This window comes from Neofelis nebulosa, chromosome 8 (assembly GCF_028018385.1).
Source record: "Neofelis nebulosa isolate mNeoNeb1 chromosome 8, mNeoNeb1.pri, whole genome shotgun sequence".
Taxonomy (NCBI): domain Eukaryota; kingdom Metazoa; phylum Chordata; class Mammalia; order Carnivora; family Felidae; genus Neofelis; species Neofelis nebulosa.
The window spans coordinates 98,159,078-98,303,256 of NC_080789.1; the positions used below are offsets into that span (position 1 = coordinate 98,159,078).

The 144,179-nt window shown below is 37.1% G+C and overlaps 5 protein-coding genes across 5 annotated transcripts; all 5 read left to right on the forward strand.

Annotated features, from left to right (window-relative positions):
• Positions 1 to 14,788: 14,788 nt before the first annotated feature.
• Positions 14,789 to 44,002, forward strand: LOC131520003 (NKG2-A/NKG2-B type II integral membrane protein-like). The gene is made up of 8 exons (XM_058743684.1): positions 14,789 to 14,906; positions 23,831 to 23,919; positions 25,326 to 26,106; positions 26,428 to 26,505; positions 26,960 to 27,013; positions 27,538 to 27,689; positions 43,119 to 43,222; positions 43,458 to 44,002. Exons 3-8 carry the CDS (start codon positions 25,920 to 25,922, stop codon positions 43,576 to 43,578), a joined length of 696 nt encoding a protein of 231 aa, XP_058599667.1. The 5' UTR covers positions 14,789 to 14,906; positions 23,831 to 23,919; positions 25,326 to 25,919; the 3' UTR covers positions 43,579 to 44,002.
• Positions 44,003 to 55,085: 11,083 nt separating this feature from the next.
• LOC131520004 (NKG2-A/NKG2-B type II integral membrane protein-like) lies at positions 55,086 to 75,525 on the forward strand. Its single transcript, XM_058743685.1, has 6 exons — positions 55,086 to 55,379; positions 55,706 to 55,783; positions 56,238 to 56,291; positions 56,766 to 56,917; positions 72,106 to 72,209; positions 72,466 to 75,525. The coding sequence occupies exons 1-6, from the start codon at positions 55,193 to 55,195 to the stop codon at positions 72,584 to 72,586; spliced, it is 696 nt and encodes a 231-aa protein (XP_058599668.1). The 5' UTR covers positions 55,086 to 55,192; the 3' UTR covers positions 72,587 to 75,525.
• Positions 75,526 to 83,604: 8,079 nt separating this feature from the next.
• LOC131484053 (NKG2-A/NKG2-B type II integral membrane protein-like) lies at positions 83,605 to 93,838 on the forward strand. Its single transcript, XM_058682328.1, has 6 exons — positions 83,605 to 83,807; positions 84,121 to 84,216; positions 84,670 to 84,723; positions 85,202 to 85,353; positions 93,297 to 93,400; positions 93,656 to 93,838. The coding sequence occupies exons 1-6, from the start codon at positions 83,621 to 83,623 to the stop codon at positions 93,774 to 93,776; spliced, it is 714 nt and encodes a 237-aa protein (XP_058538311.1). The 5' UTR covers positions 83,605 to 83,620; the 3' UTR covers positions 93,777 to 93,838.
• An 8,773-nt stretch (positions 93,839 to 102,611) lies between these two features.
• LOC131484054 (NKG2-A/NKG2-B type II integral membrane protein-like) lies at positions 102,612 to 103,963 on the forward strand. Its single transcript, XM_058682329.1, has 3 exons — positions 102,612 to 102,815; positions 103,142 to 103,219; positions 103,673 to 103,963. The coding sequence occupies exons 1-3, from the start codon at positions 102,629 to 102,631 to the stop codon at positions 103,756 to 103,758; spliced, it is 351 nt and encodes a 116-aa protein (XP_058538312.1). The 5' UTR covers positions 102,612 to 102,628; the 3' UTR covers positions 103,759 to 103,963.
• A 17,212-nt stretch (positions 103,964 to 121,175) lies between these two features.
• On the forward strand, positions 121,176 to 141,133 carry LOC131483885 (NKG2-A/NKG2-B type II integral membrane protein-like). Its single transcript, XM_058682251.1, has 7 exons — positions 121,176 to 121,434; positions 123,235 to 123,429; positions 123,819 to 123,896; positions 124,386 to 124,439; positions 124,961 to 125,112; positions 140,354 to 140,457; positions 140,714 to 141,133. Exons 1-7 carry the CDS (start codon positions 121,176 to 121,178, stop codon positions 140,832 to 140,834), a joined length of 963 nt encoding a protein of 320 aa, XP_058538234.1. The 3' UTR covers positions 140,835 to 141,133.
• The last annotated feature ends 3,046 nt before the right edge of the window (positions 141,134 to 144,179 follow it).

The following is a 144,179-nucleotide window of genomic DNA, read 5'->3' on the forward strand; positions in this document are numbered from 1 at the left end:
CCCATTCTCTCTTGTCTTAATCGTGGGAAGAAGGTCTTGCTGAGAGGATCCTTTTTGGTGTCTGATGTGACACGCTGACCTCAGAGGCCTCAAAGCAGTGTTGGAGCTGTCGTCCAAGATTAGGCACCGATGGACCTACCATTGTGCCTGGGTCATGGCGCACAAGTTCATTTGCTGTGGCTGGGACACTGGGGTCTAGGATAGAGACATGGGCAGATACTCTATGCAAACTGAACCAGGGTCTCAGGGGCACACAACTGTGGCTCTGGTTGGTGAAGGGAATATAACAGAGACACAGACCCTAGAATTACAACGACAACTTTCAGCAGGGGCTTAGGCAGGAGAAGCAGAGTATAGAAGTGACATATGCTGGGGAGGGTGAGGCAAAGTTTCAACTCTGTCCCAAGCAGCAGTCACAAGATAGCAGCACCGTGATCCAGTGGTAGTTTCTTAAAACCACATCTCATGACCCAGGGACCTGGGCGCGGAGCTTTAGCAGCCCAGCCCCCAGTGACAGTTCAGGCTGGGACCTGGGAGCTGAAAGTGTGTCTTGAGATGGAGCAGTACAGCACCAGCAATGAGGTTTCAGAACCCTGATATGGGACCTAAGCGATGGGGCTGTAGGCAGTGGTAGGTTGGCCATAGAGATGATGAGCCTTGAGCTGCCATAGATGGAATGAAGGGTCCAGGCAGCAGCAACCTGGTGCGAGCCATGGCAGTTCAGAGTCTAGGCTTCAAGTAGGGGTGGGGTTCAGAGCAGCAGCAGGAGCGCCCTTTACAACGAAGACCCAGCGTCATGACATGGAACCCAGTGGGTGGGGCTTACGGAAGTAGCTGCTGGTACCCATACTGGGAGCCAAAGCATTCTTGGAACCTGGGGACGGGGCTCAAGACAGCACAAGCTTTCCCACTAATGTTGAGACGGAGCCCCAACCTGGGACCGGGAGTGGAAGAACTCAGACGCAGCTCTAGTCTTCTATCTGGCGAGGTGCTATGGCACCCAGTCCCCAAATGCCTCAACTGGCGCCCCTGAAGGCAAGTCTCACCAGGGCAACAGCTCCAGCCTCTGGGAGTAGCTGCAGAGGGGGCTCTCTGGGCTGCTCCATCAAGTGGGATCAGTATTAGTGGGGGACCTCTGTTGCAAAAACTGCACATGGCCACAAAGCTAAACCTTGCTGGGTTCTCTTGCCCCCCTAATCTCCATGAGGTGACTTCCCCTGAGGGGATTCCTCCTGGTGCCAAGCGGCTCCCAACTAGCTGGCTGGGTGGTGTGGGCAAAATGCTTCCTTAAGTTCCGAGGAGCCACCCTGAATTTTCGAGTTCTGCCCAGTTTTTGCTGCTCTTTGTTGTGCAGAGCTTTCCCTGAACCTTCTGAAGTGGTTTCGTTACTGTTCTTACTGTTTTCTGTAGGGCAGATGAGCGTTGGTACCTCCTAGCCTTTCGTCTTGTGGATGGGACTCTTTACTCATATATCATGAAGTGGTTGCCATCTACTTCAAATTAATTCGGACAAAGTACATTAAATGAGGGGTACCTGGGCAGTTCAGTCGGTTAAACGTCTGCCTTGGGCTCAGGTCATGATCTCACAGTTTGTGAATTGGAGCCCGGCATCTGGGTCTCTGCTGTCACCACAGAGCCTGCTTCAGATCCTTTGTCCCCATCTCTCTCTGCCCCCTCCCCCACTCACACTTGCTCTCTAAATAAATAAATAAATAACACATAAAAATACATTAAGCACAAACATTGCAATTTGTCCTCCCCCTGTTACAGCTATGCCTCAGCTTTCCAACCGTTTGCATTATGTCACTTTGCTTTTATGAAAGACCTGGATTAGTACCATTTTTTTTTTTTTTTGTGAACAACAGAAATGGGAAGGGGGGTTTTGCTTTTCTGAAAAAAGAGATGAAAAGTGAAAAATGTGTTCAGTGCTGGTTTTGCTGTTATAGAGGCAGCTCACACCCCAAGCAGTGAGTCTGGTCCTGTCAGACCAGCTACTCGGCATCTCACTGTCAAGTGTAGCTTTAAACTGTGGTTTTCAGCGTCTGTACTTCATCTCAATTTATTTTGTGCATCCATTAGCAAGATATTTCTTAAGGTACCCAAAAAAAAAAAAAAACATGAGAGGTTGTTTTTTGGGTCAGGGAATGCTCAACAACTCTTCCATAGAAGTTAATGGTAATTGTTTCTTTAATTTACATCATTTCAGCTTAGGAAAGATTTCATAGAAACACTCAGAGCAGGAAACCTGTCCTTCTAACAATGTTGTACTGAACCCTGGTTTCTGAACACCAATTATGCATATCTTTATGTTCTCTACATTCACGATTTCACATTGGAGACTTGAAATGAGCCATTCGTGATGATTTTGCACCACAAAAATTGACAAATACAAAAAAAAGAGTTTTCTTTTCCCTCCTGTGTGCCCCTATACTAGCATAAGATTGTATAGTATAATCCAACCATACGGTGTTATAATGATGATTTTAAATAACATCATTTCATAGATCACTTACAAGAGGAAAATACACTGATTTAAAATTTTTTTTTAATGTTTATTTATTTTTGAGACAGAGAGAGACAAAGCATGAATGGAGGAGGGTCAGAGGGAGGGAGACACAGAATCCGAAACAGGCTCCAGGCTCTGAGCTGTCAGCACAGAGCCCGATGCCGGGCTCAAACCCACAGACCGCGAGATCATGACCTGAGCTGAAGTCGGCTGCTTAACCGACTGAGCCACCCAGGCGCCCCAATACACAGATTTTAAAATTTACTGACATATTTATCATTCTGGCGATCGTTATTACTTCTTGTGGAAATGAGTTAACTCTAGCATCGTTTACTTTTAGATTGAAGAACATTTTTGGATGGTGGGTCTACTAAGAAGAAATTCTGTTAGGTGTTGTGTTTGATGTGGGGTCTTTATGCACCTTCTTGTTTGAAAGACTGTTTTGCTGAATTTATAATTCTGGTTTGGCATGTCTTTTTTGGTTTTTTTGTTTGTTTGTTTTGTTCTGGGTTTTGTGTGTTTGTTTGGGGGAGCTGATTTGTTTGTTTTTGTTTTTGTTTTTACAGTACTTTCAGCTCTGTGGCTAAATACTTTTTTCTTTCTTTCTTTTTTGCTTGTTTCAAGTTTTTGTTTAAAATAACTTATGGTGTGATACTGGTTTCAGGAATAGAATTCAGTGATTCATCACTTAACATACAACACCCAGTGCTCATCACAAGTGCAGTACTTTCAGCTCTGATTTTGACCTTCACTGTCCTTTATTCTTCATTGTGTCTGGTGAAAACTCATCTGTTAATCATATTATTATTTTTCTAAGCGTAATGAGTAGTTTTCTCTTGCTTTTGTCAAGATCGCCTCTTTTTGTTTGTCTTTTATTTTATTTTTTAAGTTGTGGCAAAAACAAAACCCACACAACATAAAATTTACCACATTACCCATGTGAAAAAAAATAGACTACTTTCTTAGAGCAGTTTTAGGTTCACAGCAGAACTCAGACAAAGCACAGAGATTTCCTGTGTTCCCCTACTGTCTAAGTGTCTATGCACGAGTCGTGGATGGAGTCTCTCACTGTCATTATCTCTCAGTGTAGTGATTCATTTGCTACAATTGATAACCGTATGTTGACAAATCTCTATCATCCAAAGACCATAGTTTACATTAAGGTTTACTATTAATATTGTGAATTTGATGAGTTTGCAGAAATATGTAAAGACATGTATTAACCATTATGGAGTTATATAGCATAGTTTCGCTGTCTTGAAAATCCTCTGTGCTCCATCTAGCCATCCTTCCTTCTCCCTAAACCTTGTCAACCACTGATCCTATTTCCTGTCTCCATAGTTGTGTTTTTTCCAGACTGTTGTAGTGGGAATCATAAACTATCTCACATCGTACAGAACACTTACTATATCATGTGTCTCAACTGACTTTCAGCGCACAGTTTAGAGAGCTAACTATATTCAGTCGTTGCCTAACAGATCTCTAGAACTTTTTCACCTTATAAAATTAGAAATACATACTCACTGAACAATTATTACCCTTCGCCACTTTCCCCTCAGCCCTGAGCGATCACCTTTCTACTTTCTGTATCTGTAAGTTTGGCTACTTTCAATAGTGGAATCATACACTTCTATTTTATTGATTGATTGATTGATTGATTGATTGCATGTGTGTGCCTGCCTTATTTCACTTAGAACAATGCCCTGGCATTTCATACACGTTGTAGCAGGTGATAGGATCTCCTTCCTTTTTAAGCCTGAATAATATGTTGTTATGTGTGTACTATGCTTTCTTTCTCCATCCATCCATTAGCAGGCAGTAAGCTGCTTCTATCACTTGGCTCTTGTGAATAATGCTTCCTTGAGCATGGGTGTGCAGATATCTCTTTAAAATCTTGCTTTTAATGTTTTTTATATATTTTCCTATAGGTGGAACTAGTGATTCACATGGTAATTCAATTTTTAATTTTTTGAAGAAGGTTCATACAGTTTTTCATATGGCTGATCAATTTACATTCCCAACGACAGCGTGCAAGGATCTTCTATTTCCACCTCCTCACCGACACTTTCTTTTTTTTTTTTTTTTAGTAGTATCCATCCTCATGAGTATGAAGTAATATCGCCTTGTGGTTTTGCTTTGTGTTTCTCTGGTAGTTAGTGATGTTGAGTATGTTTTCATATGGTTTAGCGCCATTTATATATTTTCTTTGGAAAAAGTATTCTATACTTTTGCCCATTTTTCCATTGGGTTATTTGGTTTTTGTTGTTGTTACTGGCTTATAGGATTCCTTATATATTTTGGATACTGTATATATGTATGTTTGTATGTATGTTTGTATTTATTTCCAGTTAATTAACATACAGTATAATATTAGTTTCAGTAGAAGAATTTTGTGATTCATCACTTACATACAACATCCAGTGGTCATCACAAGTGCCCTTCTTAATACCCATCACCCATTTAACCCATCCCCCTGCCCACCACCCCTCCAGCAATCCTTAGTCTGTTCTCTAAAGTTAAGAGTCTGTTTGATGGTCTTCTCCCCCCACCCCCGCAATGTTCATCTGTTTTGTTACTTAAATTCCACATATGAATGAAATCATGTGGTATTTATATTTCCAATTGACATATTTTGCTTAGCATAGTACACTCTAGTTCCATCCATGTCATTGTAAATGGCAAGATTTCATTCATGTTGGTTGTTGAGTAATATTCCATTTTATATACATACCACATCTTCTTTGCCTATTTGTCAGTTGATGGATATTTGAACTCTTTCCCTAATTAGGCCATTGTTGATAGTGCCGCTATAAACATTGAAGTGCACGTACCCCTTCAAATCAGTATTTTTTTAATTATTTGGATAAATACCTACTAGTGTAATTGCTGGGTTGTAAGGTAGTTCTATTTTTAACTTTCTGCTGTTTTCCAGAGTGGATGCACCAGTTTGCATTCCCACCAACAGTTTAAGACGGCTCCCCTTTCTCTGCATCCTCGCCAACATCTACTGATTTCTGTATTGTTAATTTTAGCCATTCTGACAGATGTGAGATCATATCTCATTGGAATTTTGATTTGTATTTTCCTAATTATAAGTTCCATTGTGCACCTTTTAATACGTCTGTTAGTCATTTGTGTGTCTCCTTTGGAAAAATGTCTATTCATGTCTTCTGCTTGTTTCTTCACTAGATTATTTGTTTTTCGGGTGTTGAGTTTGATGAGTTCTTTATAGATTTTGAATACTAACCCTTTATCAGAGTTGTCATTTTCAACTATCTCTCCCATTCCAAAGGCTGCCTATTAATTTTGTTGGTTACTCCCTTCACTGTACAGAAGAAGCCTTTATCTTGATGAAGTCTCAGTAATTCATTTTTGCTTTTGTTTCCCTTGCCTGCAGAGATGTGTCTAGCAAGAATTTGTTGTGGCCTTAGTCAACAAGGTTGCTGCCTGTGTTCTTCTATAGAATTTTTATGGTTTTCTGTCTCACACTTAGGACACGAATCCATTTTGAATTTTTGTTTATGGTGTAAGAAAGTGGTCCAGTTTCATTCTTCTGCATGTTGCTGTCCAGTTTTCCCAATACCACTGGTGGAAAAGGTTGTCTTTTTTTCATTGGGTAGTCTTCCCTGCTTTGAAGAAGTTGATCATATAGTGATGGGTCGATTTCTGGGTTTTCTGTTCTGTTCCATTGATTTATGTGCCTGTTTTTATGCCAGTCCATACTGTCTTGATCACTACAGCTTTATAATATAACTTCAAGTCCAAAATTGTTATGTCTCTAGCTTTGCTTTGCTTTTTCAAGATTGTTTTTATGATTAGAGGTCTTTGTGGTCCCCCACAAATTTTAGGGTTGTTTGTCCTATTTCTGTGAAAAATTCTGATGGTATTTTCATAGGAATTACATTAAATCTGTAGATTACTTTGGTTTGGGTACTATAGAGATTTTAATATTTCTTTTTCCGATTCATAAGCATGGAATGTTTATCCATTTTTTGGGGGGTGTCATCTTCAATTTCTTTCATATGTATTCTATAGTTTTCAGAGTAGAGACCTTTTACCTTTTTGGTTAGGTTTATTCCTAGTTATTTTATTGTTTTGGGTGCAATTGTAAATGGGATCTATTTCTTCAGTTTTCTTTCTGCTGCTTCATTACTAGTGTATAAAAATGCAGCAGATTTCTGTAGGGTGATTTTGTCTCCTGCTACTTTGCTGAATACATGTATCAGTTCTAGCAGTTTTTTGGTGCAGTCCTTCTGAGTTTCTACCTACAGTGTCATGATGTCGGCCAATAGTGAACGTTTGACTTTTTCCTTGCTGACTTGGATGTCTTCTATTTCTTTTTGTTGTCCGAATTCTGAGTTAGGACTTTTCAGTACTATGTTAAACGACAATCGTGAGAGTGCACCCGGCCACAGAGTAAAAGCTGTCAGTTTTTCCCACTGAGGGTGATATTAGTTATGGTTCTTTCATACAGAGCCTTAATGATGTTGAGGTATGCTCCCTCTACAGCTATTTGTGAGGTCTTTTATTGAGAATGGCTAGTATACTTTGTCGAATGCTTTTTCTGCATCTATTGAGAGAATCCTAAGGTTCTCATCCTTACTTTTATTAACGTGGTGTATCACGTGATGGATTTGAAACCACCCTTACAGCCCAGGAATAAATGTTGATTGTGGTGAGTGACTCTTTTAATGTACTGTTGGATTCAATTTTCCAGTATTTTGATGAGAATTTTTTGCATTCATGTTCGTCAGGGATATTGACCTGTAATTTGCTTTTTTAGCGCAGTCGTTGTCGGGTTTTGGAATCATGGTAATCTTGGCCTTGTAGAATGACTTTGGAAGCTCTCCTTCCGTGTATATTCTTTGGAACAGCTTGAGAAGAATAAGTAGGTATTAACTCTTCTTTAAATGTTTGGCAGAATTTCCTTGGGAAGCCATCTGTCCCTGAGATTTTGTTTATTGTGACATTTTTTTAATACTAATTTAATATCTTTGCTGGTTATGGATGTGTTCAAATTTTCTATTTCTTTCTGTTTCAGTTTTGGTAGTTTATATTTCTAGGAATGTATCCATTTCTTTAAGATTGCCCAATTTGTTGGCATATAGCTTTTCATAATATTCTTTTATAATTATTTGTATTTCTGTGGTGATGGTTGCTGCTGGAAGCCGAGCTATCCCAACCTGAGTGGCAGGGCCCTGGCTGTGGACAGATTGGTGACTGCAGGGCGGGCCACTGACAGTGAAGCTTCTTGTACTCCCGTTTTTAGGTAATTTGGCCTTAAGTACTTGGGGTATTGTCTGTTGGGGAATTGCCCTCGACAGGCCCCCTGGGAAAAGAACCATTAAGGAAGAAAATAAGGTTCCGCAAGAAATTGTGCAGCCTTACGTTTAGCCCTTGCCATCCCCTATGGAGACTCCTCTACTTACAGGAAGGATAGCTTCATACCTTGGCCAGCAAAGATGGCCTGTAAAGGAGACACATATGGATTTGAAAGCCTCACTCCGGCAACTAAGGAGTGTATCTCTGGACACAGGTGACTTCAACCCCTAGGCCCACCTGGCCCCCCAGAGGCATTCCAGATGATGACTGAACCTAGTCGGTTAAGGTACAGAATGGTTCATTGGTTCCTAGGTGCATTGTCCCTCTGAGAACGTGTGAGGCATGGGTTTCTAAGGCTTTTTCCGCCCCTTCCTGGCACCTCGGACCGAGGCAAACACATTGTTCTTTTGGCCTCATGTGGTTAGGAGGTCATGTCCCTGTAACTGTTCCACTTGAGGTGTTGAGACATGGAGGGCCTTTCACAAGAACAGCAAAGCAAATGCTTTGTAGATTATAGATATACGCAGATGCATCATGGGATAATGTAAGAAATTAATCAATAATCCAAAGGTATGAGGGAACATTAGAGGAAAATCGCCATGTTATTTCTTGAAGGTTGTTTACACATAGGAACATTTTCAAAATTAGGTAATGTTAGAAAAACATTGATGACATATGTTACAAGGAAATCACTAGCATATGTAATGACACGTTTGCTGCAATAAATTGGCCAGTTCAACACTCTGCTGTTGTCTGTGTCCATTTTTATTTTAGTTTTAGTTTTTTATTTTCTAGTTTTTTATTTTAGTTTTGTTTTCTTTTCACCGACGCCGTTCTTCTTTCCGGAACCCCTGGTTGCTGGAACTGGCCTCCGGCAGGTTGCAATCTTTCCTCTCTCATTTATGATTTTGTTTACTTTGTCCCTTTCTCTTTTCTTTTTAATAAGTCTGGTTAGGGGCTTATCCATTTTATTAATCCTTTCTTATAACGAGCTCCTGGTTTCATTGGTCTGTTCTACAGTTTGTTTGTTTGTTTGTTTGCTTGCTTGCTTGTTTTTTTCTATATCCTGTTTCTGTTCTAATCTTTATTATTTCCCTTCTCCTGCTGGCTTTAGGCTTCATTTCTCGTTCTTTTTCTAGCTCATTTAGATTAAGGTTAGGTTATTTGAGATTTTTCTTGCCCTGATGTTTCTTGCCCCTGAAGTAGACTTGTATTGCTCTATACTTCCCTATTATGCCTGTTTTTGTTGCGTCTCAAAGGCTTTTGGACTGCCATGTTTTCATTGTCATTCGTTTCCGTGTATATTTTTATTTATCCTTTAATATCTGGGTTGACCCATTCATTCTTTGGTAGGATATTCTTTCACCTCCATCTATTTGTGATCTTTCTAAATTTTTCTTGTGATTAGCTTCAAGTGTCATAGGGTGGTGGTCTGAAAATATGCATGGTGTGGTCTTAATCTTTCTGTAGTGGTTGAGTCAGTACTCATATTACAATACAACCATACTGTAATCCAGTATGTGACCTCTTCTAGAGAATGTTCCATGTGCATTTGAATAGGATGCATATTCTGTTACTTTAGGATAAAATGTTCAGAATATATCCGTGAAGTTAATCTGGTCCAGTGTGTCATCAAAGCCGTTGTTTCCTTGTTGATTTACTGCTTAGATCTGTCCATTGTTGTATGAGGTGTTAAAGTCCCCTGCTATTTTTGTATCATTAGCAATGAGTTCCTTCATGTTTGTTACTAGTTATTTTATATATTTGAGTGCTTCCATGTTTATGTGGGGCATCAATATTTACAATTGTTAGATCTTCTTTTTGGATAGACCTGTTTATTATGATATGGTGCTCTTCTCTCTTGTCTTTGGTTTAAAATCTAATATGTCTGGTACAAGTATGGCTACTTTAGCTGTCTTTTGACATCCATTGGTATGGTAATTGGTTCTCCATCCCTGCACTTTTCATCTACAGATGTCTTTAGCTCTAAAATGAGTCTCTTGGAGGCTCCAAGGTGGCTCAGTCAGTTGAACATCCAATTCTTGGTTTTAGCTCAGGTCACCATCTCACAGTTCATGAGATTGAGCCTCACATCCAGCTCTGCACCGACAGCATGAAGCCTTCTTGGGATTCCCTCTCTCTCTCTGCCATTTCTCTCTCTCTCTTGCTCTCCTTCTCTTTCTTTCTCAAAATAAATAAACATAAAATAAAATAAAATAAAATAAAATAAAATAAAATAAAATAACTAAAGTAAAATTCTCTTGTAGGCAGCATGGAGATGGGTCTTGGTTTTTGTATCCATTCTTCTACCCTGTGTCTTGTGATTGGAGAATTTAGTCCATTTACATTCAGAGTGATTATTGATAGATATGAATTTAATGCCATTTTATTACCTGCTAAGTCATTGTGTCTGGAAATTTTTTCTGTTCCTTTCTAGTTTTGTCACTCTTGGTCTTTCTCTCCCACTCAAAGAGTCCCTTTTAATATTTCTTGGTGGGCTGATTTAGTGGTCACAAAATCCTTTAGTTTTTGTTTATCTGGGGAACTCTTCATTTCTTCTTCTTTTTTGAATTTTAGTTTTTAAAATGTACATCCGAATTAGTTAGCATATAGTGCAACAATGATTTTAAGAGTAGATTCCTTAATGCCCCTTACCCATTTAGCCCATCCCGCCTCCCACAACCCCTCCAGTAACCCTGTTTGTTCTCCACATTTAAGAGTCTCTTATGTTTTGTCCCCCTCTCTGTTTTTACATTATTTTTGTTTCCCTTCCCTTATGTTCATCTGTTTTGTCTCTTAAAGTCCTCACATGAGGGAAGTCATATATTTGTCGTTCTCTGACTAATTTCGCTTAGCATAATACCCTCCATGGAACCGATTTCTGTGCTTTGATTTCATATCCTGCAACTTTGCTGAATTCATGAATCAGTTATACAAATTTTTTGGTGGAATATTTTGGGTTTTCCATATATAGTATCATGTCATCTGCGAAGAGTGAAAGTTTGACCTCCTCCTGACTGATTTGGATGCCTTTTATTTCTTTGTTTCTTTGTGTTGCCTGATTGCAGAGGCTAAGACTTCCAATACTGTGGTGAATAACAGTGGTGAGAGTGGACATCCCTGTCTTGTTCCTGACCTTAGGGGGAATGCTCTCAGTTTTTCCCCATTGAGGATATTAGCGTTGGGTCGTTCATATATAGCTTTTATGATCTCGAGGTATGATCCTTCTACCCCTACTTTCTTGAGGGTTTTGATCAGGAAAGGATGCTGTATTTTGTCAAATGCTTTCTCTGCATCTATTGAGAGGATCATGTTGTTCTTGTCTTTTTTTTTTATTGATGTGATGAATCACATTAAGTGTTTTGCAGATATTAAACCAACCCTACATCCCCAGGTATAAATCCCACTTGGTCATGGTGAATAATTTTTTTAATGTATTGTTGGATCCAGTTGGCTAATATCTTGTGGAGGTTTTTTGCATCCATGTTCATCAGGGAAATTGGTGTATAGTTCTCCTTTTTAGTGGGGTCTCTGTCTGGTTTTGGAATCAATATAATTCTGGATTCATAGAAAGAGTTTGGAAATTTTCCTCCCATTTCTATTTATTAGGAACAGCTTCAAAAGAATAGGTGTTAACTCTTCCTTAAATGTTTGGTAGAACTCCCCTGGAAAGCCATCTGGCCCTGGACTCTTGTTTTTTGGGAGATTTTTGATTACTAATTAAATTTCTTTATTGGTTATAGGTCTGTTCAAATTTTCTATTTCTTCCTGTTTCAGTTTTGGGAGTGTATATGTTTCTAGGAATTTGTCCATTTCTTCCAGATTGCCCATTTTATTGGCATATAATTGCTCACAATATTCTCTTATTATTGTTTTTATTTCTGCTGTGTTGGTTGTGACCTCTCCTCTTTCATTCTTGATTTTACTTATTTGGGTCCTTTCCTTTATCTTTTTTTTTAAACTTTTTTTAGCAAAGGAAACAATCAGCAAAACTATAAGGGAACTGATGGAATGGGAGAAGATATTTGCAAACGACATATCAGATAAAGGGTTAGTATCCAAAATCTATAGAGAACTTATCAAACTCAACAACCAAAAAAACAAATAATCCAGTGAAGAAATGGGCAAAAGACATGAATAGACACTTCTCCAAAGAAGACATCCAGATGGCCAACCGACACATGAAACAATGCTCAACATCACTCATCATCAGGAAAATACAGATCAAAACCACAATAAGATATCACCTCACACCTGTCAGAGTGGCTAACATTAACAACTCAGTCAACAACAGATGTTGGCAAGGATGCGGAGAAAGGGGATCTCTTTTGCATTGTTGGTGGGAATGCAAGCTGGTGTAGCCACTCTGAAAAACAGTATGGAGGTTCCTCAAAAATTAAAAATAGGATTACCCTATGACCCAGCAACTGTGTTACTAGGTATTTACCCAAGGCATCCAGGTATGCTGTTTCGAAGGGACACATGCATCCCCATGTTTATAGCAGCACTATCAACAATAGCCAAAGTATGGAAAGAGCTCAAATGTCCATTGATGAATGAATGGATAAAGAAGATGAGGTATATATATATATATATATATATACACACGCACACACAATGGAGTATTACTCGGCAATCAAAAGGAATGAAATCTTGTCATTTGCAACTATGTGGATGGAACTGGAGGGTATTATGCTAAGCGAAATTAGTCAGAGAAAGACAAGTATCATATGACTTCACTCTTGTGAAGACTTTAGGAGACAAAACAGATGAACATAAGGGAAGGGAAAAATAATATAAAAACATAGAGAGGGACAAAATACAAGAGACTTTTAAATATGGAGAACAAACAGAGGGTTACTGGAGGGGGTGTGGGAGGGGAGACAGGCTAAATGGGTAAGGCGCATTAAGGAATCTACTCTTGAAATCATTGTTGCACTATATGCTAACTAATTTGGATGTAAATTAAAAAAAATAATGGGGAAAAAAAGCAATTTTGGAACAAACTAAGTTATTTCAGTATATTCATCTAAATAATTTATTTAAAATTTGACAACTAGCAATAGTAAACTCCTTCAGATATGAGACCATGGGATTCAGAATTATATTGCTGTTATAAATACATAGGAAACCTTCAGGTAAATCAATTATTCAAACAATTTATTTCAATAAAAACAAAACTATAAATGTTTGTAGCTTTAGAAAAAGTGTCTTCCAGCATTTACAATGGGTTGGGGAGGTGAGATATCTATTTATATATATTTAAATCTTTCCATTATATAAAATAATAATGCAGGTCTGCTAGTAAGAAGTGAATTCAGGACAGAGTCACGGAGAAGTCAGGGATATAAAGATCCAAATGACAGTTTTCTCTGCCTAACCTTCTGAGAATATACATTAGGTTATGAACACAGTGAGCTTGTTTTCTGGATCCCAGAGTTAAACAGTACCCATTTCAGTACTAAATTCAGAGGAAGATGGCACCCTTTTAAAATTTACTGAGCAGGGGGCGCCTGGGTGGCTCAGTCAGTTGAGCATCCAACTTCAGCTCAGGTCACGATCTCACGGTCCGTGAGTTCAAGCCCCGCATTGGGCTCTGGGCTGACGGTTCGGAGCCCGGAGCTGGCTTCCGATTCTGTGTCTCCCTCTCTCTCTGCCCCTCCCCCGTTCATGCTCTGTCTCTGTCTGTCTCAAAAATAAATCAACGTTAAAAACATTTAAAATTTACTGAGCAGAAAATGTTTTCGTTGCAGGCACTCGGTTCCAAGGCGAAGGCAGGAAGGACTGAGTTGTGTTTGCCAAATCTCATGTAACAAATTTAGTAATGAAAATTTCGTCTTCTAGTAAATAAAGAATGTAAAGTTGGAGATAACAGACATTAGCTCTAAAAACTGTTGCTCTGCCCTCCATTTCATGATGGTCTTCCCATAATTACAAGCACTGGTTTTTTTTTGTTTTTGTTTTTGTTTTTGTTTGTTTTTTGTGCCTCTTACTAATGAAACGTTTAAAACTTTAACTTGTGGAGGCACCTGGGAGGCTCAGTCGGCTAAGCGACTGACTTCGGCTCAGGTCATGATCTCATGGTTGGTGAGTTCGAGCCCGGTGTTGGGCTCTGTGCTGACAGCTCAGAGCCTGGAGCCTGCTTCGGATTCTGTGTCTCCCCCTCTCTCTGTTCCTCCTCTGTTCACGCCGTGTCTCTGTCTCTCAAAAATAAGCAACATTGAAGAAAAATGTTTAAAAAATTAGCTTGTGCTCCCCCAAGTGCTCTGGTTGGATAAGAACAATAATCTGATCTGACAGGGGAACTAAAGTAATTTTTAAAAGAGATGAATGTGATAATATCAAAAGTTATGACCCAGCCTACTAGGATCTTACAAGGGGAGGGAAACATTTGGCAGACAAATATGTGAAGAAATAATGGCTGAAACGATTTCAAATTTGTTGAAAAAACACCAAGTTAAATTCAGGAAGCCCAACAAAATCGAAATAAGGTAAACAAAAATGAAATCACAAGTGAGTACATTGTAGTCACATTTCTGAAAGAGATAAGAAGAAAATCTTGAGAGGAATGAGGTAATAACAGCACTTTGTATGACAAAAGAAATAATGACATTTATAAGATAAGAGAATATTCATCTTCAGAAGAAAACCTGCTGACCCAGAACTCGATATCATTAATCATCTTCCAGAATGAAAATGGATTAAGACATTCTTAAAAAGCAACTCGGGGGGCGCCTGGGTGGCGCAGTCGGTTAAGCGTCCGACTTCAGCCAGGTCACGATCTCGCGGTCCGTGAGTTCGAGCCCCGCGTCAGGCTCTGGGCTGATGGCTCGGAGCCTGGAGCCTGTTTCCGATTCTGTGTCTCCCTCTCTCTCTGCCCCTCCCCCGTTCATGCTCTGTCTCTCTCTGTCCCAAAAATAAATATAAAACGTTGAAAAAAAAAAAAAAAAAAAAAAAAAAAAAAAGCAACTCGGAACATCCACCACCAGCAGGCCTGCATTGCAAGAAGTGATAAAGGAGGGAAATTCTTCAGGCTTAAAGATTATAGTACCAGATGGAACTCTGGGTATTTGGAAAGGTAAGAAAGGCATGAAAAGTTGTAAATATCTAAGTAAATATGAAAGACAATCTTCTGTTAATTTCTCTGCAGCTTGCCTATTCAAAGCAAAGTTTGCAACAGTGTCTCCCAGTGTTTACAATGGGTCGGGGAGGTGATCAATATTTTTTTAAGTGGGTATCTGAGCTTCTGAGTATAATTTTTCTATATGAAGCTTCATATAATGAACTCAATTTCTTTAATATCTGGTGGGTTTGCCCTGGTTTCTTTATTTGTATTTCAGTTTGCCAGTTTGCCTTTTCTAGGAATTTTCTATTTCACATAAATGATAAAATCTACCAGTAAAAACAATAATGTATTCCCAAGGTTAATCAAGATATAAATATTTGATCTTTATTTTTTCTTTGATGGTCTTATCTGTTTTATCTTTTCATGAGTATATCTTTTTCTGATGCTCACTACTGCAGTTTTGTTCTTTTTCATAATTTTCTACTCTTTATTGTTTTCCTTCATCTATTTCATTTGGATTTAATTTCACCTAATTTTTGCTTTCATGGATTTAGTTTCTTATGATATATGCTCAGATTTCTGCTCTGTCTCTTTTTGTAATATACATACTAGAGATAATATTTCACAAGACAAAATTTTGCTGTTATATTTCTCTTGTAATTCATATAAAAAGTTTAAACATTTATTGCTCATATGTTAATTAGAAATATATTAATGAGTTAAACCACACAAGGATTTTCAAATTGTTTGGGGCACCTGGGTGGCTCAGTTGGTTGGGCATCTGACCTCGGCTCAGGTCATGATCACATGGTTTGTGAGTTTGAGCTTTTCATCAGGCTCTGTGCTGACAGCTCGGAACCTGGAGCCTGCTTCGGATTCTGGGTCTCCCTCTCTCTCTCTGCCCCTTCCCTGCTCACGCTCTGTCTCTCTGCCTCTCAAAAATAATAAATAGACATTAAAAAAATTAAACAAATCAACAAACAAGCAAAAAGCAAATTGTTGGTTATTGACTTCTATTTTAGGTGAACCATAGCTAGAGAATTTTCTATGAAACTGGAAATGGTCTATATTTGTGTCAGACATGGCTAGTGTGACTGTGGAACCAATATTAAAGTTTTATTTATTTCTAATTATTAAAAACTAAATGTAAATATTCAGGCACACGTGCCTAGTTGCCAAGATTGTCTAGTGTCGAATGCGGTAACATCACAAGTTAATATATGAATATATTCTACATTAATATACTTGGAAATGTGAGTTTATTTTGTATTTTGGAAAATTTTTGGAAAGGTTCCATGTGATTTTAAAAATACGAGTATTCTATACTACTAAATAGCGTTTCTGTATGTGTGCACATAAGTATTACTTGTCTAGTTTATGTCTTGCAATAGCCTTACTGATATATCTGTTTGTTTGATAAGCAGGGAGATAGAGTTGTCTAAATCTCTATTTATGATTGTTTATCTTCCCTCTTTTCAAATCTATCTTGAACTTGTATTTTTTTTAAGTTTATTTATTCATTTTGAAAGCCCAAATCAGGGAGGGGCAGAGAGCCAGGGGGTAGAGAGAATTCCAAGCAGGCTCCGCATTGTCAGAGCACAGCCCTATAAGGGGCTCAGCTTCACGAACCATGATATGATAACCTGAGCCAAAATCAAGAATCCACTACTGAACCAACTGAATCATCCAGGTGTCCCAAACTTGTATCATTAAGTATATACAGGTTTTATGAAACATTGCTAATGCTTTGCATACTCGATCTATCCTTATGAAATACGCCCAGTATTTGTTTTGTTTTTTTTTTTTTGTGATGCTCTAAATGTCATAATTTATTTTTTTTCTTTTTATTTATTTATTTATTTATTTATTTATTTTTTAATATATGAAATTTACTGTCAAATTGGTTTCCATACAACACCCAGTGCTCATCCCAAAAGGTGCCCTCCTCAATACCCGTCACCCAGAGACTGTTGGAAACTGAGAACAGTATTTGTAACAGTGGTTCTTGTCTTGTATTGTGACAGTACATTAGCGAGAGTAGTTTTATGCTGTCTTCTGTGGCATGATTTTTTTACATGTTTATATTTTCATGGTTCTGTTTACTTCTGTTGAGGAAGAATTCATTAAAACAACAGTTATTTAAATACAAACACTCTTGGAATTGAAGTTAAAATTACTCTATTTTTATTAACATTGCAATTACATAAGTTTTACTTACATATTTCATCTCGTGTAAGTTGTATCGACATAAGTAATTGTTAAGTATTAGATGATTATCATTTAATTTGAGATAAACACTACCGCTGCTTTGAACTCTACTTTTTCTTTGTTTTCTTATCTTTCACAATAAATAACTTATTTTAACTTTCTTCTGTAAGAACTTGGTAATTTAATATGCTTTTAAAATATCCTTTTACATTGCCCTACACTTTACAGCATCCATTTTTTTATTCAGTAGAGTCTAAGAAATTAGTACCTTTACCCATTCTCAAACAGTGAAAAAACCTATATACCCTCACTTGTATTTACTTGAAATGCTGTATTTGCTCAATGAATACTAATATGGATATATATTTATAATTACAAACATTATCATCTTTATTTTATTCACGCAAGAACCATTTAGATATATCCACATAACTTATTTTCTTCAACTCGTCTTTCCTTTTGGTGTATGCAAGTTTCACTTAGAATAGATGTTTTATCATTAGAATATCCCTAAATATTTTCTTTAGTTAGAGTGAGTTAGCAATTAAATATTTCCTTTTGAAAACAATCTTTGAAATGAATTCACTTTGCTATGGTATAATAAAGATACTTTCACATTTTATTGATTTCCATTTATCCATTCCTTTTAGGTCACTAGGTAATTTCCATTATTAGAAATCATAGGTTAAATATTTATATACATTTATGTGATAAAAAGTAAATTTTCATTACCTTTATTATTTGAAGTAATGTTTACCTGGCATAGATTTTATTAAAGTTACATGCCAAAAATGTGAGCCCATAGTTTTACATGTAACAAAGGACTTTAGATCTACATAACTACTTAGATAGATAAAATGATTTAATTGAAAACAGCAATGTGTATAACCATAGGAATAATAAATATAAGTAACTCAAATTTTAAGTGACATTAGTGAATTTTACATTATTTGACATCATTAATTAATCCTTTATTTGTTGTAATCCTATTATGTGGCTAATAGAGAAAAATAGATTGATAGTTTAGTTTATGGAAATATAATAAAATATAATTAATTGAAATGCTCGTATGGTTAGCCAGCTTTAGTAATTGTTATAAAAGTTTCAAATATTTGTTCATATTTCAGTGACATATATACGGTTTTAAATTCCATTTTCTAGATTTTAGAGAACTAGTTTGTCCAAACTCAGTCTCCTAAAGATTATGGTGAAATTGAATATCCTTAGGCAGTATAAATAAACATCTCCCCTTTCCTTGGTACAAGATAAGAACTGATGATATAAATTCTATGGTCTGTACTAAGATGGTGGAGTAGGAGGATTCTGAGCTGACCTCCTTCTATGACACACAGCAGATCTGCAACTACATTTGGAGAATGACCTAAGAACCAGAAGAACAGCTCCACACAGTTAAGATATGAAGGAAAAGTCACATCAAGAGGGTAGGAAAGGGGGCGCCTGGGTGGCGCAGTCGGTTAAGCGTCCGACTTCAGCCAGGTCACAATCTCGCAGTCTGTGAGTTTGAGCCCCGCATCAGGCTCTGGGCTGATGGCTTGGAGCCTGGAGCCTGTTTCCGATTCTGTGTCTCCCTCTCTCTCTGCCCCTCCCCCGTTCATGCTCTGTCTCTCTCTGTCCCAAATATAAAATTAAAAAAAAAAAAAAAAAGAGGGTAGGAAAGACAACACATGTGGCCTAATCTTGATCCTTACCCCCAGTGTGGTGATCCACAACTTGGAGAGATCTACAGGCACTTTAGGAAACAGAACCTTTAGGAAAGTGAGGGGAGAAAGCTCTGCACTGATCATCCCCCTACCCTGAGGATCTGCAGTGGGATGGTGAGCCCCCATCACATCTGGCTTTGAAATTTAGCTGGGTTTACCCTAAAATATTACAGGAAAGCAAGACTTTGCTCTCAAAGGGTCCATGAAAAATTCACTTGCATTGAGTCCCAGCTCACAGGCAGTAGTTTGAAAACGGCTTGGCACAGGGGTGCCTGGGTGGCTCAGTCAGTTAAGCATCCGACTTCAGCTCAGGTCATGATCTCGCAGTGAGTTCGAATCCCATGTCAGGCTCTGTGCTGACAGCTCAGAACCTGGAACCTGCTCCAGATTCTGTGTCTCCCTCTCTCTCTGCCTCTCCCCTGCTTGTGCTCTCTCTCTCTCTCAAAAGTAAATAAATGTTAAAAAAAAAATTAAAAAAAAAAAAGAAAACTGCTTGGCACATACATGAAGATTTATTGGTGAATTCTACCAAACTTTTATTTTTTATTTTATTTTTTTAATATGAAATTTATTGTCAAATTGGTTTCCATACAACACCCAGTGCTCATCCCAACAGGTGTCCTCCTCAATGCCTATCACCCACCTTCCCTCCCTCCCACCCTCCATCAACCCTCAGTTTATTCTCAGTTTTTCAGAGTCTCTTATGGTTTGGCCCCCTCCCTCTCCAACTTTTTTTTTCCTTCCCCTCCCCCATGGTCTTCTGTTAAGTTTCTCAGGATCCACATAAAAGTGAAAACATATGGTATCTGTCTTTCTCTGTATGACTTATTTCACTTAGCTTAACTTCAGTTCTATCTGCCAAAGGCAAGGGAATTAAAAGCAAAAATGAACTATTGGGACCTCATGAAGATAAAAATCTTCTGCACTGCAAAGGAAACCAACGGAATGTGAAAAAGATATTTGCAAATGACATATCAGATAAAGGGCTAGTATCCAAAATCTATAAAGAACTCGCCAAACTCCACACCCAAAACACAAATAATCCAGTGAAGAAATGGGCAGAAAACATGAATAGACACTTCTCTAAAGAAGACATCCAGATGGCCAACAGGCACATGAAAAGATGCTCAACATCGCTCCTCATCAGGGAAATACAAATCAAAACCACACTCAGATATCACCTCACGCCAGTCAGAGTGGCCAAAATGAACAAATCAGGAGACTATAGATGCTGGAGAGGATGTGGAGAAACAGGAACCCCTTTGTACTGTTGGTGGGAATGCAAACTGGTGTAGCCGCTCTGGAAAACAGTGTGGAGGTTCCTCAAAAAGTTAAAAATAGATCTACCCTATGACCCAGCAATAGCACTGCTAGGAATTTACCCAAGGGATACGGGAGTGCTGATGCATAGGGGCACTTGTACCCAATGTTTATAGCAGCACTGTCAACAATGGCCAATGGAAAGAGCCTAAATGTCCATCAACTGATGAATGGATAAAGCAACTGTGGTTTATATACACAATGGAATACTACTTGGCAATGAGAAAGAATGAAATATGTCCTTTTCTGCCAAACTTTTAAACAAGACTTAAACCACTTGTCAAATTAGTCCCAAAATTTAAGACAAATGAAAAGTTCCAAATTACCTCTGCATGGACAACATTACCTTGATATCTAAACAAAGCAAGGACACAACACACACACACAAAGAATATTTTAGGCCAATATTGCTGATGTGCATTCAAAAATTCTCACTAAAATATTAGCAAACAATTCCACCATACATCATACGGCATGATCAAGTGCGGTTTATTCCATATATGCAAGAATGGTTCAGTATCTGCAAATCAAACAACTTGACACACCATATTAACTGACTGAAAGGTCAAAATCATGTGGTAATCTCAACAGATGCAGAGAAAGCATTCAACTAAATTCAACATTGATTTATGGTAAAAACCCCAACAAAGAGTGTAGAGAGGGACTACACCTCCACAGAATAAAGGCCATATATTACAAGCCCACAACTAACAACATTTTCAATAATGGAAAGCCAAAAGCTTTTCCTGTCAGATCAGGATCAAGACAAGGAAGTCCACTCATATCCCTTTTATTCAACATAGTACTGGAGGTCCTAGGCACAGAAATCTGAAAAGAAAAAGAAATAAAAGACACCCAAATTGATAAGGAAAATGCAAAATAGCCACTATTTGCAAATGACATGATTCTCCAGATAAAAAACTGACAGACTCCACCAAAAAAAAACCTGTTAGAACTAATGAATTAAATCAGATAAGTTGTAGGGTACAAAATTAATATACAGAAATCATTAGATTTCTATGCACTAGTAAAAAAACTGTGAGAAAGAGAAATTAAGGAAACAATTGCATTTATAATTGCATTTATAAGAATACATTATTTAAGAATAAATTTAACCAAGGAGGTAAAGTTCCTATACTCCAAACCCATAGGCCATAGATAGAAGAAATTTGAATTGATACAAATAAATAAATGGGAAATATATACTATGCTTATGGAGTGGAAGATTTAATATTGTGAAAATGTCCATATTATGCAAAATGACCTATAGATTCAATGTAATCCTTTATGAAAACTGTAGCGACTGGCGCGACAAACACCGAGGTCAGGGTCCTGAGGGTAGGGGAATGCAAGAAAAAAAGAGAGAAGAGAAAGTTTGGGAACAGTAGTGTCCCCTGGGCTGATGGCCCAAGTGATGGCTTTATTGTTGCTGTACACAATCTTTTATAATATAAGACTCTTATGGATTAGGTCATTCTAAGAATAAACAGGTTTCACATGATCACTACCAGCCAAAACATTTAGTTCTGTGTACCTTGTGAACTTTCTGAACGGGTCACAAGACCTTGATGATAGATTGCTAGCAAAACACAGTTCCCATGTTTGTTTCTATCTGACTCGGGGTAGAAAAAGGGAGGTAGCATTACTGCCAACACCTGCAGACCACAGGCTTCAGGAATTAACTTTCTCAGCCTTGACAAGGCTTTTGTATGCCCTTGAAAGTGGGGGAATGGGAGGGGGAACCACCGGGTTGGCTAAGTCAACAGGGAACGTTGCTCGACCCGGTCTCAGCCTGGCGCTGGGGCCCGGCCCCCCACAGAAAACACCAATAACATTTTCACAGAACTAGAATAAATTACCTAAAAGTTTGTATAGAACTACAAGAAACTGTGAATATTCAAAACAATCATTAGAAAGACGAACAAAACTGGAAGAGACATGGCCTTACATTTCAAACTATACTACAAAGCTCTAGCAATCAAATCAGTATGGCACAACAATGGACACATAGAACAAAGGAATGGAACAGAAAGCCCAGAAATAAGCCTTTGTCCATATGGTCAATTAATATATGACAAAGAAGGCAAGAAGAGACAAAGGGGGAAAGAGAGTCTTCAGTAAATAGTAATTAAAAAACCCTGGAAAACTATGTGTTAAAGAACAAAACTGGACTGTTTCTTTACAACATACACAAAAATAAATGTAAAATGAATTAAAGACATAGATGTAAGACCTGAAACCATAAAACTCCTAAAGAAAGTGTAGGTAATAAACTGTTGGAGGTAGGGGTCATCTTTATTCTTTTGGGTCTGTCTTCATAGAAATGGCGACAAAATGAAAATAATACATCAAACTACAAAGATTTTGCCCAGCCAAGGAAACTACCTACAAAACAAAAAGGCAGCCTACTGAATGGGAGATGATATTTGCAGATGATATATCTGACAAGAGGTTAAAGTCTAAAATATATGAAGAATTTCTACAGCTCAACACCAAAGGAACCTATACAAGTGATTAAAAATGGACTGAGGACCTGAATAGATATTCTTTGAAAGAAGATAAACAGATAGGCAATAGACACATAAAAAGATGCTTAACATTACTAATGATCTAGAAAATGCAAATCAAAACCACAATGAGAGGAGCGCCTCGGTGATTCACTTGGTTATGCATCCAACTTCAGGTCATGGTCTCCTGGTTGGTGGGTTCAAGCCCTGCGTTGGGTTCTGTGCTGACAGCTCAGAGCCTGGAGCCTGCTTCGGATTCTGTGTCTTCCTCTCTCTCCACCCCTACCCCTGCCTTCTCAAAACTAAACATTAAAAAAATAAAAAAGTACTTTCTCTGTCCTACTCCAATATTTTGAGTTAAGTGAAATTTTTAAACATTTGTTAATTATCCTCTACATAGTTAGACTTAGGCTTTTTTTCATTTCCAACAAATATTCCCATTAAAATGCAGACACCTAGTTATCATTGGAAGAGGAATAAATAAATAAAATGAATAATTATTTAATATTCAAATATCTCATACAGTGCTATTGTTCAATATTGTCTAATATTTTATCTTTCCCACAGGATTTGTTTTTTTTTTAGCAGTAACTTAAACTTGTTTACAAATAATAAAAATAGAATGTAGCTATATTAAAAACTAAGGTAGAAAATTAATAAGATAAATTCAGAAATTGATGTCTTTATGACAGTTACAATAAAATGGAAAATGTAGTCAGTCTTCTCTATTAGTATCAAATATAATTAAATATCTGTCGATAGGATGATGATTTTAGAATATTTTTGGTATAGTGGAAATGACATAATAAGGACAGAAGAAAAAGTACATAGTGTCAAGATGTAGCAAAATTGTCTAAAAGTAAAACTTAAACATCTAAGATATTTTACACAAGGCCTAAATCCTCAGTGTTTGTCATTCAGAGGGAAGCAAGTGAACAGCCTGGGTGGTTAAGTCTCTGACCCCAGTATCTCGTGGAACATAAAATTTGTCAGAGGTATTTGCTGAGGGACAAACTAAATGACACACTGCCAGCTCAAAGCCTCTGCATTCTGGAGGTGTGTGAGGAGATAAAGTGTCTTCAAAATAGCCCAAGGGTAAGAATTTCCTGTTCAAATTTGAAGTGACACATTGATAGGAAATCTACTTTTTCCATTATTGCCTCACTCGGAGCTCTTACAGGGCTGGCAGGCTGTGAAGACCACAGATATTTTTCTGTTTACAAGAGGAGCCTGGTTCCCTCTGGACGATGCGTGACTGGCCAACAGAAGGTATGTGTCACCACTGTCCTGCCTTTCTAGGAGTCACCCCAGTGAGTGGGAGATTATAAATGGTGATGGGATGCACCTGAGGCACAGCTAATATACAATGAAATCACAGAGAACATTGGTATCTGCATTCCAACAATTCAGGGTAACAAACAAGAATGAGCATGAAATATGTTGGAGATCTTACAATATTCAAATTCTTGCCTGTGGAGAAGTCATTAAGAGCATATTCATATGCATAATTGGGTTTGTAAATCAATATAATTTCGGGTGAGATCAAATAAGCATCATGACGAAGGACATTTAATTTGGATTTGTCATCAATTGTCATCAATGATATATTACATATTATTTGATATTTACCCAGCCTTTAAAAATAGATTCTTAAAATGAATCCATTATATCATATAGGTCAAATGTAATTCCTCATACATTTACTTCAATAAACGAAAGCAGTTTGATCTTTTATAAAATGCAAAATGAGGTACCTTCTGTAAAAATGCTAACTTAAACTTAACTATAAACAATCCAAAGACTTTTTATTAAATTGAACAAAACTTGGCCAAGAAAGATACTCAATACTGAAAGACACTCCTGTCTAATGAATTATGTTACATGGTCTAAATGATATGAATCACTAATGATAAACAATTATTGTGTTAAAAATAATTAATATAACTAATATGTTATTGAGATCTTAGAACAGTCAGATTGAGTTTAAGTGCTTTATATGCATCACATTCTACATATTTTAATTCCTATTTTAGATTAGTAAATTAGATAGCTAGACACGAAATAATTAAAATTTTTTTTAGCAATTTTTTATATTTGAGAGACATAGAGCGCGAGTGGGGGAAGAGCAGAGAGAGGGGGAGACACAGAATCTGTGGCAGGCTCCAGGCTCTGAGCTGTCAGCACAGAACCCAGTGCACGGCTCCAACCCATGAACCATTAGATCATGACCTCAGCCGAAGTTGGACACTTAACTGACCAAGCCACCCAGGCACCTCATCATGAAAGGATTTTTAAAGGTGATACTTTGCACTTTGAGAGCCAGGAGTAATTCCAGAGTTCACTGACTGCAGAGCTCATTGACTGAAGTGTGAAATTACATTTACGTGATTTATTAGTATAACTGTACAACTAGAGTCTACCCTCACTGCCTTTGAAATAAGATCTTTCTAGAAGTTTGTAACAATTGTGTTCCTCCATAAATGATCTACCCTTTTATTTATCATAAAGGTTTCATATCTTTGACATTAAATCAGTTGTCACTGTTTGATGTTCATTAAGTCTTCTTTTAAGTTTTTTTTCTGTTTCCACTGTTGTTCCTGCTTTGGATAACTTATTTTGCCATGTAACATTTTGCAACATATGAAATATTTCTTCTAAAATTTAACAATTCTCAGAACTAACCAGATGTTCAAAGTAAAATATCACTTTGATAGTACTGCATTACTTTTTAGAAACACAATTTAAAACCACAAATAAAAGTCATTTGCAACAGGAAATTCCTACATGTGCTAAAAATAATATTCTCCCTTCTTAGAGCACTTAATTTTTAACCAATAATGGCTTAAACATTGTCAAAAAATGGTGCAACACTTTTGTTTCCAATACAGCATTTTAATTTTAACCTGGTTATTCTCATAGTGTTGAAATATGTCTGTGGAAACCGTCCTTACATTCATGAGGACATTATTATTCATGAATTCCTTTCTTCTTCACTAATTTAGTGCTTTACATGTTTTCCAATCAGTATTATTGTGCTATTATTGTAAATAAAAAAAACATTTATTCTATCATGAAACACTTATTTCAAGTTCTGTGGAAGTTAGTACCAGATTTTACATTATTCAACTGCAAATGAGTGGCATCCCTCACCCTGCACCCCACCCGGTGTCACTGTACTAGCAATGTCATCAGCACATGACACACACTCTTGATCAAGACCTTCAGGGCAGTTTCATCCACATTGTACCTGACACTACTCAGCTGCAGACATGGACAACCAAGGCGTGACTTATGCGGAACTCCATCATGCTAAGGGCTCAAAAAGACAGCAAGTGAAACCTAAGGGCATGAAGAGTTCCATTTCAGTAACTGAGGAGGAGATAACCTATGCAGAATTGAATCTTCAAAATGCTTCTCGGGACCTTCAAGGGAATGGCAAGAATTCTCCCTGCAAAGGTAAAACATTTAATACAAGCAGGTATATCTGTTTTAGGATGTGAAAGTAGGGTGCAGGTGTGTGGGGAAAGAGTAGGATTTCACATAGTTTTCATTTGTGAGGACCAGAGCTGGAGGTTGGAATATGGTATTGTAATTGAATGCATTGGTATATTCTGAGAGAAGATTCCAATGATAGTGATGGGTTTGAGGTGCAGGTTATTTTATGTGATTCCCTGTGCATCGTCGGTTCTCTTGCTTGTATATCTCCTAAATGATTGTTTCCAGGCATCCTTTCTCAGTGTTTGCCTTTCTCTTCCTACTACTCACCTTCATGTCCAGAGAAGCTCATTGCTGGTATCTTGGGAATCCTCTGCCTTGTCTTGATGTCCACTGTGGTAACAATAGCTGTTATCCCCTGTAAGTACGTGTTTGAATGACTAAAAGGGAATTTTTCACTTTACTGATCATTAGTTCCTCGACATATTGTGTAACACTTTGAATTTGTTATCTCATTTTAATGCATGTGTGCTCTAAGTGTGGAATGATCATTTAGAGGTTATCTAAAGTAGAAATAAGAGAATAAACACAGGGAGAATTAAACACATATTTGGATTTAATAACTCAAAGGCAAGTCATACAAGAGACTTTTTGGTGAAATATGCATTAATTCTTGAGATTGCTTAAACCAAATATTGTAAGAGATGGTGAGGTTTGGTTCTTTAAGCTTTTGAAGTATTTCCCCCCTCATGTTCATTACTTTATTAAATTTGTCTGGTAAAATAGCACACCCAATTTTAAACTAAGAAACTCAAATTACTATGATTTATTTCATTGAATATTATGTTTTTTGAGAATTGCTTTAATGTTCTAGCTACTGAAGGACCAGAGCAGAACAAAACATCCCTGGAAACAAGGATCCACAAAGGTACAACATCCGTTGCAAAGTTCTGATATTAGTTTCGTGTGTATTTTAACTCTATCTTCAACTAGGCAAAGAGGATAATAGATTCTTTTGGGAAAAGTGAATTAGGAAATCGCCTAATGAACTTTCAGAAATAATGATTATAGGAGAGTATTACTTCTCAGGCAATAACACTAAGAAATACTCATTTAACATTACCGTACCTGTTGTTAACAATTGCCTCACATTCCCTCCTCCTATGACATGATAAAAGATAAATCATTCCATAAAGGTGGTTTTGTTCAGTGACTCTCAGGACATGTAGAAATGGACATTTTTGTGTTTGCTTTATATGGGCACATAAATTAGGGGATGAAAGCCTGACTCTTCTCTGAGTGTGTGTGTGTGTGTGTTTTGCTTTAATTTTACCAGCTTGTGAGGGTCTATGAATATGTTATGTACACATATGTGTATACATGTACAGTATGTAAATTTTCATTTTGTAATATTCAAAGCTCTTTGGATAATATCTCATAATCTCTCTCCAGCGTGTCTCTGTTGTCATTGTCCGAAAGAGTGGGTTACGTATTCCAACAATTGCTATTACATTAGCGCTGAGGGAAAATCATGGAACGAGAGTTTGATGTCTTGTGCTTCTAAGAACTCTAACCTGCTCTACTATGATGATGAAGAGGACGAGGTAAGTTTTCAAGATGTTTCCAGATTCTATTAAAAGCTTGTGAGTTAATATTATGCTTGTAGAGTTCATCCATAGTTACATATGTATTTATAGTTTATTCATTTTAAAGTCTAATATTCCATGGTTTGACTCTATGACACATTATTTATATTTCTATACTTTTAATGTACATTTGATAATTTCTAGGTCTTACTTTTCATAGAAACCCGTGTTTCTAGAAACGCTCTTTTTCCTGAAATAGACTTTACATTTAATTTTACAACACATCAAGGAAACTAGGCATATGATTGTGCACATGATTACAAAATAGTTAGAATCACACAGTTACAAATTACATCATGAGACAGAAGTTTAGAGCCTTTTTCAGGCCTGCCCATTTTCATTTTATGAAATATCTCTGTTTATTTGGAGCATTATATCAATGGAATCATTCAATGTGCATTTTTATGTGTGTCTCCCTTCTCTCCCAGATGCTATCTGTAATGTGTCTATATAAACACATTTGTCTATAGTTTGTGAAATTTCACGCTGTCTTATATGAATATGACATTTTAAAAACCATTCTCAGAAATTTAGTTCCTTTTTAATATGTGGATATTATGAATAAAATTTTATGAAAATCCTTTTCTATGTCTTCCTCAACATATCATAATCATTTATTATATATACCTACAGATATATATAACTACATAACATATATATAACTACATAATATAATATATATAACTATGTAATATAAATGTGGTTTTCATAATAAAATAATGATGTATAAATGTAAAATGATTGTATTTATGTATAATTATACTACACTTCCATGTAAGCATTAGTAGGAAATTGCACAGTCATAGATATGTATATATTTCACTATACTAAATTATCCCTATATTTTTTCTATTTTATTGTGTAAAATACATTGTACCAAATAGGCCTTTGATCCAAAACTCCGCAGTCTCAGAAAAATGAATTAAAAGTTCTGATGGGTAGAAACAGTACCATTTTCCTGGGTTGTAAATCTCAAGGCTATTCTCTTTTGTGAGAATGAGAAGTGTTGGGTTGTGTCTCTTGCCCATTTCTCCAGGACAGTGTCTTCTTTTCACTTCTTAGAAGTCTTTGTCATATTTCAGATATGATCTCTTGTTTGAGCTTTTAAGATGCAAATACCTGTATCTGCATTTTCACTCTCATACTGGAGTCTTTAATGATCAGAATATTTATTTATTTATTTATTTATTTATTTTAAATATAATTTATTGCCAAATTGGCTTACATACAATACCCAATGCTCATCCCAGCAAGTGCCCTCCTCAATGCCCACCACCCATTTTCCTCTATCCCCCACCCCACTATCCACCTTTAGTTTGTTCTCTGTATTTAAGAGTGTCTTGTGGGTTGCCTCCTTCCCTCTCTGTTTGTAACTATTTTTTTCCTCTTCCCTTACACCACAGTCTATTCTTAAGTTTCTCAACCTCCACATATGAGTGAAAACATGATATCTGTCCTTCTCTGACTGAATTATTTCACTCAGCATTGTACCTTAAGCCGTATAGTTTCTTTGGTCAATTTTCTTTTCTTTTCTTTTTCCCCACCTCCTTCTTCATTTTCCTTTCTCTCTCTCTGGAATGAATAGAACTTTAATGTTACCATGGTCCTACTTAGCATTTTGTGTGTTACAATGATTATTACGGACCTATTTGAGGAGTTAGCGAAAGTTCATGAATATAATTTCCTCTATTATATTCCTGCATTTACCTTTTTCTTTATTTACTTATGTTTTAACTTTTAATTATGGTTTATCAACCAAATAGAATTTATTTTTTGTGATGCTATATTTCTGATGCTGAGATAAAAGTGAAGGTTATATTTTTCTACATCATTACCTCTGTGATGGAGCATCATTTATAGCAAAGTAGGTCTTTTCTTCATCAATAATTTTATATACATAAAGTTATATATGTATAAATATTCTCTAATCTCCTTTAGATAAATAATATAGATATTATATATCTTTATATAGAGAAGTATATATTCATAGATCACAGTCTATACAGTCCATCACAACCCACAACAGTTTGAGTAAAATGTAGACATTTACTTGCCTTTATGACCCCTTACCATGTCCCAATTATACTCTAAGTGTTCTATTTCTCCACTTACTTTGAGAATCACATGGAATTTATAATTTTGCTTCAACTGATAATTTTGCTTCAAATATCAAACAATTTCGAAAACACAGGAGGTGAAGGAAAGTCCATTAACCTAGTAAGAATTTTATTCTTAGTTTTCTTCTCTCTTTCTTCCTTATGATTCAAAATGCCTTCTTTTACCATTTATTCCCTTTAGGAGTTCTTTCAGAGTGGGTCTGGTGGTGATACATTTTCTTAGTTTTCCTTTATCAGACAAAGTCTTGATTAGGATGCCTATTGATATTTTTGTGGATAGTCAATGGTTTTTTATTAGAATCACACAGTTAGTGTCTAAAACTTTTCTGTCTTTCTAGCATGCCTTTTATCTGTCATTTTGACCAGAGAGAAAAAATATTTTGTAGACTTGGGTGTGTACCTGTTGGTGTCTGTGGTTTGCTAAGCTCTCTGACACCAGTCTATGTGAGGTAGAGGGATATTCCGGGAAGCTCACCTCCATGTCATTCCTTGGGTCTCCAGGGCTAGGATCTGTCATCTTTCTCGTTATCTTTCTGACTCTATGTTGTCTTATGAATAATACCCAGGGATTGTAGCTGTATTGGTGGGAGGAATAGGGAAAAGTCTATCCAGTCTATCTTTCCAGAACAGAAAGTCTGGTCTGGGGTGGTTTTCATTTGAATGCTCCTAAGACTAATGGTGTTGAGCATCTTTTCCTGTACTCATTGGCCATGTCCACATGGTGTTTGGTGAAGTATCTATAGAAATATTTTGGTAATATTTTTACTTTGTTTCATTGTATTTTGAGAACTCTTTACGTACCCTGGCGGCAAGCCTTTTATTAGATGTATGATTTGTACATGTTTCTTCACAAGTTTATGACTTTCTTTTCTCTTCAAAGAGCAGACATTATCTTGATGAACTAAACTTCATCAAGTTCTTCTTTTATGGATTGTGTTCTTGGTATTTTGTGTAAAATATCTCTGCCCAACTGTAGGTCATGCTCTTTTTATAATACGTCTTGAAAGGTTTTGTTTTTGGGGGGCCTGGGTGGCTCAGTCCGTTAAGCGACTGACTTCAGCTCAGGTCACAATTTCGCGGTCCGTGAGTTCGAGCCCCGTGTCAGGCTCTGGGTTGATGGCTCAGAGCCTGGAGCCTGCTTCCGATTCTGTGTCTCCCTCTCTCTCTGCCCCTCCCCCGTTCATGCTCTGTCTCTCTCTGTCTCAAAAATAAATAAACGTTAAAAAAAATTTTTTTTTTCGAAAGATTTTGTTTTCAATTATGTGTGATCAATTTTGAGCATTTTAAATATGGTATAAAGTATATAATTATTAATAGTATTTAATACTCCATTGTTTCCACAGCCTTTATTGAAAAGACTATACTATTCCAATGAATGTGCATTTTTTGGAAATCTGCATTTTGTATTGTGTGGGTACAAATTTTGCACTTTCTCATGTGTTTAATTAATGTCCTTATGTTTTTTTTTTATATTAGTTTCATAATTTAAATACCTTCCCGGGGGTGACTGGGTGGCTCAGTTATTTGGGCGTCTGACATTGGCTCAGGTCATGATCTCGCTGTTCATGGGTTGGAGCCCCACGTCAGGCTCTGTGCTGACTGTTAGAGCCTGGAGGTTGCATTGGATTCTGTCTCCCTCTCTCTGCTCCTCCCCCACTAACTCTATCTTTCTCTCTCTCTCTCTCTCTCTCTCTCTCTGTCTGTCACACTCACACACAAATAAAGCTTAATTTTTTTTAAAAAAAGACCTTCCTTTTTATTTTAAATGTTTATGTATTTATTTTGAGACAGTGAGAATGCAAATGGGTGGGAGGCGTACGGGCTCAGCACAGAGCCTGCCTTGGGGCTCCATCTCAGGAACAATCCGATCATGACCTAGGCAGCAGCACAACTGACTGATCTACCCAGTTGGCCCCTAAATTGTCCTTTGTTAAACGGTAAGTTTATACAAGTTCATTTTCAGAGTTATCTTATCTATTCAGGATCTTCCTGGATGTTTCCTATTCATTTGTATCTTTCTAAAGTTTTTAAAAAATGTTTACATTTATTTATTTATTTTGTGTGAGAGGGAAGCGGACAGGAGAGGGACAGAGAGAGGGAAAGGAAGAGAGAGAAAATTCCAAGCAGGTTCCCGCTGTCAACACAGAGCCCAATGCAGGGCTGCAACTCACAAATTGAGATCATGACCTGAGCCAAAATCAAGAGTTGGATGCTCAACCAATGGAACCACCCAGGTGCCCCTTTCTAAAGGCTTTTTAAAAATGAGAATAAATATTAGTTTTTTCAGGTGCCTTCTTCATCAGAGGAATCACATTTCAATATATTTGCATTTCTTCATAATATTCTCCTTTGATAGTTTTTATTGTGGTATAATGTACATACAGATGGATCACAGCTGTACATGCCAATAGACGGGCTGAGTTTTCAGTGTGACCATTGCATGGAATGAGAAAATGAATATTACCAGCATTGCAAAATGCCACTAACAAGTTTTTTTCTGCATTTTAAAGACGGTTTATATACATGGAATCATACGGTATGCATATTGTATTTTTGGCATTTTCAGGTGAAGGTAAACTTGTGTGATTCATCCCTATAGCTGCACCAGTTGTAAATTGTCCACATGTCTTTGTTGTTCTGTTGCCGGATTCTACTACAATGTATTCACCGATTCTATTGCTGACGTTCTTGGATATTTGGGTATTGATCCATTTCGGGCTTCTTTGATTTATTCTACTATACATCTTTTACAGTCAGGTTTTAGCTAAACGTATGTGTATCATTTCTTCCTTCTATAACCTTAAGTGGCCCTTCTCTTCTTGCTTCTTGAGAGGGAAGCAACTTAGACCATGCATTTATAATGTTCTTCCTTTGTAGTGTAATTGACGAAGGTCAAAATTGTCTCTACCCGACTTTAGTTTCATCCTAAAAGTTATGATGTATTCTCAGTTTATTATCAACCAGTACAAGGTAATTTCTGTCATCCGGCACAAGATATTTTCAAAGATTTCATCTTTGAAAGGTAAATTTTGGGGCGCCTGGGTGGCTCAGTTGGTTGAGCGTCTGACTTCGGCTCAGGTCACGATCTCACGGTCCGTGGGTCCGTGGGTTCGAGCCCCGCGTCGGGCTCTGGGCTGATGGCCCAGAGCCTGGGGCCTGCTTCCGATTCTGTGTCTCCCTCTCTCTCTGCCCCTCTCCCGTTCATGCTCTGTCTCTCTCTGTCTCAAAAATAAATAAAAAGTTAAAAAAATTTTTTAAAAAAATAAAAAAAAAAAGAAGAAAGGTAAATTTTTCAGAAGTCTATCACTTTCCACGTGTTGGAAATTTCCTGGATTTCTTTCCATTGTTTCTTCTCATTGATTTCTTTGTCTTCAGAGAAAATACTTTGAATATTTCCATCCTCAAAATTTGTGACCCCTATCGATGACCTGGAACTCTTCCTATGTATGTCAGTTACGTCAAGCTAGTTCCTAGTATTTTGACAGTCTTCCTTAGTCTTCCTGATTTTGTGAATAGCTGGTCTTACTTACTGAAGGAAAAGGTTTCAGTCTTCAGCTAAACTCATTGAGTTGTCTATTTATCCTTCTAATTCTGTCATTTCTATTCCATGTGTTTAAGGATTCTGTTGTTAGGTGAATAATGTATGTTTATAATTGTTTTATCTTCCTCATATTGACAGCCTTAACATTTTGAAATGTTTCTTTTAATTTCTACTAATATTTCTTGTTTTAACACTTACTTTGTCATTAGAATATTGGCTTTGTTATTGGCCATTTCTGATTATTCCTTGTAGGGTCTATTTTTTTGGTATCCTTTTATTTTCTCCCAATTTTGCCTTTGAATCTACCATGTGTCCAACAGGGAGCATATAGATGGATGCTTCTCTTTTATTCAGGACACTTTCTATTTTCTAATTGGAATATTTATTGAATTCACATGAATGCAATTACTGGGATAGTTGGATTTAAGTATACCATTCGCTATTTACTCTATATTTATGTCTTGTTTTCTTTTTCCATTTTACCTGATATTGTTTGTATTAAACATATATTAGTGTTCCATTTTAATTCCTCTATTGATGTCTTACCTATATTCTTAAGCTTTTTCCTTAGTAGGAGTGGTAGGTATTACAAATCTTTTGCTTGTTTTTATGGAGATGAAATTGACATCTAACCTTGTATCCATTTAAGGTCTACAATGTGTTCCTTTGATAAGTTTATGTATTGCCATATGACTACTGTGGCCATGTTAGGTAACACCTTTGTCATGTCACATGTTTATCATTCTTTGTGTGTGTTGAGGACAGCTAAGAATTAGTCTCAGCAACTTCAAAGTTTATAAAACAGTAATGTTGTCTGTAATCACTACATTGTATATTAGACCTCCAGCAATTGTTATCTGCTAGTTATAATTTTGTATTCTTTAAGAAATTTTTTTAATGTTTATTTTTTGAGAAAGAGAGACAGACAGACAGACATGAGTGCGTGAGGGTCAGAGAGAGAGACACACACACACAGAATGTGAAGAAAGCTCCAGGGTCTGAGCGGTCAGCACAGAACCCGACATGAGACTCAAACTCAGAAACCGTGAGATCATGACCTGAGCCAAAGTTGGGTGCTTAATTGACTAAGCCACCCAGGAGCCCTGTTAATTTGTATTCTTAAATATCTTCTGAAACTCCCCAACCCACAACTCCTGATAAACTCATTCTACTCTTTGTTTTTACCAGTTCAGTTTTTCAGATTTCATATGTAAGGCAGTACAATATTTGTCTCTCTCTGTCTGAGTTTTGTCACTCAACATAATGCCTTCAAGGCCCTTCCATTTGCCCACAAATGGCAAGATTTTCTTCTGTTACCTGCTTAAATAATATTTCAGTGTTTGTGTGTGTATGTGTGTGTATATGGGTATGTACGTGTATATATATCACACTTTCTTTAATTATATGTCAGTTGGCAGATACTTAGGTTCCTTTCATTTCTCGGCTGTTGGGAATAATGTTGCAATGAGCATGGGTGTGCAGATAGACCTTTGAGGAACTGATCAGTGCCTTTATTTATTTTGAAAAATGTTTAATGTTTATTTATTTTTGAGAGGAGGGAGAGGGTCAGAGAGACAGGGAGACACAGAATCCAAAGCACATTCCAGGCTTGGAGCTTCAGCACAGAGCCCAGTAGGGGACTTGAACCCACAAACAAGATTATGAGCAAAGCCAAAGTTGAACACTCAACCTAAGGAGCCCCCCAGGTGCCCCACTGATCAGTTCCTTTAAATACGTATGTAAAAGTGACATTACTGAAAAACTGCCATACTATTTTCCTTTGTGGCAGCACCAGTTTACATTTCCCCCAAAGGATTTCATTTTCTTCACATCCTCACCACATTAATTCTCTCTTATCTTTTGGAAAGAGCCTCTTACAGGTGTGAGGTGATATGTCATTGTGCTTTCGATTTGTACTACCCTGATCAGTGATTTGGAGCACCTTTCATGTACCTATTGGCCATTTGCATGTCTTCAGAAAAATGTATACTGAGGCCCTTGGCCCATTTTTATATTAGATTTCTTTCTTTGCTTTTATTTCATTGTTTGTGTTCTTTATATACATGTGATATTAGCCCCTTATCTGATATTGGATTCCAGATATTTTCTTCTCTTCTGTCCATGATCTCTCAATTATTTGATTCTTTCCTTTGCTGGGCAGAAGGTCTTTCATTTAAAGCAGTCCTGTTTTTTTTTTATTTTAGTTTTTGTTGCCTGTGATTTTGAGGGCTTATCCCTGAGTTCATTACCTAACCATTACCTAAGTCAAGGATCTTTTCCCTTTTGTCTATCCCAGTGATTTTATATTTTTATATTTTTTATGTGACCAATTTTTGCCTCTTAGTTTCAGCTTAATGAATTCTCTTTAACATTTGCATAGGGCAGGTCTAATTTCTTCTGACACCTGACTTTAACCACCACAGGCTTCATCTTGCTGCTTTCCCCTGACTGCAATATGGGGCAAGTGTCGATACATTGACACACCGCCCTCTAGGATGCTGGGAAAGTCTTTATCTTTTCTTCATTTCTAAATGACAGATTTGCTGAGTAACGTATTCTTGGTTGACTGTTTCTTTCCCTTTGACCACTTTCAAAATGTCATCCCGCTTTCTTCTGTCATTCTATGGGAAGAAGATCTTGTGAGATGTTCCTTTTTGGTGTCTGGCATGGCATGCTGACCTCAGAGCCCTCAAAGCACTTTTGAAGCTGTTGCCCAAGACCAGGCACACATGGAACTACCATAGCAACTGGGTCTTGGTACATAAGTTCACTTGTTGTGGCTGTGGCACTAGGGAGGTGACATGTGTAGATATTCCATGGCAACTATACCTGGGTCTCAGGGGCTCACTGTTGTAACTCTGACTGGCACAGGAATATAGCAGTCACACAGACCCTGGATGACAAGGTACAGTGGTGGCTTGGAGCCAGTGGTCAGCATGTGGTAGCAACATATAGTGGGGAGGGTGAGTCAAAGGTTCAAGTCTGTCCCAAGTGGCAGTCACTAGAGAGCAGCAGAATGATCCATTCGTGGTTTGTTAAAGCCATGTATCAGGACGCAGGGATCTGGACACAGACCTCTAGCCACATGGCCTCGAATGACAGCTTAAGTGGTCATGTGGAAACTGAAAGTGTCTTGGGATGCAGCAGTATAGTAGCAGCAATGAAGCATCAGAGCCCTACAGTGGGACCGAAGAGATGGGGCTCAAGGCAGTGGTGACTTGGCCTACCACTGATGGGTCAGAGCCTTGAGCCATCATAGGCGGAGAAAAGTCTTCGGGTGTTAGCTATGGCAGTTCAGAGTCAAGGCCTGGGAGGTTTTGGGGTTCCAAATAGCAGGAGCATCTTTTACAATGAAGACACAGGGTCATAAAATGGAACATGGTGAGTGGGGCTCAGGGCAGCAACATATGCACCACTAGTTGCAGCTAAGGCACATATTAAGACGTTGGGGTCAGGAAACAGCCCCAGTAGTGTGAGACAAAGCCCCCACTAGGACAGGAGTGGGCAAAAATCAGAGGCAGCTCTAGTCTCCTACAGATGAGGAGCTATGGCAACCAATCCCTAAGAGAAGAGCCCCTCAAGGCAACCCTCACTGTTGCAACAGCTCCAGCCTCTGAGAATAGGTGTAGAGGGGGCACTCTGGGCTGGTGCATGAAGTGGGATCAGCATTGGTGAGGCGCCTCTGCTGCAAAAGCTGAACGCATGCACATAGTTGAAGCTTGCTGGGTTCTCCTGCTCCCCTCTTCTCCATGAGGTGACTTCCCCTGAGGGGATTCCTCCAGGAGCCAAGTGGCTCTCAGCTGGAGGGTTGGGTGAGGCAGGCCAAATGCTTCCTTTACTTTCCACGGGACCATCCTGGATTTTTGATCAGCACCTGATTTTTGTGACTTCTTTGTTGTCTAGAGCTTTCCCTGAGCCGTGTTTAGCTTGAAGTTGTTGGTTTATTGTTCCAATTGATTTTTTGAGCAGATGAGCATTATGGCCTCCTCGGTCTCCTTCTTGCTGATGGCCCTCTTTATACGTGTATCATTAACTGATTGTCATCTACGTCACATAAATCCTGACTAATTTCCAATAAAATATATATATATATATTTTTTTTTTAATTTTTTTTTTCAACGTTTTTTTATTTATTTTTGGGACAGAGAGAGACAGAGCATGAACGGGGGAGGGGCAGAGAGAGAGGGAGACACAGAATCGGAAACAGGCTCCAGGCTCCGAGCCATCGGCCCAGAGCCGGACGCGGGGCTCGAACTCACGGGCCGCGAGATCGTGACCTGGCTGAAGTCGGACGCTTAACCGACTGCGCCACCCAGGCGCCCCTCCAATAAAATATATTAAATTAGCACTAACATAGCTCCGTTCCCACCACGTGTTACGGGTATGCTTCAACTTTCCAGAAAGTTTCATGACTTCACTTTGCTTTTGTGAAAGAACTACATTAGTACCAGTTTTTGCTGAAGAGGAGAAATCTGAAGGGGACTTTTGTTTTTAGGAGAAAAGGTGAAAAGTGGAAATTGTGCTCAGTACTGGTTTTACTCTTAGTGTCAGCTCACACCCCAAGCAGCAAGATTCGTCCTGTCAAGTTCATTTCTCAGAAACTATATACTCTGGATATCAGTATCAAGCAGAAGTTTGAACTGTATTTTTGAGTGTCTGTGCTTCATCTCTATTTTGTGCATCCACTCACAAGGTGTGTTTTGAGGTGTCAGAAAAGCCTAAGGAGGGTATCTTTTGTGATTTGGGTTTTTGGACGCTGGTTATTTTTTGCATCAGGGAAAGCTCAACAATCTTCCCATGTGAATTAACGATACTTGCTTTTTCAATTTATACCACCTGGGCTTAGGAAAGGTTTCATAAGGAACAATCTACTTTCAGAGAGAACGAGAAACATGTACTTCTACCAGTGCTGTCCAGAAGAAAGCTAGTCCTGGTTTCTGAACACAAATGGTACACATCTTTACCTTCTCTGCTTTCATGATTTCATATTGGGTCCCTGAAATGAAGCATTTGTGGAGACTGTAACACAAAAAGGAACAAATGCTAAAAACTATAAGGTTTATGCTATAGATCCCACCATACAGTGACTGCTATAATTATGGCCTCAAATATCTTATCTTTTAAAGCTACTCAGAAAGGAAAATACACACAGAGATTGTAAATTTTACCGACATATTTATCATTCCTGCTGATCTCTATTCTTTCTTGTGGATATGCATTACCATCTAGCATCATTTACTTGCAGCTTGAAAGACATTGTTGAAAAGCAGGTGTCCTAAGTAGAAACCCTGTTTGGTTTTGTGTTTGATGTGGGGTCTTTATGCATCTTCTTCTGTGAAAGTCTGTTTTGCTGAATTTATAATTCTTGCTTGACAGGTGGTGTTTTTTGTTTTTCATGTGTGTGTGCAGGCATGGGTTTGCTTCGTTGTTTTTTTTTTCAGTATTTTTCTGGTGAAAACTCCTCTTTTAATCACATTCCTATTTTCCTAAATATAATGAGTTGTTTTTCCCTTGCTTTTTGTCAAGATCACTTCTTTCTGTTTGTTTGCCTTTCATTTTATTTTTCAGCTGTTGCAAAATAAAACCCCACATAACGTAAAATCTACCGCATTACCCATGTTCAAAAAATCGACTACTTTCTTAGAGCGGTTTTAGGTTCATAGCAAAACTCAGACATAGCACAGATATATGCTGTATTCCCCTACTGTCTATGTGTCAATGCCCAAGCAGTTCATGGACTCTCTCATTTCCAAAAGCCCTCAGTGGGGTGGTTCTAGGTTTACTCTTGATGCTGTGCATTTTAGGAGTTTGGAGAAGTATAGAATGACACGTATCAACCATTATGGAGTTATACAGAAGAGTTTCACTTCCTTCAAAATCCTCTGTGCTCCCCCTATCCATCCTTCCTTCCCCCTAAACCTTGTCAACCACTGATCTATTTACTGTGTGTATAATTTTGCTTTTTCAAAATTGTCATATAGTGGGAATCTTGCACTATCTCGCATCTTACACTTGCCTTTAACTAGATGATGCACCTTACCAATTTAAGCACACAGGTTAGGAGTGCTATCACATTGTTGCCCAAAAGGTATCTAGAACTTTCTGCTTGTAAAACTGGAACTCAACTCACTGAACAATAATTCCTGTTTTCCTCTTTCCCCCCAACCCTGAGCAGTCACTATTCTACTTGCTCTATCACTTTTACTACTTTGGATACTTCATATAAGTGGAATCATACAGTTTTATTTTTACTTTGTATGTATGACTGGCTTATTTCACTTAGCATAATGTCCTGGAGTTTCATCCATATTGTAGTAGGTGGTAGGATTTCCTTCCTTTTTCTGGCTGAATAATATTACAGTGTTATGTGTGTACTATGCTTTCTTTCTCCATTCATCCATCAGTGGACATTTGGGCTGCTTCTATCACATGGCTGTTATGAATAATGCTGCACTGAGCATGGGTGTGCACCTATCATCGAGATCTTGCTTTCAATTCTTTTAGTTTCCTCCATGTGGGATTGCTGATCCATGTGGTAATTGCATTTTTAATTTCTTGAAGAAGCTCCATACACTTCTTCATAACGGTTGACCGATTTACATTCCCAACAACAGTATGTGAGTCTCCTCCTTTTCAACCTCCACACTGAAACATTTTTTAAAAATATGTATTTATTTATTTTGAGAGAGGGAAAGAGAGAGAGAGAGAGGAGAGCAAGCACGGGAGGTGTGGATGGAGGGAGGGAGGGAGAGAGCAACTGAAGCCAGCTTTGCGCCATCAACATAGAGCCCAATGTGGGGCTCAAATCCAAAAACTGTGAGACAATGACGTGAGCCAAAACCAAGAGTCAGATGGTAACCAGTTGAGCCACCCAGTCGTCCCGACACATTTTTTTTTTATAGCATCCATCCTAATGAGTATGAGGAGACAACTCATGGTGATTTGATTTGCATTTCTTTGATCATTAGCGATATTGAGCATCTTTGCATATGATTTTTCACCATTTGTATGTTTCCTTGGAAATATGTCTATTTAATTTCTTTTCCCAATTTTCTTTGTGTTTCGGTGTTTGTTGTTGTCGTTAGTGACTTGTAGATTCCTTATATATTTTAGATATGATTCCCTTGTTTGATGTATGATTTGCAAGTGTTTTTTCCACTCTGTCTTTTCATTGTTGATCATTCCCTTTAATGCACATTAATGTTTTAGGTTGATATCGCCCATTTGTCTACAATGGACTTTTCCTTTGTGCTCTGTGGTTTTGGTGGCATAGCCAAGAAATCGTTGCCAAATACAATGTTGCTTATATTCCCCCATTTTTTCTCTGAGGAACTTTATAGATTTACAACTTATATTTATGTCTTTAGTCCATTTTGCGTTAATTTTAGTGTGTGGTGTAAATATAAACATCCAGCTTCATTCTTCTGCATGTGGGTAGTCAGTTTCCAAACACCCTTTTTGAATGATGCTGTCTTTCGCTACTGAATGGTCCTGGTACCTTTATCAAAACTGATTAGACTGATCATACATGGTTTGTGTCTGGATATTTTTAAGGGATTGTTTCCATGGGGGGTTTAGGGTCTGTCTCTTTCTGTTCCTTCATCTTGCTGCTTGTATCCCGTTCCAGTCGGAACTAGTGTGCAGGGCAGAGGTATGGATTCTGTGGTAGATAATGTGGCGTAAGGCTGATGGAGGTGGAAGACGTGTCACCCATCCCTGATTTTCACACTGACTTAAGTGACTTCACAATCCACTCTCTTCCCTCAAGTGTATTTCTTTGTCTGTATTTGCCAGTGTTCTTTGGTCATTTCATTATGATGTCATGAGACATGGATTCGTACATGTTCATTCTGTTGGCAGTTTGCTAAGTTTCTGGTGTCTATAAATATTTTAAATGATATTAGTAAGGTGTTCTTTCGTTGCACTTTATGATTGTTGTCCTGTTTTTTTCTGCCTCTGCTGTTCTCATATACTACTTAGACCTATGCTGGCTTTCATGATACTGTTTTGAAAGTCTCTGAATTGTGTAAATTCTTCTCTTTTTTCTGTCTCATCCAAAGATATAAATAAATTTTGTTACTCCTCCAATTTCATCAGTTCTTTTCTATCGCATCCCAGATCTTCTGTAGAGGAAATTTAGTGAATTTTCCATTTCAGGTATGTATTTGTTCACTCAGATTCTCTGTGGTTTCTTCATATAGTTTTATTTCTCTATTGATCTTTCCTACTTGCTATATTTCTGCCATCACATGTTCATGTAATTATTTCAACTAAGTTTTCTGTGTAGTTTACATATATTTATAAATATGACTTTTAAATGCTTTTTTTGTAGTATGTACAATAAATATGACTTTTAAATACTTTTTTTTGTAATATGTACAACAACTTATCCCAGTAGAAGTTTCTATTGACCTATGCTTTCCCTTTGTTGGAAGACATTTTGCAATTTCTCATCATATTTTTTAACTTTTAGATAGACACTTTTTAAAATATCATTTAGGAAACATGCATTATTTAATTTTTCCTAGATTTATTATTTTTAATTTTTTTCTTATGTTTTATTTATTTTTGAGACAGAGTGTGTGTGTGTGTGTGTGTGTGAGCAGGGGAAGGACAGAGAGAGAGGGAGACACAGAATCTGAAACAGGCTCCAGGCTCTGAGCTGTCAGCACAGAGCCCCACGCGGGGCTTAAACTCACCAACTGGGAGATCATGACCTGAGCCGAAGCTGGACGCTTCACCGACGAGCCACCCAAGCACCCCTAGATTTACTATTTTTTTGTGTGCAAAAACTTTATGGCAGAATCTTCTCCACTAAAGTCTCCTGCTGATAGTTTTGTTCAATTTTTCCCAATTCTTATTGCTTACTTTATGACCATGTGACTTTGTAGCTTTGATGTTAATTACTAGGTTGTTTTTTAGAAAGGATGTGTTCAAACACTGCAGGTCAGTAGGCTTCCACCTTCCACAATGTGAGGTCTGCACCCGTGTGTCTGAGTGTGGGAGGGGACTGTTCATAACTTTACTATCAATTCTCTGACCTCCTGTGCTCTTACGTTCTCCTGGGTTCCTCTTAGTCTCCTCTCCATCTGCGCATATTTTCTCCATCAGCTAAGAGTGTTAGAGAGCCAATGTCAACTCTTCGTTATATTCTCACATCCAGTGTCTTTCCATTATATTTATGGGGCTCACAGTGCTTGACACAAACACCGCAAGCTCTGACCAGGACAAGAATGGGTTTTCTTCATCATTACCGAGCAAAATCAGCACTTGGAGCTGAAACATCAATGGGTACCTGTCCCCGTCCCCAGTGCTGATCAGGTCTCCCAGCACCATTGCTCTTTGCAGCTTCTCCCAGTTGTAACAGCTGCAGTCTTCTTATCACTGAGCCAGGGGTGGGCAGGTGGAGAGGCACGGGAGCATCCTAGGCGCGAAGGTGACAAATGTGCTTCTGACTTGAATCTCCAGGATTTTTTCCAACGTACATATTTCATAGGTTATTAACCTGTGATCCATTTTCTAAACTCTGAAATTGTTTTCATGGTCAGTTTGTCCTCTTCACTTAGTCCTACTAAGATAATTTTATACTTTAGTGTCCAGTGCATAACATTATATTATAATTTGAAAGTTTCTATAAAGGAAGAAAAGATGAACTTTTATTTGTTTTTACAGAATTAATTGAGTATAAGAGCTTGTATTTGACTTCTAATGAAATTTATTTTCTCATAGTTTTTGTCGAAATTACACTCTTATACTATATGGATTAGAGGCTCCCAGAGAAGCCATCATAGTTCTTCTGTGCAGCCAAAAGCCTTAACATTTTCTTCCAAAGTGTAAGTTTCTTGACAACTTTGTATTTTATGCCTTACAAGGATTAATCTTTGAAAGAAACAGAGCAATATGTGTAGAATAAGATAAACAGAGTTGTTGATGTTTTTCCATAGAAGAATAGTATGGGAAATATTCGGATTGAGATATGTAACTATTAGTCAAAGTTAATGGTTTATTCAACAAAATACCCCAGTATATATTGTCAAGATTAATAAGGTATACTTCTTTCTATTTCAGGTTGTCAGTATCTTCAGAGAGTGACAAGAAATGTCCATATTTCTCTTTTCATTTTAAAACATTTGGTTTTGCACGCTGCTTTGGAATAAGACTGTATGTTTGTAAGCACCAGGCATTTTAGTTGCTTCATTTTGGCATAATGCTATTTCATCATTTATAAAGAATACATCTCTCATTACTTCAAAAACCATCCAATCATTTTCTCTGCATATTTTTAAGAGATGGTTTTTAGTGTAATTTTAGGTTCACAACAAGATTAAGAGGAAGGTACAGAGATTTCCTATATTGTCCTTGTCTGCACACATCCATGGACTCTCCCATTATCACCATCACTCACTAGAAGGTTTCATTTCTTACCAAGGATGAGTCTTCATTGGGGCGCCTGGGTGGCACAGTCGGTTAAGCGTCCAACTTCGTCTCAGGTCATGATCTCACGGTTTGTGGGTTTGAGGCCCGCGTTAGGTTCTGTGCTGACAGCTCGGAACCTGGAGCCTGCTGCGGATTCTGTGTCTCCCTCTCTCTGCCCCCTCCCCCAATCAGGCTCTCTCTCTCCAAAATAAATAAACATAAAAAAATTTTTAAAGAATGAATCCACATCAATGCATATATATCTCCCAAAGGCCAAAGTGTACCTGAGACTTCACCATTGGTGTCACAGAACTGTTTCTCCAATTTAATTATATTAATGTAAAAAAATATACTCAGGTATATATTACTCATTTCTTAAGCTTTTGCTATTTAGTAAAACAAATTATATATAAGTTACAAATCATAATAATATTGTAAAATTCTGAATGAAGTAATTCCACTTACATTTCCAACTTAATTGATTTCTCCTAGCCCTTAAAAGGCCTCAAATGAGGATTGAGCAACCCAGGGTGACAAAGGTATGAGTCAGAATTAAGGCAGGAGACAGAAACAAGGGGAAGTTGAGGTAAACAATTACTATCTGCTTGGAAGGGAAAGTTTACAAAGAGGAAAGCCTACTAAAATAAAGAAAATTACAAATAATATCATAGAATTAAAGGACGGATCACTGAAGCCAGGTCTACTCTCTGAAGATGGGATTCAGATGCCATTGAAGACGATGTGGCTACACACAGCTTCACGGCTGACATGCTCACTGAAATGGCCTGGGACGGAGCAGCTCCACACTCCACGGGCTGAACCTGGTGAGGAAGGATCTCAGGCTGTGACTGGCAAACAGGAGCAACTCCCTGTTAGAGCATTAGGAGAAAAGACCAGAAGGCAGGAAACTGACAGATTGGCTCTAAGAACTTGCTGGAGGACGAATACACAGGACTTTTTGCAAGCATGCACCTGGCAACAAAGCCATAATGGCCAAAGGAGAGAAAATATCATGAAACCAGGAAGAAGAGCCCTTTCTGCTGCACTGTCTCTCCATTGTCTCTTACCGACAAAAGTCAATTTTATGTGAGATGACCAGAGAGAAAATGGATAGGATCTTACGCCGTTATCTGAGAACAGGGCACTGAGGGTGGATTTGGAGCTGTGCGTACTAAATGAACGGCCCCTCGGGATTATCATAGAACAACCACAGAGTTGGTGTATAAGAGCCATTCAGATCGGCCCCACTTCCTCCGAGAATGGAACCGAAGTGTACTCTCCCAATCTGTCTTAGTGCGACGTGATCAAAGGTTACACTCATTTCAAGGTAGAAATTGGTTTCTAATTGGATAATAACCAGTGTCTTATATGTTGTTTTCCTCACCTGGGTTCAGATATTTTGGAAGAGATTTAGTTTTTTTAATGTTTTTATGCACACACTTCTGTCAGTCTTTACAACAATGCAAAAAATAAAATGCTAAATGGAGAAAACAAAAAATTAAAATCGACAGATATTTTCATGGGTCCAACAGCTACTTATTGCCAGGATTCAAGATAACCTTAAGTAATTTGATAATGACTCAGAGATATTTCCAGCCCAAATCAATTATAAGAAGGAGAGAGTTTAAACTTGATTATTACTTGCAAAAGAAATTCATATTTCATATATACTTTTGTTTGTGGAGATAGACATATTCTTTATTTTCTCTGTACATAATCCTTATGCTCTTCTAGAAAAATTATATGAACATTCAAAATGAATTGAATAATTGTTAATGGTAGCTGTAACTAATTACTAAAGTCGTGTTTCATACAACCCAAGATTACAATGACATTGAAAATTAAGCATTTATTTTTCTTTCACCTGTTTGTGGTTGGGCTATGATAGGGTTGATTGAGGCTGGGCGTGCATGCACTTGACTGCAGACTACATACAGATTCAGCTCAGATCTCTTTATAGATTTCATTCTTAGAGGACCAGGCTACATGGTATATGATCTTTTATACCAGAGGTAACAGCTGGCAGAAATGGGTTTCTTATTGCCCGGTCTCTGAATTCATATCACATTCCCACTCACATTATATTGTGAAAACAAGTGATCACATCCTTACATTATATTGTGAAAACAAATCACATGGGCCAACTTCTCATGGTTGTCTGTAGAGTATACTCTTTTCAAAGTGGTCAGAGGGAAGAAATGTAGATTCACTGAAAATAACCTAATCTAACATTGTAGCCATAGGGATTTTTTTTTTATTACATTTCATGAGATAGATAAGCTTATAACAGAAAATTACTGGGAAATAGATTTAAAATTTAGTACTCTCTTCCCTTCCCATCTGGATTTTTGGCTTCTGTGCCCAAAATCCTTGTCAAGCAGTTTTGTACAGTGCCAAACATGGGGGTATAGATGCTTTCACCATGGTCCTTGATCAAATAAGGTATAAGCAGAATGAAATAAAGTCTAAGGACATTGGCAGTGAAACTGGTCACTTTATGTAATTTCTAACTGCACACTCTTAGCCCTGGGGCTCAGTTACAGAACTGCTCTGGCTCAGGTTCCTCTGAAGGAAAATATGATAAAAAGAGGATCTTATTCATAGTTACTTGAAGATTATTTGAACAGTACTTCTTGGCCCATAAGTATTCACTATCTCTCAGGTATTTCGGCTTAAGATCTTGATGATTTTTTGCCATCACCTATGTTGTGATAATCTGAATTATAACACTTTCATAGGCTGTTCTGAGGAACAAATAATAATAAATAATATAATGCCTACAGATCCTTAAAATAAAGCCCAAGCACATGAAGGTCTTGCTGTCTGTGATCTCTTCATATTTTGCTTTTCTCAATGTTCAATAAAGGCCATTTTCCAATAAAACTAAAGCTCTGTAATTGTCTTCTTCTTTCCAGCCAGTGAAAGAGCCAGGCATCAGAAATGTAATTTGACAACGATTTTGATCACATGCATTAAAGAAATTTGCACTTAAAAAAGATGAGAAATTCAATACGCATCATGTATGTGCACTAGAGTAATTTTTTTCTGTATATGTGTTTCCTGTTTTGAAATCAAGTTGCAATTACTGTTGTTTCCTTTATTGGTCAAGAACCCCAGTCTCCTCACAAAGTGTGTTATCTGGGCATATGCAAAGACTGTCTCTTTTGGAATTGAAGAATTTGAAAGGGATTGTTAAATTGTGACATGCTAACCTGTTTGATTCCTAGATTCGGGGATCCTTCAGTGTCCAAGGGGAAGAAGGGACCGAAATGTCCTTTCCCTTCCAATGTTGGAGTATCCCATCCACACATATGCATCTATTACCACTAAGAATGGAGATATTTAAGAGATGCTGCTAAATACATTCTAATGTAGAACACCTCCCATTTTCTTCCAAAGCATGTTTAACATGTCTAAATACATACAAAAAACAGTGCCTAAATTATTACCTGTACCCATAAGAAACCATGGGAATTATTCTTGAGCTTGGGTTAGGGGATCTACAAAAACCACTGGCGATATATAAGTATGGAACATTATTAGGGAGCTGCTAATCAAGAATAGATTGAGAATAGAAAGAGTCACAGAGAAGTCAGGGATACAAAGATCAAATTGGTAATTTTCTCTGTGTCTACCTTTGGGAGAATATCCATAGGTATCGAACATAATGGACTTGTTATTTTGGATGCCAGAATTAAATTACCCATTTAGTAGTAAATTCAGAGGAAGATGGTGCCCTTTTAAAAGTGACTTTTGTTGGAACCGAGCAGAAAATGTATTCTTCGCAGGCAGCCATTGCCAAGGAGAATGCAGGAAGGACTGAGCTGTGTATCCCTAATCTCTTGCACCAAAGGTACTAATCTGAAAATTCTGTTTTCTGGTAATTAATGCATGTAGTTGGAGAGAAAACTAGAGGGGCACCTGGGTGGCTCAGTCGGTTTAGTGTCTGACACTTGATTTTGGCTCAGTTCACTGTCTCATGGATCATGATATCGAGTAGCTCGTCAGGCTCTGCGCTGACAGCACAGGGCCTGCTTGGGATTCTCTCTCTCTTCCTTTCTCTCTCTCCCTCTCCCTCTGCCTCTCCCCCCTCCAGCATAAATATATTCATTTTAAAAAATAATCCTTGATAACAAATTCACTTTGCCATCATATTTCAAACATATTTTCACTTTTTTTGACTTCCAATTCATCCATCTCTCTTAGGTCACTTGGTTTGCCATTATTAGAAACAGTTAAATATATACCTTTATATCATAAAAAGTAAATTCTAACTACCCATATTGTTTTGAGTAATTTTGAGTGTGTTGTCTTTTATACTGCTAGGCATAGACCTTCATTAGTGTTAAATGCCAAAAATGGGTACCCACATTGCTACATGCAACAAAGAACATTATCAATTATGTAATGAAAAGCATAAATGTGTACAAATACAGGAATAATAGATATAAGACATTCAACTTCAGAAGACATTAGTGAATTTTAAATTATTTGGCATCATTAATGAATGTTTTGTTTGAATCCTACCTATACATAGAAAGAAACAGTGAAGCAAAATGAGGAGATAGAAGACTATGTTCCAAATGCCAGAATAAGATAAAATCTCAGAAAAAGATTGAAATAACATGGAGATAAGCAACGTACCTGATAACCAGTTCAAAGGAAGGATCATAAACATGTTCACCAAATCCAAGAAAAGGGTAGATGAACACAGTGAGAACTTCAACAAAGAAATGGAAAATAGAAAAAAGAACCAATCAGACTTGAAGAGTACAATGATGGAAGTTTAAAAATACACTAGAATGAATCTATAACAGATTAGGTGATGCAGAAAGGATCATCTACCTGGAAGACAAGGTAGTAGAAATCATGCAAACAGAACAACAACAAAGAATTAATTATATTTTATTTTATTTTTATTTACTTTTATTGTTTAGAGAGAAAAAGAATGCATGAATAGGCAGAGGGACAGGTCAGAGAGAGAGAGAGAGAGAGAGAGAAAGAGGAAGAGAATCTTAAGCAGGTTCCATGCTCGGTGCAGAGCCAGATGTGGGGCTCGATCCCTTGACACTGGGATCATGACCTGAGCTCAAATCACGAGTTAGAGTCTCAACTGACTGAGCTACCCCAGTGCCTCAATTCTACAAAACTTTTAAAGTGAGTTAATACATCTTCATCTTAAATTAGTCAAAACTGATGACAGTGGAAAGTTTCCAAATCCATTCCATATGGACAGCATTACCCTGAAATCAAAACCAAACAAGGACACAACACACACACACACACACACACACACACACGCACACACACACACACCACATTATACGCCAATATCCCTGATCAACATGCAACAATCCTCACCCAAATATTAACAAACTGAATTCCACAATACAAGAAAAGGATCTTACACCATGATTACATGGGTTTATTCCACTTATGCAAGGATGGTTCAAGACCTGCAAACCCATCAACTTGACACACCACATTAACTGACTGAAAATCAAACTCATATGATAATCTCAATAGATGCAGAGAAAGCACTTGACAAAATTCAACATTCATTTATAATAAATACTTCACAGAATGTGTGTGGGGAAGGAATGTCCCACCATATAATAAAGTTCATATCTTACAAACCTACAACTAACATCATTTGCAACAGTGAAAAGCCAAAAGCTTTTCCTTTCACATCAGGATCAAGATGAGAAAGTCCACTCTTACAGCATTTATTCAACTTTTATTTGATACTGGAGGTCCTAGACACAGAAATCAGAGAAGAATAAATAAAAGTCACCCATGCTGATAAAGAAAGTACTAAGCAGTCACTATTTGCAGATGACATAATTCTCTAGAAAAAAAAATATACTGAGACACTACACCAAAGAAACATATTAGAACTAATAAATGAAATCAGTTAAATTGCAGGATACAAAATAAAGAGAAATCTGTTGCACTTCTATACAGTAGTAACAAACTATGAGAAAGTGAAATTAAAACAATCGCATTTATAATTGCATTTATAAGAATCAATTACCAAAGAATATTTTAACCAAGGAGGTGAAATTCTTACACGCTGAAAGTTTAAGCTATTGTTAGAAGAAATTTGAGGATGACACAAAGAAATAACTAAGAAGATATATACTGTGCTTATGGAATGGAAGATATGATATTGTGAAAATATCCATATTATGCAAAATGATGTATAGATTCAATGTAATCATTATGAAAATACTAATAGCATTTTTATAGAACGAGAATAAATACCTCAAAGTTTGTATGGAACCACAAGAAACTCTGAATACCCAAAGCAATCATTAGAAAGAGGAACAAAACTGGAAGAAACATATTTCAAAATCTACTACAAAGCTCTAGCAATCCAAGCAGTATGGGACAACAATAGACACATAGATCAAAGGAATGGAGTAAAAAGCCCAGAAATAAATCTGTGTCTATGTGATCAATTAAATGTGACAAGAAGGCAAGAAGGGACACAAGGGAAAAGAGAGTCTTCAGTAAATGGTGTTTATAAAACTGGAAAAATATGTGTTAAAGAATCAAACTTGACTACTTGCTTATACCAAACCCAAAAGAAACCTAAAATGAATTAAAGATGTAGGGGTAAGACCAGAAACAATAACTCCTAAAGAAAGCATAGGCAATAAACTCATGGAGACAGTTCTCATCATTATTCTTTTGGTTCTGTTTTCATAGAGAATGGCAGCAAAATAAAAAATAAACAATATGACAAACCACAAGGCATTTGCCCAGCCAAGGAAACTGTCAACAAAACAAAAAGGCAACCTACTGAATGGGAGATGATATTTGCCAATGATATATTGGACAAGGGGTTAATATCCAAAATATATGAAGAATTCCTACATCTTAACACAAAAGGAATATAAACACGTGATTAAAAAATGGACCAAGGACCTGAATAGATATTTCCTAAAAGAAGACAGCAGATCACCAACAGACATGTGAAAAGATGCTCAGTATCACTTATCATCAGGAAAATTAAATCAAAACCATAATGAGATAGCACCTCACACATGTCTGAATCAAAAACACATGAAATAACAAATATTGGTGTGAATGTGGAGAAAGGGAATCGTACGGACTGTTGGTGGGATTTTAAATTGATATAGTCACAATGGGTAACAATATGGAGGTTCCTCACAAACTTTTCTCATTTTTTGACACCATTGATGGACCAAGAGGGTTTTATGCTAAATGATATGAAGCAGACAGAGAAAAGCAAATACCATATGATTTACCTAATGATGTCGAATCAAAAACAAAGAAACAGACAAATAAACAGACAAAATAAATAGACTCATATACAGAGACACCAAAGCTGTTGATTTCTGTAGGGGGGTGGGGACAAGGGATGGTTGAAAGAAAGTAAGTGGCACAAACTTTCAGCTGTAAAATAAATAATTCACAGGAATGTAAATTGTTGTAGACTCTGGGTCTCAAGTTCTCTCTTTTTGAACAAGAGAGGGGGACACAGGATGGAAAATGAGAGATGGCTAATGTCCAGGAAAACACAAGAGCTCCGAATAAGGGTCCTTGCCCCATTTTTATTACAATCAGAAGGCTTACAAACATGGTGACGGATGTGCACAAAGAGACAATGAATCTGGGAACATTAACTTGTGGACGTGAGGGAAAGGGGTTCTTGAAGATATTTGGGGTTAGGGGTTTGGGTTAAAAAAAACAAAATCTGGGCGCCTGGCAGTCGGGAGGAAGGTTGTTTACAGCGGACATGAGGCATCACCTCTGTATATCTTAGCTAGTCTAGGGGATGAGGCAGGTAGGGGAAATACCCTCAGAGTTAACAAGGCACCTTTTTTTTTTGTTAATCATCTCTGCTCTGGGCTGCTTCACCTGGAGCACTGCGAGCTATAGCCCAACTTACCTGTTTACCTAACTTGGCCCTTTCTTCTTGTGAAAGCATCTTCCTGCTCTAGTACTAAATTGGGGGTGTTTCCACCCTGAATATCTAATCTTGTTTATTTCATATACCTACGTTCTATATTGGTGCCTTTGCCCCTCCCTATTTTGGGGCCTTTGCCCCTCCCTCTCTATTCCGGGGGCTCTGCACCCCCCCTCTATTCTGGGTTGCCTTTGCACCTCCCTATTCATGGTTGCCTTGTCTTGTTTACCCAAAATCACATGAGAGGGTCCTTTGGCTTTGTATTTCTTTATGCCTTGTTAACCCATTGGTGTAAGCCCAGGGGATTCCTAAGCTTATTTCCCACAGTAAATTACAACATAGAGAATATAGTCAATACTATTATATTAATTTTGTATGGTGATGGGTGATCATGCTGATTTATCACGATGATGATAGCATAATGTGTATAAATGATGAATGATTATGTCTACACCTGAACTTAATGTAATATCACATGTTAACTATACAGCATGAAAAATAAATACATGAAAATGAAAATAGTATTGTCAACCCATTTTACAAAGAACAAAACAAAACAGAACTACAGACCAAAGAAACATACAGGTAAATATGCCCAAAATTATTAGCATATCAAATCCAACAATGGCAAAAAGCAAAAGAATTCCATTGATGCAAAGTAGGTAATTTAGATATAAAGTTTTATTGCTTGGATGTTCATGTTATTTAATTGTCTTTTAAAAGTATTTTCTCTGCCCTGCCCCAGTATTTTGAGTTAAGTGAAATAGTTAAACATTCATTAATTTTTCCCCTACATAGTAAGACTTAGGCTTTTTTTTTATTTATAACAAATATTCCTATTTAAATACAGACACCTAGTTACCATTGGAGAATGAATAAGTACATAGCATGAATAATTATTTAATATTCAAATCTCTGGCATGGTGCTGCTGCTCAATATTATTTTATGTTTTATCCTTCCCACAGGCATTTATTTTTTCCAGCAGAAGCTTCAATAACTTATTTACATACATTACAAATAGAATGTAGATATATTAAAAACAAAGGTAGAAAAATTGGTCAGATAAATCCAGAAATTGATGTCTTTATGGCAGTTAAAAAAAATTGAAAATGTAGTCATTCTTCACTATTAGTGTCAAATATAATTAAATACCTGTGGACAGGTTGATGATTTTAGAATATTTTCAGTATAATAGAAATGACACATCAAGGGCATAAGAAAAAGAAGCACATAATATGTAGATGTAGCAACCTTGCCTAAAAATAAAACTTAAACATCAAAGATATTTTACACAAGGCCTACCTAAATGCTCAGTGTTTGTCATGCAGGTGGAAACAAGGGAACAACCTGGGGGTCAAGTCTCTGACCCCAATGTCTTGTGGAACATAAAATTTGTCAGAGGCCTTTGCTGAGGCACAAACTAAATGACACACTGCAAGCTCAAAGCTTCTGGAGGTGTGTGATGAGATAAAGTGTCTTCAAAATAGCCCAAGGGTAAGAATTTCCTGTTCAAATTTGAAGTGACACATTGATGTGAAATCTACTTTTTCCACTATTGCCTCACTCGGAGGTCCCACAGGGCCAGCAGTCTGTGAAGGCCACAGATATTTTCTGTTTACAAGAGGAACCTGATTCCCTCTGGACGATGTGTGACTGGCCAACAGAAGGTATGTGTCACCACGGTCCTGCCTTTCTAGTAGTCACCCCAGTGAGTGGGAGATTATAAATGCTGGTGGGATGCACCTGAGGCACAGCTAATATACGATGAAATCACAGAGAACATTGGTATCTGTATTCCAACAATTCAGGGTAACAAACAAGAATGAGCATGAAATATATCAGAGATCTTACAATATTCAAATTCTTACCTGTAGAGAAGTCGTGAAGAGCATATGCATATGCAAAATTGGGTTTGCATGTCAATAGAATTTCGGGTGCGGTCACATAAGCATCATGACAAAGGACACTTAATTTGGATTTGTCATCAATTGTCATCAAGGATGTGTTACACATTATTCAATGCTTACCCAGCCTTCAAAAATAGATTCTTAAAATGAATCCGTTATATCTTTATGATATATCTTTATGACCTTTATGGTCAAATGTAATGCCTCACACATTCACTTCGATAAAAGAAAGCAGTTTGATTTTTCATAATGCAAGTGAGGTACTCTCTGTAAAATGTTATTTTAAACTTAACTGTAAAGAATCCAAAGAATCTTTTATAAAATTGAACAAAACTTGGCCAAGAAAGTTACTCAATACTGAAAGACACTCCTGTGTGATGAATTATCTTCCATGGTCTAACGATGTGAATCAGTAATGATGAATGCTTATGGTGTTAAAAAAATTAAAATAACTAATATATTATTGAGACTCTACAACAGAGACATTGAGTTTAACTGCTTTATATGCATTATATTTTACATATTTTATCTCCTATTTTAGATTAGTAAACCAGATAGCTAGACAGGAAATAATTTTTAAAGGTGGTACTTTGTACTTGGAGAGACAGGAGTAATTCCAGAGTTCACTGACTGCACAGCTCCGTGACTGAATTCTGAAATTACATTTCTGTGATTTATTAGCATAACTATACACCTAGAGCTGCCATCACTGCCTTTGAAAACAAAGAACTTTCCAGAAGCTTGTGACAAATGTGTGCTTTCATGAATGATCTACCCTTTTATTTATCATTTTATGATTTCATATTTTTGCCACTAAATCAGTTGTCACTTTCTGATGTTAAGTCCGCTTTTAAAAAATGCTTTGTTTCTTTCTGTTTTCACCATTGTTCCTGCTTTGGGTAATTTTAGTGCGTCATGTAATATTTTGCAACATATAAAATATTTCTTCTAAAATTTAACGATTCTCACGACTCCCTAGGTGTTCAAAATAAAATATTGCTTTGATAGCAATATTTTAGTAAAGATATCTAAATCAAAGTCATTTGCAACAGGAAATTCCAATATATGCTAAAAATAATATTCTCCCGTCTAGAGCATTTCATTTTTAACCAATAATGGCTTTAACATTGTCAAAAAATTGGTGCAACACTTTTGTTTCTAATACAACATTTAAATTTTAACCTGGATATTCTAATACTGTTGAAATATGCCTGTGGAAACTCCTTACATTCACGAGGACAGTATTATTCATGAATTCCTTTCTTCTTCACTAATTTAGTGCCTTACATGTTTTCCAATCAGTATTATTACGCTATTATTGTAAAAAAAAACATTTATTCTATCATAAAACACTTATTTGAAGCTCTGTGGAAGTTAGTACCAGATTTTACATTATTCAACTGCAAATGAGGAGCATCCCTCACCCTGCACCCCACACGGTGTCACTGTACTAGCAATGTCGTCAGCACATGACACACACTCTTGATCAAGACCTTGAGGGTAGTTTCATCCACATTGTAGCTGACACTACTCAGCTGCAGACATGAACAACCAAGGCGTGACTTATGCGGAACTCCATCATGCTAAGGGCTCAAAAAGACAGCAAGTGCAACCTAAGGGCACGAAAAGTTCCATTTCAGTAACTGAGGAGGAGATAGCCTATGCAGAATTAAATCTTCAAAATGCTTCTCGGGACCTTCAAGGGAATGGCAAGAACTCTCCCTGCAAAGGTAAAACATTTAATGCAGACAAGTATGTCTGTTTTAGGATTTGAAGTTGGGGTGTAGGGGTATAGGGAAAGAGTAGGAAGTGATCTCACATAGTTTTCATTTGTGAGGACCAGAGCTGGAGGTTGGAATATGGTATTGTAATTGAATGCATTGGTATATTCTGAGAGAAGATTCCAATGATAGTGATGGGTTTGAGGTGCAGGTTATTTTATGTGATTCCCTGTGCATTGTCGGTTCTCTTGCTTGTATATCTCATAAATGATTGTTTCCAGGCATCCTTTCTCAGTGTTTGCATTTCTCTTCCTACTACTCACCTTCATGTCTAGAGAAGCTCATTGCCAGTATCTTGGGAACCCTCTGCCTCGTCTTGATGTCCACTGTGGTAACAATAGCTGTTATTCCCTGTAAGTACGTGTTTGAATGACTAAAAGGGAATTTTTCACTTTACTGATCATTAGTTCCTCAACATATTGTGTAACACTTTGAATTTGTTATCTCATTTTAATGCATGTGTGCTCTAAGTGTGGAATGATCATATAGAGGTTATCTAAGGTAGAAATAAGAGAATAAATACAGGGAGAATTAAACACATATTTGGATTTAATAACTCAAAGGCAAGTCATACAAGAGACTTTTTGGTGAAATATGCATTAATTCTTGAGATTGCTTAAACCAAATATTGTAAGAGATGGTGAGGTTTGGTTCTTTAAGCTTTTGAAGTATTTCCCCCCTCATGTTCATTACTTTATTAAATTTTTCTGGTAAAATAGCACACCCAATTTTAAACTAAGAAACTCAACTTATTATGATTTATTTTATTTAATATTATGTTTTTTGAGAATTTCTTTAATGTTCTAGCTACTGAAGGACCAGCGCAGAACAAAACATCCCTGGAAACAATGATCCAGAAAGGTACAATATCCCTTGCAAAATTCTATTAGTTTAGTGTCTTTCTATCTCTATCTTAAGGTAGGTAATAATGATTATAGGAGAGTACTACTTCTTAGACAACAATATGAAGAAATACTCATTTAAAATCACCATAGCCATTGTTACCAATTGCTCCACATTTCCTCCTCCTATAACATGATAAAAGATAAATCATTCCATAAAGCTGATTTTGTTCAGTGACTCTCAGGACATGTATAGATGGACATTTTTGTGGTTGCTTTATTTGGGCACATAGATTAGGGGATGAAAGCCTGACTCTTCTCTGAGTGTGTGTGTGTGTGTGTGTGTGTGTGTGTGTGTTTTGTTTTAATTTTACCAGCTGGTGAGGGTATATGAATATGTTATGTACACATATGTGTATCCATATACAGTATGTAAATTTTCATTTTGTAATATTCAAAGCTTTTTCGATAATATCTCATAATCTCTCTCCAGCGTGTCTCTGTTGTCATTGTCTGAAAGAGTCGTTTACGTATTCCAACAATTGCTATTATGTTAGCACTGAGGGAAAATTGTGGAATGAGAGTTTGATGTCCTGTGCTTCTAAGAACTCTAACCTGCTCTACTATGATGATGAAGAGGACAAGGTAAGTTTTCAAATGTTTCCAGATTCTATTAAAAGCTTGTCAGTTAATGGGGCGCCTGGGTGGCTCAGTCTATTAAATATCTGACTTCTACTCAGGTCATGATCTCAAGGTTGGTGAGTTCGAGCACCAGATCAAGCTCTGTCAGGCTGACAGCTCAGAGCCTGAAGCCTGTTTCAGATAATGAGTTCCCTGTTCTCTCTGCTTCTCCCCTGCTCATGCTCTCTCTTTGTCTCTCAGAAATAAATAAACATTAAAAAAAATTTTAAAAGCTTGTCAGTTAATATTATGCTTCCAGAATTCATCAATAGTTTTATATGTATTTGTAGTTTATTTCTTTTAAAGTCTTTAATATCCCATGGTTTGACTTTCTGACACATTATTTATACTTTTATACCTTGAATGTACATTTGATAATTTCCAGTTCTTGCTTTTCATAGAAACCTGTTCTTCTGGGAATGCTCTTTTGTCTGAAATTAACTTTACTATTTCATTTTACAACACATCAAGGAAACTAGGAGTATGATTGTACACATTGATTACAATAGACTTAGAATCACACAATTCTAAATTACATCATGAGACAGAAGTTTAGAGCCTTTATCAGGCCTGCCCATTTTCATTTTATGAAATATCTCTGCTTATTTTGGGGATTTTATCAACGGGATCATTCAGGGTGCATTTTTATGTGTGTCTCCTTTCTCTCCCAGGTGCTACCTGTAATCCATCTATATTAACACATTTGTCTATAGTTTGAGAATTTTCACTGCTCTCCTATGAATATGACATTTTAAAAACCATTCTCAGAAATTTAGTTCCTTTTTCGTATGTGGGTATTATGAATAATTATGTTAGGAAAAGTCTTTTCTTTGTCTTCCTCCACCTATCATATGTATAATCATTTATTACACATAGCGACGTATTACATAGTATATTTAAGTTATATAAATGTTATTGGTTTCATAATAAAATAAAAGTGTATAAATATACCATAATTGTATTTACATATGTTCATACTACACTACCCTGTAACCATTAGTATGAGCTTGTACAGTCATGGATATGTGTATATTTCATTATATTGAATTATCTCTACATTTTTCTATTTTATTGTGTAAATGTACATTATAGCAAATCATCCTTTGATCCCAAACTCCATAAAATTAATTAGTAAGTTCTGATGGTTATTATCAATACCATTTACCTGGGTTGTAAAGCTTAAGGCGATTCTGTTTTATGGGATAAGAAATGCTGGGTTGTGTCTCTTGCCCATTTCTCCAGGGCAGTGTCTTCTTTTCTCTTCTTAAAAGTCGCTGTCATATTTTAGATACGAGCTCTTTTTTGAGATTTTAAGATGCAAATACTTGTGACATGCATTTTTACTCTCATATTGGAGTCTTTTAATGATCAGAATTTTAATGTTCCCATGGTCCTACTTAGCGTTTTGTGTCTTACAATGATTATTAGGGATCTATTTCAGAAGTTAGCCAAAGTTCATGAATATGATTTCCTCTATTACTTTCCTGGATTTACCTTTTTCTTTATTTCTTTATGGTTTTAAGGATGGCTTATGGTTTTAATTATGGTTTATGATCCAATTAGAAATTATTTTTAGTGATGCTATATTTCTGATGCTGTGAGATAAAAGTGAAGGTTATATTTTTCTAAATTATGATCTTATTGACAGAGCATCATATAGCAAAGTAGGTCTTTTCTTCATAAACAACTTCATATACCTAAAGTTGTATATAGGTACACATATGATCTAATCTTCATATAAAGAATATAGATATTATATATCCTTATACAGATAATTGTATATTCATAGATCACAGTCTATACAGCCCATCACAACTCACGGCAGTTTGAGTAAAACACAGAGACTTATTTGCCTCTATGGACCCTTACCGTGTCCTATTTATACTATAAGTGCCCTAAGTATTTCTCTACTTACATTGAGAATCACATGGATGTTACAATTTTGCTTCAACTGATAATTTTGCTTCAAATATCAAACAATTTAGAAAACCCAGTGAGGGAAAGTCCATTAGACCTAATGAGAGTTTTATTCTTTCTTTTGTTCTCATTTTCTTCCTGATGATTCAAGAGGCCTTCTTTTACCAATTTTTCTCTTTAGGAGTTCTGTCAGAGCAGGTCTGGTGGTGATACATTTTCTCAGTTCTCCTTTATCGGAGAATGTCTTGATTTCCCCCTGCATGCCTGTTGATTTTTTTTTGGTGGATAGTCAATGCCTTTTATTTATTTTTTTTAATAAAAAAAACAGTGTTTTTTTTTTTATTAGAATCACCCAGTTTAGTGTCTAAAACTTTTCTGTTTATCAAGCATGCCTTTTTTTTTCTGTTATTTTGACCAGAGAGAAAAAATATTTTGGAGACTTGGGTGTGTACCTGTTGGTGTCTGTGGTTTGTTAGGCTCTCTGACACCAGTCTATGTGAGGTAGAGGGAAATTCCGGAGAGCTCACCATGCATTCCTCGGGTCTCCAGGGCTGGGATCTGTCAGCTTTCTTGTTACCTTTCTGAATCTTATGCCATCGTATGTGTAATGCTCAGGGATTGTAGCTGTATTGGTGGGAGGACTAGGGAAAAGGCTATCCACTCTATCTTTCCAGAACAGAAAGTCTGGTCTGGGGTGGCTTTCATTTGAATGCTCCTAAGATTAATAGTGTTGGACCTATTTTCCTGTACTCACTTGCCATCTATGCATGGTGTTTGGTGACGTATCTATTGAAATATTTTGCTAATTGTTTTACTTTTTTTCATTGTATTTTGAGCATTCTTTATGTACCCTGGCGGCAAGTCTTTTATTAGATGTATGGTTTTTTTTTTTTTTTAACGGTTTTTTTTTTTTAATTTATTTTTGGGACAGAGAGAGACAGAGCATGAACGGGGGAGGGGCACAGAGAGAGGGAGACACAGAATCGGAAACAGGCTCCAGGCTCCGAGCCATCAGCCCAGAGCCTGACCCGGGGCTCGAACTCATGGACCGCGAGATCGTGACCTGGCTGAAGTCAGAAGCTTAACCGACTGCGCCACCCAGGCGCCCCTAGATGTATGGTTTGTAAATGTTTCTTCACAAGTTTATGACTGTCTTTTCTCTTCCAAGAGCAGATATTATCTGGATGGACTACACTTCATCAATATCTTCTTCTATGGATTGTGTTTTTGGTGCTCTATCAAATCTCTAGCCAACTGTAGGTCATGCGTTTTTTTTTTTTTTTGTTTTTTTTTAAATTTTTTTTTCAACGTTTTTTATTTATTTTTGGGACAGAGAGAGACATAGCATGAACGGGGGAGGGGCAGAGAGAGAGGGAGACACAGAATCGGAAACAGGCTCCAGGCTCCGAGCCATCAGCCCAGAGCCTGACGCGGGGCTCGAACTCACGGACCGCGAGATCGTGACCTGGCTGAAGTCGGACGCTTAACCGACTGCGCCACCCAGGCGCCCCAGGTCATGCGTTTTTAATAAAACATTTGAACGTTTTTATGTGTGATCAATTTTGAGCACTTTAGTGTAGTATAAAGCATATAATCATTAATCATATTTGATAGTCCATTGTTTCCAGAACATGTGTTGGAAAGACTATACTTTCTCCACTGAATGACTTTGCATTTTTGTGCAATTGTGCATTTCATATTGTGTGGGTACAAATGTTGCCCTTTCTCATCTGTTTAATTAATGCCCTTATGTATTTTTATGTCTGTTTTGTACTTTAAAGATCGTCTTTTTTATTTTAAATGTTTCTTAATTTATTCTGAGAGAGTGGGAATGCAAGCAGAGGGAGGGCCAGAGAGAGAGAGGGAGAGAGGCAGAGAATCCCACGCGGGGTCCATGGTTTCAGCACAGAGCCTGACCTGGGGCTCCATCTCAGGAACCATGAGCAGTAATCAAGAGTCAGAAGCACAAATGACTGATCTACCCTGGTGCCCACAAAATTGCCCTTTTTTAAACTGTGAATTTATTCAAGTTCATTTTCAGAGTTATGCTACCTATTCAGGATCGTTACATGGATGTTTCCTATTCATTTCTATCTTTCTAAAGGTTTTATTTAATGTTTATTATTTATTTATTTATTTTGTGTGAGAGAGAAAGTGCATGGGAGAGGGTCAGAGAGAGAGAGAGAGAGAGAGAGAGAGAGATGGAGACAGAATAACTTCCCAGCAGGTTCTGCTCTGTCAGTGCAGAACCCAATGTGGAGCTCAAACTCACAAACCCTGACATCATGACCTGAGCCCAAATCAAGAGTTGGACACTCAACCAATGAACAGCCCAGACACCCCTTTAGAAAGGTTTTTTAAAAATAAAAAGAAATATTAGTTTTATCATTTACCTTCTGTGTCACGGATCACATCAATTGATCTTCTTTGCTAATGTGATAAATGAAGATTATTTATGGCATTTCAAATGTAAATACAACAGGGCACTACTTCAATAAATCTACTTATCATTGTCCTGATATGTAATTTCCTTCTTTTTTTTAGTATTCCCATCAAAATGTATACGACACATATTTTATTAGCCTCCTTTTCTGACCCTACAGTTATTTCTTTTTGCTTTTTAAACTGGCATTACATTTTTCTTTATTCATAAACATCTAAATACTTTCTAACTGAGTGTGAACATTTTTCTGAATTACAGAAAAAATTGTATTAGAAATTTTACATTTAAAAAAAATTTTTTTAACGTTTATTTATTATTGAGACAGAGAGAGACAGAGCATGAACGGGGGAGGGTCAGAGAGAGAGGGAGACACAGAATCCACAGGCTCAAGGCTCGGGGCTGTCAGGCGGGGCTCGAACTCACGCACCTCGAGATCGTGACCTGAGCCGAAGTCGGAGGCTTAACCGACTGAGCCACCCAGGCGCCCCCTGTATTAGAAATTTTAAGACATTTCTGATGTTTTTATATCTATTTCTTTTGGTTCACAGGTTGTATTTGGTAGGATTTTTTCCAATGTTCCGTCTAGTTTTAAATATATTCGCATTTCTTCATAATATCGTCCTCTGATACTTTTACTGTGGTACAAGGCACATACAGATGGGTCACATGGTACACGTGCCAACAGATGGCCGAGTTTTCAGTGTCACCACTGCGTGGAATGAGAAAATGAATATTACCAACACCGCGAAATGCCCCTACCAACTTCTTGTCTGCCTTTTAAAAACACTTTATAGAAATAGAATCAGAGAGTATGCATATTTTATTTTTAGCATTTTCAGGCAAAACCAAACTTGTGTGGTTCATCCATATGTAGCTGCATGAAATTGTCAATGGTCCACATCTCTTTGCTGTTCTGTTGTCCGATTGTCCTATGTTGCATTCGCCCATTCTATTGCGGATCCTCTTGGATATTTGGGTGTTGGTCGTTTGGGGATGCTTTGAGTTATTCTACTATACATCCTTCATGATCAGCTTTTAGCTAAATGTATGTGTGTCATTTCTTCCTTCTATAACCTTACCTGGCTCCTGTCTTATAGCTGCTTGAGAGGGAAGCAATTGAGATCATGCATTGATAACATTCTTCCTTTGTGTTTGATTGACAAAGGTACCCATTGTCTATAAATACTACTTTAGCTTCATCTTAAAAGCTTTGATGTATTTTAGGTTTATTTTCATCCAGCACAAGGTAATTTCTCTCATCCAGTACAAGATAACTTTCCAAGATTTCATCTTTGAACTGTAAATGTTTCATAGTCACTCACTTTCCACATGTTAGGAAATTTCCCAGATTTCGTTGCATTGTTTCTTCTCATTTGTTTCCTTGTCTTCAGAGGAAATACTTTGAATCTTTCCATGCTTCCATCCTTAAACTTTTTGATCCCTATGGATGACCTAGAACACTTTCTATATATGCCAGTTAAGTCAGGCTGGTTCCACAGTTTTGACAGTCTTCCACAGTCCTCCTACTTTTGTGACAAGCTGGTTACTTACTGAAGGAAGAGATTTCAGTCTTCAGCTATATCCATTGAATTGTTTATTTCTCCTTCTAATTCTGTCAGTTTCTATTTCATGTGTTTAAGGGTTCTGTTCTTAGGTAAATAATGTATGTTTATAATTGTTTGATCTTCCTCTTATATTGACAGCCTTAACATTTGGAAATGTTTCTTTTACTTTGTATTAATATTTCTTGTTTTAACAGCTGCTTTGATATTAGAACAGCCATTTCTGCTCACCTCTTTGCTTACTGTTAGTAGGGTCTACTTTTTGTTATCCCTTTATTTTCACCTATTTGTGTCTTTGAAACTATAGTGTGTCTTTTACAGGCAGCATATAGGTGGATATTACTCTTTTATTCAGGATGACACTTTCTATCTTATAATTGGAATATTTTTTAATTCACATGAGTATAATTAATGGGATATTTGGATTTAGGTATCCCATTTGCTCTTTATTCTATACTTATGTCTTGTTTTCCTCTTCCACTTTACCTGATATCTTTTTTATTCAACATATGCTACATTAGTGTTCCATTTTACTTCCTCTATTGTTGTCTTTAGTATATTCTTAAGTTATTTCCTTAGCAATAGTTCAATAGTTGTAGGTATTACAAATCTATCTTTTGTTTGTTTTTGTGGAGATGATATTGGCATCTCACATTGCATACATTTAATGCTGACAATCTGTTCATTTGATAAATTTATGTATTGCCATATGATTACTATGGCCATGTTAGATAACACCTTTTCATGTCACATATTTAACATTTTTTTGTATGTGTTGAGAGAAGCTAAGAATTCGTCTTAGCAACTTTGAAGTTTATAATACAGCAATGTTGTCTGTAAGCATATGTTGTACATTACACCTCCAAAAATGATCTACTAGCTATAAATAGGTATTCTTTTTTTAAAAAAATTCAATGATTATTTCTTTTTTGAGAAAGAGGGAGAGAGACAGACATGAGCGGTGGAAGTTCAGAGAGAGAGGGAGACAAAGAATCTGAATCAGGCTCTGGGTCCTAAACTGTCAGCACAGAACCTGTTTGAGCACAGCTCAAACTCAGAAACCATGAGATCATGACCTGAACCAAAGTCGGACACTTAACTGACTAAACCACTTAGGAGTCCCATAAATTTGTGTTGTTAAACATCTTCAAAAACCCCCAATCCACAGTCCCTGATAAACGCATTCTAATCTTTGTTTTTACCAGTTCAGTCTATTAGATTTCATGCGAAAGACAATGCAATATTTGTCTATTTCTGTGTGATTTTCGTCCCTTACCATAATGCCTTCAAGGTCCATCCATTTGTTACAAATGGCAAGATTTCTTTCTTTCACCTGGTTAAATAATATTTCACTGTGAGTGTATGTGTGTGCCTGTGTGTTTGTACGTGTATGCATTTAACTTTATGCCAGTTGCCAGATACTCAGGCTCCTTCCATTTCTTGGCTATTGCAAATAATGTTGCAATGAGCATGGGTGTGCAGCTATACCTTTGAGATGCTGATCAGTTACTTTGTTTATTTTGAAAAAAATTTTAATGTTTATTATTTTTGAGGGGAGGAGGGGCAGAGAGAGAGGGAGACACAGAATCTAAAGGAAGCTATAGGCTCTGAGCTTTCAGCACAGAGCCCGATGTGGGGCTCATCCATATGAACAAAGAGATCATGACCTCAGCTGAAGTTGAACACTCAACTGAATGAGCCACCCAGGTGCCCCGCTGATCACTTCCTGTAAACACATATGTAAGAGTGACATACTATTTTCCATTGTGGCAGAACCAATTTACATTTCCTCCAAAGGACTAGAGGAATTGCAATCCCAAAGGATTGCATTTCCATGATTCTTGATATTGAACACCTTTCATGTACTTATTGGCCATTTGTATGTCTTCAGAAAAATGTATACTGAGGCACTTAGCCCATTTTTTACATTGGATTCCTCTCCTTGTTTTTATTCTGTTATAGGAGTTCTTTATATATATTGGATATTAGTCCCTTATCTGATATTGGTTTACAGATATTTTCTTCTCTTCTCTCCACGATCTCTCAACTATGTCTTTCCTTTGCTGGGAGAAGGTCTCTAGTTAATGCAGTCCCTCTTTTCTTTTTTAGTTACTTTTGCTGTGATTTTTATGACTTATCCCTGAAATCATTACCTACACCGAAGTCAAGGGTCTTTTTCCTCTTGCCTATACCAGTGATTTTATATTTGTTACATATTTTAATGTCACCAATTTTTGTCTTTTTGTTTCAATTGAATGAATTCCTTTAGCATTTCTGTAGGGCATGTCTAATGTCTTCTGACACATGGCTTTAACAACCACCACTGGAGTCATGCTGCTGCTTTCCTGAGACTGCCATCTGTGGCGAGACTTGAAACTTTGATGCACCATCCTCTAGGATGCCGGGAAAGTCTTTATCTCTACTTCTTTTCTGAATGACAGCTTTGCTGAGTAAGGCATTCTTGGTTAATATTTTTTTTTTCCCCTTTGACCACTTTCAGAATGTCATCCCATTGTCTCCTGCTTTCTACAGGAAGAAGATCTTGTGAGATGATCCTTTTTGGGGTCTGGTACGGCAAGCTGACCTCAGAGCCTTCTTAGCAGTATTGGATCTGTTGCCCACGATCAGGCACAGATGGAACTACCAAAGCAACTGGCTTTTGGTGCATAGGTTCATTTGTTGTGGCTGTGGCACTGGGGTCTCGTTTGGCGACATGTGTAGATATTCCATGCAAACTGTACCTGTGTCTCAGGGTCTCACCATTGTGACTCTGGCTAGCAGAAGATTGTAGCAAGTACAGAGGCTCTGGATGACAAGGTTCATTGGTGGCTGGGGGCCATGGGCAGTGCGTGGTAGTAGCATATTCTGTGGATGGGGAGTCCAAGTTTCCACTCTGTCCTAAGTGGCAGTTCCAAGATAGCAGCAGCATGATCCAGTGGTGGCTTGTGAAAGCCATGTGTCAGGACCCAGGGTTCTGGACACAGACCTCTAGATTCTTGGTCTCCAATGACAGCTAAGGCTTTGAAGTGGAAGCTGAAAGTGTGTCTGGGGATGTAACGGTATAGCAGCAGCAATGAGATTCAGAGCCCTACAGTTGGACCGGAGAGAAGAGGCTCAAGACAGTGGTGACTTGGCCTACCAATGAAGGGTCAGAGTCTTGAGCTACCGTAGGTGGAGAAAAGTCTTCAGGTGTTAGCCATGGCAGTTCAGAGTCTAGGCCTGGAGGGTTTTGGGGTTCCAAACAGCAAGAGCATCCTTTGCAATGAAGACACAGTGTCATTAAATGGAACATGGTGAGTGGGGCTCAAGGCAGCAAATATCTGCACCCATAGTGGCAGTTAAGGCACACCTTAGGATCTGGGGTCAGGTCTCAGGAAACAGCCCCAGTAATATGACACAATACCCTAAGCTGGGACCAAGAGTGGGAAAAAACAGACGCAGTTCTAGTCTTGTATACACGACGTGCTATGGCCACCAATCCCTAAGAGCAGAATTGGAGCCCTTGAAGGCAAGTCTCATCATAGCAACACCTCGAGCCTCTGGGAGGAGGTGTAGAGGGCACACTCTGGGCTGTTCCAACAACTGGGATTAGAATGGATAGGCCCCTTCTGTTGCAAAAGCTGCAGACATCCCCATAGTTGAAGCTTAGTGGGTTCTCCTGCTCCCCTTCTTTCCATGAGGTGACTCTCCATGAGGGGATTCCTCCAGGTGCCAAGTGGCTCTCAGCTGCAGGGTTGGGTGATGCAGGCCAAATGCTTCCTTTTCTTTTCTTGGGACCATCCTGGATTTTTGATCGGCACCAGATTTTTGGTGTTTCTTTCTTGTCTAGAGCTTTCCCTGAGCCGTTTTTAGTTTGAAGGTGTTTAGTTACTGTTATGACTGATTTTGTGGGCAGATGAGCATTATGACCTCCTAGTCTCCATCTTGCTCATGGCACTCTTTACACGTATACAATTAACTGATTGTCATCTACGCCCCATGAATCCTGACTACTTTCCACTAAAGTATATTAAATTAGCACTAAAAAGCTCCTTTCCACCACCTATTATAGGTATGCCTCAACTTTCCAAAAATTTGGATTATCTCACTTTGCTTCTCTGAAAGCCCTACACCAATACCAGTTTTTGCTGAACAACAGAAATCTGAAGGGGATTTTTGTGTTTAGGACAAAAGGCGAAAAGTGAAAATTGTGTTCAGGGCTAGTTTTACTGTTTAGTGTCAGTTCACACCCCAAGCAGCAAGATTCGTCCTGTCAAATTCATGTCTCAGAAACTGTATACTCTGTGTTATCAGTATCAAGCATAGGTTTGAACTTTTTTTTTGAGTGTCTGTGCTTCATCTCAATTTATTTTGTGCATCCACTCACAAGGTGTGTCTTGAGGTGTCAGAAAAGCCTAAGGAGGTTATATGTGTTATGGGATTTGGGTGGGTGGTTGCTTGTTATATCAGGAAATGTCAATCATTTTTCCATGTAAATCAATGTTATTTGCTTTTTTTCACTTTACACCATTTCAGCTTCGGAAAATTTTCATAGGAACAATCTGCTTTCAGAGAGAACGGGAAATCCATCCTTCTACCCACGTTGTAATGAGGCCAGCTAGCACTGGTTACTGAACACCGGTTATTAATAAACGTACCTCTCTGCTTTCATGATTTCACATTAGAGACCTGAAATGAAGCATTCGTGGTGACTTTACAACACAAATATTAGTAACTGCTAAAATATATAAGGCATATGGTATACACCCGACCATACAGTGTTATAAGAATGGCCTTGATAATCTTCTTTCTCAACATAATTCAGAGAGAAAAATACACAGGTTTTGAAATTTACTGACACATCTATCGTTTCTGCTGATCTCTATTCCTCCTCGTGGGTATGCATTACCATCTACATCAGTTACTTTTAGCTTGAAGATCATTTCTGAAAGGCAGGTGTACTAAGAAAAATTGTTAAGTTTTGTGTTTGATGTGGGGTCTTTATGCATCTTTTCTTTCTGAAAGACAGCTTTGCTGAATTATAATTCTTGTTTGACAGGTCTTTTTGCTTTGTTTTCTTTTGTTTTGGGTTTTTATGTGTGTGTGCGGGGAGTTGGTTTTTGTTGTTGTTGTTGTTTTGTTTTGTTTTTTTAAGTATTTTCCTGGTGAAACTTATCTATTAATCATATTGTTATTTTCCTAAATATAATGAGTTGTTTTTCTCTTTCTCTTGCTATGATCACCTATTTTTGTTGGCTTGCCTTTCATTTTATTCTTAAGGTGTTGCAAACAAAACACAACACAACAAAACAACATTTACCACATTACCCATGTTAAAAAAATAGACTACTTTGTTAGAGAAGTTTTAGTCTCCTAGCAAAACTCAGACATAGCACAGAGGTTTTCTGCATTCCCCTACTGTCTGTGTGTCAATGCACAAGCCGTTCGTGGACTCTCTCATTTTCAAAATCCCTCCGTGGGCGGTTCACTTGCTACAACTGATAAACCTGTACTGAAACTTCTTTATCACCCAAAGTCTATTGTTTACTCTCAGGTTTACTCTTGATGTTGTGCATTTTAAAAGTTTGCAAAAATATATAACGACACGTATGGAGTTAACAGAATAGTTTCCTGTCCTTCAAAATGCTCTGTGCTCCACTTACCCATCCTTCCTTACCGCTAAACCCTGTCAACCACTGATCTCTTTACTGTCTCCATAATTTTGTTTTTTCCAGATGGTCATATAGTGGGAATCATACAGTCTCACATCTTACATTGCATTTCACTAGATCATGCATCTTAACCAACGTAAGCACACATGTTAGGAGTGTTAACTATCACATTGTTGCCAAAAGATATCTAGAAATTTCACCTTGTAAAACGGGAACTCAACTCACTGAACAATAATTCCCCTTCTCCTCTTTCCCCTTAACCCTGAGCAATCACTATTCTATTTGCTCTGTCTATCACTTTTACTACTTTGGATACTTCATATAAGTGGAATCATACAGTTTTATTTTTTACTTCGTATGCATGACTGGCTTATTTCACTTAGCATAATGTCCTGGAGTTTCATCCATACTGTAGTAGGTGATAGGATTTCCCTCATTTTTACAGCTGAATAATACTATAGTGTTATGTGTATACCACGCTTTCTTTCTCCATTCATCCCTTAGTGGACATTTGGGTGGCTTCTACCCCGTGGCTCTAATGAATAATGTTGCAGTGAGCATGGGTGTATATATATATCTTTGATTTCTTGCTTTCAATTCTTTTAGATAGTTTCCTACATGTGGGATTGCTGATTCATATAGTAATTGTATTTTTAATTTCTTGAAGAAGCTCCCTACACGTCTTCATAGAGGCTGACCAATTTACATTCCCAACAACCGTGTGTGAGTCTCCTCCTTTCGACCCTCTCACTGTCACATTTTTAAGAAATGTTTATTTATTTATTTTGAGAGAGAGATAGAGAGAGCAAGCAGGGGAGTTGCCGCAGGAGGGAGAGAGAGAGCATCTGAAAGCAGATCCACGCCATCAACAAAAGCCCGATGCAGGGCTAAACCCACAAACTGTGAGATCATGACCTCAACCAAAACCAAGATTCGGACTTTACCAACTGAGCCACCCAGGTGCCCCGACACATTTGTGTGTGTATGTGTGTGTGTGTGTGTGTGTGTGTGTGTGTGCATGTTGCATCCATCACAATGAGTGTAAGGTGATAACTCATTGTGAATTTGATTTGCATTTCTCTACTCATTAGGTATATTGAGCATCTTTTCATATGATTTTTACCATTTGTAGATATTCTTTGGAACTTTGTGTATTTCATTTCTTTACCCATTTTTAATTGTGTTTCTGGTGTTTGCTGTAGTCATTACCGACTTGTAGATTCCTTACGTATTTTAGATATGATTCCCTTGTTTGATATATGATTTGTAAGTGTTTTTTTTCCACTCTGTATTTTCATTGCTGATCATGCCGTTTAATGCACAGAAATGTTTCAGGTTGATATTGCCCACTTATCTACAATGGGCTTTTCCTCTTGGCTCTGTGGTTTTGGTGGCATAGCCAAGAAATCATTGCCAAATACAATGCTGTTTAATATCTGCCCTTCTTTCTTTGAGGAACTTTATAGTTTTACATCTTACATTTATGTCTTTAGTTCATTTGGAGTTAATTTTAGTATGCAGTGTAAGTGTAAACATCCAACTTCATTCTTCTGCATGTGGGTAGTCAGTTTCCAAACACCCTTTGAAAAGGTCCATTGTTTCCCTATTGAATCGTTCTGGCATCCTTATCAAACCTGATTAGACCGATTATACGTGGGTTTGTATCTGGATATTTTTAAGGGATTGTTTCCATGGGGGATTTAAGATCTGTGTCTTTCTTTTCCTTCATCTTGCTGCTTGTATCCTGTTCCAGTCGGAACCATTGTGCAGGGCAGGGGTATGGATCCTGTGGTAGATAATGTGGCGTAAGGCTGATGGAGGTGGAAGACGTGTCACCCATCCCTGATTTTCACATTGACTTAAGTCACTTCACAATCCACTCTGTTCCCTCAAGACTATTTCTTTGTCTGTATTTGCCAGTGTTCTTTGGTCATTTCATTATGATGTCATGAGACATGGATTTGTACGTGCTTATTCTGTTAGCAGTTGCTACGTCTCTGGTGTCTATAAATATTTTAAATGATATTAGTAAGCTGTTCATTCGTCGTACCTTAAGATTGTTGTCTTGTTTTTTTTTCTGCCTCTTTTCTTCTCATGTTCTACTTAGCTTGAAAGTGACTTTCCTGACACTGTTTTGAAAGTCTCTGAATTCTGTTAATTCTTCTCTTTTTTCTGTCTCAACCCAAGATATAAATAAATTTTGTTACCCCTCCAATTTCATCATTTCTTTTCTATCGCATCCCAGATTTTCTGTAGAGAAAATTTAGTGAATTTTCCATTTCAGGTATGTATTTGTTCACTCAGATTCTCTGTGGTTTCTTCATATACTTTTATTTGTCTATTGATATTTCCTACTTGCTAAATTACTGCCATCACATGCTCCTGTAATTATTTCAACTAAGTTTTCTGTATAGTTTACATATCTTATAAGTAGGACTTTTCAATGCTTTTTTCTAATATGTGCAACAATTACCCCATTAGAAGTTTCTATGACATATGCTTTCCCTTTGTTGGAAGATATTTTCCAATTTCTCTTCACATGTTTTAACTTTTTATGTAGACACTTTTTAAAATACAGCTTGGTATATATGCATTCTGTTTCATTTCTCCTAGATTTACTATGTTTTTTTGTTGTAAAACTTTATGGCAGCATCTTCTCCACTGAAGTCTGTTTGCTGATAGTTTTCTTCAGTTTTTCAGTGTTCTTATTGCTTACCTTTATGACCTTGTGACTTTGAAGCCTTGATGTTAATTACTAGTTGTTTGTTTGTTTGTTTGTTTTTTTAAGAAAGGATGTGTTCAAACACTGCAGGTCAGTACAGCTTCCATGTTCTGCAGTGTGACATCAGTGCCTGTGTGTGAATGTTCAGACCTTTACTCTCAGTTCCCAAGTGTCCTTGTGCTCTTACTTTCTCTTGGGTTCCTCTTGGTCTCCTCTCCATGTGTGTCTTTTTTTTCCATAAGCTAAGAGTGTTGGAGAGCTAATGTTAACTCCTCCGTTATATTCTCACTTCCAGTGTCTTTCCATTATATTTTTGGGGGTCACAGTGCTTGACACAAACACCACAACCTCTGACCAGCACAAGTATGGGTTTTCTTCATCATTTCCGAGCGAAATCAGCACATGGAGCTGAAATTCAATGGGTATCCGTCCCCATCCCCAGCGCTGATCAGGTCTCCCCCTGTGGCGCCAGCACCCTTGCTCTTTGCAGTTTCTCCCAGTTGTAACAGCTTCAGTCTTCTTATCACTGAGCCAGGGGTGGGCAGGTGGGGAGACACGGGAGCATCCTAGGCGAGAAGATGACAAATGTGCTTCTGACTTGAATCTCCACTGTACGTATTTCATAACTTACTAACCTTTGGTCCATTTTCTAAACTCTGAAATTGTTTTCATGGTCAGTTTGTCCTCTTCACTTAGTCTTACTAAGATAATTTTATACTTTCGTGTCTACTGTGTAACATTATATTATAATTTGAAAGTGTGTACAAAGGAAGAAAGGATGAACTTTTTGTGTTATTACAGAATTCAAATGAGTATAAGAGCTTGTATTTGACTCCCAATATTTTATTTTCTCATAGTTTTTGTTGAATTTATTCTCTATTACTACATGGATTAGAGGCTCCCAGAGAAGCAATCATAGTTCATCTGTGCAGCCAAAAGCCTTAACATTTTCTCCCGAAGTGTAAGTCCCATGACAACTTTTGATTTTATGCCTCACAAGAATTGTTCTTAGAAACAAAAACAACAATATGTGAACAATCGGATAAACACAGTAATTGAAGGTTTTCCAGAGAAAAATGGTATGGGAAATCTTGAGATGGAGATATATAAGTATGAGACAAAATGGATGGTTAATTCATCAAAATACTGTGGTGCATTGTAAGAGATATAAGTAATCTTATGGTAAGATTAATGAGATATAATTCTCTGTATTTCAGGTTGTCAGTATCTTCAGAGATCGACAAGAATTGTCCATATATCGATTTTCATACAGAAAAAATTAATTTTGCACCATGCTCAGTAAGAAGACGATATGTTTGTAAGCACCAGGCATTGTAGTTACCTCATTTTGGTATAATGCAGTTTCACCATTGTTAAGGAATCCATCACTCATTACTTCAACAGCCATACAATTGTTTTCGTTGCACATTTTGAAGATAATGTTTTTTAGTGTAATTTTAGATTCACAACAAAACTAAGAGGAAGTTCCAGAGAACCCTCTATTGCCCCTGTCTGCACACGTGCATGGGGTCTTCCATTATCACCATCATTCACTAAAACGTTTCATTTTTTAACAAGGATGAATCCGTATCAATGCATCTATATCACCCAAAGTCCAACGTGTACCTGGGGCTTCATTCTTTGTGGTATAGAACTGTTTCTCAAATTTAATTATATTAATGTAAAAAATATATACTGAGGTATATATTATTTGTTTCTTACGCTTTTGCTATTTAGTAACATTAATTATATGTATATGTCTGTATATATATATATATATATATATATATATATATTACAAATCATGATATTATTGTAAAAATTCTCAACAAAGTGAATAATTCCATTTGTATTTCCAAATTAATTAATTTGTCCTAACCCTTAAAGGACCTCAAATGAGGATTGAACCACCCAGGGTGATGAGGTTATCAGTCTGAAATGAGTCAGGAGACAGAAACAAGGGGACACTTGAAGTAAACATTTATCTACTTATAAGAGAAAGTTTACTAAAAGGAAACGATGCTAGTTAAAGAAAATTACAAAGAATATCCTAGAATTAAAGGACAGATCACTGAAGCCAGATCTACTCTCTGAAGATGGGATTCAGATGTCATTGAAGACGATGTGGCTACACACAGCTTCACGGCTGACAGGCTCACTGGATTGGCATGGGACAGATCAGCTCCACACTCCACAGGTTGAACTTGATTAGGAAGGATCTCAGGCTGTGACTGGCACACAGGAAGAGCTCCCTGTCAGAGCGTCAGGAGGAAAGACCAGAAGACAGGAAACTGACAGATTGCCTACAAGAACTTGCTGGAGGACGAATACACGTGACTTCCTGTAAGACTGCAACTGGCAACCAAGCCATGGCGGCCAAAGGAGAGACAACACCATGAAGCCAGGAAGAAGAGCCCTTTCTGCTGCACTGGCTCTCCATTGTCTTTTACTGACAAAAGTCAACTTCATGTGAGATGACAAGAGAGAAAATGGATAGGATCTTCCACTGTTATCTGAGAACAGGGCACAGAGGATGGATTTGGAGCTGAGAGTACTAAATGAACAGCCCCTTCAGGTTATCATAGAACAACCACAGGGATGCTGTATAAGAGCCATTCAGATCGGCGCACTTCCTCCGATAATGGAACCAAAGTGTACTCTCCAAATCCCTCTTGGTACCACACTATCAAAGGTTACACTCATTTTGAGGTAGAGATGGCTTTCTAGTTGGATAATAACCAGTATCTTATTTGTTGTTTTCCTCACATGGATTCAAATATTTTGGAAAAGATTTATTTTTTTAATATTTTCATGCACACACCTCTGTCAGTCTTTACGACCGTGCTAAAAAATACTTTGAGGCAAAAAAATAAAATGTTCAGTAATAGAGAAAACAAAAAATTAAAATGTACAAAAATTAGTGTGGGTCAAATGTTTAGTTATTGCCAGAATTCAAGACAAACTTGAGTAATTTGTTGACGATTCAGAGATATTTCTACCCTTATTCAATTATAAGAGGGAAAGAGATTAACCTTGATTATTATTTGCAAACCAAATTCATATTTCACATATATTTATATCTGTGAAGTGAGACATATTCTTTATATTCTCTGTACATAATCCTTATAGTCTTCTAGAAAAAATTATATGAATATTCAAAATGAATTGAATATAGTTGTTAATGGGAACTGTAACTAATTATTAAAGTTGTGTTTCATAGTACCCAAGTTTGCAATGACATTGAAAATTACACATTAATTTTTCATTTACCTGTTTGTGGTTTGGCTATGTTATAACTGATCAAGGCTGGACTTGACTCCAGACTACATGTTATAGCTGATCAAGGCTGGACCTTACTCCGGACTGCATAAACATTCAGCTCAGAACCCTGTATAGATTTCATTTTGAGAAGATCGGGCTGCCTGGTCTATGATTTTATAGCAGAGATAACAGCTAGCAGAAATGTGTTTCTTAGTGCCTGGTCTCTGAAGTCATGAGCTATCACATTCCCACTCACATTACATTGTGAAAACAAGTGATCACATCCTTACATTATATTGTGAAAACAAGTCACATGGGCCAACTTCTCGTGGTTGTGTAGAGTATACTCTTTTCAACGTTGTCAGAGGGAAGAAATGTAGATTCACTGAAAATAACCTAATCTACCACTATAGCCATAGGAATGTTTTTTTATTATATTGCTTGATTTAGATAAGTTTGTAAAAGAAAATATGGATAGTTTCTAAAAGATATGTTTGCAAAAGTAAATGATTGGGAAATGGATTAAAAATTTAGTACTTTCTTAACTTCCCAACTGGGTCTTTTTCTTCTGTGCTGAAAATCCTAAAGCAGTTTTCTACAGTGACAGACATAATGGTATAGGTGCTTTCACCACGGTCCTTGATCAACTTACAAATAAGGTATAAGCATAAAGGTGTAAAGTAAGGCATTGGCAGTGAACGTGGTCTCTTCATGAAATTTCTAAGTGCACACTTGTAGTCCTGGGGCTCAGTTTTGTAACTGCTCTGGCTCAGTTTCCTCTGCTAGAAATTATGGAAGAAATAGTATCTTATTCATAGTTACTTGAAGAGTATTTGAACAGTACCTCTTGGCCCATGAGCGTTCACTAGATCTGAGTCGTTTTGGCTTAAGAGCTTGATGCTTTTGTGCCATCACCTGTGACATGATGACCTTAATTGTAACAACTTATGTAGGAATAAATAAAAATAAACAATATGATGCCGATAGATCCTTGAAATAAAGCCTAAGTCCATTAAGTTCTTCCTGTCTGTGATCTCTTCGTACTGTGCTTTTCCCAATGTTCAATAAAGGCCATTTTCCAATAAAACTGATGCTCTGTCTTCTTCCTTCCCCCCAGTGAAATAGCAGGACATCAGAAATGTAATCAGACAACCATTTTGACCATATACACCACAGAAATCTGCATCAAAAAAGGTGAGAAATTCAAGACACATCATGTATGGACACTAGAGTAATTTCTTCCATATATGTGTTTCATATTTTGAAATCAAGTCGTAATTACTGTTCTTTCGCTTATCGGCCAAGAACCCCAGTCTCCTCACAGAGTCTGTTATTTGGACATATGTAAAGACTGTCTCTTTTGGATTTGAAGAATTTGAAAGGGATTTTCAAGCTGCGACGCGATAGCCTGTTTGATTAGTAGATTTGGGGATCCTACAGGGTCCAAGGTGAAGAAGGGATTGAAATGTCCTTTCCCTTCCAATGTTGGAGTATCCCATCCACACATATGCATCTGTTATCATAAAGAATGGAGAAAAATAAGAGATGCTGCTAAATACATTCTCATGTAGAACCCCTCCCAGTTTTCTCCCAAAGCATTTTTTACATTTCTACATACATGCCTAAAAGAGTGCAAAAATTATTACTTATACCCATAAGAAGCCATGGAAATTATTTATGAGCTTGGGTTAGGGGATCCACCAACACCACTGGAGATATATAAATATGGAACATTATTAGGGAGATGATCATTAAGAATAAATTGAGAATAGAAAGAATCACACAGAAGTCAGGGATATCAAGATCAAATTGGTAAGTTTCTCTGTGTCTACCTTGTGAGATTATGCATAGGTATTGTACATATTGGGCTCCTTACTTTGGCTCCCATAATGCAGAAAGGACTGAGTTGTGTATCCAGATTCTCTTGTCCCAAATTTACTAATATTAAAATTTTTTGTTCTGGTAATTAATGGGTGTAAAGTTGGAGATAAATCTCTAGGGGCACCTGGGTGGCTCAGTCGGTTTAGTGTCTGACTCCTGATTTTGGCTCAGTTCATTATCTCCTGGTTCATGACACTGAGCCTCACATCACATCAGGCTCTGCACTGACAGCATGGAGCCTGCTTGGGATTCTGTCTCTCCCTCTCTCTGCCTCTCGCTCTTTTCTCTCTCTCCCTCTCTCGCCCTCAAAATAAATGAAGTTATTTTAAAAAGAGTCCTTGAAAACTAATTCACCTTGCCATCATATTCCAAAGATATTTTCATATCTAGTTCATCTGTCGTACCTAGGTCACTTGGTTTGCCATTATTAGAAATAGTTAGATACTTGATATCATAAAAAGTAAACTCTAATTACTCATATTATATTGAGTCTTTTGCATGTGGTGTTTTTTATACTGCTAGGCATAGATTTCATTAAAGTTAAACACCAAAAATGGGAACCCATGTTTAAAAGTGTAACAAAGGACAATATAAATTGTTTACTTTAAAACTTAAATGTGTATAAGTGCAGGAATAGTAGATGTAAGTACCTCCAACTTCAGAAGACAGTAGTGAATTTTACATGATTTGGCATCATTGATGAATGCTTTGGATTAATCCTACCTATATATAGAAAGAAGCAGTCAAACAAAACGAGGAGATAGAGAAATACGTTCCAAATGAAAAAAAAAAAAGATAAAATCCCAGAAAAAGATGGACATAACACGGAGATAAGCCATCTACCTGATATTCAGTTCAAAGTAATGATCATCCACATGCTCACCAAACCCGAGAAGGGTAGATGAACACAGAACTTCAACAAAGAAATGGAAAATTTAACCAAAGAAACAATCAGACCTGAAGAGTACAACGATGGAAATTAAAGACTACATTAGAATGAATCAATAACAGATTAGGTGATGCAGAAGGATCATCTACCTGGAGGACAATGTAGTAGAAATCATGCAAGCAGAACAACAGCAAGAAAACATTAGTTTTATTTTATTTTATTGTTATTTATTTTTATCTTGGGGAGAGAGAGAGAGCATTTGAAAAGGGAGAGGGACAGGAGAGATTGAGAAAGAGGATCTCAAGCTGGTTCCACACTCAGTGCAGAGCCGGACGTGGGGCTCCTACCCTTGATCCTGGGATCATGACCTGAGGTGAAATCACGAGTTAGAATCTCAACTGACTGAGCTACACAGGTGTCTGAATTCTACAAAATTTTTCAAGGGAGTTGACACCTCTGCATCTTAAATTAATCTCAAAACTGAAGACAATGGAAAGTTTCCAAATTCATTCCATATGGACAGCGTTCCCCCAAAACCAAAACCAAACAAGGAAATCAAACACACCCAGACACACACACACACCCCCCACAGTATACGCCAATATCCCTGATCACATGCAACAGTCCTCACTCAAGTATTAGCAAACTGAATTCCACAATACAAGAAAAGGTTCAAACACCATGATTGCATGGGTTTATTCCACTTATGCAAGGATGCTTCAAGACCTGCAAATCCATCAACCTGTCACACCACGTTAACTGACTGAAACATCAAAATCATGTGGTCGTCTCAATAGATGCACAGAAAGCACTTGACAGAATTAAAAATCCATTTATAGTAAAAACTTCCCAGAGTGTGTAGAGAAGGAATTTCCCTTCATATAATAAAGTTCATATATTGCAAGCCCACAACTAACGTCATTCTCAACAGGGAAAAGCCAAAAGCTTTTCCTTTCAGATCAGGATCAAGACCAGGAAGTCCACACTTACCACTTTATTCAACACAGTACTGGAGGTCCTAGACACAGAGATCTGAAAAGAAAAATCAATCAAAGACATCCATGCTGGTAAAGAAAATGCAAAACAGTCACTATTGGCAGATGACTTAATTTTCTAGAAAAAAAAATGAGACACTACACCAAAGTAACCTATTAGAATTAATAGGTGAAATCAGTCAAGTTGCAGGACACAAAATTAATATATAGAAATCTTTTGGACTTTATACACTAGTAATAATCTGTGAGAAAGAGAAATCACAACAATCCCATTTGTAATTGCAATTATAAAAATCAATTATTAAAGAATATTTTAACCAAGGAGGTGAAATTCTTACATACTGAAAATTTAAGCTAATGTTAGAAGAAATGTGAGGATGACACAAATAAATAAATAGGAAGGTATATACTGTGCTTATGGAATGGAAGATATAATATTGTGAAAATATCCCAGTTATGCAAAATGACCTATAGATTCAATGTAATCCTTAAGAAATACCAATAGCATTTTCACAGAACTAGAATAAATTACCTGAAAATTTGTACGGAACCACAAGAAACTCTGAATACCCAAAGCAATCATTAGAACGAGGAACAAAACTGGAAGAAACATGCTCTTACATTTCAAAGTCTACTACAAAGCTTCAGCAATCCAAGCAGTATAGAACAAGAGACACATAGATCAAAGGAATGGAGTAAAAAGCCCAGAAATAAATGTGTGTCTATGTGATCAATTAAATGTGACAAGAAGGCAAGAAGGGACACAAGGGAAAAGAGAGTCTTCAGTAAATCGTGTTTGTAAAACTGGAAAAATATGTGTTAAAGAATCAAACTGGACTACTTGTTTATACCAAACCCAAAAGAAACCTAAAATGAATTAAAGCGGTAGGGGTAAGGCCAGCAACAATAACTCCTAAAGAAAGCATAGGCAATAAACTCATGGAGATGGTTCTCATCGGTATTCTTTTGGATCTGTTTTCATAGAGAATGGCAGCAAAATGAAAAATAAACAATATGACAAACCACAAGGCATTTCCCCAGCCAAGGAAACGGTCAATAAAAGAAAAAGGCTACCTACTGAATGGGAGATGATATTTTCAAATGATATATATCTGACAAGGGGTTAATATCCAAAATATATGAAGAATTCCTCCATCTTAACACAAAAGGAATGCAAACACGTGATTCAAAAATGGAGCAAGGACCTGAATAGATATTTCCTGAAAGAAGATATGCAGATCGCCAACAGACCTGTAAAGGATGCTCAGTATCACTAATCATCAGGAAAACATAAATCAAAACCACAATGAGATATCACCTCCCACATGTCTGAATCTAAAAAACATGAAATAACAAATATTGGTGTGCATGTGGAGAAAAGGAAATCTTATGCACTGTTGGTGACAATTTAAATTGGTGTCATCACAATGGGCAACAGGATGGAGGTTTCTCCAAACATCTTCCTCATTTTTGACACAGTTGATGGATCTAGAGGGTTTTATGCTAAACGAAATGAGTCAGACAGAGAAACCAAATACCATGTTTACCTTATGATGTCAAAACAAAAAGAAACAAACAAATACACAATAAACTCACATACAGAGAGACCAACTTTGTGATTTCTGTAGGGGAGTGGGGACGAGGGATGGCTGAAAGAAACGAAAGAAAGTAGGTGGAACAAACTTTCCGTTATAAAATAAATAATTCGCAGGGATGTAAATTACAGCATGGAGAATAGAGTCCATACCATTGTATGAATTTTGTATGGTGATGGGCGATCACGATGATTTATCATGATGATCATAGCATAATGTGTATAAATGATGAATCATTATGTGTACACCTGAACTTAATGTGATGTCATATATCAGCTATACATCTGGGAAAATAAATACATGAAAATGAAAATAGTATTGTCAACCCATTTTGCCAAACACAAAACAAAACAGAACTACAGACCAAAGGAAACATGCACGTGAATATGCCCAAAATTATTACCAAATCAAATCCAACAATGAACACAAAGGAAAAGAATTCCAGTGATGCAAAGTAGGTAATTTAGATATAAAGTTTTATTGCTTGGATATTCATGTTATTTAATTGTCTTTTAAAAGTACTTTTAAAAGTAGTTTCTCTGCCCTACACCAATATTTTAAGTGAAATTGTTAAATACTCATTAATTTTCCCCTACAGAGTTAGACTTAGGCTTTTGGTTTGTTTGTTTGTTTGTTGATCACAAATATTCCTATTTAAATACAGACACCTAGTTACCATTGGAATGAATAAGTAAATAGCATGAATAATTATTTAACATTCAAATCTCTGGAATAGTGCTATTGCTGAATATTATTCAATGTTTTATCTTTCTTACAGGCATTTATTTTTTCCAGCAGAAACTTTAATAACCTATTTACAAATAATACAAATGGAATGTAGGTATATTCAAAATGAAGGTAGAATTTGAGAAGATCCATTCAGAAATTGATGTCTTTATGGCAGTCACAAAAAAATTGAAAACGTAGTCATTTTTCACTCTTAGTGTCAAATATAATTAAACACCTGTCTAGGGGTTGATGATTTTAGAATATTTTCAGTGAAATAGAAATGACATATCAAGGGCATAAGAAAAAGAACACATAATATCTAGATGTAGCAAATTTGCCTAAAAGTAAAACCTAAGCCTCTAAGATATTTTACACAAGGCCTAAGTCCTCAGTGTTTGTCATTCAGATGGAAGTAAGTGAACAGCCTGGGTGGTTAAGTCTCTGACCCCAGCATCTCGTGGAACATAAAATTTGTCAGAGGCATTTGCTGAAGGACAAGTGAAATGCCACACTGCAAGCTCAAAGCCTCTACATTCTGGAGGTGTGTGAGGAGATAAAGTGTCTTCAAAATAGCCCAAGGGTAAGAATTTCCTGTTCAAATTTGAAGTGACACATTGATAAGAAATCTACTTTTTCCACTATTGCTTCACTCTCAGCTCTCACAGGGCCGGCAGGCTGTGAAGACCACAGACACTGTCTGGTTACAGGAGGAACCTGATTCCCTCTGGACGATGCATGACTGTCTGGCCAACAGAAGGTATGTGTCACCACGGTCCTGCCTTTCTAGTAGTCACTCCAGTGAGTGGGAGATTATAAATGCTGGTGGGATGCACCTGAGGCACAGCTAATATACAATGAAATCACAGAGAACATTGGCATCTGCATTCCAACAATTCAGGGTAACAAACAAGAATGAGTATGAGATACATTAGAGATCTTACAATATTCAAATTCTTGCCTGTGGAGAAGTCATTAAGAACATATGCATATACCTATGCATAGGTTTGCAAATCAATATAATTTCAGGTGAGATCACAGAAGCATCAGGACAAAGAACACATGATTTGAATTTGTCATCAGTTATCATCAAGAATATATTATATATATTCGACATTGGTCCAGTCTTTAAACATAAATCCCTAAAATGAATCCATTATACCATAAAGGTGAAATGGAATTCCTGATACAGTTATTTCAATAAATGAAAGCAGTTTGATTTTCATAAAATTCAAGATGAGGTACCTTGTGTAAAAATGTTAATTTAAATTTAACTATATACAATCCAAAGACTTTTTATAAAATTGAACAAAACTTGGCCAAGAAAGATATTCAATACTGAAAGATGTTCTTGTGTAATGAATTGTTACATGGTGTAAATGCTATGAATCAGTAATGATAAATGGTTACTGTGTTAAAAATATTTACAATTGGGGCACTTGGGTGGCTCAGTCAGTTGGGCGTCCAAAGTCTGCGGGGGTCATGATCTCACGGTCTGTGAGTTCGAGCCCTACCTCAGACTCCGTGCTACAGCACGGAGCCTGGAGCCTGCTTCAGATTGTGTGTCTTACTCTCTCTAAACCTCCCCCACTCACAGTCTGTCTTACTCTCTGTCTCTCTCTCTCAAAAGGAAACAAAACAATTTTTTAATAAAAATAATTAAAATCACTAGCACATTATTGAGAACTTAGACCACTCAGATTGAGTTTAAGTGTTTTATATGCGTTACATTGTAAGTATTTTAATTCCTATTTTAGATTACTAAACTAGATAGCTAGACATGAAATAAATCTTTTTAATTTTTATTCTTTTTAATTTTTCATGTTTATTTATTTTTGAGAGACAGAAAGAGACACAGAATGAGCAGGAGAGGGACAGAGAGCGGGAGACACAGAATCTGAAGCATGCTCCAGACTATGCGCTGTCAGCACAAGCCCCGCGTGGGGTTCGAACCCAAGAACCATGAGATCATGACCGGAGCGAAAGTTGGTCGCTCAACCAACCGCTCAGTTGACTGAGCCACCCAGGTGCCCCACGAAATAATTTTTGAAGCTGATACTTTGTACTTGGAGAGACAGGAGTAATTCCAGACTTCACTGACTGCACAGTTCCTTGACTGAGGTCTGAAATTAAATTTATGTGAGTTTTAGTATATCTAAACAACTGGAGTTACCCTAAGTGCCATTGAAATCGTAGATCTTTATAGACGTTTGTAGCAACTGTGTTCTTCCATAAATGATCTGTCCTTTTATTTATCATTTTATGCTTTCATATCTTTGCCATTATGTCACTTGTCACTTTCTGATGGTAAGTCCTCTTTTAAAAAATGCTTTGTTTCCTTTTGTTTTCACTATTGTTCCTGCTCTGGGCAATCTTAGTGTGTCATGTAACATTTTGCAACATATGAAATATTTCTTCTAAAATTTAACAATTCTCAGAACTCCCCAGATGTTCAAAGTAAAATATCACTTTGATAGCACTGCATTACTTTTTAGAAACACAATTTAAAACCACAAATAAAAGTCGTTTGCAACAGGAAATTCCTATATGTACTAAAAACAATATTCTCCAATCTTAGAGCACCTAATTTTCAACCAGTAATGGGTTTTAACATTGTCAAAATTGATACAACACTTTTTTGTAATACAACACTTTAATAAACTGGTTATTCTAATAGTGTTGAAATATGTCTGTGGAATCTGACCTTACTTTAATGAGGACACTATTATTCATGAATTCCTTTCTTCTTCACTAATTTAGTGCCTTACATGTTTTCCAATCAGTATTATTATGCTATTATTGTAAATAAAAAACATTTATTCTATCATGAAACACTTATTTCAATCTCTACACAAGTTAGTACCAGACTTTATATTGTTCAACTGCAAATGAGTAGCATCCCTCACCCTGCACCCCACCCGGTGTCACTGGACTAGCAATGTCGTCAGCACATGACACACACTCTTGATCAAGACCTTCAGGGAAGTTTCATCCACGTTGTAGCTGACACTACTCAGCTGCAGACATGAACAACCAAGGCGTGACTTATGCGGAACTCCATCATGCTAAGGGCTCAAAAAGACAGCAAGTGCAACCTAAGGGCACGAAAAGTTCCATTTCAGTAACTGAGGAGGAGATAGCCTATGCAGAATTAAATCTTCAAAATGCTTCTCGGGCCCTTCAAGGGAATGGCAAGAACTCTCCCTGCAAAGGTAAAAAACATTTAATACAGACAAATATGTCTATTTTAGGATTTGAAGTTGGGGTGTTGGGGTGTAGGGAAAGAGTAGGAAGTGATCTCTCATAGTTTTCATTTGTGAGGACCAGAGCTGGAGGTTGGAATATGGTATTGTAATTGAATGCATTGGTATATTCTGAGAGAAGATTCCAATGATAGTGATGGGTTTGAGGTGCAGGTTATTGTATGTGATTCCCAGTGCATTTTCGGTTTACTTGCCTGTTGTATATCTCGTAAATGACTGTTTCCAGGCATCCTTTCTCAGTGTTTGCATTTCTCTTCCTACTACTCACCTTCATGTCCAGAGAAGCTCATTGCTGGTATCTTGGGAATCCTCTGCCTCGTCCTGATGTCCACTGTGGTAACAATAGCTGTTATCCCCTGTAAGTATGTGTTTGAATGACTAAAAGGGAATTTTCACCTTACTGATCATTAGTTCCTTGACATAGTGTGTAACACTTTGAATTTATTGTCTCATTTTAATGCATGTGTGCTCTAAATGTGGAATGATTATTTAGAGTTTATCTAAAGTAGAAATAACAGAATAAGTTTAGGCAGAATTAAACACATATTTAGATTTAATAACTCAAAGGCAAGTCATACAAGAGACTTTATGGTGAAATGCACATTAATTCTTGAGATTGGTTAAAGGAAATATTGTAAGAGATGGTGAGGTTTCGTTCTTTAAGCTTTTGAATTGTTTTCCCCCTCATGTTCATTACTTTATTCAATTTTTCTGGTAAAATAGCACACCCAATTTTAAACTAGGAAACTCAAATTATTAGGATTTATTTCATTGAATATTATGTTTTTTGAGAATTGCTTTAATGTTCTAGCTACTGAAGGATCAGAGCGGAACAAAACGTCCCTGGAAACGACAATCCAGAAAGGTACACCATCCCTTGCATACTTGTGTTATTAGTTTCGTGTCTATCTTAGCTCTATCTTCAAGTAGGCAAAGATCATAACAGATTCTTTTGGAAAAAGTGAATTCAAAAATCGCTTAATGAACCTCCGGACTGAGGGGGAAATACTCATTCAAAACCACGGTACCTGCTGTTAACAATTGCCTCACATTTCCTCCTTCCATAACATGATAAAAGATAAATCATTCCATAAAGATGATTTTGTTCACTGACTCTCGGGACATGTAGATGTGGACATTTTTGTGGTTCTTTTTGGGCACATAAATTAAGAGATGAAAGCCTAACTCTTCTCTGAGTGTGTGTGTGTTTTGTTTTAACTTTATCAGCTTGTGAGGGTATATGAATATGGTAGGTACACATGTGTATCCATATACAGTACGTAAATTTTCATTTTGTAATATTCAAAGCTTTTTGGATAATATCTCGTATTATCTCCCTCCAGCATGTCTCTGTTGTCATTGTCTGAAAGAGTGGTTTACGTATTCCAACAATTGCTATTACATTAGCACTGAGAGAAAATCATGGAAGGAGAGTTTGACGTTCTGTACTTCTAAGAAATCTAACCTGCTCTACTATGATGATGAAGAGGACAAGGTAAGTTTTCAAATGTTTCCAGATTCTATTAAAAGCTTGTCATTAAATGGGGCTCCTGAGTGGCTCAGTGGATTAAGCCTCTGACTTCGGCTCAGGTCATGATCTCAAGGTTCCTGTGTTTGAGCCCCACATGGGGCTCTGGGCTGATAGCTCAGAGCCTGGAGTCTGCTTCAGGTTCTGTGTCTCCCTCTCTCTCTAATTCTCCCCTGCTCGTGCTCTCTCTCTGTGTCTCAAAAATAAATAAATGTTAAAAAAATTAAAAAGGAAAAGCTTGCAATTAATATTATGCTTGTAGAATTCATCCATAGTTTTATATGTATTTGTAGTTTATTTCTTTTAAAGTCTTTAATATTCCATGGTTTGACTCTATGACACATTATTTATATTTTTATACCTTGAATGTACATTTGATAATTTCCAGTTCTTGCTTTTCATAGGAACCTGTGCTTCTAGAAATGCTCTTTTGTCTGAAATTAACTTTACTATTTAATTTTACAACACATCAAGGAAACGAGGCATATGATTGTGCACATTGATTACAATGTAGTTAGAATCACACAATTCTAAATTACATCATGAGACTGAAGGTTAGAGCCTTTATGAGGCCTGCCCATTTTCCTTTTATGAAATATCTCTGCTTATTTTGGGGCTGTATATCAATGGAATCATTCAGGGTGCATTTTTATGTGTGTCTCCCTTCTCTCCCAGGTGCTACTTGTAATCCATCTATATTAACACACTTGTCTACAGTTTGTGAATATTCACTGCTCTCATATGAATATGACATTTTAAAAACCATTCTCAGATTTTAGTTCCTTTTTTGTAAGTGGGTATTATGCATAATTATGTTAGGAAAAGTCTTTTCTATGTCTTCCTCCACATATCATATTGATAATCATTTATTGCACATAGCGACATATTATAGATTTATCTAAAATAAATGTATGGTTTTCATAATAAAATAATAATGTGTAAGTGTAACATAATCATATTCATGTATAATTATACTACACTTCTCTGTAAGCGTTAGCAGGAAATTACACAGTCATAGATATGTGTATATTTCACTATACTAAATTACCCCTACATTTTTCTATTTTATTGTGTAAAATACATTGTACCAAATAGGCCTTTGATCCAAAACTCAGCAGTCTCAGGAAAATTAATTAAAGGCTCTGATGGGTAGAAACAGTACCATTTTCCTGGGTTGTAAATCTCAAGGCTATTCTCTTTCATGAGAATGAGAAGTGCTGGGTTGTGTCTCTTGCCCATTTCTCCAGAACGGTGTCTTCTTTTCACTTCTCAGATGTCTTTCTCATATTTTAGACCTGAGCTCTTTTTTGAGCTTTTAAGATGTAAATACCTGCATCTGCAATTTTACTCTCATATTGGAGTCTTTTAATGATCAGAATTTTAATGTTACCATGGTCCTACTTAACGTTTTGTATGTTACAATGAGTATTATGGACCTATTTCAGAAGTTAGCCAAAGTTCATGAATAGAATTTCCTATATTATTTTCCTGTATTTACCTTTTTCTTTATTTCTTTATATTTTAACTTTCCATTATGATTTATGATCCAATTAGAATTTATTTTTTGTGATGTTTTATGTCTGAGGCTGTGAGATAAGAGTGAAAGTTGTATATGTCTACATCATTACCTCATTGACGGAGCATCATTTACAGCAAAGTAGGTCTTTTCTTCATCAGTAACTTTATATACATAAACGTATATATATATGTACACATGTGCTCTAATCTCCTTGATATAAGTAATATAGATATTATATATCTTTATATAGATGATTGTATATTCATAGATCACAGTCTACACAGTCTACCACAGCCCACAGCAGTTCGAGTAAAATGTAGAGACTTACTTGCCTTTATGGTCCATTACCATGTCCCATTTATACTGTAAGTGTCCTAAATATTTCTCTGCTTACATGGAGAATCACATGCATGTTATAACTTTGCTTCAACTGACATTTTTGCTTCAAATATCAAACAATTTCAAAAATGCAGAAGGTGAAGGAAAGTCCATTATACCTGGTAAGAATTTTATTCTTACGTTTGTGCTTTCTTCCTTATGATCCAAAATGCCTTCTTTTACCATGTATTCTCTCTAGCAGTTCTTCAAGAGTGGGTCTGGTGGTCATACATTTTCTTAGTGTTCCTTGATCAGAGAATGTCTTGATTTCTCTTGCATGCCTGTTGACTCTTTTCGTGGGTAGTCCATGGTTTTTTTATTAGAATCACCCAGTTAGTGTCTAAAACTTTTCTGTTTATCTAGCATGCCTTTTTTTTTCTCTTATTTTGACCAGAGAGAAAAAATATTTTGGAGACTTGGGTGTGTACCTGTTGATGTCTGTGGTTTGCTAGGCTCTCTGACACCAGTCTACATGAGGTAGAGGGAAATTACAGGGAGCTCACCACCATTCCATTCCTCGGGTCTCAAGGGCTGCGATCTGTCAGCTTTCTTGTTACCTTTCTGAATCTTATGCCATCTTATGTGTAATGCTCAGGGATTGTAGCTGTATTGGTGGGAGGACTAGGGAAAAGGCTATCCACTTTATCTTTCCAGAACAGAAAGTCTGGTGTGGGGTGGCTTTCATTTGAATGCTCCTAAGATTAATAGTGTTGGTCCTATTTTTCTGTACTCACTTGGCGTCTATACATGGTGTTTGGTGTCATATCTATTGAAATATTTTCTAATAGTTTTACTTTTTTTCATTGTATTTTGAACATTCTTTATGTACACTGGCGGCAAGTCTTTTATTAGACGTATGGTTTGTAAATGTTTCTTCACAAGTTTATGACTGTCTTTTCTCTTCCAAGATCAGATATTATCTGGATGAACTACACTTCATCAATTTCTTCTTCTATGAATCGTGTTTTTGGTACTCTATCAAATCTCTGGCCTACTGTAGGTCATGCGTTTTTTAGAAAATATTTGAACGTTTTTATGTGTGATCAATTTTGAGCACTTTAATGTAGTATAAAGCATATAATCATTAATCATATTTGATAGTCCATTGTTTGCAGAACATTTGTTGGAAAGACTGTACTTTCTCTACTGAATGACTTTGCATTTTTGTGCAATTGTGCATTTCATATTGTGTGGGTACAAATGTTGCACTTTCTCACCTGTTTAATTAATGTCCTTATGTATTTTTTTAATGTTTATTATTTTTGAGACAGAGAGAGACAGAGCATGAATGGGGGAGGGAAGAGAGAGAGGGAGACACAGAATCGGAAGCAGGCTCCAGGCTCTGAGCTGTCAGCACAGAGCCCGACACGGGGCTTGAACCCACAGACCATGAGATCATTACCTGAGCCGAAGTCTGACGCTTAACCGACTGAGCCACCCAGGCGCCCCAGTCCTTATGTATTTTTATGTCTGTTTTGTACTTGAAACATAATCTTTTTTTATTATAAATGGTTATTAATTTATTTGGAGAGAGTGAGAATGCCAGCAGAGGGAGGGGCAGAGAGAGAGAGAGAGAGGCAGAGAATCCCAAGCAGGGTCCATGGTGTCAGCACAGAGCCTGACCTGGAGCTCCATCTCAGGAACCATGAGCAGTAATCAAGAGTCAGAAGCACAAATGACTGATCTACCCAGGTGCCCACAAAATTGTCCTTCTTTAAACTGTGAATTTATTCAAGTTCATTTTCAGAGTTATGCTACCTATTCAGGATCGTTGCATGGATGTTTCCTATTCATTTCTATCTTTCTAAAGGTTTCATTCAATGTTTATTATTTATTTATTTATTTTGTGTGAGAGAGAAAGTGCATGGGAGAGGGACAGAGAGAGAGACACACACACACACACAGACAGAGAGAGAGAGAGAGAGAGAGAGAGAGAGAGAGAGATGGAGATAGAAAAACTACCAAGCAGGTTCCTCTCTGTCAGTGCAGAACCCAATGCGGAGCTCATACTCACAAACCCTGACATCATGACCTGAGCCCAAATCACGAGTTGGACAGTCAACCAAAGGAACCTCCTAGTCAACCTTTTATAAAGGTTTTTTTAAAATGAAAATAAATATTAGTTTTATCATTTACCTTCTGTTTCACGGAAATCACATCAATTGATCTTCTTTGCTAATGTGATAAATGTGATAATGTGACAATGTGATAAATCCCTCAGGGGTGGTTCACTTGCTACAACTGATAAACCTGTACTGACACATCTTTATCACCCAAAGTCCATTGTTTACTCTCAGGTTTACTCGTGATGTTGTGCATTTTAAAAGTTTGCAAAAATATATAAGGACACGTATGGAGTTATACAGAATAGTTTCCCGTCCTTCGAAATGCTCTGTGCTCCACTTATCCATTCTTCCTTCCCCCTAAACCCTGTCAACCACTGATCTATTTACTGTCTCCATAATTTTGTTTTTTTCCAGATGGTCATATAGTGGGAATCATACAGTCTCACATCTTACATTGCATTTCGCTAGATCATGCATCTTAACCAACATAAGCACACATGTTAGGAGTGTTAACTATCACATTGTTGCCCAAAAGATATCTAGAAATTTCACCTTGTAAAACGGGAACTCAACGCACTGAACAATAATTCCCCTTCTCCTCTTTCCCCTCAACCCTGAGCAATCGCTATTCTACTTGCTCTGTCTATCACTTTTACTACTTTGGATACTTCATATAAGTGCAATCATAGAATTTTATTTTTTATTTCCTATGTATGACTGGCTTATTTCATTTAGCATAATGTCCTGGAGCTTCATCCATATTGTAGCAGGTGATAGGATTTCCTTCCTTTTTACAGCTGAACAATATTACAGTATTATGTGTATATTACACTTTCTTTTCTATTCATCCGTCAGTGGACATTTGTGCTGCTTCTATCACGTGGCTTTTATGAATATTGCTGCAGTGAGCATGGATATATATATATATATATATATAATCTTTGAGATCTTGCTTTCAATTCTTTTAGATAGTTTCCTACATGTGGGATTCCTGATTCATGATGTGGTAATTGTATCTTTAATTCTTGAGGAAACTCCATACATGTCTTCATAACGGCTGACTGATTTACATTCCCAACAACCATGTGTGGGTCTCCTCCTTTTCGACTTCCTCACTGACACATTTTTAAGAAATGTTTATTTACTTATTTTGAGAGAGAGAGAGAGAGCAAGCAGGGGAGGTGTCGAAGGAGGGAGAGAGAGAGCATCTGAAACCAGATCTACGCCATCAACACAAAACCTGATGCGGGGCTAAACCCACAAACTGTGACATCATGACCTGAACCAAAACCAAGATTCAGATGTTAACCAACTGAGCCACCCAGGCGCCCGGACACATTTCTGTGTGTGTGTGTGTGTGTGTGTGTTGTATCCATCATAATGAGTATAAGGTGATAACTCATAGCGAATTTGATTTGCATTTCTCTGCTCATTAGCGATATTGAGCATCTTTTCATATGATTTTTCACTATTTGTATATATTCCTTGCAAGTTTGTGTATTTCATTTCTTTGCCCACTTTTTCGTTGTGATTTTTGGTGTTTGCTGTAGTCATTACTGACTTGTAGATTCCTTGTATATTTTAATATGATTCCCTTGTTTTAGATATGATTTGCAAGTGTTTTTCTCCACTCTGTATTTTCATTGCTGATCATGCCTTTTAATGCTAAGGAATGTTTCAGGTTGATATTGCCCAGTTGTCTACAATGGACCTTTCCTTTCTGTTCTGTGGTTTTGGTGGCCTAGCCAAGAAATCATTCCCAATTACAATGCTGGTTATTATCCCACCCTTTTTTCTCTTTGAGGAACTTTATAGTTTTACATCTTCCATTTATGTGTTTAGTTCATTTCAAGTTAATTTTAGTATACGGTGTAAATGTAAACATCCAACTTCATTCTTCTGCATGTGGGAAGACAGTTTCCAAACACCCTTCAGAAAAGATCCATTGTTTCCCTATTGAATTGTTCTGGCATCCTTATCAAACCTGATTAGACCGATTATATGTAGGTTTGTGTCTGGACATTTTTAAGGTATTGTTTCCATGGGGGATTTAGGGTCTGTGTCTTTCTGTCCCTTCATCTTGCTGCTTGTGTCCCGTTCCAGTCGGAACTAGTGTGCAGGGAAGGGATACGGATTCTGTCCTAGATAATGTGGCGTAAGGCTAATGGAGGTGAAGACATGTCACCCATCCCTGATTTCACACTGACGTAAGTCACTTCACAATCCACTCTCTTCCCTCAAGAGTTTGTATTTCTTTGTATGTATTTGCCAGTGTTCTTTGGTCATTTCATTATGATGTCATGAGACGTGGATTTGTACGTGCTCATTCTGTTGGCAGTTTGTTAAGTCTCTGGTGTCTATAAATATTTTAAATGATATTAGTAAGCTGTTCATTCGTCGTACCTTAAGATTGTTGTCCTGTTTTTTTTTTCTGCCTCTGTTGTTCTTCTCATATTCTACTTAGACCTACGCTGGCTTTCCTGACACTGCTTTGAAAGGCTCTGAATTCTGTAAATTCTTCTCTTTTTTCTGTCTCATCTTAAGGTATAAATAAATTTTTTTACACCTCCAAATTCATCAGTTCTTTTCTACCGCATCCCAAATTTTCTGCAGAGAAAATTTAGTGAATTTTCCATTTCAGGTATGTATTTGTTCACTCAGATCCTCTGTGGTTTCTTCATATACTTTTATTTCTCTATTGATTTTTCCTACTTGCTAAATTACTGACATCACATGTTCATGTATTTATTTCAACTAAGTTTTCTGTAGAGTTTACATATCTTTATAAATAGGACTTTTCAATGCTTTTTCTAATATGTGCAACAATCACCCCATTAGAAGTTTCTATTGACCTATGCTTTCCCTTCATTGGAAGACATTTTCCAATTTCTCTTCACATTTCTTAACTTTTTATGTAGACATTTTTAAAAGTATAGTGTAGTAAATATGCATTGTTTCATTTTTCTTAGATTTAGTATATTGTTTTGTTGTAAAAACTTTATGGCAGTATCTTCTCCACTAAAGTCTGTTTGCTGATAGTTTTCTTCAACTTTTCCATGTTCTTACTGCTTTCTTTTATGACCTTGTGACTTTGAATCCTTGATGTTAATTACTAGTTTTGTTTTTGTTTTGTTTTTAAGAAAGGATGTGTTCAAACACTGCAGGTCAGTACAGCTTCCACGTTCTGCAGTGTGACCTCAGTGCCTGTGTGTGAATGCGGGAGGGGACTGTTCAGACCTTTACTCTCAGTTCCCAAGTGTCCTTGTGCTCTTACTTTCTCCTGGGTTCCTCTTGGTCTCCTCTCCATGTGTGTCTATTTTTTCCATAAGCTAAGAGTGTCGGAGAGCTAATGTCAACACTTCCGTTATATTCTCACATCCAGTGTCTTTCCATTATATTTATGGGGGTCACAGTGCTTGACACAAACACCACAACCTCTGACCAGCACAAGTATGGGTTTTCTTCATCATTTCCGAGTGAAATCAGCACTTGGAGCTGAAATTCAATGGGTACCCGTCCCCATCCCCAGCGCTGATCAGGTCTCCCCCTGTGGCGCCAGCACCCTTACTCTTTGCAGTTTCTCCCAGTTGTAACAGCTTCAGTCTTCTTATCACTGAGCCAGGGGTGGGCAGGTGGGGAGACACGGGAGCATCCTAGGCGAGAAGATGACAAATGTGCTTCTGACTTGAATCTCCACTGTACGTATTTCATAACTTACTAAACTTTGGTCCATTTTCTAAACTCTGAAATTGTTTTCACGGTCAGTTTGTCCTCTTCACTTAATCCTACTAAGATAATTTTATAGTTTCGTGTCCAGGGCATAACATTATATTATAATTTGAAAGTTTCTATAAAGGAAGAAACGATGAACTTTTATTTGTAATTACAGACTTCAAATGAGTATAAGAGTGTGTATTTGACTTCCGGTAAAATTTGTTTTCTCATAGTTTTTATTGAATTTACTCTCTGCTACAACATGGATTAGAGGCTCCAATAGAAGCCATCATAGTTCATCTGTGCAGCCAAAAGCCTTAACGTTTTCTTCCGAAGTGTAAGTTCCTTGAAAACTTTTGATGTTATGCTTCACAAGAATTGTTCTTAGAAACAAAACAACAATGTGTGAACAATCGGATAAACACAGTAGTTGAAGGTTTTCCAGAGAAAAATGGTATGGGAAATCTTGAGATGGAGATATATAAGTATGAGTCAAAATGGATGGTTCATTCCTCAAAATACTGTGGTACATAGTAAGAGATATAAGTAATCTTATGGTAAGATTAATGAGATATAATGCTCTGTATTTCAGGTTGTCAGTATCTTCAGAGATTGACAAGAATTGTCCATATATCGATTTTCGTCTAAAAAAAATTTATTTTTCACCTTGCTCAGTAATAAGACCATATGTGTGTAAGCACCAGGCATTTTAGTTACCTCATTTCGGTATAATGCTATTTAACCATTGATAAGGAATCCATCACTCATTACTTCAACAACCATACAATTGTTGTCGTTGCACATTTTGAAGATAATATTTTTTAGTGTAATTTTAGATTCACAACAAAACTTAAAGGAAGTTCCAGAGAACCCTCTATTGCCCCTGTCTGCACACGTGCATGGCCCCTTCCATTATCACCCTCACTCCCTAGAATGTTTCATTTGTTATCAAGGATGAATCTGCATCAATGCATATATATCACCCAAAGTCCAAAGTGTAACTGAGGCTTCATTCTTTGTGTTATAGAACTGTTTTTCAAATTTAATTATATTAATGTAAAAAATATATACTCAGGTATATATTATTTCTTAAGCTTTTGTTATTTAGTAAAATTAATTATATATATGTATATATATACATATATATATACAAATCATAACATTACTGTAAAAATTCTCAACAAAATGAATAATTCCATTTGTATTTCCAAGTTAATTAATTTGTCCTAGCCCTTAAAGGACCTCAAAAAAGGAATGAACCACCCAGGGTGACAAGGTTATCAGCCATAAATGAGTCAGGAGACAGAAACAAGGGACACTTGAAGTAAACAATTATCTACTTACAAGGGAAAGCTTACAAAGAGGAAAGGATACTGGTTAAAGACAATTACAAAGAATATCCTAGAATTAAAGGACAGATCACTGAAGCCAGGCCTACTCTCTGAAGATGGGATTCAGATGTAATTGAAGATGATGTGGCTACCAAAGCTTCATGGCTGACAGGCTCACTGAAATGGCCTGGGACAGAGCACCTCCACACTCCACGGGCTGAACTTGGTGAGGAAGGATCTCAGGCTGTGACTGGCACACAGGAACACCTCCCTGTCAGAGCATCGGGAGACAAGACCAGAAGACAGGAAACTGACAGATTGCCTACAAGAACTTGCTGGAGGACGAATACACGTGACTTCCTGCAAGACTGCCACTGGCAACCAAGCCATGGCGGCCAAAGGAGAGAAAACACCATGAAGCCAGGAAGAAGAGCCCTTTCAGCTGCACTGTCTCTCCATTGTCTTTTACTGACAAGGGTCAATTTCCTGTGAGATGACAAGAGAGTAAATGGATAGGATCTTCCACCATTATCTGAGAACAGGGCACAGAGGGTGGATTTGGAGCTGAGAGTACTAAATGAACGGACCCCTAGGATTATCATAGAACAACCACAGGGTTTCTGTGTAAGAGCCATTCAGATCAGCCCACTTCCTCTGAGAATGGAACCAAAGTGCACTCTCTGAATCTCTGGTTGCCACACTATCAAAGGTTACACTCATTTCGAGGTAGACATTGGTTTCTAATTGGATAATAACCAGTGTCTTACATGTTGTTTTCCTCATAAGGATTCAGATATTTTGGAAAAGATTTATTTTTTTAATGTTTTTATGCACACACTTCTGTCAGTCTTTACAACCGTGCTAAAAAATACTTTGAGGCAAAAAAAATGTTCAGTAATAGAGGAAACAAAAAATTAAAGTGTACAGAAATCAGTGTAAGTCAAATGTTTAGTTGTTGCCAGAATTCAAGACAAACTTGAGTAATTTGATAATGATTCAGAGATATTTCTACCCTAATTCAAATATAAGAGGGAATATAAGAAATAGTATCTTATTCATAGTTACTTGAAGAGTATTTGAACAGTTCCACTTGGCCCATGAGTGTTCACTAGATCTCAGTCGTTTTGGCTTAAGAGCTTGATGCTTTTGTGCCATCACCTGTGACATGATGATCTTAATTGTAACAACTTATGTAGGAATAAATAAAAATAAACAATATGATGCCTATTGATCCTTGAAATAAAGCCTAAGAACATTAAGTTCTTCCTGTCTGTGATCTCTTTGTACTTTGCTTTTCCCAATATTCAGTAAAGGCCATTTTCCAAAAAAACTGATGTTCTGTCTTCTTCCTTCCACCCAGTGAAATAGCAGGATATGAGAAATGTAATCAGACAACCATTTTGACCATATACACCAAAGAAATCTGCATTCAAAAAGGTAAGAAATTCAAGACACATCATGTATGGACACTAGAGTAATTTCTTCCATATATGTGTTTCATATTTTTAAATCAAGTCGCAATTACTGTTCTTTCCCTTATTGGCCAAGAACCCCAGTCTCCTCACAGAGTCTGTTATTTGGACATATGTAAAGCCTGTCTCTTTTGGATTTGAAGAATTTGAAGGGGATTTTCAAGCTGTGACACGATAGCCTGTTTGATTAGTAGAATTGGGGATCCTACAGGGTCCAAGGTGAAGAAGGGATTGAAATGTCCTTTCCCTTCCATTGTTGAAGTATCCCATCCACACATATACATCTGTTACCATAAAGAATGGAGAAATATGAGATGCTGCTGAATACATTCTGATGTAGAACACCTCCCAGTTTTCTCCCAAAGTATTTTTTACATTTCTAATACATACATAAAACAGTACAAAAATTATTACTTATACCCATAAGAAGCCATGGAAATTATTTATGAGCTTGGGTTAGGGGATCCACCAACACGACTGGAGATATATAAATATGGAACATTATTAGGGAGATGATCATTAAGAATAAATTGAGAATAGAAAGAATCACACAGAAGTCAGGGATATCAAGATCAAATTGGTAATTTTCTCTGTGTCTACCTTGTCAGAATATGCATAGGTGTTGTACATATTGGGCTTGTTATTTTGGCTCCCGGAATGCAGAGAGGATGGAGCTGTGTATTCAAAATCTCTTGTCCCAAATTTACTAATATTAAAATTTTTTGTTCTGGTAATTAATGGGTGTAAAGTTGGAGATAAATCTATGGGGGCCCCTGGGTGGCTGAGTCAGTTTAGTGTCTGACTCCTGATTTTGCTCAGTTCATTATCTCCTGGTTCACGACACTGAGCTCACATCAGGCTCTGCACTGACAGCATGGAGCCTGCTTGGGATTCTGTCTCTCCCTCTTTTCTCTCTCTCCCTCTCTCACCCTCAAAATAAATGAAGTTATTTTAAAAAGAGTACTTGAAAACTAATTCACCTTGCCATCATATTCCAAAGATATTTTCACTTTTTCATTTCTAATTCATCCGTCGTTCCTAAGTCACCTGGTTTGCCATTATTAGAAATAGTTAGATACTTGATATCATAAAAAGTAAATTCTAAGTACCCATATTATTTTGAGTCATTTTCAGTGTGGTGTTTTTTACACTGCGAGGCATAGATTTCATTAAAGTTAAAAGCCAAAAATGGGAACCCATGTTTTCTGTGTAACAAAGGATAATATAAATTATTTAATTTAAACATAAATGTGAATAAATGCAAGATTAATAGATATAAGTACCTCCAGCTTTAGAAGACATAGTGAATTTTACATTATTTGGCATCATTGATTAATGCTTTGTATGAATCCTACCTATATATAGAAAGAAGCAGTCAAACAAAATGTGGAGATAGAGAAATATGTTCCAAATGAAAGAAAAGATAAAATCTCAGAAAAAGATGGACATAACATGGAGAAAAGCCATCTACCTGATAACCAGTTCAAAGTAATGGTCACCAACATGCTCACCAAACCCAAGAGAAGGGTAGATGAACACAGTGAGAACTTCAAGAAAGAAATGGAAAATTAAAAACAAACAAACAAACAATCAGACCTGAAGAGTACAACGATGGAAATTTAAAACGACATTCATTATTAGAATGAATCAATAACAGATTAGGTGATGCAGAAGGATCAACTAGCTGGAAGACAGGTAGTAGAAATCATGCAAGCAGAACAACAAGAAAACATTAGTTTTATATTATTTAATTATTTATTTTTATCTTGGGGAGAGAGAGAGAGCATTTGAAAAGGGAGAGGAACAGGAGAGAGAGAGAAAGAGGATCTCAAGCAGGTTCCACACTCAGTGCAGAGACAATGGAAAGTTACCAAATTCATTCCATATAGACAGAGTTACCCCAAAATCAAAACCAAACAAGGATACCAAACACCACACACACACACACACACACACACACACACACCCCACAGTATACGCCAATATCCCTAATCAACATGCAACAATCCTCACTCAAATATTAGCAAACTGAATTTCACAATACAAGAATAGGTTCAAACACCATGATTACATGGGTTTATTCCACTTATGCAAGGATGTTTCAAGACCTGCAAATCCATCAACTTGACACACAACATTAATTGACTGAAACATCAAAATCATGTGGTCGTCTCAAGAGATGCAGAGAAAGCACTTGACAGAATTAAATATCCATTTATAGAAAAAACTTCCCAGAGTGTGCAGAGAAGGAATTTCCCTCCATATAATAAAGTTCATATGTTACAAGCCCGCAACTAACATCATTCTCAACAGTGAGGAGCCAAAAGCTTTTCCTTTCAGATCAGGATCAAGACCAGGAAGTCCACACTTACCATTTATTCAACACAGTCCTGGAGGTCCTAGACACAGAAATCTGGAAAGAAAAATCAATAAAAGACATCCATGCTAATAAAGAAAATGTAAAGCAGTCACTATTGGCAGATGACTTAATTTTCTAGAAAAAAAAAATGGGACACTACACCAAAGTAACCTATTAGAAATAATAGGTGAAATCAGTCAAGTTGCAGGAAACAAAATTAATATATAGAAATCTTTTGGATGTTATACAGTAGTAATAATCTGTGAGAAAGAGAAATTGAAACAATCGCATTTATAATTACATTTATAAGAATCAATTACCAAAGAATATTTCAATCAAGGAGGTGAAATTTTTACATGTTGAAAATTAAGCTATTGTTAGAAGGAATTTGAGGATGACACAAATAAATAAATAAGAACATATATACTGTGCTTATGGAATGGAAAATATAATATTGTGAAAATATCCCAATGATGCAAAATGACCTATAGATTCAATGTAATCATTATGAAAATACCAATAGCATTTTCACAGAACTAGAATAAATTACCTGAAACTTTGTATGGAACTACAAGAAACTCTGAATACCCAAAGCAATCATTAGAAAGAGGAACAAAACTGGAAGAAACATGCTGTTACATTTCAAACTCCTACAAAGTTCTAGCAATCCAAGCATTATGGGAAAACAGTAGACATACAGATCAAAGGAAAGGCATAGAGAGCCCAGAAATTAATCTGTGCCCTATGGTCAATTGATATGTGACAAGAAGGCAAGAAGGGACACAAGGGAAGAGAGAGTCTTCAGTAAATGGTGTTTATAAAACTGGAAAACTATGTGTTAAAGAATCAAACTGGACTACTTGTTAATACCAAACCGAAAAGAAACCTAAAATGAATTAAAGAAGTGAAATGAAAATAGTATTGTGAACCATTTTGCCAAACACACACAAAAAAACAGAACTACACACCAAAGGAAACATACACATGGATATGTCCAAAATTATTAGCAAATCAAATCCAACAATGAAAACAAAGGAAAAGAATTTCATTGATGCAAAGTGGGTAATTTAGATATAATTAGAGGTAAAGTTTTATTGCTTGGATGTTCATGTTATTTAATTGTCTTTAAAAGTACATTCTCTGCCCTACACCAATATTTCGAGTTAAGTGAAATTGTTAAACATTCATTAATTTTCCTCCTATACAGTTAGACTTAGATTTTTTGCTTGCTTGTTTGTTTATAGCAAATATTCTTATTTAAACACAGACACGTAGTTTCCATTGGAGAATGAATAAGTAAATAGCATGAATAATTATTTAACATTCAAATCTCTGGAATGGTGCTATGGCTCAATATTATTCAATGTTTTATCATTCCTTCAGGCATTTATTTTTTCCAGCAGAAACTTTAATAACCTATTTACAAATAATACAAATGTAATGTAGGTATATTCAAAATGAAGGTAGAATTTGAGAAGATCCATTCAGAAATTGATGTCTTTATGGCAGTGGCGAAAAAATTGAAAACATAGTCATTTTTCACTCTTAGTGTCAAATATAATTAAACACCCGTCTACGGGTTGCTGATTTTAGAATATTTTCAGTGAAATAGAAATGACATATCAAGGGCATAAAAAAAAGAAATACAGGGCCCCTGGGTGGCTCGTTAAAAAAAATTAAAAAAAAAAAAAAGGAAAAGAAATACATAATATGTAGATGTAGCAAATTTGCCTAAAAGTAAAACCTAAGCCTCTAAGATATTTTACACAAGGCCTAAGTCCTCAGTGTTTGTCATTCAGATGGAAGTAAGTGAACAGCCTGGGTGGTTAAGTCTCTGACCCCAGCATCTCGTGGAACATAAAATTTGTCAGAGGCATTTGCTGAGGCACAAACGAAATGCCATACTGCAAGCTCAAAGCCTCTACATTCTGGAGGTGTGTGAGGAGATAAAGTGTCTTCAAAATAGCCCAAGGGTAAGAATTTCCTGTTCAAATTTGAAGTGACACATTGATGAGAAATCTACTTTTTCCACTATTGCTTCACTCTCAGCTCTCACAGGGCCGGCAGGCTGTGAAGACCACAGACACTGTCTGGTTACAGGAGGAACCTGATTCCCTCTGGACGATGCATGACTGTCTGGCCAACAGAAGGTATGTGTCACCACGGTCCTGCCTTTCTAGTAGTCACTCCAGTGAGTGGGAGATTATAAATGCTGGTGGGATGCACCTGAGGCACAGCTAATATACAATGAAATCACAGAGAACATTGGTATCTGTATTCCAACAATTCAGGGTAACAAGAAGAATGAGTATGAGATACATTAGAGATCTTACAATATTCAAATTCTTGCCTGTGGAGAAGTCATTAAGAACACATGCATATACCTATGCATAGGTTTGCAAATCAATATAATTTAAGGTGAGATCACAGAAGCATCAGGACAAAGAACACATGATTTGGATTTGTCATCAGTTGTCATCAAGAATATATTATATATATTCGACATTGGTCCAGTCTTTAAAAATAAATCCCTAAAATTAATCCATTATACCGTAAAGGTCAAATGGAATTCCTCATACATTTATTTCAATAAATGAAAGCAGTTTGATTCTTCATAAAACACAAATGAGGTACCTTGTGTAAAAATGCTAATTTAAACTTAACTATAAACATTCCAAAGACTTTTTATAAAATAAAACAAAATTTGGCCAAGAAAGATATTCAATACTGAAAGACGCTCTTATGCAATGAATTGTTACATGGTCTAAATGATATGAATCAGTAATGATAAATGGGTACTGTGTTACAAATAATTAAAATAGGGGCTCCTGAGTGGCTCCTGGTTGGGCATCCAAATTTGGCGGGGGTCATGATCTCACTGTGAGTTCGAGCCCTACATCAGATGCTGTGCTGACAGCAGAGAGCCTGGAGCCTGCTTCAGATTGTGTGTCTTACTCTCTCCAACCCTGCCCACTCACGGTCTGTCTTACTCTCTGTCTCTCTCTCTCAAAAGGAAACAAAACAATTTTTTAATAAAAATAATTAAATCACTAACACATTACTGAGAACTTAGACCACTCAGATTGAGTTTAAGTGCTTTATATGCGTTATAGTGTACGTCTTTTAATTCCTATTTTAGATTACTAAACCAGATAGCTAGACATGAAATAAATCTTTTTAATTTTAATTTTTTAAAAATTTTTCATGTTTATTTATTTTTGAGAGACAGAGAGATACACAGAATGAGCAGGAGAGGGACAGAGAGAGGGAGACACAGAATCTGAAGCATGCTCCAGACTATGAGCAGTCAGCACAAGCCCCGCATGGGGTTCGAACCCACGAACCATGAGATCATGACCTGAGCGAAAGTTGGTCGCTTGACCAACCGCTCAGTTGACTGAGCCACCCAGGTGCCCGACGAAATAATTTCTGAAGGTGATACTTTGTACTTGGAGACACAGGAATGATTCCAGAGATCACTGACTGCATCGCTCCTTGACTGAAGTCTGAAATTACATTTATGTGAGTTTTAGTATAACTATACAACTAGAGTTACCCTAACTGCCTTTGAAATCATAGACCTTTCTAGAAGTTTGTAACAACTGTGTTCTTCCATAAATGATCTACTCTATTATTTATCATTTTATGGTTTCATATCTTTGCCATTAAATCAGTTGTCACTCTGATGTTAAGTCCTCTTGTAAAAAATGCTTTGTTTCTTTTTGTTTTCGCTATTGTTCCTGCTCTGGGCAATTTTAGTGTGTCATGTAACATTTTGCAACATATGAATTATTTCTTCTTAAATTTAACAATTCTCAGAAATCCGCAGATGTTCAAAATAAAATATCACTTTGATAGCAGTGCATTACTTTTTAGAAACACAATTTCAAACCACAAATAAAAGTCATTTGCAACAGGAAATTCCTATATGTGCTAAAAATTATATTCTCCCATCTAGGGGACTTAATTTTTAACCAGTAATGGGTTTTAACATTGTCAAAATTGATACAACACTTTTTTCAAATACAGTATTTTAATTACTCTGGTTATTCTAATAGTGTTGAAATATGTCTGTGGAATCTGACCTTACTTTAATGAGGACACTATTATTCATGAATTCCTTTCTTCTTCACTAATTTAGTGCTTTACATGTTTTCTAATCAGTATTATGCTATTATTGTAAATAAAAAACATTTATTCTATCATGAAACACTTATTTCAATCTCTACACAAGTTAGTACCAGACTTTATATTGTTCAACTGCAAATGAGGAGTATCCCTCACCCTGCACGCCACCCGGTGTCACTGGACTAGCAATGTCGTCAGCACATGTCACACACTCTTGATCAAGACCTTCAGAGCAGTTTCATCCACATTGTAGCTGACACTACTCAGCTGCAGACATGAACAACCAAGGCGTGACTTATGCGGAACTCCATCATGCTAAGGGCTCAAAAAGACAGCAAGTGCAACCTAAGGGCACGAAAAGTTCCATTTCAGTAACTGAGGAGGAGATAGCCTATGCAGAATTAAATCTTCAAAATGTTTCTCGGGACCTTCAAGGGAATGGCAAGAACTCTCCCTGCAAAGGTAAAACATTTAATACAAGCAGGTATGTCTGTTTTAGGATTTGAAGTTGGGGTGTAGGGGTGTAGGGAAAGAGTAGGAAGTGATCTCACATCGTTTTCATTTGTGAGGACCAGAGCTGGAGGTTGGAATATGGTATTGTAATTGAATGCATTGGTATATTCTGAGAGAAGATTCCAATGATAGTGATGGGTTTGAGGTGCAGGTTATTGTATGTGATTCCCTGTTCATTGTCGGTTCTCTAGCTTGTATATCTCCTAAATGACTGTTTCCAGGCATCCCTTCTCAGCGTTTGCATTTCTCTTCCTACTACTCACCTTCATGTCCAGAGAAGCTCATTGCCGGTATCTTGGGAATCCTCTGCCTCGTCTTGATGTCCACTGTGGTAACAATAGCTGTTATTCCCTGTAAGTACGTGTTTGAATGACTAAAAGGGAATTTTTCACCTTACTGATCATTAGTTCCTCAACATAGTGTGTAACACTTTGAATTTATTGTCTCATTTTAATGCATGTGTGCTCTAAGCATGGAATGATTATTTAGAGGTTATCTAAAGTAGACATAAGAGAATAAATTTAGGGAGAATTAAACATATATTTGGATTTAATAACTCAAAGGCAAGTCATAGAAGAGACTTTATGGTGAAATACGCATTAATTCTTGAGATTGCTTAATCCAAATATTGTAAGAGATGGTGAGGTTTGGTTTTTTTACTTTTGAATTATTTTCTCTCTCATGTTCCTTGCTGTATTCAATTTTTCTGGTAAAATAGCACACCCAATTTTAAGCTAAGAAACTCAACTTATTATGATTCATTGCATTTAATATTATGTATTTTGAGAATTGCTTTAATGTTCTAGCTACTGAAGGACCAGAGCAGAACAAAACATCCGTGGAAACGACCATCCAGAAAGGTACAACATCCCTTGCAAAATTCTGTTATTAGTTTAGTGTCTATTTTAGCTCTATCTTCAAGTAGGCAAAGATGATAACAGATTCTTTGGGAAAAAGTGAATTCAAAAATCGCTTAATGAACTTTCAGAACTGATGGGGAAATACTCATTCAAAATCATCGTACATGCTGTTAAAATTGCCTCACATTTCTTCCTTTTATAACATGATAAAAGGTAAATCATTTCATAAAGATGGTTTTCTTCACTGACTCTCGGGACATGTAGATGTGGACATTTTTGTGGTCGCTTTATTTGGACACATAAATTAGGCGATGAAAGGCTAACTCTTCTGTGAGTGTGTGTGTGTTTTGTTTTAACTTTATCAGCTTGTGAGGGTATTTGAATATGGTAGGTACACATACGTGTATCCATATACAGTATGTAAATTTTCATTTTGTAATATTCAAAGCTTTTTGAACGTTTTTTTTTTTTTTTTTTTTTATTTACTTTTGGGACAGAGAGAGACAGAGCATGAACGGGGGAGGGGCAGAGAGAGAGGGAGACACAGAATCCGAAACAGGCTCCAGGCTCCGAGCCATCAGCCCAGAGCCTGACGCGGGGCTCGAACTCACGGACCGCGAGATCGTGACCTGGCTGAAGTCGGACGCTCAACCGACTGCGCCACCCAGGCGCCCCTATTCAAAGCTTTTTGGATAATATCTTGTATTATCTCTCTCCAGCATGTCTCTGTTGTCATTGTCTGAAAGAGTGGTTTACGTATTCCAACAATTGCTATTACATTAGCACTGAGAGAAAATCATGGAAGGAGAGTTTGACGTCCTGTACTTCTAAGAAATCTAACCTGCTCTACTATGATGATGAAGAGGACAAGGTAAGTTTTCAAATGTTTCCAGATTCTATTAAAAGCTTGTCATTAAATGGGGCTCCTGAGTGGCTCAGTGGATTAAGCCTCCGACTTCGGCTCAGGTCATGATCTCAAGGTTCCTGTGTTTGAGCCCCACATGGGGCTCTGGGCTGATAGCTCAGAGCCTGGAGTCTGCTTCAGGTTCTGTGTCTCCCTCTCTCTAATTCTCCCCTGCTCGTGCTCTCTCTCTGTGTCTCAAAAATAAATAAATGTTAAAAAAATTAAAAAGGAAAAGCTTGCAATTAATATTATGCTTGTAGAATTCATCCATAGTTTTATATGTATTTGTAGTTTATTTCTTTTAAAGTCTTTAATATTCCATGGTTTGACTCTATGACACATTATTTATACTTTTATACCTTGAATGTACATTTGATAATTTCCAGTTCTTGCTTTTCATAGGATCCTGTGCTTCTAGAAATGCTCTTTTGTCTGAAATTAACTTTACTATTTAATTTTACAACTCATCAAGGAAACTAGGCATATGATTGTGCACACTGATTACAATGTACTTAGAATCACACAATTCTAAATTACATCATGAGACTGAAGTTTAGAGCCTTTATGAGGCCTGCCCATTTTCCTTTTATGAAATATCTTTGCTTATTTTGGGGCTGTATATCAATGGAATCATTCAGGGTGCATTTTTATGTGTGTCTCCCTTCTCTCCCAGGTGCTACTTGTAATCCATCTATATTAACACACTTGACTACAGTTTGTGAATATTCACTGTTCTCATATGAATATGACATTTTAAAAACCATTCTCAGAAATTTAGTTCCTTTTTTGTAAGTGGGTATTATGAATAATTATGTTCCTTTATGGTCCATTACCATTTATGGTAATGTATGTCCCATTTATACTATAAGTGTCCTAAATATTTCACTGCTTACATGGAGAATCACATGCATGTTATAACTTTGCTTCAACTGAGACTTGTGCTTCAAATATCAAACAATTTCGAAAACACAGGAGGTAAAGGAAAGTCCATTACACCTGGTAAGAATTTTGTTCTTACGTTTGTCCTCTGTTTCTTCCGTATGATCCAAAATGCCTTCTTTTACCATGTATTCTCCATAGCAATTCTTTCATTGTGTTCAGGGCTAGTTTAATGTTAGAAAAGCAACTCACAGCCCGAGGAGCAAGACTGTTCCTGTCAAGTTCATTTCTCAAAAAACAATCCACTCTGTATATCAGTATCAGGAGTAGGTTTGAACTGTATTTTTGAGTGTCTGTGCTTCATCTCAATTTATTTTCTGTACCTCTCCATTCACAAGGCATGTCTTGATGTATCAGAAAAGCCTAAGGGACGTTATTTTTTGTGTTTTGTGTTTTGAGGGTGGTGGTGAATTTTTGGAACAGGGATGCTCAGCAATTTTTTCATGTAAATTAATGCTATTTGCCTCCTCAATTTACACTATTTCAGCTTAGGCAAGTTTTCAAAGGAACAACCTACTGTCAGAGAGAGTGGAAATCTGTACTTCTCACATTGCTGTACTGAAGCCAGCTCACACTGGTTTCTGAACACAAACTGTGCATCTCTTTACCTTCTCTGCTTTCATGCTTTCACATTGGAAACCTGAAGGGAAACGTTCATGGAGAATTTGTACCACACACATTAACAAATGCTAAAAATATAAGGTTTTTAGTATAGATCCCTCCATGCAGTGTTATAATTATGGCTGCAAATTATCTTACCTTTTCAAGAAATTCAGAGGGGAAAATACACACGCAGATCTAAACATTTACCGACCTATTTATCATTTCTGGTGATCTCTAATTCTTCTTGCGGATATGCGTTACCATCTAGTGTCATTTTAATTGTAGCTTGAAGAACATAGTTGAAAGGCAGGTGTAGTAAGAATAAATTCTGTTCGTTTTTGTGTCTTATGTGGGGTCTTTATGCATCTTGTTTTCTAAAAAACTATTTTCTGAATGTATAATTCCTGTTTGACCAGTATTTTTGCTTTGTTTTGGTTGTTTGTTTATTTGATTTGTGTGTGTGTGTGTGTGTGTGTGTGTGTGTGTGTGTGGGTTTCTTTCTTTCTTTTTTTTTTCACTATTTTTCTGGTGAGAACTCATCTTTTAATCATATTGTTATTTACCTAAATATAATGAGTTGCTTTTCTCCTGCCCTTCTCAAGATCACCTCTTTTTGTGGGTTTGACTTTGGTTTTATTTTTTAAGCTGTTGCAGAAAATACCATGACCCCATAACATAGAATTTAACACATTACCCATGTTAAAAAAATAGCTTAGTGTCTTAGATCAGTTTTAGGTTCATAGCAAAACTCAGACATAGCACCGATATATGCTGTATTCCCCTACTGTCTATGTGTCAATGCAGGAGCAGTTCATAGACTGTCTCATTTTCAAAAGCCTTCAGTGGGGTGGTTCACTTGCTACAACTGATTCACCTGCAGTGACACATCATTATCAGCCAAAGACCATAGTTTACTTCAAAGCTTACTCTTGAGGTTGGGCATTTTATGCGTTTGGAAAAGTAGATAGTGACATGTATCAAACATTATGGAGTTCTACAGAATAGTTTCCCATCCTTCAAAATCCTCTGTGCGCACCCTATCCATCCTCCTACCCCCTAAACCCTGTTAACAACTGATCAGTTTACTGTCTCCATAATTTTGTTTTTTCCAGAGTGTCATATAGCGGGAATCCTATACTCTCGCACATCTTACATTGCATTTAACTAGATCATCCATTGTTACCAGTTGAAGCACCCACTTTAAGTTAGGAGTGCTAGCTATCACATTGTTGCAAAAGATATCTAGAGCTCTCCCCTTGTAAAACTGGAACTCAATTGCACCATAATTCTCCTGCAACACTTACCCCTCAACCTGAGCAACCACTATTCTACTTGTTTCTATCACTTTTACTACTTTGGATACTTTCTATAAGTGGAATCAAAGAGTTTTGTTTTTTTTTTTCATGTGTATGATTGGCTTATTCATTTAGCATAATGTCATGGAATTTCATGCATATTGTAGCAGGTGATAGGATTTCCTTCCATTTACAATTGAATAATATTACACTGGTAGGTGTATGCCACACTTTCTTTCTCCATTCATCCATCAGTGGACATTTGGGTGGCTTCTGCCCTGTGGCTCTAATGAATAATGCTGCAGTGAGCATGGGTGTATATATATCTTTGAGATCTTGCTTTCAATTCTTTTAGATAGTTTCCTACATGTGAGATGGCTCATTCATGTGATAATTGTATTTTCAATTTCTTGAAGAAGCTCCATTCCCTTCTTCATAACGGTGACCGATTTACATGCCCAACAACAGTGTGTAGTCTCCTCCTGGTCGACCTCCTCACTGACCCTTTTTTAAAAAATGTTATTTATTTGTTCTGAGAGAGAGAGAAAGAGAGAGAGCAAGCAGGGGAGGTGGAGAGGGAGGGAAAGGGACAGCATCTGAAGCTGGCTCTGCGTTGTCAACACAGAGCCTGATGCGGGGCTCAAACCCACAAATGTGAGATCATGACCTGAGTCAAAACCAAGAGTTGGAAACTTAACCAACTAAGCCACCCAGGCACCTCGAGATTTTTTTTATACCATCCATCCTAATGAGTATAAGGTGATAACTCATCGTGATGATTTGCATTTCTCTGATCATTAGCATCTTTCCATATGATTTTTCACAATTTATATTGTCTTTGGAAATATGCTTTTTTAATTTCTTTGCCCATTTTTTTAATTGTGTTTTGGTGTTTGCTGTTGTTGGTACTAACTTGTAGATTAATTTTATATTTTAGATGTGATTCCCTGTTTGATGTATGATTTGCAAGTGTTTTTTCCACTCTGTCTTTTCATCGTTGATCATGCCCTTTGTTGCACAGAAATGTTTAGGTTGATATCACACATTTATCTACAATGGACTTTTCCTTTGTGGTCTGGTTTTGGTGGCAGAGCCAAGAAATCATTGCCAAATACAGTGTTGTTTATTTTCCCCCCAATTTTTCTTTGAGGAACTTCTACACCTTACATTTACGTCTTTAGTCACACTTTGAGTTAATTTTAGTATACGGTGTAAATGGAAACATCCAGCTTCAGTCTTCTGCATGTGGGAGGGAAGTCAGTTTCCCAACACCCTTTGTGAAAGATTCTGTCTTTCCCTACTGAATGGTCCTGGCACCTTTATCAAAGCTGGCTAGACCGATTATACCTCGGTTTGTGTCTGGATATTTTTAAGGGATTGTTTCCATGGGGGATTTAGAGTCTGTGTCTTTCTGTTCCTTCATCTTGCTGCTTGTATCCCATTCCATTTGGAACTAGTGTGCAGGACAGGGATATGGATTCTGTCTAGATAATGTGGCGTAAGGCTGATGGAGGTGGAAGACGTATCACCCATCCCTGATTTTCACACTGACTAAGTCACTTCACAATCCACTCTGTTCCCTCAAGAGTATTTCTTTGTCTGTATTTGCCAGTGTTCTTTGGTCATTTCATTATGATGTCATGAGACGTGGATTTGTACGTGCTCATTCTGTTAGCAATTTGCTAAGTCTCTGGTGTCTATAAATATTATAAATGATATTAGTAAGTTGTTCATTCGTTGTGCCTTAAGATTGTTGTCCTGTTTTTTTTTTTTCTGCCTCTGTTGTTCTTCTCATATTCTACTTAGAACTAAGCTGGCTTTCCTGATACTGTTTTGAAAGTCTCTGAATTCTGTAAATTGTTCTCTTTCTTCTCTCTCATCCTAAGGTGTAAATAAATTTGTTACTCCTTCAAATTCATCAGTTTTTTTCTACTTGATTGGATTTTACATTTCCGGTATGGATTTATGCACTGAGATTCTCTGTAGTTTCTTCATATAGTTTTATTTCTCTATTGATATTTCCTACTTGCTAAATTGCTGCCATCACATGTTTATGCAATTATTTCAACTAAGGTTTCTTTATAGTTTTCATATATTTATAAATATGACTTCTAAATACTTTTGTTCTAATATGTGCAACAACTTATCCCTGCACACGTTTCTATTGACCTATGCTTTCCTTTCGTCGGAAGACATTTTTAAATTTCTCTTCATATTTTTTTACTTTTTAGGTAGACACTTTTTAAAAATATAATTCAGAAACATGCATTGTATGTCATTTTTCCTAGATTTACTATTTTTTTTTGCCAAACATTTATGGCAGAATCTTCTCCACTAAATCTGTCTGCTGATAGTTTTGTTCAATTGGTTCCAAATTCTTATTGCTTATTTTTATGACCTTGTGACTTTTACCTTTGATGTTAATTACTATTTTTTTTAGAAAGAATATGTTCAAATATTGCAAGTCAGTATGGACTCACCTTCTGCAGTGTGACATCTGTGCCTGTGTCTGTGATTGTGAGAGGGACTGTTCATAATGTTGCTAAGAGTTCTCAGGTCTCCTGTATTCTTACTTTCTCCTGGCTTCCTCTTGGTCTCCTCTCCATGTGTGTATATTTTTTCCATAAGCTAAGAGTGTTGAGAGCTAATGTCAACTCTTCCGTTATATTCTCACATCCAGTATCTTTCCATTATATTTATGGGGGTCACAGTGCTTGACACAAACACCACAACCTCTGACCAGATCAGGTATGGGTTTTCTTCATCATTACGGAGCAAAATCAGCACTTGGAGCTGAAACATCAATGGGTACCCATCCCCATCCCCAGTGCTGATCAGGTCTCCCCCTGTGGCACCAACAACGTTGCTCTTTGCAGCTTCTTCCAACTGTAAAAGCTACAATCTTCTGGATCACTGAGCCAGTGGTGGGCAGGTGGGGAGGCTCGGGAACATCCTAGGTGAGAAGATTACACGTGTGTTTTTGACTTGAATTTCCACAGACCATATTTCATAAGTCATTAAGCTTGGATCCATTTTCTAAACTCTGAAATTGTTTTTGTGGTCAGTTTGTCCTTTTCACTTAGTCCTACTAAGATAATTTTATACTTATGTGTCCAGTGTGTAACATTATATTATAATTTGAAAGTTTCTATAAAGTTAGAAGGAAAGAACTTTTATTTGTTACTACAGAATTCGAAAGAGTGTAAGAGCTAGTATTTGACTTCCAATAAAATTTATTTTCTCACAGTTTTTGTTGAATTTACTCTCTGCCACTACATGGATTAGAGGCTCCCAGAGAAGAAATCATAGTTCATCTGTGCAGCCAAAAGCCTTAACATTTTCTTCCGAAGTGTAAGTTTCCTGACAACTTTTTATTTTATGCCTCACAAGAATTGTTCTTAGAAACAAAAAGAGCAATGTGTGAACAATCGGATAAACACAGTAGTTGAAGTTTTTCCAGAGAAAAATGGTATGGGAAATCTTGAGATTGAGATATATAAGTAATAGTCAAAATGGATGGTTTATTCATCAAAATACTATGGTATTTTGACGTAAGTAGTCTTACGGTAAGATTAATGAGATATAATTCTCTGTATTTCAGGCTGTCAGCATCTTCAGAGAGTGACAAGAAGTGTCCATATTTCAATTTTCCAGTAAAAAAAATGTATTATGCACCCTGCTCAGTAATAAGACCATGTATTTGTAAGCACCAGGCATTCTAGTTATTTCACTTTGATATAATGTTATTTCACCATTTATAAAGAATACATCTCTCATTATTTCAAAATCCATGTGATTATTTATTCTGAACATTTTTAAGATAATGTTTTTAGTGTAATTTTAGGTTCCCAACAAAATTAAGAAGAAGCTTCTGAGATTTCCCGTATTGTCCCTGTCTGCACATGCGCATGGCCTCTCCCATTATCTACATCACTCACTAGAATGTTTCATTTCTTACCAAGGATGAATCCGCATCAATGCATATATATCACCCAAAGTCCAAAGAGTACTTGAGGCTTCATCTTGGTCTAATGGAACTGTTCTCAAATTTAATTATATTAGTGTAAAAAATATACTCTGTATATAGTATTTATTTATGTTTTGCTATTTAGTAAAATAATTATATATAAATTTCAAATCATAATATTAGTGTAATATTCTCAATACAGTGAATAATTCCATTTCGATTTCCAAATTAGCTGATTTGTTCTAGTCCTTTAAAGGCCTCAGATGAAGATTGAACACCCCAGGGTGACAAGGGTATGAGTCCGAATTGAGTCAGGAGACAGAAACAAGGAAGGAAGTTGAGGTAAACAGTTATTATCTACTTGTAAGGGAAAGCTTACGAAGAGGAAGGCTACTAAGTTCAATAAAATTACAAAGAATATCTTAGAATTAAAGGAGGGATCACTGGGAAGCCAGGTCTGCTCTCTGAAGATGGGATTTATATGTCATTGAGGACAATGTGGGTGCACACAGCTTCATGGCAGACATGCTCACTGGATTGTTCTGGGGCAGGGCACCTCCACACTCCACGAGCTGAACTTGGTGAGGAAGGATCTCAGACTGTGACTAGCACACAGGAGCTACTCTCTGTCAGAGCATCAGGAGGAAAGACCAGATGACAGGAAACTGACAGATTGCCTACAAGAACCTGCTGGAGGAGAATACCTGTGACTTCCTGCAAGACTGCAACTGGCAACCAAGCCATGGCGGCCAAAGGAGAGACAACACCATGACGCCAGGAAGAAGAGCCCTTTCTGCTGCACTGGCTCTCCATTGTCTTTTACTGACAAAAGTCAACTTCATGTGAGATGACCAGAGAGAAAATGGATAGGATCTTCCACTGTTATCTGAGAACAAGGCACTGAGGGTGGATTTGGAGCTGAGAGTACTAAATGAACGGCCCCTTGGGGTTATCATGGAACAACAACAGGGTCGATGTATAAAGCCATTCAGATCGGCCCCACTTCCTCCGAAAATGGAACCAAAGTGTACTCTTTCAATCTGTCTTAGTGCAGCACTATCAAAGATTAGATTTATTTCAAGGTGGAGATTGGTTTCTAATCGCTAATAACCAGTGTCCTTTGATACCTTTTCTTGTATGTTGTTTTCCTCAACTGGGTTCATATATTTTGGATGAAATTTAATTTTTTTCATTTTTATGTACCCACTTCTGTCAGTCTTTACAGCCATGCTAAAAAACACTGTGTTGTCTTTCTCTGTGTGACTTATTTCACCTAGCTTCCAATTTGACAATAAATTTCATTTAAAAAAATAAAAATAAATTAAAAAATAAAAAAGCTCTTTGATGCAAAACATAAAATGTTACATAAGAAAACCAAAAATTAAAATGTACAGATATTTGTGGAGGTCAAATGGCTACTTCTTGCCAGAATTCAAGACAAACGTGAGTAATCAGATAATGATTCGCAGATATTCCTACCCTAATTCAATTATAACAGGGAAAGAAATGAAACTCAGTTATTACTTGCAAAATAAATTCATATTTCATATGCATTTATATTTGTGAAGATAGACATATTCTTAGTATTGTCTCTATCTATTCCCTACACTCTTGTAGAAAAATTATGTGAATATTCAAAAGGAATTGAATATAATTGTTTATGGTAGCTGTAAGTAATCGCTAAAGTTGTGTTTCATACAACCCAAGGTTGCAATGACATTGAAAATTAAGCATCTAATTTTCATTCACATGTTTGTGGTTTGGCTCTGTTAGGGTTGATCAAGTCTGGGCATTTATGGACTTGACTCCAGACTACATACAGATGCAGCTCAGATCCTGGTATATGATCTTGCATAACAGAGATAGCAACTAGCAGAAATGTGTTTCTTAGTGCCTGGTCTCTGAACTCATAACCTATCACATTCCAACACACATTATAGTGTGAAAACAAGTCACGTGGGCAAACTTATCATTTGTTATCTGTAGACTACACTCTTTTCACAGTGGTCAGAGGGAAGAAATGTAGATTCACTGAAAGTAACCTAATCTACCATTATAGCCATAGGATTTTTTTTTTTAATAATACTTCATGAGAGAAATAATTTTGTAAAGGATATTGTTTGGAAATAAATTAAAAATTTATACTCTCTTAACTTCCCATTTGGTTTTTTTGTCTTCTGTGCCAAATATCCTTGTAAATCAGTTTTATATACTGACAGACATGATACTATAGATATTTTCACGGTGGTCTTTGATCAAATAAGTTATAAGCAGAAAATTATAAAGTGAAAGGACATTGGCATTGAAACCGGTCACTTCATGGAATTTCTAAGTGCACACTCCTAGCCCTGGGACTCAGTTACATAACTGCTCTGGCTGTTTTCTCTGCGGAATATATGATGGAAATAGTATCTTATTCATATTTACTTGAAGAGTATTTGAACAGTACCTCTTGACACAAGTATTCACAAGATTTCAGTGGTTTTGGCTTAAGAAATTGATGCTTTTGTGTCATCATCTGTGACATGATGGTCTTAATTGTAGCAACTTCATAGGGCTGTTCTGAGGAATAAATAATAATAAATAATATAATGTCTATGGATCCTTAAAATAAAGCCCAAGCACATGAAGTAGTTGCTGTGATCTCTTCATATTGTGCTTTTCCCAATGTCCAATAAAGGCCATTTTTCATAAAGCCAAAGCCCTATAACTGTATTCTTCCTTTCACCCAGTGAAACAGCCAGGCATCAGAAATGCTATCTGGCAACCATTTTGATCATATATCAAAGAAATTTGTATATTTAAAAGTGGAGAAATTCAATGCGCATCATGTGTGGACACTAGAGTAATTTTTTCGGTGTCTGTGTTTCGTGTTTTTTTGAAATCAAGTTGCAATTACTGTCCTTTCCCTTATTGCTCAAGAACCCCAGTCTCCTCACAAAGTGTGTTATTTGGGCATCCGTATAGGCTGTGTCTTTTGGAATTGAAGAATACAAAGGGGATTGTCAATCTGTGACATAATAGCCTGTTTGAATCCTAGATTTGGGGATCCTACAGTGTGCAGGGAGAAGAAGGGACTGAAATGCCCTATCTTCCAATGTTGGAATATCCCATCTACACATATGCATCTGTTACCATAAAGAATGGAGAAAAGTGAGAGATGCTGCTAAATGCATTCTGATGTAGAACACCTACCATTTCTCCCCAAGTATATTTTACATTTCTAAATACATACAAAAAACAGTGCAAAAATTATTACCTATACCCATAAGAAGGCATGTGTCACCACTGTCCTGTCTCTCTAGTGAGTGGAAGGTTACAAATGCTGGTGGGATGCACCTGAGGCACAACTAATCAGCAATACCATGACAGAGAAATTGGTATCTTTAGTCCAACACCTCAGGGTAACAAAGCAGAGTGAATATGCAATATATTAGAGATCTACAATATTCAAATTGTTGCCTGTGGAGGAGTAACTCAGAGCATATGCACATACATAATTGGGTTTGTACCATTTTTATTGACATCACATGGCATCATGACGAGGAATATTTCGTATGGATTTGTAATCAATTTAGAGTATATGTTATTTAATTTGCCCTGGCTTTAAAAATAGATGCTTAAAATAAATCCATTTTGTGTCATAAAGTCCAAACATAATTCCTCAAAAATTTACTTTGATAAATGAAAGCAGTTTGATTTTTCATAAAAGATAAGATGAGATGCCTTCTGTAAAATGCTAAATTAAGCTTATCTATAAATAATAAAAGACGTTTTATTAAATTGAACAAAACTTGTCCAAGAAAGATATTCAATACTGAAAAACACTCCTGGTTCGTGAATTATGTACCATGTCCTAAAGGACATGAGTCAGTAACGATAAATGGTTATTGTGTTAAAAAATAATTAAAATAACTACATATTATTGAGACCTTGGAAGAGTCATATTGAGTTTAAGTGTTTTATATGCATTATATTTTACCTATTTTAATTCCCATTTTAGATTAGCAACCAGATAGCTAGACAGGAATCAACTGTTTATAGTTTTAATGTTTTATTTTAGTGTTTATTGCTTCCAGTAATTATTTATTTTATTTTATTATTTTACTGTTTATAATCATTTTTTAAATTTAAATCCAAGTTAGTTAACATATAGTTAATAATGATTTCAGGAATAGAATTGAGGGATTCAACATTTATATATAGCACAAGTGGTCATCCCAACAAGTGCCCTCCTTAATGCCCATTGCCCATCCCCACACCCAACACCCCTGCAAAAACCATCAATTTGTGCTCTGCATTTAAGAGTCTCTTATGGTTTATGTCCCACCTGTTTTTTAGATTACTTTTGCTTCCCTTCCCTCTGTGTTCATTTGTTTTCTTCCTTAAACTTCACATATGAGTGAAAGCCTGTGATATTTGTCTTTCTGTGACGGACTTATTTTGCTAAGCATAAGACACTCTACTTCCATCTACATTGTTGCCAATGGCAAGGTTTTATTCTTTGTGATCACCGAATAATATGAATATTCTACTGTATATATATATATATATGTGTGTGTGTGTGTGTGTGTGTGTATACACATATATATATGGCACATCTTCATTCATCAGTCGATGGTCATTTGGGCTCTTTTCCATACTTTGGCTATTGAGGATTAACATTATGGCACGAGAGCCCCTAGGAATCAGCACTTCTGTATCCTTTGAATAAATACCTAGTAGTGCAATTGCTGGGTTATAGGGTAGTTCTATTTTTTTATTTTTTGGGTTACCTCCATATTGTTTTCCAGAGTGGCTGCACCAGTCTGCATTCCCACGAGCAGTGCAGAAGAGTTCCTGTTTCTCCACATCCTTGCCAACATCTTTTTTTGACTGTGGTGTGAATTTTAACCATTCTGATAGGTGTGAGGTGCTATCTCATTGTGGTTTTCGTTAGTATTTCCCTGATGATGTGTGATGAGCATCATTGCACGTATCTGTTAGCCATCTGGATGTCTTCTTCAGAAAGGTGTCTCTTCATGTCTTTTGCCCATTTCTTCACTGGATTATCTGGGTTTTGGGTGTTGAGTTTGAGAAGTTCTTTATAGATTTTGGACACTAACCCTTTAAGCAATATGTCCTTTGCAAATATCCTCTCCCATTGTGTCAGTTGCCTTTCAGTTTTTCTGATTATGTCCTTTGCTGTACACAAGCTTTTTCTCTTGAGGAAGTCCCAGTGGTTCATTTGTGTTTTGTTTCCCTTGCTTCCACAGACATGTCAAGTTAGAAGTTGCTGAGGCTCAGATCAAAGAGGTTGTTGCCTGTTTTCTCCTCTAGGACTTTGGTTTTCTGTCTCACATTCACATCTTTCATTCATTTTGCGTTTATTTTTGTGTATGCTGTAAGAAAGTGGTCCACGTTCATTCTTATGCATATTTCTGCCCAATTTCCCAACACCATTTGCTAAAGAGACTGGCTTTTTTCCATTAGATAGTCTTTCCTGCTTTGTCAAAGATTAGTTGGCCATATATTTGTAGGTCCATTTCTGCGTGATCTAGTCTGTTCCATTGATATATATGTCTGTTTTGGTGCCAGTGCCATACTGTCTTGATGATTACAGCTTTGTAATACAGCTTGAAGTCTGGGATTGTGATGCCTCCTGCTTTGGTTTTCTTCTTCAGGATTGCTTTGCCTATTTGGGTCTTTTCTGATTCCATGCAAATTTTAGATTGCTTGTTCTAGCTCTGTGAAGACTGCTGATGTTACTTTGCTAGGGGTTGCATTATATTTGGAGATTGCTTTGGCTACTATCAACATTTTAACAATATTTGTTTTTCCAATCCATGAGCATGGAATGTCTTTCCTTTTTGTGTGTGTTTTCTTCAATTTCTTTCATAAGCTTTCTATAGTTTTCCCTATATAGATTTTTCACCTCTTTTGTTAGGCTTATTGCTAGGTATGTTATGGTTTCAGGTGCAATTGTAAATGGGATCGACTCCTTTATTTCTCCTTCTGCTGCTTCATTATTGCTATATGGAAATGCAACTGATTTCTGTACATTGATTTTATATCCTGCCACTTTGCTGAATTCATGGATCAGTTCTAGCAGTTTGTTGGTGGGATTTTTTGGATTCTCACATAAAGGATCATTTCATCTGAGAAGAGTGAAAGTCTATCTTCCTCTTTGCCTATTTGGGTGATTTTTTCTCCTTTTGCTGTCTGATTGCTGAAGCTAGGACTTCCAACACTCTAGTGAATGACAGTGGTGACCATGGACATCGTTGTCGTGTTCCTGACCGTAGGGGGAACGGTCTCAGTTTGTCCCCATTGACGACGATATTAGCTGTGGGTCTTTCACATATGCCCGTTATGATTTTCAGGTATGTCCCTTCTATCCCTATATTTTGAGGGCTTTTATCAAGAATGGGAGCTGCATTTTGTCAAAGGGTTTTTTCTGCATCTATTGGGAGAATCATGCAGTTCTTATCATTTCTTTTCTTAATGTGATGTAAAATATTGATTGACTTGCAGGTATTGAACTAGACCTGCACCCAGGAACCAATCCCAGTTGATCAGGGTAAATAATTCTTTTAATGTATTGTTGGATCCAATTTGCTAGTATTTCATTGAGAGTTTTTGCATCCATGTTCACTAGGGAAATTGGTGGGAATTCTTCATTTTGGAGGGGTCTTTGGTTTTGGCATCAAGGTAATGTTGGCCTTGTAGAATGAGTTTGGAAGTTTCCCTTCCATTTCTATTTTTTGGAACAGATTCAAAAGAATAAGGGTTAACTCCTCTTTAATGTTTTGCAGAATTCCCCGGACAACAGCCAGTCCTGGAATCTTATTTGTTGGGAGATTTTTGATTACTGAATCAATTTCCTTCCTGCTTATGGGTGTGTTCAAATTTTTCCTTTCTTCCTGTTTCAGTTTTAGTAGTTTAAATATTTCTAGGCATTTGCCCATTTTTCTAGATTGTCCGAATTGTTTGCATATAATTGCTTATAATATTCTTTTATTATTGTTTGTATTTCTGTGGTGTTGGTGGTAATATCTCCTCTTCCATTTGTGAATTTATTTGGGTTCTTTCCGTGTTTCTTTTTGACAACTGTGGCTATGGGTTTATCAATTTTGTTAATTCTGTTCTTTTTATTTACTTCAATATCATGGATTTCTGCTCTAATCTTTTTATTTCCCCTCTTCCGATGCCTTTGGACTTTATTTGCTGTTCCTTATCCAGCCTTTTTAGGTGTAAGTTTAGGTTGTATATTTAAGACCTTTCTTCCTCCTTCAGGAAGGCCTGGATTGTTATGTATTTCCTTCTTATAACCATTGCGGCATCACAGAAGTTTTGGAATATCTTGTTTTCATTTTCATTGTCTTCCATGTACTTTCTAGTTTCCTCTTTAATTTCGTGGATTAAAATTAATCCATATTTTAGTAGGATGTTATTTAATCTCCAAGTATTTATGGTCTTTTCGAAAGTTTCCTTGTGATTAATTTCAAGTTTCATAGAGTTGTGGTCAGAAAATATGCACAGTATGGTCTCAATGTTTTTGTACTTGTTGAGGGCTGATTTGTGACCCAGTATGTGATCTATTCTGGAGAATATTCCATGTGCACTCGAGAAGAATGTGTGTTCTGCTACTTTAGGATGATGTGTTCTGAATGTATCTGTTAAGTCCATCTGGTCCAGCGTGTCATTCAAAGCCAGTGTTTCCTTGTTGATTTTCTGCTTACGTGATTTGTTTATTACTGTAAGATGTGGGTGTTGAAGTCCCCTACTCTTGTGGTATTATCGCCAATGAAATTTATGTTTGTAATTAATTGATATATATATTAGGATGCTCGCACATTGTAGGAATATGCATTTACAATTGTTAGATCTTCTTGGTGGATAGACCCCTTAATAATGGTTTAATGCCCTTCAACTCTTGTTACAGTCTTTATTTTTAAATCTAGTTTGTCTGATATAAGTCAGCTACTCCAGGCTTCTTTTGATGACCATTAGCATGATAGATGGTTCTCCATCCCCTTATTTTAATCTGTAGATGACTTTAGGTCTAAAATGAGTCTCTTGTAAGAAGCATATACCTTGTTTTCTTATCCATTCTGATACCCTATGTCTTGTCATTGGAGCATTTAGTCCTTTTCCACTTAGAGTGAGTACTGAAAGATATGAATTTAGTCCCATTGTGTTCCTTCTAGAGTTGATGTTGCTGGTGGTGTTCTCTGGTCCTTTCTAGTCTTTGTTGCTTTTGGTCTTTTTTGTTTTGTTTTGTCTTTTCTCCACTGAAAGAGTCCCGCTTAAAATTTCATGCAGGGTTCGTTTACTTGTCATGAATTCTTTTATTTTTTGTGTCTCTGGGAAACTCTTTATCACTCCTTCTATTCTGAATGACAGTCTTGCTGGATAAAGAAGTCTTGACTGCTTATTTTTCTGATTCAGCACATTGAATATATCCTTCCAGGTCTGCAACGTTTATGTGGATATGTCAGCTGCAAACTTGATGTGTCTTCTCTTATAGGGTAAGGACTTTTTTCTCTTGCTGCTTTCACAATTCTTTCCGTGTCGGTGTTTTTGGTGAATTTTACTAAGATATGCCTTGGTGATGGTCAGTTTTTGTAGTATCTAATGGGAGGTCTCTGTGCTTCCTGGATTTTGACATCTGTGTCCTTCCCAGAGTAAGAAGTGTTCTGGTATTTTGCTCAACTAAACTTTCTGCCCTTTTCTCTCTCTCTTCATCTTTTGGAACTCCTCTGTTTTGGATGTTATTCTTTTCTACTAAGTCACTGAGCTCTGCAAGTCTTGTATCCTGCTCATTGCCTTTGTTCTCTATTTTTTCTGCTTCATTATTCTCCATAATTTTATCCTCTATGTCACTGATTCGTTTCACTGCCTTATGCAGCCTTGCCATCGTGGCATGCATTCATTTTGAATCGCGGTTGTAGCATTTTTACTAACAGCCTGACTAGGTTTTATTTCTATCTCTGTATAAAGGATTCTCAGATGTCTTCTATGCTTTTATAACCCCAGCTAGTATTCACGTTATCGTGGTTCTTAATTCTAGTTCAGACATCTTACTTTTGTGTGTGTTGACTAAGTCTGTGACTGTCATATATTCCTGTTCTCGCTTTTGGTGTTAAGTTCTTTGTTTTGCCATTTTGAAGGAAGAAAAAAATTAAGAAAATAAAAAAGTAAAATTAAAAATTGAAAATAAAACAAAAAATCAAATAAAGGAAGCTAGATCCTAGAAGCATTTTGATCTGCATGTTGAAAAAAATCTCGGTACAATAGAGAGGAAAAGGAAAGGAAAGCAGAAAAAGTAAGAAAAAAATTTAGAAATTAAAAATATATCTAATAAAGTAGAATAAAATAAAATACAAAAATGATCTAAAATAGGAACTTAAAAAATAAAAAAACAAGTTAAAAATAAAACTATTTATTTTCTGTATCCAATAAAAAGAAAGAAAATTAAGGGGGGGGGGGTGGGAATTTAAGATATAACAGAAGCAACGAAAATGAGCAAATAAGTGAACCAGCAAACAGAATGAAACCCGAATGAAGTGGCACCCAGTTTCCCCTAGAACTGAAATGATGAAGCCTCCTCTATTTCATGCACTAAGCAGGTGGAGTGACTTGTGCTGGTCTTCTGAGGGGTGTGCTTGGAGGGCACAGCTGGGCTGGGCTTGATGTAATGGCTCCATTCTCCACTAGGTGGCAGTGCTTAGGTTACTGGGGTGGATCAGTGTGGCACCCATGTGCATGTGTGGGAGTGGTGGAAATGCCTTCACCCAGTGTCCTGGTCTTTGGCACAGGGACTTGTGCTCTCACTGCCCCACTAGCAAGCACCCCTCCTTGGCTGCAGACCTCCGCCCACTCTACACCTCTACCCTGTCCATGTCTAAGCTGTCCACCTTCCAGGTGAAATCTCTCTCCAGAGTTTTATCTCAGACAGGGTTGTGTTTCAGAACCCCACTTTTCAGAGACCCCTTGCTTCAATCTTCACTGACTCTCGGTGTGTGTGTGTGGGGGGGGGTGTTGCTAAACAATGGCCAGGTGCCAGCTTGCCTCAGAAAATGTTCATGTGATTGCACAGTGGCAGAGTTTCAGGGATTATGGGAACTCACAACACACAGCTAGCTCCAGGTTTTTGTTGCACTCGGGCATCTTTGTCCCAGTACTAGCAAATGTAGCTGCTCTCATGGTCTGCTGGGACCTGTGCCCTCTGTGAAGCTATATAGCCAATACCAACTGCACTCCAAGCAGGGGAACAGCTTCTCTCTGTAGAGCACATAGACCGTTCAGACAGCACTGCCTGCTCCTGGGGATTCGCCCCACTTCCTCACCAGAGCACCACCAGGCTCTGAGCTCTGAAACGACAGACTCTGCTCTACTGTTTATAGAAACTTGGCAGTATTGACTACCTCTCCTTTCCCCCTGTCAGTGGTTTTGGGGGACAGATTTCTTGTTTAGTCCCCTACGAGTATTTTCACTCTTTCTGTCTCTTTTTTCCAGCTACTTTCAGGGGGGAGTGCTTTTATTGCAGGATCCCAATGCACCACATTCTCCCCCTTTTTTCTCTCTGTCTTCCCTCCATGAAATGGCTCCTTACTCTCTTCATCTTTTCTCCCCTCAGTTCACCTCTCTGACCTGCATAACCGCCGACTTCTGTGCCTCAGGTTATGCAGGTTGTTGCTACACTCCTCAGATCAACTTCCTAGGTGTTCTAAATGGTCTGGTGCTTCTCTAGCTGCATTTCAGGGATGAGACAAAATTAGCATCTCCATGCCATTCCAACACCTTAACTCCTCCCACCCATGAAGTAACTTTTAAAAGGTGATACTTGTCAATTTGAGAGCCAGGAGTAATTACAGAGTTGATGGACTGCAGACCTCATTGACTGAAGTATGAAATTTCATTTATGTGATTCGTTACCATTCCTCTAGAACTAAAGCTACTCTCACTGCCTTTGAAATCATAGATCTTTCTAGAAATTTGCTCCAAGTGTGTTCTTCCATAAATGATTTACACTTTTATTTATCATTTTATACTTTCATATTTTGCCATGAAATCAATTGCCATTTTCAGATGTTAAATAAGTGCTTTTTAAAATTATGGGTTTTGTTGTTGTTGTTGTTTGTTTGTTTTCACCATTGTTCATGCTTTGGATAAGTTTAGTGTGTCACATAATGTTTTGCAACATATAAATTAGTCCTTTTAAAATTCAACAAACCTCAGAATTCCACAATTTTCAAGATAAAATATCACTTGATAGCATTGTATTACCTTTTAGTAAGGAAATCTAAATCCCCAAAGAAGAGTCACTTATTACAGGAAATTCCTATATGTGCTAAAACTAGTATTTCCTAGTCTTACAGCACTCTATTTTTAACCAATAATGAATTTTCAATCATCACAAAAAATGGTGCAACAGTATTTCTCTAATACAGCCTTTAATTTAATCTGGCTATTCTAATAGTGTTGCAAGGTGTCTCTGGAATCTGACTTTACAGTAATGAGGTCAGTATTATTCTTGAATTTTTTTCTTCTTCACTTATGTATTGTTTACACTTTCCCAACCATCACTACAGTGTCAAACATTGTGTCATTGTAAAACCCTGTTATTCTGTCACGAAATACTTATTTAAGCTCTAAGGGAAGTGGAGCGAGATTTTACATTGTTCCACTTCAAATGAGCAGTATCCCTCACCCTGCACCCCACCCAGTGTCACTGTACTAGCAATGCACATGACACACACTCTTGATCAAGACCTTCAGGGCAGGTCCATTCAGCACTGTGCCTGACAATACTCAGCTGCAGAGACGAATAACCCAAGACTAACCTGGGCAGAACTCAGTCAGGTTAAGGAGTCACAAAGACGGCGAGTGAAACCTGAGAACATTAAAACATCCATTTCAATAACTGAGCAGGAAATGGCCCATGCGGAATTCAATCTTCAAGTTGCTTCTCAGGAGCTTCAAGGGATTGACAAGAACTGTCTCTGCAAAGGTAAAACATTTAATACAGACAGGTATATCTGTTCCGGGATGTGAAGTTGGGGTGCAGGGTTGTAGGGAAAGAGTAGGAAATGATCTCATGTAGTTTTCATTTGTGAGGATCAGAACTGGAAGTTGGAATATGGTAGTGTCCTTGAAGTCTGGGGACTCACTTTGTTCCGGTGTTACAATCCACACTGTTTGCCAACCTGTCATGGAGTAGTATGTTGACTGCCAATGCAATGGTATATTCTAAGTGAAGATTACAATGGTAGATATAGGTTTGGTGTCCAAGTTTGTACATTTGATTCCCTGAAGGTTGTTGCTTCTCTTGTTTGTAAATTTCCTAAATGATTATTTCCATGCATCTTTTGTCAGTGTTTTCATTTCTCTTGTGTCCAGGGAGGTACATTGCTGAGATTCTGGGAATCATCTGCCTTGTCTTGATGTCCACTGTGGTAAAAATAAACGTTATTCCCTGTAAGTCACTGTTTGAATGACTATTGGGGAGTTTTTAACGTTAATATCATCAGTCCTTGAAATATTATATAACATATGGAATTTTATTATCTCATTTTAATGGACACATGCTCTAAATGTGGAATAGTTATTCTAAATTTATCTAAAGTACAACTACCACATGATGTTTAAGGGAGTATTAAACACTTTTCAGAATTTTTATAACTTCAAGGCAAGTTATTTGAGAGACTTTATTGATAGATACAAATGAATTCTTGAGATTGGTTAAACCAAATACTGTAAGAGATGGTGAAGTTTGGTTCATTAAGCTTTTGAATTATGTTCCTCCCTATTGTTCATTATTTTATTAAATTTTTACTGGTGAAATCAATTTTATTGCAGCGTTTTCCAATTCTAAATAATATACCAAATTTCAAACTAAGAAACTCAAATTATTCTGATGCACTTAATTTAATGTTATGTTTCTTGAAGATTATTTTAATGTTCAAGCTACTGAAGGACCAGAGCAGAACAAAACCTCCCTGGAAACAAAGATCCAGAAAGGTACAACATCCCTTGCAAAATTCTGTTATTAGTTTAGTGTCTATCTAGCTCTATCTCCAAGTAGGCAAAGATGATAAGGGATTCTTTTGGAAAAAGTGAATTGGAAAATCGCTTAATGAACTTTCAGAATTAAGGATTCTAGGAGAGTATAACTTCTTAGGCAACAATATGAAGAAATACTTATTTAAAATCACCGCACCCATTGTTAACAATTGCCTCACATGTTCTCCTCCTATAACATGATAAAAGATAAATCATTCCATAAAGATGGTTGTGTTCAGTGATTCTCAGGACATGTAGAGTTGGACATTTTTGTGGTTCCTTTATATGGGCATATAAATTAGGGGATGAAAGCCTGACTCTTCTCTGAGAGTGTGTGTGTGTGTTTTGCTTTAATTTTACCAGCTCGTGAGGGTATATGAATATGTTATGTACACATATGTGTATCAATATACAGTCTGCAAATTTTCATTTTGTAATTCTCTAAGCTTTTTGGATAATATCTCATAATCTCTCTCCAGCATGTCTCTGTTGTCATTGTCTGAAAGAGTGGTTTACGTATTCCAACAATTGCTATTACATTAGCACTGAGGGAAAATCATGGAAGGAGAGTTTGACGTCCTGTGCTTCTAAGAACTCTAACCTGCTCTACTATGATGATGAAGAGGACAAGGTAAGTTTTCAGATGTTTGCAGATCTATTAAAAGCTTGTGAGTGACTATTATGCTTGTAGAGTTCATCCATAGTGACATATGTATTTGTAGTTTATTTTAAAGTCTTTAGTACACCACATGTTGACTCTATGACACATTATTTATATTCTTATACCTTGAATGTACATTTGATAATTTCCAGTTCTTACTTTTCATAGACACCTGTGTCTCTAGAAATGCTCTTTTTCCTGAAACAAACTTTACATTTAATTTGACAACATATCAAGGAAATTAGGCATTTGTGCAAATTGATTACAAAATGTGTAGAATTACACAAATACCAATCACATCATGGGACAGAAGTTTAGAGCCTTTACCAGTCCTGCCCGTTTTCATTTTATGAGATATTTCTGCCTATTTGGGGGCTTTATATCAATGGAATCATTCAGTTTGCATTTTTATGTGTGTCTGCTTTCTCTATCAGATGCTATCTGTAATGCATCTATATTAACACATTTGTCTATAGTTTGAAATTTTACTACTCTCTTATATGGATATGACAGTTTCAAAACCATTCTCAATAATTTAGTTCCTTTTTATTATGTGGGTATTATGAATAATTGTGTTATGAAAAGTCTTTCTTATATCCTCCTCCACGTATCATATTTATAATCCTTTATTATATATAACTACATCTTACAGAGCATATTTATGTAATATAAATGTTATGGTTTTCATATTAAAATGGTAACCTATAAATACAACATAATTATATTTATGTTTAATTGTAATACACTTCCCTGTAAGAGTTAGTATGAAATTGCACAGTCATTGACATGTGGAAATTTCAGTATATTAAATTTTCCCTACATTTTTTATTGTATTGTGTAAATATCCATTGTACCAACTAGTCTTTTGATCCAAATCTCAGTAGTCTCAGTAAAAGTAATTAATAAATTCTGATGGTTATACACAGTATCATTTTTCTGTGTTGTAAATCTTAAGGCCATTCTCTTTTGTGAGAAAGAGAAGTACTGGGCTGTGTCTCTTGCCCGTTTCTCCAGGATGGTGCCTTTTTTTCACATCTTAGAAGCCTTTGTCATATTGTAGATACGAGCACTTTCTCGAGTTTTTAAGATGAAAATATTTGTGACATGCATTTTTACTCTCATAATGGAGTCTTTTAATGACCAGAATTATATATATTTATTTTTTAATATAATTTATTGTCAAGTTGGCTAACATACATTGTATAGAGTTTGCCCTTGGTTTTGGGGGTAGATTCCCGCGATTGAATGCTTACATACAACCCCCCAGTGCTCATCCTAGCAAGTGCCTTCCTCAATGTCCATCACCCATTTTCCTCTCTCCCCCACCCCGCTACCTACCCCTAGTTTGTTCTCTGGATTTAAGAGTCTCTTGTGGGTTGCCTCCCTCCCTCTCTGTTTGTAACTATTTTTCCCCCTTCCCTTCCACCTTGGTCTTCTCTTAAGTTTCTCAACATCCAAGTATGAGTGGAAACCTATGATATCTGTCCTTCTCTGACTATTTCACTCAGCATAATCCCTTAAGCTGCATAGTTTCTTTGTCTGGTCAATCTTCTTTTCTTTTCTTTTTCCCTACCTCCTTCTTTTTTCCCTTTCTCTCCCTCTGGAATGATCAGAATTTTAATGTTACCATAGTCCTACTTAGCGCTTGGTGTGTTACAATCATTACTATGGACCTATTTCAGTAGTTAGTGACAGTTCATGAGTATTATTTCCCTTATTATTTTCCAGGACTCACCTTTTTCTTTATTTCTTTGTCTTTTAACTTTTCATTATGTTTATGATCCAGTTAGAATTTATTTTTTGTGATGCTATGTTTCTGATGCTGTGAGATAAAAGTGAAGGTTATATTTTTCTACATCATTACCTCTGTGACGGAGCATCATTTAGAGCAAAGTAGGTCTCATCTTCATAAATAACTTTATATACATGAAGTTCTATATGTACACATATGCTCTAATCTGCTTTATATAAAAAATATGGATATTATATATCTTCATATAGATAATTACATATTCGCAGGTCACTGTCTATACAGTCTGTCACAACCCACAGCAGTTGGAGTAAAATGTAGAGACTTACTTGCCTTTATGGCCCCTTACCGTGTCCCAATTATACTGTGTCCTAACATTTCTCTACTTACTTTGAGAATCACATGGAATTTATAATTTTTCTCCAACTGATAGTTTTGCTTCAAATATCAAACAATTTAGAGAACACAGTGAAGGAAAGTCCATTATACCTATGAGAGTTTTATTCTTTCTTTTGTTCTTTCTTCCTGATGATTCAAGATGCCTTCTTTTGCCATTTCTTCTCTTTAAGAGTTCTTTCAGAGTGGGTCTGGTGGTGATACATTTTCTCAATTTTCTTCATCGAAGAATGTCTTGATTTCCCCTGCATGCCTGTTGATTTTTTTTTGGTGGATAGTCAATGGGTTTTATTATTTTTTATCAAAAAACACTGTTTTGTTTTTGTTTTTGTGTTTGTTTTGTTTTGTTTTGTTTTTAGAATCATGCAGTTAGTGTCTACAAATTTGCTGTCTTCCTAGCAGCCATTTTTGTGTTATTTTGACTGGAGAGAAAAAACATTGTGGAGACTTGGGTGTGTACCTGTTGGTGTCTGTGGTTTGCTAGGCTCTCTGACACCAGTCTATGTGAGGTAGAGGGAAATTCCGTGGAGCTCATCACCATGTCATTCCTCGGGTCTCCAGGGCTCGGACCTGTCAGCTTTCTCATTACCTTTCTGAATCTTGTGTCATCTTATGTATAATGCCCAGGGACTGTAGCTGCGTTGGTGGGAGGAATAGGGAAAAGTCTAACCACTCTTTCTTTCCAGAACAGGAATCTTGTCTCTGGTGGTTTTATTTTGAATGTTCCTAAATTTAGTAGTGTTCAGCATCGTTTCCTGTACTCACTTGCCATCTATACATGGTGTTTGGTGAAGTATCTACTGAAAATTTTTGCTAATAATTTTACTTTTTTTCATTGCATTTTGAGCATTCTTTATGTACCCTGGCGGCAAGTCTTTTATTAGATGTTTGCTTTGTAAATGTTTCTTCACAAGTTTATGATTTTCTTATCTCTTCAAAGAGCAGATATTATCTTGATGAACTACATTTCATTAATTCTTCTTTTATGGATTATGCTTTTGACATTCTGTCTAAAAAATCTCTCACCAACTGTAGGTCATGCGTTTTTTATAAAACATTTGAACTTTTTTATGTGTGATCAATTTTGAGCATTTAATGTAGTATAAAGTCATTAATCATTAATCATATTTGATAGCCCATTGTTTCCAGAACATTTGTTGAAACACTCTACTTTCTCCATTGAATGACTTTGCATTTTGGTGGAATTGTGCATTTTGTATTGTGTGGGTACAAATGTTGCCTTTCTCATCTGTTTAATTAATGTCCTTACGTATTTTTCTGTCTGTTTTGTACTTGAAAGATCATCTTTTTTTTTTTTTAATTTTTTTTTCAACGTTTTTAATTTATTTTTGGACAGAGAGAGACAGAGCATGAACGGGGGAGGGGCAGAGAGAGAGGGAGACACAGAATCGGAAACAGGCTCCAGGCTCTGAGCCATCAGCCCAGAGCCTGACACGGGGCTCGAGCTCAGGGACCGCGAGATCATGACCTGGCTGAAGTCGGACGCTTAACCGACTGCGCCACCCAGGCACCCCGAAAGATCATCTTTTTTACTTTAAATGTTTATTAATTTATTTTGAGAGAGTGAGAATGCAGGCAGAGGTGGGGCAGAGAGAGAAAGAGAGAGGCAGAGAATCCCAAGTAGGGTCCATGGTGTCAGCACAGAGCCTGACTTAGGGCTCCATCTCAGGAACCATGAGCAGTAATCAAGACTAAGAGGCATAAACGACTGATCTACCCAGGTGCCCGCAAAATTGTCCTTTTTAAACGGTGAATTTATTCAAGTTCATTTTCAGAGTTATGCTACCTATTCAGGATCGTTGCATGGATGTTTCCTTTTCATGTCTATCTTTCTAGACGTTTTATTTAATGTTTGTTTATTTATTTATTTATTTATTTATTTATTTATTTATTTATTTATTTTGTGTGAGAGAAAAAGTGCATGGGAGAGGGTTAGAGAGAGAGAGAGAGAGAGATGGAGACAGAATAACTTCCCAGCAGGTTCTGCTCTGTCAGTGCAGAACCCAATGTGGAGCTCAAACTCACAAACCCTGATATCATGACCTGAGCCCGAATCAAGAGTTGGACACTCAACCAATGAACTGCCCAGGCACCCCGTTAGATAGGTTTTTGAAAAATAAAAATAAATATTAGTTTTATCATTTACCTTCTGTATCATGGAAATCACATGAATTGATCCTCTTTGCTAATGTGATAAATGAAGAGTATTTATGGCATTTCAAATGTAAATACAAATGGCACTACTTCAATAAATCTACTTATCATTGTCCTGATATGTAATTCCCTTCTCTTTTTAGTATTCCCATCAAAATGTATATGACACATATTTTATTAGCCTCCTTTTCTGACCTTACAATGATTTCTTTTTGCTTTTTAAACTGGCATTACATTCTTCTTTATTCATAAACATCTAAATACTTTCTAAATGAGTGTGAAAAGTTTTCTGAATTACAGACAAAATTGCATTAGAAATTTTATTAAAAAAATTTTTTTTAACATTTATTTATTTTTGAGACAGAGAGAGACAGAGCATGAACAGGGGAGGGGCAGAGAGAGAGGGAGACACAGAATTGGAAGCAGGTTCCAGGCTCTGAGCTGTCAGCACAGAGCCTGGTGGGGGGGTGAGGGGGAGGGGAAGGGGGTCTCAAGCTCACTTACCACGAGATCGCGACCTGAGCCTAAGTTGAACGCTTAACAGACTGAGCCAAACAGGCGCCCCCTGTATTAGAAATTTTAAGACACATCTGAGATTTTTTTTTTCTAGTTCCTTTGGTTCACATGTTATATTTGGTAGGATTTTTTCCAATGTTCTGTCTAGTTTTAAATATATTCGCATTTCTTCATGATATTGTCCTCTGATACTTTTACTGTGGTACAAGGCACATACAGATGGGTCACATGGTACACGTGCCAACAGATGGCCGAGTTTTCAGTGTCACACTACATGGAATGAGAAAATGAATATTACCAACAGTGCAAAATGCCCCTATCAACTTCTTGTCTGCCTTTTAAAAACACTTTATAGAAATGGAATCATAGAGTATGCATATTTTATTTTTTAGCATTTTCAGGCGGAGCCAAACTTGTGTGGTTCATCCATATGTAGCTGCATGAAATTGTCAATGGTCCACATCTCTTTGGTGTTCTGTTGTCCGATTGTCCTACGTTGTATTCGCCCGTTCTATTGTGGATGCTCTTGGATATTTGGGTGTTGCTCATTTGGGGCTGCTTTGAGTTATTCTACTATACATCCTTCACAATCAGCTTTTAGCTAAATGTATGTGTGTCATTTCTTCCTTCTGTAACCTTACCTGGCTCCTCTCTTATTGCTGCTTGAGAGGGAAGCAATTGAGATCGTGCATTGATAAAATTTTTCCTTTGTGTGTGATTGACAAAGGTACCCATTGTCTGTAAACACTACTTTAGCTTCATCCTAAAAGCTTTGATGTATTCTCAGTTTATTATCATCCAGTACAAGGTAATTTCTCTCATCCAGGACAAGATACTTTCCAAGATTTCATCTTTGAACTGTACATGTTTCAGAAGTCTCTCACTTTCCACATGTTAGGAAATTTCCCAGATTTGTTTCCATTGTTTCTTCTCATTTGTTTCCTTGTCTTCAGAGGAAATACTTTGAATATTTCCATGCTTCCATCCTTAAACTTTTTGATCCCTATGGATGACCTAGAACACTTTCTATATATGTCAGTTATGTGAAGCTGGTTCCACTATTTTGACAGTCTTCCATAGTCCTCCTGCTTTTGTGACAAGCTGATCTTACTTACTGAAGGAAGAGATTTCAGTCTTCATCTATACTCATTGAATTGTTTATTTACCCTTCTAATTCTGTCAGTTTCTATTTCTTGTGTTTAAGGGTTCTGTTCTTAGGTAAATAATGTATGTTTATAATTGTTTGATCTTCTTCTTATATTGACAGGCTTAACATTTGGAAATGTTTCTTGTACTTTCTATTACTATTTCTTGTTTTAACAGCTGCTTTGATGTTAGAACAGCCATTTCTGCTCACATCTTTGCTTACTGTTAGTAGGGTCTACTTTTTGTTATCCCTTTATTTTCACCTATTTGTGTCTTTGAATCTACAGTGTGTCTGTTACAGACAGCGTATAGGTGGGTATTAGTCTTTTATTCAGGATGACACTTTCTATCTTATAATTGGAATATTTATTTAATTCACATGAGTATAATTACTGGGATATTTCGATTTGGGTATCCCATTTGCTCTTTATTCTATACTTATGTCTTATTTGCCTCTTCCACATTACCTCCTATCTTTTGTATTAAACACATGCTACATTAGTGTTGCATTTTACTTCCTCTATTGTTGTCTTTAGTATATTCTTAAGTTATTTCCTTAGCAATCGTTGTAGGTATTACAAATCTATCTTTTGTTTGTTTTTATGGAGATGATATTGGTATCTAACATTGCATACATTTAATGCTGACAATATGTTCATTTGATAAATTTATGTTTTGCCATATGATTATTATGGCCATGTTAGATAACAGCTTTTCATGTCACATATTTATCATTTTTTGTATGTGTTGAGAGAAGCTAAGAATTCGTCTTAGCAACTTTGAAGTTTATAATACAATGATGTCTGTAATCACTATGTTATACATTACACCCCCAAAAATTATCTACTAGCTGTAAATATGTATTCTTTTTTTTTAAATTTCAATGTTTATTTTTTGAAAAAGGGGGAGAGAGACAGACATGATCGGTGGAGGAGCAGAGAGAGAGGGAGACACAGGACCTGAAGCAGGCTCTAGGCTCTAACCTGTCAACACAGAACTCAACGTGGGGCTCACACTCAGAAACCATGAGATCATGACCTGAACTGAAGTCAGATGCTTAACCGACTAAACCACCCAGGAGTCCCGTAAATTTGGGTTCTTAAACATCTTCACAAACCCCCAACCCACAGTCCCTGATAAACACATTCTAATCTTTGTTTTTACCAGGTCAGTCTATTAGATTTCATGCGAAAGACAATGCAATATTTATCTATTTCTGTGTGATTTTCGTCCCTTATCATAATGCCTTCAAGGTCCATCCATTTGTTATAAATGGCAAGATTTCTTTCTTTCTCCTGGTTAAATAATATTTCAGTGTGAGTATATGTGTGTGTCTGTGTGTTTGTATGTGTATATATATCACACTTTCTACAACTTATGCTGGTTGCCAGATACTCAGGCTCCTTCCATTTCTTGGCTATTGCACATAATGTTGCAATGAGCATGGGTGTACAGCTATACCTTTGAGATGATAATTACTTACTTTGTTTATTTTGAAAAAAAATTTAATGTTTATTATTTTTGAGGTCTGGAGGGGTAGAGAGAGAGGTAGACACAGAATCTACAGGAAGCTATAGGCTCTGAGCTTTCAGCACAGAGCCTGATGTAGGGCTCATTCATATGAACAAGGAGATCATGACCTGAGCTGAAGTTGAACACTCAACCGAATGAGCCACCCAGGTGCCCCATTGTTCACTCTCTGAAACAGATATGTAAGAGTGACATGTTATTTTCCATTGTGGCATAGCCAATTTACATTTCCTCCAAAGGACTAGAGGAATTGCAATCCCAAAGGATTGCATTTCCATGATTCTTGATATTGAACACCTTTCATGTACTTATTGGCCATTTGTATGTCTTCAGAAAAATGTATACTGAGGCACTTAGCCCATTTTTGACATTGGATTTCTCTCTTTGTTTTTATTCTGTTGTATGAGTTCTTTATATATATTGGATATTAGTCCCTTATCTGATATTGGTTTACAGATATTTTCTTCTCTTCTCTCCATGATCTCTCAACTATTTGATTCTTTCCTTTGCTGGGCACAAGGTCTCTAGTTTAATGCAGTCCCTCTTTTCTTTTTTAGTTTCTTTTGCTGTGATTTTTATATCTTATCCCTGAAATCATTGCCTACGCCAAAGTCAAGGGTCTTTTTCCTTTGGTCTATAGCAGTGATTTTATATTTGTTATGTATTTTAAAGTCACCAATTTTTGTCTTTTTGTTTCAATTTAATGAATTCCAATTAGCATTTCTGTAGGGCATGTCTAATGTCTTCTGACACATGGCTTTAACAACCACCACTGGAGTCATGCTGCTGCTTTAACCAGACTGCCATCTGTGGCAAGAGTTGAAGCTTTGATGCACCATCTTCTCAGATGCCGGGAAAGTCTATCTCTTCTTCATTTCTGAATGAAAGCTTTGCTGAGTAAGGCATTCTTGGTTGATTTTTTTCCCCTTTGACCACTTTCAGAATGTCATCCCATTGTCTCCTGCTTTCTACAGGAAGAAGATCTTGTGAGATGATCCTTTTTGGGGTCTGGTATGGCAAGCTGACCTCAGAGCCTTCATAGCAGTATTGGATCTGTTGCCCAAGATCAGGCACAGATGGAACTACCAAAGCAACCGGCTTTTGGTGCATAGGTTCATTGGCTGTGGCTGTGGCGCTGGGGTCTCGGTTGGAGACATGTGTAGATATTCCATGCAAACTGTATCTGTGTCTCAGTGGCTCACCATTGTGACTCTGGCTAGCAGAGGAATGTAGCAAGTACAGAGGCCCTGGATGACAAAATTCATTGGTGACTGGGGCCATGGGCAGTGTGTGGTAGTAGCATATGCTGGGGATGGGGAGTCCAAGTTTCCACTCTGTCTCAAGTGGCAGTTCCAAGATAGCAGCAGCATGATCCAGTGGTGGCTCGTGAAAGCCATGTGTCAGGACCCAGGGATCTGGACACAGACCTCTAGATTCTTGGTCTCTAATGACAACTAAGGTTTTAGTGTGGAAGCTGAAAGTGTGTCTGGGAATGTAGTGGTATAGCAGCAGCAATGAGGATTCAGAGCCCTACAGTTGGACCGGAGAGAAGAGACTCAAAGCAGTGGTGACTTGGCCTACCAATGAAGGGTCAGAGCCTTGAGCTACCATAGGTGGAGAAAAGTCTTCAGGTGTTAGCCATGGCAGTTCAGAGTCTAAGCCTGGGAGGTTTTGGGTTTCCAAATAGCAAGAGCACCCTTGGCAATGAAGACACAGGGTATTAAATGGAACATGGTGAGTGGGGCTCAAGGCAGCAAATATCTGCACCCATAGTGGCAGTTAAGGCACACCTTAGGATCTGGGGTCAGGTCTCAGGAAACAGCCCCAGTAATGTGACACAATGCCCTAAACTGGAACCAAGAGTGGGCAAAATCAGACGTAGTTCTAGTCTTGTATACATGACGTGCTATGGCCACCAATCCCTAAGAGCAGAATTGGAGCCCTTGAAGGCAAGTCTCATCATAGCAACACCTCCAGCCTCTGGGAGGAGGTGTAGAGGGCACACTCTGGGCTGCTCCAACAATTGGGATTAGAATTGACGGGCCCCTTCTGTTGCAAAAGCTGCAGACATCCCTATAGTTGAAGCTTAGTGGGTTCTCCTGCTCCCCTTCTTTCCATGAGGTGACTCTCCATGAGGGGATTCCTCCAGGTGTCAAGTGGCTCTCAGCTGCAGGGTTTGGTGATGCAGGCCAAATGCTTCCATTTCTTTCCATGGGACCATCCTGGATTTTTGATCGGCACCAGATTTTTGGTGTTTCTTTGTTGTCTAGAGCTTTCCCTGAGCCGTTTTTAGTTTGAAGGTGTTTAGTTACTGTTATGACTGATTTTGTGGGCAGATGAGCATTATGACCTCCTAGTCTCCATCTTGCTCATGGCACTCTTTACATGTATACAATTAACTGATTGTCATCTACGCACCATGAATCCTGACTACTTTCCACTAAAGTATATTAAATTAGTACTAACAAGCTCCTTTCCACCACCTATTATAGGTATGCCTCAACTTTCCAAAAATTTGGATTACCTCACTTTGCTTCTCTGAAAGCCCTACACCAATACCAGTTTTTGCTGAACAACAGAAATCTGAAGGGGATTTTTGTGTTTAGGACAAAAGGCGAAAAGTGAAAATTGTGTTCAGGGCTAGTTTTACTGTTTAGTGTCAGCTCACACCCCAAGCAGCAAGATTCGTCCTGTCAAGTTCATTTCTCAGAAACTATATAGTCTGTGTATCAGTATCAAGCATAGGTTTGAACTGTATTTTTGAGTGTCTGTGCTTCATCTCAATTTATTTTTTGTATCCACTCACAAGGCGTGTCTTGAGGTGTCAGAAAAGCCTAAGGAGGTTATATGTGTTATGGGTTTTGGGGGGGGGTGGTTGCTTTTTATATCAGGAAATCCTCAATCATTTTTCCATGTAAATCAATGTTGTTTGCTTTTTCACTTTACACCATTTCAGCTTCGGAAAGTTTTCATAGGAACAATCTGCTTTCAGAGAGAACGGGAAATCCATTCTTCTACCCACGTTGTAATGAGGCCAGCTAGCACTGGTTACTGAACACCAGTTATTCATCAACGTACCTTCTCTGCTTTCATGATTTCACATTAGAGACCTGAAATGAGGCATTCGTGGTGACTGCAACACAAATATTAGTAACTTCTAAAATATATAAGGCATATGATATACATCCGACCATACAGTGTTATAAGAATGGCCTTGATAATCTTCTTTCTCAACATAATTCAGAGAGAAAAATACACAGGTTTTGAAATTTACTGACACATCTATCGTTTCTGCTGATCTCTATTCCTTCTTGTGGGTATGCATTACCATCTATCAGTTACTTTTAGCTTGAAGAACATTTCTGAAAGGCAGGTGTACTAAGAAAAATTGTTAAGTTTTGTGTTTGATGCGGGGTCTTTATGCATCTTTTCTTTCTGAAAGACAGCTTTGCTGAATTATAATTCTTGTTTGACAGGTCTTTTTGCTTTGTTTTCTTTTGTTTTGGGTTTTTATGTGTGTGTGCGGGGAGTTGTTTTTTTTTTGTTGTTGTTGTTTTTTTAGTATTTTCCTGGTGAAACTCATCTATTAATCATATTGTTATTTTCCTAAATATACTGAGTTGTTTTTCTCTTTCTCTTGCTATGATCACCTATTTTTGTTGGCTTGCCTTTCACTTTATTCTTAAGCTGTTGCAAACAAAACAAAACACAACAAAACAGCATTTACCACATTACCCATGTTAAAAAAATAGAGTACTTTGTTAGAGAAGTTTTAGTCTCCTAGCAAAACTCAGACATAGCACAGAGGTTTTCTGCATTCCCCTACTGTCTGTGTGTCAATGCAGAAGCAGTTCGTAGACTCTCTCATTTTCAAAATCCCTCAGTGGGTGGTTCACTTGCTACAACTGATAAACCTGTACTGACACCTCTTTATCACCCAAAGTCCATAGTTGACTTTCAGGTACTCTTGATGTTGTGTATTTTAAAAGTTTGCAAAAATATATAAGGACACGTGTGGAGTTATACACAATAGTTTCCTGTCCTTCAAAATGCTCTGTGCTCCACTTATCCATCCTTCCTTCCCCCTAAACCCTGTCAACCACTGATCTCTTTACTGTATCCATAATTTTGTTTTTTTCCAGATGGTCATATAGTGGGAATCATACAGTCTCACATCTTACATTGCATTTCACTAGATCATGCATCTTAACCAACGTAAGCACACATGTTAGGAGTGTTAACTATCACATTGTTGCCCAAAAGATATCTAGAAATTTCACCTTGTAAAACGGGAACTCAACTCACTGAACAATAATTCCCCTTCTCCTCTTTCCCCTCAACCCTGAGCAATCACTATTCTACTTGCTCTGTCTATCACTTTTACTACTTTGGATACTTCATATAAGTGGAATCATGCAGTTTTATTTTTTACTTCGTATGTATGACTGGCTTATTTCACTTAGCATAATGTCCTGTAGTTTAATCCATACTGTAGTAGGTGATAGGATTTCCTTCATTTTACAGCTGAATAATACTACAGTGTTATGTATATATGTATACTACGTTTTCTTTCTCCATTTATCCCTTAGTGGACATTGGGTGGCTTCTGTCCCGTGGCTCTAATGAATAATGCTGCAGTGAGCATGGGTGTATATATATCTTTGAGATCTTGCTTTCAATTCTTTTAGATTCCTAATGTGGGATTCCTGATTCATGATGTGGTAATTGTATCTTCAATTCTTGAGGAAACTCCATACATGTCTTCATAACGGCTGACTGATTTACATTCCCAACAACCGTGTGTGAGTCTCCTCCTTTTCGACCTCCTCACTGACACACTTTTAAGAAATGTTTATTTATTTATTTTGAGAGAGAGATAGAGAGAGAGAGCAAGCAGGGGTGGCACCGAAGGAGGGAGAGATAGAGCATCTGAAAGCAGAACCACGCCATCAACAAAAGCCCGATGCAGGGCTAAACCCACAAACTGTGAGATCATGACCTCAACCAAAACCAAGATTCGGACTTTACCAACTGAGCCACACAGGTGCCCCGACACATTTGTGTGTGTGTGTGTGTGTGTGTGTGTGTGTGTGTGTGTGTGTTGCATCCATCATAATGAGTATAAGGTGATAACTCATCGTGAATTTGATTTGCATTTCTCTGCTCATTAGCGATATTGAGCATCTTTTCATATGATTTTTCACCATTTGTATATATTCTTTAGAACTTTGTGTATTTCATTTCTTTGCCCATTTTTAAATTGTGTTTCTGGTGTTTGCTGTAGTCAATACCGACCTGTAGATTCCTTATGTATTTTAGATATGATTCCCTTGTTTGATATATGATTTACAAGTGTTTTTTTCCACTCTGTATTTTCATTGCTGATCATGCCGTTTAATGCACAGAAATGTTTCGGGTTGATATTGCCCACTTATCTACAATGGACTTTTCCTCTGTGTTCTGTGGTTTTGGTGGCAGAGCCAAGAAATCATTGCCAAATACAATGCTGTTTAATATCCCCCCTTCTTTCTTTGAGGAACTTTATAGTTTTACATCTCACATTTATGTCTTTAGTTCATTTGGAGTTAATTTTAGTATACAGTGTAAATGTAAACATCCAACTTCATTCTTCTGCATATGGGTAGTCAGTTTCCAAACACCCTTTGTAAAAGGTCCATTGTTTTCCTATTAAATCGTTCGGGCATCCTTATCAAATCTGATTAGACTGATTATACCTGCGTTTGTGTCTGGATATTTTTAAGGGATTGTTTCCATGGGGCGCTTAGGGTATGTGTCTTTCTTTTCCTTTATCTTGCTGCTTGTATCCCGTTCCAGTCGGACCTAGTGTACAGGGCAGGGGTATGGATTCTGTGGTAGATAATGTGGCGTAAGGCTGATGGAGGTGAAGACGTGTCACCCATTCCTGATTTTCACACTGACTTAAGTCACTTCACAATCCACTCTGTTCCCACAAGACTGTTTCTTGGTCTGTATTTGCCAGTGTTCTTTGGTCATTTCATTATGATGTCATGAGATGTGGATTTGTATGTGCTCATTCTCTTAGCAGTGCTACATCTCTGGTGTCTATAAATATTTTAAATGATATTAGTAAGGTGTTCATTCGTCTTGCCTTAAGATTATGTCCTGTTTTTTCTTTTCTGCCTCTGTTCTTCTCATATTCTACTTAGGCCAAAACTGGTTTTCCTGACACTGTTTTGAAAGTCTCTGAATTCTGTAAATTCTTCTCTTTTTTCTGTCTCATCCTAAGATACAAATAAATTTGGTTACTCCTCCAAGTTCATCAGTTCTTTTCTATCGCATCCCAGATTTTCTGTAGAGAAAATTTCGTGAATTTTCCATTTCAGGTATTTATTTGTTCACTCAGATTCTCTGTGATTTCTTCATATACTTTTATTTCTCTATTGATATTTCCTAATTGCTAAATTACTGCCATCACATGCTCCTGTAATTATTTCAACTAAGTTTTCTGTATAGTTTACATATATAGTCCTACATAAGTAGGACTCTCCAATGTTTTTTTCTAATATGTGCAACAATTACCCCATCAGAAGTTTCTATTGACATATGCTTTCCCTTCATTGGAAGACATTATCCAATTTCTCTCACATTTTTTAACTTTCTATTTAGACACTTTTTAAAAATAGTTTAGTAAATATGCATTCTGTTTCATTTTTCCTAGATTTACTATGTTTTTTTGTTGTAAAAACTTTATGGCAGCATCTTCTCCATGAAAGTCTGTTTGCTGATAGTTTTCTTCAACTTTTCAGTGTTCTTATTGCTTACTGTTATGACCTTGTGACTTTGAAGCCTTCATGTTAATTACTAGTTTTTTTTTCTTTTTTTGTTTTTTTTTTTTTAAGAAAGGATGTGTTCAAACACTGCAGGTCACTACCGCTTCCATGTTCTGCAGTGTGACCTCAGTGCCTGCGTGTGAATGTGGGAGGAGACTGTTCAGACCTTTACTCTCAATTCCCAAGTCTCCTTGTGCTCTTACTTTCTCCTGGGTTCCTCTTGGTCTCCTCTCCATGTGTGTCTATTTTTTCCATAAGCTAAGAGTGTTGGAGAGCTAATGTCAACTCCTCCGTTATATTCTCACTTCCAGTGTCTTTCCATTATATTTATGGGGGTCACAGTGCTTGAAACAAACACTGCAAACTCCGACCAGGACAAGTATGGGTTTTCTTCATTTCTGAGCGAAATCAGCACTTGGAGCTGAAACATGGATGGGTGCCCGTCCCCATCCCCAGTGCTGATCAGGTCTCCCTCTGTGGCGCCAGCACCCTTACTCTTTGCAGTTTCTCCCAGTTGTAACAGCTTCAGTCTTCTTATCACTGAGCCAGGGGTGGGCAGGTGGGGAGACACGGGAGCATCCTAGGCAATAAGATGACAAATGTGCTTCTGACTTGAATCTCCAGGATTTTTTCTAATGTACGTATTTCATAAGTTATTAATCTGTGATCCATTTTGTAAACTCTGAAATTGTTTTCACGGTCAGGTTGTCCTCTTCACTTAGTCCTACTTAGATAATTTTATACTTTCGTGGCCACTGTGTAACATTATATTATAATTTGAAGGTGTCTACAAAGGAAGAAAGGATGAACTTTTATGTGTTATTACAGAATTCAAATGAGTATAAGAGCTTGTATTTGACTCCCAATAAATTTTATTTTCTCATAGTTTTTGTTGAATTTACTCTCTGCTACTACATGGGTTAGAGGCTCCCAGAGAAGAAATCATAGTTCATCTGTGCAGCCAAAAGCCTTAACATTTTCTTCCGAAGTGTAAGTCCCATGACAACTTTTGATTTTATGCCTCACAAGAATTGTTCTTAGAAACAAAAACAGCAATGTGTGAACAATCAGATAAACACAGTAGTTGAAGGTTTTCCAGAGAAAAATGGTATGGGAAATCTTGAGGTGGACATATATCAGCATGAGTCAAAATGGATGGTTTATTCATCAAAATACTGTGGTACATAGTAAAACATATAAGTAATCTTATGGTAAGATTAATGAGATTTAATTCTCTGTATTTCAGGTTGTCAGTATCTTCAGAGATCCACAAGAATTGTCCATATATCGATTTCCGTACAAAAAAAATGTATTTTGCACCGTGCTCATTTAGAAGACGATATGTTTGTAAGCACCAGGCATTGTAGTTACCTCATTTTAGTAGAATGCTGTTTCACCATTGATAAGGAATCCATCACTCATTACTTCAACAGCCATACAATTGTTTTCGTTGCACATTTTGAAGATAATGTTTTTTAGTGTAATTTTCGATTCACAACAAAACTAAGAGGAAGTTCCAGAGAACCCTCTATTGCCCCTGTCTGCACACGTGCATGGGGTCTTCCATTATCACCATCATGCACTAGAATGTTTCATTTTTTATCAAGGATGAATCTGTATCAATGCATCTATATCACCCAAAGTCCAACGTGTGCCTGAGGCTTCATCCTTTGGGGTATAGAACTTTTTCTCAAATTTAATTATATTAATGTAAAAAATATATACTGAGGTATATATTATTTGTTTCTTAAGCTTTTGTTATTTAATAACATTAATTATATATATATATATATATATATATATGTGTCTTACAAATCATAATATTATTGTAAAAATTCGCAACAAAGTGAATAATTCCATTGTATTTCCAAGTAATTAATTTGTCGTAACCCTTAAAGGACCTCAAATGAGGATTGAACCACCCAGGGTGACGAGGTTATCAGTCAGAAATGAGTCAGGAGACAGAAACAAGGGGACACTTGAAGTAAACATTTATCTACTTATAAGAGAAAGCTTACTAAAAGGAAAGGATAGTAGTTAAAGAAACTTACAAAGAATATCCTAGAATTAAAGGACAGATCACTGAAGCCAGATCTACTCTCTGAAGATGGGATTCAGATGTCATTGAAGACGATGTGGCTACACACAGCTTCACGGATGACAGGCTCACCAGATTGGCCTGGGACAGATCAGCTCCACATTCCACAGGCTGAACTTGATGAGGAAGGATCTCAGGCTGTGACTGGCAGACAGGAAGAGCTCCCTGTCAGAGCATCAGGAGGAAAGACCAGAAGACAGGAAACTGACAGATTGCCTACAAGAACTTACTGTGGGACGAATACATGTGACTTCCTGCAAGACTGCAACTGGCAACCAAGCCATGGCGGCCAAAAGAGAGACAACACCATGAAGCCAGGAAGAAGAGCCCTTTCTGCTGCATTGGCTCTCCATTGTCTTTTACTGACAAAAGTCAATTTCATGTGAGATGACAAGAGAGAAAATGGATAGGATCTTCCACCGTTATCTGAGAACAGGGCACTGAGGGTGGATTTGGAGCTGAGAGTACTAAATGAACGGCCCCTTGAGGTTATCATAGAACAACCACAGGGGTGCTGTATAAGAGCCATTCAGATTGGCCCACTTCCACCGATGATGGAACCAAAGTGTACTCTCCAAATCTCTCTTGGTACCACACTATCAAAGGTTAAACTCATTTTGAGGTAGAGATTGCTTTCTCGTTGGATAATAACCGGTGTCTTATTTGTTGTTCTCCTTACATGGATTCAAATATTTTGGAAAAGATTTATTTTTTTAATGTTTTCATGCACACACCTCTGTCAGTCTTTACAACCGTGCTAAAAAATACTTTGAGGCAAATAAATAAAATGTTCAATAATAGAGAAAACAAAAAATTAAAATGTACAAAAATTAATGTGGGTCAAATGTTTAGTTATTGCCAGAATTCAAGACAAACTTGAGTAATTTGACGATGATTCAGAGATATTTCTACCCTTATTCAATTATAAGAGGGAAAGAGATTAACCATGATTATTATTTGTAAACCAAATTCATATTTCACATATATTTATATCTGTGAAGTGAGACATATTCTTTATATTCTCTGTACATAATCCTTATAGTCTTTTAGAAAAATTATATGAATATTCAAAATGAATTGAATATAGTTGTTAATGGGAACTATAACTAATTACTAAAGTTGTGTTTCATAGTACCCAAGTTTGCAATGACATTGAAAGTTACACATTAATTTTTCATTTACCTGTTTGTGGTTTGGCTATGTTCTAACTGATCAAGGCTGGACTTGACTCTAGATTACATGTTATAGCTGATCAAGGCTGGACCTTACTCCGGACTGCATACACTTTCAGCTCAGATCCCTGTATAGATTTCATTTTGAGAAGATTGGGCTGCCTGGTCTATGATTTTATAGCAGAGATAACAGCTAGCAGAAATGTGTTTCTTAGTGCCTGGTCTCTGAGGTCATGAGCTGTCACATTCCCACTCACATTACATTGTGAAAACAAGTGATCACATCCTTACATTATATTGTGAAAACAAGTCACATGGGCCAACTTCTCGTGGTTGTCAGTAGAGTGTACTCTTTTCAACGTTGTCAGAGGGAAGAAATGTAGATTCACTGAAAATAATCTAATCTACCATTATAGCCATAGGAAAGTTTTTTTTTTATTATATTGCTTGAATTAGATAAGTTTGTAAAAGAAAATATGGATAGTTTCTAAAAGATATGTTTGCAAAAGGAAATGATTGGGGAATGGATTAAAAATTTAGTACTTTCTTAACTTCCCAACTGTGTCTTTTTCTTCTGTGCTGAAAATCCTCATAAAACAGTTTTCTACAGTGACAGACATAATGGTATAGGTGCTTTCACCACGGTCCTTGATCAACTTACAAATAAGGTATAAGCATAAAGGTGTAAAGTAAGGACATTGGCAGTGAACGCGGTCACTTCATGAAATTTCTAAGCGCACACTTGTAGTCCTGGGGCTCAGTTATGTAACTGCCCTGGCTCAGTTTCCTCTGCTAGAAAACATGGAAGAAATAGTATCTTATTCATAGTTACTTGAAGAGTATTTGAACAGTACCTCTTGGCCCATGAGCGTTCACTAGATCTGAGTCGTTTTGGCTTAAGAGCTTGATGCTTTTGTGCCATCACCTGTGACATGATGACCTTAATTGTAACAACTTATGTAGGAATAAATAAAAATAAACAATATGATGCCGATAGATCCTTGAAATAAAGCCTGAGTCCATTAAGTTCTTCCTGTCTGTGATCTCTTCGTACTGTGCTTTTCTCAATGTTCAATAAAGGCCATTTTCCAATAAAACTGATGCTCTGTCTTCTTCCTTCCCCCCAGTGAAATAGCAGGATATCAGAAATGTAATCTGACAACCATTTTGACCATATACACCACAGAAATCTGCATCAAAAAAGGTGAGAAATTCAAGACACATCATGTATGGACACTAGAGTAATTTCTTCCATATATGTGTTTCATATTTTGAAATCAAGTCTCAATTACTGTTCTTTCCCTTATCGGCCAAGAACCCCAGTCTCCTCACAAAGTCTGTTATTTGGACATATGTAAAGACTGTCTCTTTTGGAATTGAAGAATTTGCAGGGGATTTTCAAGCTGTGACACGATAGCTTGTTTGATTAGTAGATTTGGGGA

What these genes read in the sequence shown, in the direction of transcription:
- LOC131520003 (XM_058743684.1), top strand. Translation starts at nt 25,920, where the DNA reads ATGGACAACCAAGGCGTGACTTATGCGGAACTCCATCATGCTAAGGGC. An exon ending in CAAGAATTCTCCCTGCAAAG is followed by an intron (nt 26,107 to 26,427) that starts GTAAAACATTTA and finishes CTTCATGTCCAG; the next exon opens with AGAAGCTCATTGCTGGTATC. An exon ending in AACAATAGCTGTTATCCCCT is followed by an intron (nt 26,506 to 26,959) that starts GTAAGTACGTGT and finishes TTAATGTTCTAG; the next exon opens with CTACTGAAGGACCAGAGCAG.
- LOC131484053 (XM_058682328.1), top strand. Translation starts at nt 83,621, where the DNA reads ATGAACAACCAAGGCGTGACTTATGCGGAACTCCATCATGCTAAGGGC. An exon ending in GGAAACGACAATCCAGAAAG is followed by an intron (nt 84,724 to 85,201) that starts GTACACCATCCC and finishes ATCTCCCTCCAG; the next exon opens with CATGTCTCTGTTGTCATTGT. An exon ending in ATGATGATGAAGAGGACAAG is followed by an intron (nt 85,354 to 93,296) that starts GTAAGTTTTCAA and finishes GTTTTCTCATAG; the next exon opens with TTTTTATTGAATTTACTCTC.
- LOC131520004 (XM_058743685.1), top strand. Translation starts at nt 55,193, where the DNA reads ATGAACAACCAAGGCGTGACTTATGCGGAACTCCATCATGCTAAGGGC. An exon ending in CAAGAACTCTCCCTGCAAAG is followed by an intron (nt 55,380 to 55,705) that starts GTAAAACATTTA and finishes CTTCATGTCTAG; the next exon opens with AGAAGCTCATTGCCAGTATC. An exon ending in AACAATAGCTGTTATTCCCT is followed by an intron (nt 55,784 to 56,237) that starts GTAAGTACGTGT and finishes TTAATGTTCTAG; the next exon opens with CTACTGAAGGACCAGCGCAG.
- LOC131484054 (XM_058682329.1), top strand. Translation starts at nt 102,629, where the DNA reads ATGAACAACCAAGGCGTGACTTATGCGGAACTCCATCATGCTAAGGGC. An exon ending in CAAGAACTCTCCCTGCAAAG is followed by an intron (nt 102,816 to 103,141) that starts GTAAAACATTTA and finishes CTTCATGTCCAG; the next exon opens with AGAAGCTCATTGCCGGTATC. An exon ending in AACAATAGCTGTTATTCCCT is followed by an intron (nt 103,220 to 103,672) that starts GTAAGTACGTGT and finishes TTAATGTTCTAG; the next exon opens with CTACTGAAGGACCAGAGCAG.
- LOC131483885 (XM_058682251.1), top strand. Translation starts at nt 121,176, where the DNA reads ATGTGCATGTGTGGGAGTGGTGGAAATGCCTTCACCCAGTGTCCTGGT. An exon ending in CAAGAACTGTCTCTGCAAAG is followed by an intron (nt 123,430 to 123,818) that starts GTAAAACATTTA and finishes TCTTGTGTCCAG; the next exon opens with GGAGGTACATTGCTGAGATT. An exon ending in AAAAATAAACGTTATTCCCT is followed by an intron (nt 123,897 to 124,385) that starts GTAAGTCACTGT and finishes TTAATGTTCAAG; the next exon opens with CTACTGAAGGACCAGAGCAG.